The 143,466-nt window shown below is 47.9% G+C and overlaps 5 protein-coding genes across 13 annotated transcripts in view; 1 reads left to right on the top strand and 4 right to left on the bottom strand.

The window, feature by feature from the left end:
- uts2b (urotensin 2, beta) overlaps positions 1-5,829 on the bottom strand; it is a 7,635-nt gene extending 1,806 nt beyond the window's left edge. The window contains exons 1-3 of the mRNA XM_035389101.1: positions 5,540-5,829; positions 2,951-3,093; positions 1,268-1,387 (exon numbers count right to left, since the gene is read on the bottom strand). Coding sequence (XP_035244992.1) covers positions 1,268-1,387; positions 2,951-3,056 — 226 coding nt within the window. The 5' untranslated portion in view covers positions 3,057-3,093; positions 5,540-5,829. The remainder of the gene's footprint in view (positions 1-1,267; positions 1,388-2,950; positions 3,094-5,539) is intronic.
- Positions 5,830-7,121: 1,292 nt separating this feature from the next.
- Positions 7,122-43,406, top strand: LOC118211238 (filaggrin-2-like). Of its 6 annotated transcripts, XM_035388291.1 has the most exons (14): positions 7,122-7,402; positions 8,509-8,640; positions 20,141-20,212; positions 27,534-27,596; positions 28,224-28,341; positions 28,978-29,068; positions 35,754-35,859; positions 38,378-39,850; positions 40,636-40,754; positions 40,853-40,930; positions 41,263-41,397; positions 41,714-41,823; positions 42,271-42,365; positions 43,020-43,406. In XM_035388291.1, the coding sequence occupies exons 2-14, from the start codon at positions 8,592-8,594 to the stop codon at positions 43,160-43,162; spliced, it is 2,652 nt and encodes an 883-aa protein (XP_035244182.1). In that variant the 5' UTR covers positions 7,122-7,402; positions 8,509-8,591; the 3' UTR covers positions 43,163-43,406. The 6 variants fall into 6 exon arrangements, with proteins under 6 accessions (XP_035244182.1, XP_035244183.1, XP_035244186.1 ...); XM_035388292.1 differs by lacking the exon at positions 27,534-27,596; XM_035388294.1 differs by lacking the exon at positions 20,141-20,212 and having other exon boundaries at positions 7,123-7,402.
- A 5,062-nt stretch (positions 43,407-48,468) lies between these two features.
- On the bottom strand, positions 48,469-56,847 carry LOC118210870 (tumor necrosis factor receptor superfamily member 9-like). Its single transcript, XM_035387337.1, has 8 exons — positions 55,840-56,847; positions 54,580-54,803; positions 51,724-51,843; positions 51,347-51,484; positions 50,969-51,041; positions 50,485-50,570; positions 49,900-50,064; positions 48,469-48,638 (listed from the first exon to the last, which is right to left on the bottom strand). The coding sequence occupies exons 2-8, from the start codon at positions 54,710-54,712 to the stop codon at positions 48,514-48,516; spliced, it is 840 nt and encodes a 279-aa protein (XP_035243228.1). The 5' UTR covers positions 54,713-54,803; positions 55,840-56,847; the 3' UTR covers positions 48,469-48,513.
- An 11,461-nt stretch (positions 56,848-68,308) lies between these two features.
- Positions 68,309-118,081, bottom strand: LOC118211454 (segment polarity protein dishevelled homolog DVL-1-like). Of its 4 annotated transcripts, XM_035388661.1 has the most exons (17): positions 117,581-118,081; positions 102,778-102,847; positions 101,719-101,840; positions 95,864-95,979; positions 83,550-83,688; positions 83,122-83,215; positions 82,864-82,933; positions 82,334-82,473; positions 80,014-80,090; positions 79,067-79,134; positions 78,434-78,511; positions 78,051-78,185; positions 77,017-77,184; positions 75,882-76,100; positions 74,912-74,949; positions 72,682-72,719; positions 69,135-69,460 (listed from the first exon to the last, which is right to left on the bottom strand). In XM_035388661.1, exons 1-17 carry the CDS (start codon positions 117,748-117,750, stop codon positions 69,277-69,279), a joined length of 1,926 nt encoding a protein of 641 aa, XP_035244552.1. In that variant the 5' UTR covers positions 117,751-118,081; the 3' UTR covers positions 69,135-69,276. The 4 variants fall into 4 exon arrangements, with proteins under 4 accessions (XP_035244551.1, XP_035244553.1, XP_035244552.1 ...); XM_035388663.1 differs by lacking the exon at positions 74,912-74,949 and having other exon boundaries at positions 69,366-69,460; positions 117,581-118,080; XM_035388660.1 differs by lacking the exons at positions 72,682-72,719; positions 74,912-74,949 and having other exon boundaries at positions 68,309-69,460.
- A 2,217-nt stretch (positions 118,082-120,298) lies between these two features.
- LOC118211741 (matrix remodeling-associated protein 8-like) lies at positions 120,299-142,031 on the bottom strand. Its single transcript, XM_035389162.1, has 10 exons — positions 141,684-142,031; positions 134,687-134,713; positions 134,090-134,392; positions 133,219-133,320; positions 132,196-132,681; positions 125,515-125,673; positions 124,320-124,350; positions 123,707-123,783; positions 123,228-123,305; positions 120,299-122,733 (listed from the first exon to the last, which is right to left on the bottom strand). The coding sequence occupies exons 1-10, from the start codon at positions 141,733-141,735 to the stop codon at positions 122,708-122,710; spliced, it is 1,341 nt and encodes a 446-aa protein (XP_035245053.1). The 5' UTR covers positions 141,736-142,031; the 3' UTR covers positions 120,299-122,707.
- Positions 142,032-143,466: the final 1,435 nt, after the last annotated feature.

The following is a 143,466-nucleotide window of genomic DNA, read 5'->3' as shown; positions in this document are numbered from 1 at the left end:
CTACTCTCACAAGCTACGGGGGCTGGTCAAGGCTGAGGTATCTCTTATACTGCTCTACTCTACTCTCACAAGCTACGGGGGCCGGCCAAGGCTGAGGTATCTCTTATACTGCTATACTCTACTCTCACAAGCTACGGGGGCTGGTCAAGGCTGAGGTATCTCTTATACTGCTCTACTCTACTCTACTCTCACAAGCTATGGGGGCCGGCCAAGGCTGAGGTGTCTCTTATACTGCTCTACTCTACTCTCACAAGCTACGGGGGCCGGCCAAGGCTGAGGTGTCTCTTATACTGCTCTACTCTACTCTCACAAGCTACGGGGGCCGGCCAAGGCTGAGGTATCTCTTATACTGCTCTACTCTACTCTCACAAGCTATGGGGGCCGGCCAAGGCTGAGGTGTCTCTTATACTGCTCTACTCTACTCTCACAAGCTACGGGGGCTGGTCAAGGCTGAGGTATCTCTTATACTGCTCTACTCTACTCTCACAAGCTACGGGGGCCGGCCAAGGCTGAGGTGTCTCTTATACTTCTCTACTCTACTCTCACAAGCTACGGGGGCTGGTCAAGGCTGAGGTGTCTCTTATACTGCTCTACTCTACTCTCACAAGCTACGGGGGCCGGCCAAGGCTGAGGTATCTCTTATACTGCTCTACTCTACTCTCACAAGCTATGGGGGCCGGCCAAGGCTGAGGTATCTCTTATACTGCTATACTCTACCCTCACAAGCTACGGGGGCCGGCCAAGGCTGAGGTATCTCTTATACTGCTATACTCTACTCTCACAAGCTATGGGGGCTGGCCAAGGCTGAGGTGTCTCTTATACTGCTCTACTCTACTCTCACAAGCTACGGGGGCCGGCCAAGGCTGAGGTATCTCTTATACTGCTCTACTCTACTCTCACAAGCTACGGGGGCCAGCCAAGGCTGAGGTATCTCTTATACTGCTCTACTCTACTCTCACAAGCTACGGGGGCCGGCCAAGGCTGAGGTATCTCTTATACTGCTCTACTCTACTCTCACAAGCTATGGGGGCCGGCCAAGGCTGAGGTATCTCTTATACTGCTCTACTCGCACTGCTAACAGAGACCTCTTTCACAGCCAGCCTGCTGAGCCACGTGCAGTCACAGATTGCTCAGTAATTACCATGCAGTCTCCCTGGTGAGGAGATGACTGATGCAAATTCTGGCGCTCCCAAGGAAAATGTTTTCACTGACGCCTGTAGCGTGTGGGGTTTAAACGGGCGAAGCTGCCTGATGTAAAGTATCTCACCGTCCCTGTTGAGGATGTCTCCGGCCAGTAGAGAGGGGTAGCCCAAATTTATTCCGCCCTGGGACAGATAGGCCTGGTCAGACAGCGACAGATCTTCTGGTCGGCCTTCCTCTACTGTCACTGCAAATACAGCAACATGCTGTCAACTGTACTCACACAAACATCACATACACAAACACACACATCGCACACTCACACACATCACACGCAAGCGCACGCACACACACACACCACATACACAAACACATCACTAATCACACACACGCACACACTCACACATTGCACACATCACACACAAATGAATACACACACACCCTGGGGCTACAACTTCATTAACAAATACATCACTTCGTGGAAACACATACACTTCCCTGTGGCTACAACCCCATCAACAAATACACCACTCCGTGACTACAAACCAGGCAAAACATACACCACTATTTCGGTCACAGCATATAGCCAGCACATTCACCAGACTTTAGCTACAGTGCACAGTCAACACTCTCCCTACACCACAGTAACAATCCACAAGCATAGCTACAGCAACAGCATACGGTACAATTAGACCATTGCAGCTGGGGCAACAGTCAGCATACTGTAGGAATAAAGACTAAAACTCAAACCACACTATAAAAATCTGAGCAGTAACAAGCGTCAACGCCACACTGGCTAAAACGGTCGACCGTGCTACTCTTTAACAACAGACAGCCTAATGCCACAGTGCAGCAAACCACACTGTAAAGACAACTGAGCTGTCACTCTGTTGAACACCTCAGTTCGGCGACATACGCCGTTAGAATTTCGCACCACGCTGTGACTGCAACAGCGTGACGATGCGATCGCCAAACCGCCATTTCAAGAACAACAGTCGCAGTCAGCTCCCGCATCATAATGCTGCAGCAACGCACCACTCCTACTGTTACTAGACTTAGTGCTATAGGAAGAAATAGAAGAGAGCGCCCCTTGCAGTTGAAATGAACCAATATAACCCAAACAGGTCACACAGACAACACAACAACCTTCAACACAATATGTCACTAGTCATTTACAAACTGGTTGCAAACTCTTAAAACCTAAAAGCTGATGGTTTGCCACTCGCTCCCATGAGAGCTATGAATGTGCGTACTGTAAGCCAGCCACACCCTGTAGGCCTCCCATCGAGCTACGGTATCAAACCCAAGCCCTGGAGGGCTGCAGCGTCTGCTGGATTTTTTGGTGTTTCAGGTCTTAAGTGTGTACTTTAACTCGCTGATTGGCGTGTGAAAGAGTCTGCACGCCATGTTTTCAAAGCCCGAATAGACAATGAAACGTGCTCAACTCAGACCTACTTATTATCAACTCGGTGCTGAATCCCAACAAAAAAAAAAAAAAAACAGCAGAGAAGAACACGGACAGCGCTCTCTGGAAATCTCAAACCGATGACGTATTATATTTACAATAAGTTATCAGTTTGGGTTTTCTTGGAGTGCGGTCCATGTTCTTTCCCGCTAATGAAAGGAAACCTCAAAACCCTGCAGACCCTCTGACCCTGAAGGCTTGGAGTTCGACACCCTCGCTTCAGAACAAATGGCGCTGTCAGTCGGAGTCCGGTTAGAGACCGTCTGCTCGCTGCTTTAGAGGGCGTGGTCTCTGAGGCGGTCTGCCGCGGCCGCGGCAGGTGAGACGGTTCCCCGGGGGACTCACCTGGGCCTGAGAAGGACATCTCGGCCGATTCGGAGATGGGGTGCGAGAGGCCCGGCCCGCAGGCGGTGAGGACCAGGGCCCAGGACAGGAGCAGGTTGCACATCATCTCTGCAGGTAGGGCGGCTGTGTCTCTCAGGGGGCTTCTGGGAGATGGAATGCTCAGGTAGTCGCCGGTCGGCTATGCTGTCTCCGCTCTCCTCTCCGGGTATATATACCTCCCCAGGCCCGCCACCATTGCCTTTTGCAAGTGAACCCCCCCTTCACCGCCCACCCCCCCCACCCCCCCCTGCCCCGCCCCAACCCCCTCCATTTGCATCCATAAATCCTTTTAAAATTTTCTCTTTCTCGTAAATCCGGTCCCGGCCCTACGGAGGAGCACCTGAGCGAAAGGGCCCAATAAAATCGGGCCGAGCGTGATGCTCCGTGCGTCAGGGACAGAGCCGTATTTTACCCGCCCTGGCTCCAGTTCAGCCTTTTTTTTTTTTTTACGGAGTTCATAAATTGACAGGCCGCAGGTGCGCAGAGAACCCCCCCCGGTATCGGTGAGGAGACAAGGCGGGCAAATCGCCCGCTCAATTTACTTATTGAGCTGCCCATCAGCCGCATTAACCCAGCCGCCTATTCCATTTAATCAAAGTGTGAGGAGTCAGCTAACTCTGGAAAAACGTGAAATTTCAGACACTCTACATTCCCTGGGCTTGGTAGCTTACGTGAGGAAGGTAGCAGTAATAAGATATCGATGAGATTGAGAGTGTTACCTTATTTTGGTAATGTACGCATCTTGTTCTTGCAAACAATTTTTGTAAATTTTTTGTTGCTTTTTAACCTGCCTAGTTTTCTGTTGTGTCTCTTCCATCAGACCTCTGTACAATTTCATAACTGTTCTGTTTTTTGTGATGTAGTAGTTATTCTCTCTAACCTCTGCACCCACCAACACAACTTTGTGACTTAGTTTGACAACTCAGTCTAAGACTACCTCTTACATTCATTATATCACATGTTGATTTGTTTGGTGGACATCCATATCCAGTGTTACTATTGCAGCTGTGCAGTTCAGATACATGCTAATTTTCCTTCTGAACGGGAAAAGTTTGGCTTGTACGTATGGAATATGTTTACCATCATATCGTTCCGAAAGCATCTAAGACATCTGTCTCAAGAAGGGAGGTGTAGTGAACGTATTTGAATTGCTGTATCAAGCAACTCAGTTATTGGAAATCGGGAACTAACTTTTAGCCCTCTGTGCTTTCTGGCTTGTAGACTGTAGCTCCACACTGTCCATAACAAGTTCTCAATTATATAAATATCATATCTGCATGTGATTTAATAAAATTAGTAATTCAGCACAAGAAATGTCCATGATACGGATTAAATGTGCTGAATTTCCAACAGAGAATTTGCAAATAGCGACAAGCTGATATGACACTTATTACTACTGTCTAATGAGTTTCCAGGAGCTGGTTCTGGTTTCATTATTATTTTAAAAATCATATATATATATATATATATATATATATATATATATACAAACTATGTATATATATATATATACAAACTATGTATATATATATAGTTGAACTTTATTTGGACCTTTATCTGGACCCGGCTGACACGTGTGAAGTCGTGTCTCATAAATCACTAGTCTCCCACTTGACGTGTCTGGACATTCAGTTCTCCCCGAGTCGGATTACAAGGTACATGTGCAGTTTTCTAAATTAAAATGAGGATGATTCACCTGTGAATTTTGGATGGGGGCCTGTACTGACTGACGACTCAGTCTCGCAAGTGAGAGAGGTCAAGAAAGTCCAAGTGGCAAAAATGAGGAAAACACAAGTACTTCCTGAGCGGTCATATTAGAACCACACAGTATGAAGAATCCGAATTTTAATACCACCAATTTTAATAACACAGAAATGAATGGTATTAAAATGACAGAATTTCAAATAACATGTTCAGAAATAAGCGCCTGAGCACATGTTAATAAGATAATATGAAAATATTTCAGTAATCTTAAAGAAATGGTAGCCCAAGTTTAATCAGAAATTGAACTCAGAGCATTGTAATTGTGTAGGCCTATTGGGTATATTCTGAATACATTTCTCAGTTTTGTCTTTCCTCCGTTTAGTTCGGTGGAAGTCTCTTTCGGTGATTTATTATCTTAGCTGTAAATAGGAGATATTGAGTTTTCTCCCGAATAGGATTTGAATTATCCACGTCCAATGGTGAACAGAATATTAGCATAACCAATTTGAATGAATAATATGAAGCGCATTTAAATCGAAAGGTTATTTCCACAAACATGTCTGACATTTCATGCTGGAGTTAAAAGTGGACCTTAAAGGTAGGGCACCGGTCATCGCTCTATAAATCGATTTGACGGATGTTCAAATGATTCACTGCCCTTGTTCGTACAAGACGCGCTTTGAGTATCCTAGTTTCTGTTTATCGCAATATCCGCAATAAACTCTTTGTTTATGTGCGTTCTGTGCTCGAACAGACGGGGTACGGCCTAATAGGGTTATGGAAAACAGGTTCATTTTACAGAGCGATAGGGAGGCTGCTTATTTGAATAAAAAATTAGTAGCCTACCTCACGTCGACCAAAGGGACAAAATGTTAGGCTCACGTCATATAGGCCGATGACGTATTTATCAAACAAAGAACTTGGCTCTAATAACTCAGTGAGTTATTAAAGTGGCTGTATAGTCTGCCACATACTAGAGTTTTACGTAGCCTTATAGTTTACTGCAATGAAAAGTGTGCAATATGAAACAATCTAAATAGGGCAACAAAGTAAATGATGAGACGTATGCATATTTCTGACAAGCTCATGATTTTTCAACGCTGAATGTGGATGGGATCCAAAGGCACTGTCTTGTACCGACAGCCAAGACGGGAATCGGCATGTTGTGTTGATGTAACAGCTCATTGGTGAAGGGGAAAAAATGGTAAAGCATTGTGTTCACCATTACCACTACACGTTATCTCGAGAACTTCCTGCTGTAAAATGGCCGGTAAGCGAATTATGATAGGAAAGATGCAATGTGAAATCGATAGAATTTTGTTTCGCGTGCAGCAGAAAGTTGGAAAACGTCGACCCAGAATGCGTGCACAAATGTCTGCATATGCAAGCGGTTAAAACTTGTCCGAAGGGAATTTTGTGAATGGCGTGACGGCCTTAACATGGGCCCAGCGGTGAACTCTGCAAACAGGGAGACGCACTTATGTCACCACATATTAACCAAGTTTCCTTTAACGATTGCCACTTTTTGCTCATCTTAATAAAGTGCTTGTAAATGACGATTACGTTAGTTTTTATTTGGCAGGATTGTTTTTGTCTGATTAGGCAAATGTGATTCCAGTGCTAGTTTGTACTTGGTATGATTGTTGTTTGCTGAACAGGTTACTCTACAGGGTTGGAGTCCTGATCTATGTGGTCACTTCTGGCACTACGATCTTTACTTCACTCTAGTGTGTTATCATGTAATGATAGAATCCTACAAATATTCCAAGCTTCCTCGTAGGAGAGTTATATCACCAGCAGGTGGCGCAGACAGCCCAGGAACTCTGCAGACAATGGCAAATTACCAAAAATAGACTTTATTCGATGAATGAACCTGTGGTTTTGACGTCATTGGTATTTGATAAATTCCCACACATTACTTTTGCAATTCACAAACGTTGTGTCGGGAAAATAATTTATTGCAAGAAGCCTTTGGACACGATTGGCAATGCATTAAATCTCCCGATTCATCTGGAAAATGTTGGGAAACTATTATCAATCACTACTGTCAAGACAGGGTTAAATGCATAAACTGTATTTTATGAAGGCTGTTTTAGAATAGAAATGAAAGCAATATTACTATAACTATAATATTCTAAAATTACTAGAGTGTATCACGATACAGAAAGGAAAAGTTATGTATTCCAAGAGTGTTAGGCTATATGAAGTTCGCACTAAATTTACTGATTTCAGATGGAAGAAGGAAAAAAGAAATCGATATTAAAACATATTAAAAATCAGGCATAGCTTCGTAACTACAATGAGCGAATATCGCCTACGCTTTCAACCTTACAGCAGATTTAGCGAAAGAAATGCGGGTTAGACTCGTTCTGTGCCTGTCGATCCCAAACGCCCACTGATGGCCAACGCTCCCACGCATATTAGGCTATTTGCGCAGATGGGTTGGTGCGAGGTGAAGTGTTTGGCGTAAAGTTTGTCCATGTTGGGATTCCGTCTAGGCACCATCCTTAGCTTTGTGTCAGTGGAAAGGTGCTAGCATTAGCACCCCGACCTCAAAAATCACAGCTGCAATGGAGGTGGAGAAAGCAGGCTGTTTTGCCGACGTGAGATTGAACACAGCCAGTCGATAGTGGTAACGTTAGGGCAGACGAGTTCGGGCGAAAGAAGATTCAGTTCGTTTATGACACTGTTCTATTCTGTCTCGACTGGGTAAATATGTTGCACTTGTTTCGAGCCAAATTCCGTGCATGTTGTTTAAGTTACATTTTCATTGATGGTAGAAAGTCGCCTGTATTCATCTAACGCAACATAGTTAACTACTTTAGTGACTAACTAATTGGTCATACGGACCAGTGTGAATTAGATTTAGATTTGCACAGTTTTTAAAAAGTGGAAATTGTGGTGCATGTTCACTTTTCTATTCTGACTGACAATCATAATGCCATGACCAAACGAATAGCTCGGTTTTTTTTAACCCCCAAAACAACAGCTGCACATGTTTATGGATCGTTAGCGAGCTAGCCCTGTCGCTTTAGTCGAGTAGTTTCAAACACTTTTCAAAAAAACACCGAAGCTATGCCGTGGTCAAATTTTCAATGGATAATTTGTCTTCGTTTGTTTTCGGCATAATATTACAGTTATTGCCGGTATTTTTGGTGTTTGTGAACGTTTTTCAAATTGCACTGCAGTTTTATTTTTTAGGCGGAGTCGTTGTCAAGAGGCACTCCGCACAGCGCCGAGCAATATGTTTATATTTGTGTACGTTAGGCTATCGTATTTTTTCGGTCAATTTGTTGTTTGTTGGCCGATTAATCCGGTGCTCACCCAGTTCTACAGTGTTAAAGAAACCTGTAATAACATGTCACGTTAACTTTCCAAAAATGTTTGGCGACCGTACTTCAGTTGGGATGCCGTAGTAGGCGAATGTTGTGTACCTAGCCATTCGCCATGGTGCTGGTTAGTTGAAATTGTCTTGTCGGCGACGTCGCATTCCTTGATATTACCGTTGGCAAAACTGTCTTTTTAAGTTCAGTTGCATTTTAGTTTACTAGGTAAAAAAAGTTTACTGAGCCCTGCAGTAGATTGCAACCAATTAACCTCCTTTAAATCATATTTACTATGTCAACAGACTCTTGGCAGTAGGACAAGAGTTGTCTGTGTAGCACAACACCCTTAACCTAATTTCCATTCAGTAGGCTACTTGGTATAGTCTGTTTTGAACTGGTTGCATTGTGTGTATATTGTCAGTAATTTCGGTTACATTGGTGAGCGAGCTTGAAGTCGATTCCCTCTTCGTGTCTGCCCCCCACCCCCAGGAGCTACCGCCCCCCAGCCCCTGCAGACGCCGCAGCAGTGGTCTGCATATGCGATGACGTTTTGAGAACTGTAGGGGACAGCGATGATGGAGTTGGATATCGACCAGTCTCACCTTCCCAGAGTCCAGGAAGGTAAGAGTCTTATCTACTGCTCAAATCACGTGCCTGTTATAGAATGTGTAGCAGCATGTAAACAGATCAGGGTGTAGAGATCTACACTACGTTGCACTTTCTCAACACGTGGCATTTTGCAACGATAAATGTCATATAATGTCAGTGCCACAACGTTATCTTGAAAGATATCGGGCAAGAGTGGTTGCAAGGCTGTTTTTTTTTTCTTTTCTTCCCTGCTCTGCCTCACCCTGGTTTACTGTCCGCCTGTCATTTAATAGGGGTTTTATGGGCTGTGGTGTACTTCTGTTTTTCAAAAGTAAAAAAAAAAACAGAGTCTCATCAAACAGGCACTTTCCCCCCCGGGGGCCCTGTATGAAGTGGCGCAGTCGGGATTGGCTAGGAATGCTGCCCAGCTCTAAAGGTGCAGGTGTATTTTTCACCCAAACTCTGGTGCCAAAAAAACTTAATTTGATTTAGTGCACGTTCGACTGGAATTTCGCTCAATGGAAGGGAAGCTGCCGCAGTCTGGAACTTTCCAGGGAAAGTAGAAAATAGCTGATCGAGAACTGGGATCGGAGGACCGGGATTCTGGGTTAATCGGAGGAAAAAAAGCAAAACAAAAAACAAATAATCTGTACTCCTCTAGGTTATTATTGTCAGTGACAGTGACTGAGTGCTGTGCTGCAGTGCGGTTCAGTATTTTTGCGTTCAGGGCTGTCTTATGAGGACAGTGTGTTTAGGGTTAGAGGCTGTTTTATGAGGACATTGTGTTTAGATTACATCACATTACAGGCATTTAGCAGACGCTCTTATCCAGAGCGACTTACACAACTTTTACACAGCATTTACATTTACATTTATACAGCTGGATATGTACTGAAGCAATTCAGGTTGAAGTACCTCACTCTCAAGGGTACAACGGCAGTGTCCTACCCAGGTTTAGGGTTAGAGGTTTAGAGGCTGTCTTGTATGGACAGTGTGTTGAGGGTTACAGGGATATTACCTGTAACAGCCCCTTCTGACCCTCCACACAACCCCCCCCCCCCCTCCCCCCCCAGTAGCCTTGGGGAGGGGGGGGGGGCTTTTTTCAGACTCCACAGACAAAAGCCCTTCAGCTGGCTCTTGTGTTTTTCGTTTCATTTAATCTCATTTAAAGTGTCCCAGACACCCAAGTTCCACTGAATTGGAGGATTGTTCTGGGATGACATTTGTGTCTGTTCACAGAATTGCTCTGCTGCACATCTCAGCTAAGATAGAGACCCACAAAGGTTGGACGTGGATGATACGAAATCAATCAATCAATCAATACATTAAACAATCCATCATCCTTAATTTATATAGCAACACAAAGTGCTTTACAAAGAATGAAAGAAACAGATAAATTAAGAACAAAAAAGGCATTAAAATATTAAAAGAAAGGCAACGAAAGTAAAAGGCAATAAAATAAATAAAAATAAAATGATATTAAAATAAAATGATATTAAAATAAACTAAGATAAGATATTAAAACGGCACCAGTATGACTTTGTGTAAAAGCAGTGGTGAAATGAGATGAGGTTAAGGCTTTGGTACGCGGTGAACAGACTAGGACTGCACTGCAGTGAGCTGAGCAGCATTCCATTGGCAGCCTAAGCTGTCTGCATCTAAACTCTGCCAAAAAAGGGAATTCCCCCTTCCCACTGAAGAGAGTTATTGTGGAGTAAAGCCCCTCCAGTTATATTAACACCGATTGTATGATTGCTTATAATGATCTGAACCAACGGTGCCCAATCATGTGCCACGGAGGACCGAGTGTACGCAGATTTTCATTCCAACCAATCACTACCCCTGTTGATTTCACTGATCAACACGTCTTCATCCTGAGAGGCGGGAACTATTACTTCGTGAAGTCAGCAGGTGTAGCGATTGGTTGGAATGAAACCCTCAACCCTGCACACTCTCACCCCTCCATGGCACTGCTCTGAACCTTTTTGGGCTGATGGAACATGGGTCTCGCGTGAAATGTTCAGCTTGCGGGTGTTGCCCGCCTGTGAGTGTGCAGTTATACTGGGGCAGCGGTGGTGAGCGAGGGAGGCTGGGTTGCCGTGGGTACGCCGGGTCCCCAGCTCTCTCTCGGCTCGTCAGCTCCTGGGACGTGGTGATTGGCGGTCAGACAGACTCCGCCTCCTCCCGCTCCAACACTGCGCGGCTTGGTTCAGACGCTGCTGATGAGAACTCGGAGCGCGACCGAGTTCCAGAAGCGCTCCAAGGTTCCGTAGGGTGTCCCCGCCCACACTTGATGACTAAACGCATATTTCAAAATCTAAGTCCTTTTTTAAAAATTAAATGTAGCCCCTTTTAATTTACGGATGGGGGGGCACCCCTGGATGCCTTTGAGCCTGTGGGGTGGGGTGGGGGTCAGGGGGCTGATGCTCATTTCCAGGGTTCAGGGGACGCAGGTGTTGCAGCAGCTGTTCCGGTGTGGAAGGTGTGGGTGCTGAGGAGGTGAGCTCGGGATGTGCAACTAACACTTAACCCTTTCCAGCGCGTTCCGACCTTAACCGGATAAACTCGGGGTGCAATCCAATCAGCGCGATGAAGCGGGTTTTAACCCCGTGATCAGGGAGGTTGCGGGGTTAAGTCCCCCGGGGAGTGTGCTGTGTGCTTTTACGCAAGCTGCTTGGCTTTCTCCAATCCTCTGCTGTGGAAGTACGGCTGTGCCCCGGGCGGACCTGTTTACGTTGTGAGGCGTGCAGGTTAAACGCTAACGGTCAGGGCCGGATGAGCGCTGAGCTTCCCGCCGTACCGCCGGGGCGCTCGCCGTCATGGCATCAGGTGACCTCGGGGTTGGCCGGGCAACAGTGGCTTTGCATGGCTGGCTGGTTAATGGGGAATCGGACTCGGCGAGGGGGGGCGGGGGGTCCTGTGGTCTGCGGTGGGCTCTCTGCAATGTGATTGGCCGGAGAGAAAGCTTTGGTCACATGGGGATTCTGCCTGGCGTCTGGCTGTGAGGCTCTCTCTCTCTCTCTCTCTTTCTTTCTCTCTTTTTCTCTTTCATTGACTCACTGTCTCGCTCGCTCTTTCTGTCATTATGTCTCTCATACTTTCTCTGTCTCATATTTTCTCTCTCTCTCTCTCTCTCTCTCCCCCCCTCCTCTCTGCAGACAGTCTCACTGTATGACACATGTTTGTTGGCCTTAATTGGCAGTGGTGAGGGGACAAAGACAGTGTTGTTGATTCTTTATAAACTTGTGGTCTCGCCATCGTTCCCCCTCCCCCCCCCCCCCCCTTCAAAATGTTAAACGGGGTCAGGCCTGGACTTTCGGTGTGGCTCGGGGAAGCAGGGGGGTGGGGGTCCTGCCGCAGTGCCCCCCCCCCTCCCAGGAAGGGTGCTTTCTCTGCCCTGTGGTCTTCAGGGTGGGCTGTAGCTGGCTGGTGGCTGCATGTCCTCCGTTCCGAAGATGAAAAGCTTCTTGACATCCCCCCTGTTTCTGGCCCTGTTTCTGGCCCTGTTTCTGGCTCTGTTTCTGGCTCTGTTTCTGGCCCTGTTTCTGGCCCTGTTTCTGGCCCTGTTTCTGGCTCTGTTTCTGGCTCTGTTTCTGGCCCTGTTCCTCTCCCGCCCCACCTGGTACACCAGCTCCTTTTCTGTCCTCCTCCATCCTTATCTGTCCCTGTGTTTGTATTTTTGGCAGCCCTCCACTGAATCCCCCCAACACAGCTGGATGTACTCCTGGAACACAGACACCCCCCCACCCCACGCATATACCTCACACACGCACGCAAACGCATGCACACATACACACTCAGACACACACGCACTCAGACACACACACGCACTCAGACACACACACACTCAGACACACACACGCACTCAGACGCACGCACGCACACACACACACACGCACTCTGGCGCACGCCTGCACGCACACACACTCGCGCACACACAGAGGCTTGGTCCCACAGTGAAGCTGAGAGGCGCAGCTGCCTTACTGACCTCAGTCTGAGGCATAGTTTAGTGCACCCCAGCACAGAGAGATATTTATGCCAGCGCCTTCTGTAGGAGCGCACGCACACACACACACACACACACACACACGGACCTGTACACACACGCACACACAGCACAGAGAGGTATTTATATCAGCGCCTTCTGTAGGAGCGCACGCACACACACACACACACACACACACACGGACCTGTACACACACGCACACACAGCACAGAGAGGTATTTATATCAGCGCCTTCTGTGGGAGCTGTGGAGCCAAATTTAGTCAAAACCTTACAGCAGAGAGTTCGGTGCATTGGAGGGGGGTGGATTAAAAGTTTAAAACGGGGCCTTGTGTGTCTCTCTCTCTCTCTCTCTCTCTCTCTCTCTCTCATCCACTCTCTCCCTCCCTCCCTCCCTCCCCCCCGATTCTCTGCTGGTCTTTTGTGCATTTGACAGTGAGAGATAGCCCCCTCTCCCTGGCTGGCTGACAGACAGTCTGTGGGCCGATGGAGACGTCAGTAGCGCCGTGTCTTAAAGGACAGGCTGTTCTGTGTCTGCTAGCCTGCAGCCATAAAGGGAAGGAGGGAGGTGAAGGAGGAGTGTGGGGAGGAATGGAAGAGTGAGGTGACCAATGGGATGCTTGGTCTGAGAGATACAGGGGTTAGCCCACAAAGCAGTGATAAAACCAACATTGTCAGCAAAAACAAACTCCCATCATCCTCTTTTGTAACACACACACATGCGCACACACACACACCCTGAATGCAGTACTGTGCTTTCACCTGGAAATCTCTCTGTTTCTCTCTCTCTCTCTCTCTCTTTCTGAATTTTTAAAATTCTCTCTCTCTTTCTCACTCTACCTCTTTTTCTCTCCCTCTCCCCCTCCTGCCTCCCTCGCTGCCTTTCTCTCTCCCCCTCTCCTTCTCCCTCCCTCTTCTCTCAGCATCACTGGAAACACGCGGTCACTGCATTAGTGAAACTGGCCTGCCTGGCCTGTTCACCGTTCCTCTGTCCCCAGTTCCTCATCTCCAGCCCCCCTTCACTGCTTTAGCCTCATTCAGATCTATACTCTCTCTCTCTCTCTCTCTCTTTCTCTCTCTCTCTCTCTCTCGCTCTTTCATTCTCTCTCTCTCTCCCTCTCTCTCATTCTCTCTCTCTCTCTCTCTCCCTCTCTCTCTCTCTCTCTACCTCTCTCTCTCTCTCTCTACCTCTCTCTCTCTCTCTCTCTCTTTCTCTCTCTCTCATTCTCTCTCTCTTTCTCTCCCCCTCTCTCTCTCTCTCTCTCCCCCTCTCTCTCTCTCTCTCTCTCTCTCTCTCTCTCTCTCTCTCTCTCTCTCTCTCTGCATGCTGGGAGTTTTCGTGAGTGAGAGCGTGTGTTTGGCGGGAGTGAGTGTTGCTTGTTTAAAAGCTTTTTACGGCTTTTCTCTTTATTCCAATTTGCGTGTTTTTCACTGTATGATATAGCTAGTTTTTCTGTAGTTAGTGCTGTTAGTTTTGTGTTGGTAGGTGTCGGGTTTTGGTGCGGATGGCGTCCCAAGAGACGCCGTCCGTCTCCCTCCGACATGGAGTACGAATTTTGGCCGATCCAGGTGTCACGGTGGAGGAGGTTCTTCTCGCGGTGGGTGATCTAGTTGGGCATGACAACTTGTCATACGCCTCCAGAATGAATAAAGCGGTGGTTTTATTTTTAAAAGAGGTACGGTTTGTTTCACAATTAATCGAAAACGGTATTTTTATTAATGATTTGTTTGTGCCTGTTTCCCCGCTGGCTATGCCGTCAACCAGGATAACGATATCGGGTGTCCCCCCGTTTATCCCCAATGAGGCGCTGGAGCGAGAGCTTCAGCGTTTTGGAAAAATGGCGAGTGGTTTTAAAAGTATTGGCTTAGGGTGTAAGAACGAGAAACTTAAACATGTCCAGTCTTTAAGGAGACAGGTGTTTATGTTTCTGGTTTCCCCTACACAGTCCCTAGACGTGTCTTTTAGAGTAAAGCACGAAAACGGGTTTTACATGGTTTATGCGAGCTCTGGTAGCATGAAGTGTTTTGAGTGTGGGGATGTAGGTCACAAACGCTCCGCCTGTCCTCACAGACATCGAGCGTCAGAAAACGCGGAGGCCGGTGGTGCTCAGCCGCCGGAGGCTGATGCAGGAGAAGGTACGAGTGGACAGGGAGAAAAGGAAACGCAGCTACCCAAAACATCGCCTTATGATGCAAATGCATTTGAAAAATCAGAGGAGCGGGATCAGAAGGATCAGGCTAATTTAGATGCGACTGTAACGATTGTAGACTGCCCAGCCCCGAGTGGTGTAGGAAGCGGGGCTATAGTTACGGATTTGCCGGGAGTGGAGGTAGCTGAGCCGCGTCAGGCAGAGCAGGCACAAGGGGCGATGACTGGGTCCGGCTTAGGTAAGCAGGCTAGCGGCGAGGGAGCGGTGGCTGAGCCGCCTGTCACTGAGAACCAGGAAAACGATGAAATGGAGTATGACTCCGATTCAGATGGCGTGTCAGTAACAGACTCACAGCAAAGTGGCGATGCATATACGCTTGAGGAAATCAATATTTTCCTTGATGATACCTTTGGAAAATCGGTCAGAGTCGAAGACTACTTTCCTGATAGAGAGAAATTTATTAAGACCGTCTCAGCTTTGCAAAAACTGGTTGGTTTAGATGTTTTAGATGAAAAAAAGCGCTATAGATTAAGGAAACATGTCACTGTTTTAAGGAAGGGATTTGAGCCAAAGAAAGGAAAAACTGTGAAAAAGCGGAAAATAACTAAATAAATGAATGAATTATGATGATGTTTCACAGGGTGTTGTTTCTCTTCCATCTGTTTTTTCTATCTGCTTCTCTGTTTCCAATCTTTATTTTTTCCATGCATAGATTAAGGGTTGGGTCTCTAAACATCAATGGAGGTAGGGATAGACAAAAGAGGGCTTTAGTTTCTGATTTGTGTCAACAGAAAGGATTAGATGTAATTTTCCTACAAGAAACACACAGTGACATAACAAATGAAGTAGAATGGGGTTTATGGTGGAGGGGTCAGCACTTCCTTAGCCATGGGACTAATTTTAGCGCAGGGATAGCCATCCTTTTTTCACCTGGGGTGAGTTTAAAAGTTATATCCACCACTGAGATAGTGAAGGGCAGGGTGCAGATGGTCAGGGCTGAGATCTGCGAAATTATTTTTTGTTTTATTAATGTCTATGCTCCGAACCAAGGTTCAGAGCGGCTGAAAGTTTTTAAGAAATTGAGGGAATCAATACAGCAGTGTGGTCAAGGGGAATGTATTGTGATGGGAGGGGATTGGAATTGCACAGTAAATTTCACTTTGGATAGGACAAGTGAGGAACCTCATTTATCATCATCCACTTGTTTATCTCAGCTCATTACTCAATCAGATTTAGTGGATGCATGGAGGGTCAAACATCCACAAGTCAGACAGTATACATGGGTAAAGATATTAAATAGCAGGGTAAGTGCAGCCAGATTAGATAGGGTTTACACATCACAGGTGTTTAGCGCTAGGTTACTAAATAGTTTCATTCACCCCGTTGGTTTCACTGATCATCACCTTGTCACAGTGGATTTTCACCTCTCACCTAACAAAAAGGTCAGCTCATATTGGCATTTCAATGTAAAATTACTACAAGATAAATTTTTTTGTGAAAAGTTTGGTTTGTTTTGGGAGGTCTGGAGGAACAGGAAAGGGGAGTTTGTCTCCTTGAGCCAATGGTGGGAGGTGGGAAAGACGCACATCCGTCTCTTCTGTCAGCAGTACACTGCTCATTCTACCAGCAGGGTCAAGTCAGCCATGCAGACTCTGGAGCAAGAGATTAGGGATATTGAGTGCGGCCTTATAACACACAATAACCCTGATGGTGACACATTACAGAGGAAAAGACAGGAACTCAGCATGTTTTTACACGAGAGGGTGAAAGGGGCTATGGTTAGGGCACGTTTTATTGGTATCAAGGACATGGATGCACCTAGCTCCTTTTTCTTCAATTTGGAGAAGTCTGTATCCCAAACAAAGCAGATGGCGTGTCTTCGGCTCCCAGATGCAAGGGTGACCACCAACCCAGCTGAGATGAGGAGGCATGCAGTGGCTTTCTATACTGCCCTCTACGGGGCGGAGGACTCTGATGCAGCATGTGCTGCTGAGCTTCTTCAGGGGCTGCCTCAGCTGGGGATGGCGGAGCGCACCGCTTTGGACACTGACATCAGCCTGGATGAGCTTACTACTGCAGTAGGGCAGTTGACATCCGGTCGCGCTCCAGGCATAGATGGGCTACCTGCAGACTTCTATAAACATTTCTGGAGCTCCTTAGGGACTGACTTACTGGAAGTGCTACAGGAGTGCGCGAAGAGTGGCTCATTACCGACTTCCTGTCGGCGTGCAGCTCTCTCTCTTCTTCCAAAAAAAGGAGACCTGGCCTTACTTAAAAACTGGAGACCTGTGGCCCTCTTATGCACAGATTATAAGCTGCTTTCCAAGGTCCTGGCTAATAGACTGAAAGACTATCTGGAAATACTGGTTCATAAAGACCAGTCATATTGTATCCCAGATAGGTCTATCATGGACAATCTTTTTTTAATTAGAGATTTGTTTGATGTGTGCAAAATGTACAACCTTGATGTCGGTGTTTTATCCCTTGACCAGGAAAAGGCTTTTGATCGTGTCGACCATGATTTTCTTTTTTCTACTTTGAGGGCTTTTGGTTTTGGGGAGGGCTTTATGGCATGGTTAGGGTTGTTATACAATGGGGCATCATGCATGGTTAAGGTGGGAGGTGGGCTGAGTCGTCCAATTCCTGTTGAGAGAGGGATCAGACAGGGCTGCCCCATCTCTGGACAGTTATACTCTCTCACAATTGAACCACTTTTAAACAGGCTCAGAAATAGGCTCACAGGGCTCTCCCTACCGGGGCTACCACAGAGCCCACCATTAGTGGTGTCGGCATATGCCGATGATGTTAACATTTTTATAAAGGAGCAGAGGGATGTGGATGTTTTAGTTGAAAGTTTAGGTTTTTATGAAAAGGCTTCCTCTGCAAGGGTAAACTGGGAGAAGAGTGAGGCCCTACAGGTAGGACAGTGGCGGGAGAGGGCAGCTCCCAGCCTGCCAGGGGGTCTCAGGTGGGGAAGGGCAGGAATGAAGGTTTTGGGAATATTTTTAGGGACGGAGGAGTTTCAGTTGCAGAACTGGGAGGGTATCATGGAGAAGGTGTGTGCCAGACTGTCTAGGTGGAAGTGGCTGCTACCCCAGCTGTCATATAGGGGGAGAGTTCTGGTCATCAATAACCTGGTCGCCTCGACCTTATGGCACAGACTGATTGTCTTATCTCCACCAAGGGGCCTAGTTGAGGCGGTGCAGAGGACTATTGTGGACTTCTTCTGGTCCGGCCAGCACTGGATAAGGGCGTCTGCACTGTACCTTCCTGTTGAGGAGGGGGGGCAGGGCCTTATTGACATCCCCAACAGGATAAGGGCTTTCAGGCTGCAGGCAGCACAGAGGCTGCTTTACAACTTCGGTCTGAGCTGGCAGGATACAGCTCGACTGTTACTGCGGAGGGCTGGTCGACTCGGCTATGACAAGCAGCTGTTCCTGCTCCAGCCTGAGTTGGTGGACCTGACTGGGTTGACGCCTTTCTACCTGTCAGTCCTACAGTCGTGGCAGGTTTTCAAGGTCCACCGGGAATCAGAAATGACACCAGGGATGTGGCTGTTTGAGGAGCCACTGTTCTATACTGCCCTCATAAAAACTCAGACCTTGTCCTCTGCCAGCCTGCGGTCCAGCCTGAGAGAAGCTGGCTGTGTCAAGCTGGGCCATTTGATGAAGACGTCTGTAGACCAACTTGCAGAGAAAACAAACATCAGATCCTCTAGACTGCTGGAGAGGTTGGTGGAAGAGGTCTGTGCATCCCTGCCAGGGCCCCTAAGAGCATTTGCTGAGAACCGTACTCTGTCTGACCAATGGGATGATGAGTGTGAGTATGTATTTCCCCCTTTGACTGTCTATCCTGCTGTTGGGGAGTGGCAAGAAGAGGGGGGGGCGCTTGCTGTCTTTTACAACCCCAGAGTTGGGGGAGTTTGAGACTCTAAGCAAGAAAGCAGCTTATTACACCTGTGTCAAAGTGTCACACTTACGCTCTTTGGCAGGGATAGAGGCGTCGAGGTGGACTGGGTTTTTTGATCCAGACTCTTCCCCGAAAGGCTGCTGGCGGTCTTTGTACAAACCTCCCATTGATAAACGGGCAGGTGACCTCCAGTGGAGGATTGTGCATGGGGCCATAGCCACAAATAGACATCTGGTGCACCTGGATCCCAGTATAGGGGAGGGTTGTCCTTTTTGTTCGGGGGCGGAATCCCTACAACACCTTTTTATTCTGTGTCCCAGACTTAAGGGTTTATTTAGGCAGTTAGAGGGGTGGTTTCAGGGTTTGGGGACAAGATTTTCTTTTCAGTTATTTATTTATGGTCCACGGTATTCAGCGGCTAAAAGGTCTGTGCATGTTCTACTTAATTTTTTATCAGGAGTAGCAAAACTGTCTATATGGAAGACAAGAAAGAACTGCATCCAGGGTCAGGGGTCAGTTGACCCAGTCCTGATGATGAGTGGACTGCTGGCAGCCCGTCTCAGGCTGGAATTTGTATACTATAAACTGACGGATAACATGGATGCTTTCATGCACACTTGGGGTATTGGAGGGGTTTTGTGCACTGTTCAGGAGGATTTGCTATTACTTCATTTTTGAAGTATTTTCTGTTGTGTGGAATTTTTGGTTTTTGGTTTGTAAATAAGGATGTAAATAAGGAATTTTTTTTTTTCTCTCTCTCTCTTTCTCTTTCTTTTCTGCCTGTGTTTAGTTTTTTGATAGTCTTTCTTTTTATGTTCTTTGTCTATTGGTTTTATTTTTGAAGTATAGCAATTTTCTGTGTTGGAAAATGTCCCAATAAAAGGGGTTTTTAAAAATCAAAATCTCTCTCTCTCTCTCTCTCTCTCTCTCTCTCTCTCTCTCTCTCTCTCTCTCTCATTCTCTCTCTCTCTCTCTCTCTCTCTCTCTCTCTCTCTCTCTCTCTCTCTCTCTCTCTCTCAGATCTATCATCCAGCCTCTCCCCTGTTTGTTCAGATGGGCCTGCCTTTTCACCGAAGCTTTTGGGGGTTTTCCCTTCCACTTTATCTGTCCATCCCTGTCGAGGCCTGGCTGCCTCAAACACTCTCCCCTGTCCCGGAGATTTCGGCTCGTCCCTCCCGTCTGCTGAACGAATTTCAGTCCCTTCTGTTCGTTCGTGGCATGTGGGTTTTTATTATTATTTTTTAAAATTGCTTTTCCTTGAGGGTGTGTCTTTTCCACCCTGCTCAATGACGGACGGCCCAAGCTGGCTGTCGTTTGTGCTGCGCTTTATGAAATGTAAAATGTGTTTTGAATCCAGGTGGCTCCTGTTCGTGCTTCCTGATATTCACTGACGAATGACAGTTGTACTGAAATGCATGCCCTGTTTTATTTTATTTTTTGTACTCATTCTTTCTCGTTTTTTTTTGCCAGCACACACTGAATCCCCAGCAGTCCCCGTGTCAGTCAAACACAACACTGCCCCTGAGTCGGGAGCTAAAGAGTGTAAGTTAGTCTTCTGCACGACACGATGTCAGCACCACAGCGCAGAGCGGGGTGGCTTTCTAATCACCTGGCTCGCCTGGGCCCGCCCCCCTTGTCACGTGATCGCAAACGGGGACGCTTGATTGGTTGCCCTGCTGCACAGTGACCTCCGCCGTCTTCCCCTGGCCGTGTGCACCTTATGACACGGGTGGGTGGGTGGTTGGGGGTGGGAGGGCGGGGGGGTGTCCCAGGACCAAGATCCTGAGCCCCTCTGAGAGTCTCCCGGCGGGGGGCTTGAGCTGATCTTGTTGTCCCGGAGCAGAGGGAGGAGACCTGGCTGTTTTAGGCGGGTGGGGGGGGGGGGGGGGGGGGGGGGGTGCTAATCCAGTTAGCGAACAAGACCAGTGCTCACCTGGCTGATCCTCTTTAAAGTGCATTTGCTCTTTCGTCCTGTCTCGCCACCTTGACCTCGATGTGCCGGGAGGGCTAACCGTAGCCAGCGTGTTTAATTCGGTTAGCTGCTCCTCACAGGATGCCAGGCCAGCGCTAACGTGCTAACGTGCTGCCGCGTTTTTTTAAAGCCGCTGGGACGTCTGTGCGCGCTTCCGTCCCGAGGTGATCGCACCGGCGATCGACGGTTGCGCGGGCCCGCGGAAATATCTCGAACCGTTCCGAACTGGCAGCCCCTTTGGGGTACAGTCGCGCAGCCGAAACCCCAGTAAATATTTCCCCTTTGAAGGCGCGGTGCCCGGCTGCTGCTAAGGAAGCCAAACCCAGGCACTGTGCCCTCATTGGCTGTGTTTAAGGAAGCCAAACCCAGGCACTGTGCCCTCATTGGCTGTGTTTAAGGAAGCCAAACCCAGGCACTGTGCCCTCATTGGCTGTGTTTAAGGGAGCCAAACCCAGGCACTGTGCCCTCATTGGCTGTGTTTAAGGAAGCCAAGCCCAGGCACTGTGCCCTCATTGGCTGTGTTTAAGGAAGCCAAACCCAGGCACTGTGCCCTCATTGGCTGTGTTTAAGGAAGCCAAGCCCAGGCACTGTGCCCTCATTGGCTGAGCGGGCTCGTAAAACCCGTGTACTCGAAATTTCCAACTGCTCCCGCGGTTTCTTTTCATTCTTTTCAAAGGGCGAAGCTGTTTCTCACCGCAGTTATCTTTACCGTGATTTTATTTATTTCTTTTTTTTCCAGCGATCAGCCCTGTTTTAAGTTTGAGCAGAGGCCTTCAGCAGAAATAACTGTTACAGAAAAAAAACATGGCTCCTCCACCGTCTATTTGAGGCCACGGCCGCCCACACCCTCCCCCGTTCACAGAACCGCACCGAGACGTGATTTCTTCCATAAGGCTTTGGGGGTGGCTGTAAGACAGGCCTGTGCACAAACATTGACATAGTGGATCTGTGGAGGAGGATGTGAATTGGGTTCAGAGACAGGAGTCTCTGTTTTCAACACACTGTGTTCGCTACCTTTTATTTATTCATTCATTCATTCCTTCATTCTTTTATTTGTTTGTTCATTCATTAATTTATTTATTTGTTCATTCATTCATTCATTTATTTATTTATTCATTTATTCATTCGTTTATGCTAGGGCAGATGCAAAAAGGTGGAAATGGTGTATGGAGGGCTTCTTGTTGCTGGCTTTGGGAAGTGGTTGCAGTTAGGTGTAATATCGTCCTGGAGAGAGAGTGTGTGCGGATGTTCAGACGTCTTTACATGGTTGGGAGCGTTACGTCGGTGTTGAAGACAGGTCTGTTTAATTCCTGTGCCGGCGGGATCGGGGGACGTTCCGTTGGAGGTGAAATTTCGCGGCTGTTGGTACCTGCGCTCCTCTCTGGTCTCCTGTTCTGATTGGCTGAAGAGTGGCCGACTGCGCAGGCTGCAGCCGCACACTGCGGTTACCTGCGCTGCTTTCTGAATCAGCCGTTACAGAGTGCTGCAGTGTTTCCCAGCACACAAAACACACCACACACACACACACACACACACACACACTCTCGGTCTGCTGCTTCAAAGGTAGTTTTATTGGCTTAAATTAAACGATTATGCCGAATAAACCAAAGTAAGCTTTAAAGAAAAGTGCTCAGTCGTCAGCAGTTTTATTGACGACCTGGGGGTGGCTGTAATGTAACGTTGCCTTCAGTGCATGCATCTGTCCCACACATGCAGAAGTTTGGGTACATCCCACCCAAGCCCCCCCCCCCCCACCCCCCCCACAGCCCTCATCAGAGCAGAGGAATGCCGTCCCGTGCGGGCTGTTCTGTGACCCTCTGCTGGGAGATGCTGGGAAAGCAAATAGAAAAAAAACGAATTGCAGCCTGACTCACTGCACCCCCCCCCCCCCCCCCCCCCCCACCCCACTTGTCTGGGACAGCTACTGTATCAGAGCTGGGGGGGGGCTGTGCAGTTGGTTTGCTTTCTGTCAGTCCCCTACTCCAACCCCCATCTCGGTAATACTAACCCTGAATGCTCCAGAGAGGGGGAACTGAAGGGGGTGGGGTAGGTGGGGGGGGGGGGGGTGTTTGCTTCGTTCCGTCTGCATATTGTGTCCCGCTGTCTATCGGAGTCCTGCTTGAGAGGAGCGTGCGGACACTCTGGCTGGTCATCTGTCTTCTGCTTTACTGCCCCCCGGCCCCCCCCCCCCCAAACCCCACAAACGTTGCTGTGGCCAACATCTGCGCACATCTGGAAAACATTCCGTACCACCCCCTGTGCTTGGGGACTGGAGGGGGTGTCGGTGGGACTTCTGTGGAAGCAGCGCGGCGTGGAGCAGGGGGGGCGAGGGGCCTGGGAGGCGGGGGGGGCTGGGGGGGCGGTGTTGTATTCGGCACGGCTGCAGCTGGTGGACCCTCCGGGGAGGTGAGGGGTTCGGAGCGAAGGTCAGCTACACCCCCCAAAAGAGATTCACGACCAGCCGTCCTGCCTTCGAACCCGAGGTCAGCGCTAAAGGGATCCGGTCCCGCTGGGGGGAAGGGGGGAGTGCGGCAGATTCGGAGTACAGTCAGCAGTTTTGTTTTTACAACTGCACTTGGCATATTTCACACCATCAAGGAGAGACCGCTGTTGTCTAGCAGTAGCAGTAGTCTACGGAAGGCTTCAGAACTGAGAGTTTGACCTTTGAACTCTTTCCTGGCTCGGCGTCTCATTCGCTGACTTATTAACTTAGCCGGCTCAAATATCCGCCCCGGTCAGACTGTGCAGATGGGGGTTTCTGACCCTAACGCTCCTGTGCTGGGTGTATGTTCTCAGATGATTGGAGGTGGATGAGGTTGCGTTTGAAGACCAGCTGTCAATTGCTGCCCTGTGGGGGTCTTTGGTTGCACAGTGTGTCCCTGGGCCTGGACCCAAAGCACAGCCGCTGTCCCTGGGTCTGGACCCAAAGCACAGCCGCTGTCGCTGGGCCTGGACCCAAAGCACAGCCGCTGTCCTTGTCCCTGGGCCTGGACCCAAAGCACAGCCGCTGTCCCTGCTTTGCATGCGCTCGGTGTCAGCAGTGTGACCCGTTCACTCCGGGCCCCGCCCGCCTCGCTGTTCGGGTGTCTCGGTAACGGAGCTGAAATATTCACGGGCTTGATTGCGGAGGTAATGACATGCCCGTCTGCCTCTCCTGCGGGTTGGGCGTGGCTGCTGCTGTCTTCTGGAATCTTTGATATTGATATGCGAGCCCTGCTGCGTGTGTGTGTGTGTGTGCTTGTGTGCATATGTGTGTGTGTGTGTGTGTGTGTATGTTTGCTTGTGTGTGTGCTTGTGTGCATATGTGTGTGTGTGTGTTTGTGTGCATATGTGTGTGTGTGTGTGTGTGTGTGTGTGTGTGTGTTATAAGTGGTGCTGTGTGTCTCTGGTTGCCCAGTGCTTAGTGTGAGGGATCTCATTTGCCCTCGTTTGCATCGGGTGAAACGACACTGGACTGCAGTGGTGCTTACATCACCATGGGGACGGGGGGGCAGTGCTTCCTTACAGGGAGGCCTGCGGGGAGCTAGCGGGCTGATTGGTCAGAATCGGCCTTGGTGACGCAGGTATGGCCGCGTGCCCTGTCACTCATTATGAGAGAGCACGAGAGCTCCGCCCCTCACTGCGGAAGAGGAGCTTTGGTTGCACTTTGCCTCTGTCGCGGCGAAGGTCGGGTTACTTGTTGTCCGTACTGCCGTCCATCGTCAGTAAGGTTTGGTTGCACCGCACGCAAGTTCTCCCAATGCGGGAGAGTCCTGTTGCTTCTGCAGATATAAGGTTTGATTCGTTCAACCTTAAATGAACTTCTCTCTCAGCCACCCAGTTGAGTGTGTTATGATTGATTGACAGGTGTCAGTTTAGGCCCGTGCTACTGATCCGTGGTCCTGGAGCACCGCGTCCTCTGCAGGCATTCATTCCAGCCGTTTTTACTCCTGATTCAAATAGCCTAGCTGTTGCCTGGATTTATTGGATGTAGCTTCTCTCTCAGGTCCTGTGTGGTGGTGGTTTAATTGAAGGAGACCTGGGAAGAAAACAGGTTTTCTCAGGACTGGAGCTGGAAGCTTTGGCTTCAGTCCTTAAAATGGAGGCTTTTTTTTTTTTTTTTCTCACAACAACATCGACGCGCTCTGCACCCCCCCCGGGGCCGGCCGCTCAGTCCTGGCACGCCGGTGTGAGAAAGTTCTGCCGCGTTTCTCAAAAGCGCGCGTCTCTCAGATATTTATTTATTTATTTATTTACGAGCCAGCAGCGCTGAGGAAATGAGCGCGTCTGCGAGCCGTGTGGTGTGGTTCCGCAGGGTGACTCACTCTCTGGGCCAAATATTATTCCCCCCTTCCCCACCCCCCCACCCGTGCGGGACGGGGTTTGATGTCCCCGTCACGGCACCCTCTGAGCTGTGATCTCGCCTCTCTCTCTGTGTGTGCACGTCTCTCTGCTCTCTCTCCCAGTCTGAATAAAGCAATAAAACAAAACTGTGAAAGAAGGGTCCACTCTCCTATCCGTTCTGGTTTGGGCACGCTGAAATATGTGCCAGTTGCGTGCTGTAGTGTTAACACAACATAACGTAATGGTGAGAACAGGCTGTGAGAGCAGCCCAGCAATGCTCACCGTTTCCTAAAGCGTACCTGGTGCTCACCGTTCATCTGCAGCTTGCAACTTAGATGGCATCCAGCATCGTGTCAAGCCTGGTCTTGAAAGGAGTTTCTGCCTCTACTGCATGACCTGGCAAGCACATGAAGTAGAGGCAGGGACTGTACAATATTGTTTTAGCGTCCTTAAAAAAGCTGTGTCCCTCGTCTGTTCTTTCTCTCAGCGCAGACCCTCTGTGATGGGAACTGAGAGATCGGTGCCTCCTACACTGCAGGCACAACAGAAGCCATTTTCCCAGCATCCATTGCTGCAGTCATGTGACCTGAGAAGGTGCCCATGACTACAGCAAGCTCTTTGCCGGTCACACACTTGTAAATTAGCCTTTTTAGGGCCCTAGACTTTGTTCTACGTTAGAACGTTACATCCCATTAACAGTTCATTTTCAGCTAAGGATAGACTTTATTATGGTTATCTTCAGATTTTCAGTTAAGTTCAGTGGGATATTTATAGGGTGGCAAATGTGTGCTCATTTTAAAACTGCCCCTTACAATTCCTTTCTTCTGTTACCTTTAGTGGTTGTCTGTGGGCGGTCCTGTATCTTAGATACAGTGCTGTGTAAATGTTTTGATTAGCATTTATTCATTAAATCAAGCCTTAATCTGTGGACAGATATTCTTAATGTGTTTATGAGTCATGTGTTGGACTGCGTCCCGTCCATCTGGAAATGTGGTGAGAGAGAGAAAGGGAGAGAAAGAGAGGGAGAGAATAAAAGATGAGAGCGGTTTTTGCCTTCTGCACAATGTAGAATGTCTATAGATGGCTGTGCTGTGTTTCTCACACACAGTGTCTCACAGGAAATGGGCTGGGGGGGGGGGGGGGTTGTGACTGGGCCTCCTCTGCGCCCCCCCCCCCCCCATTTCTGTGATGACCCAGTTGCCCAGTTGGAAGCTCACGACTTCCTGTTTTTTGTAGTCCCTGTGGTGTGTCCTCAGGGCTGGGGGCTAACTGGTCCCAAAGCAGGAACTTTGTGTGCGTGTGTGTGTGTGAGGGAGTGTTTGTTTGTTTGTGTGTGAGCGTTTGTGTCTGTGTGAGAGAGAGAGTGTGTGAGTGTGTGTGTGAGTGTGTGTGTGTGTGTGTGTTTGTAAGCGAGTGTGTGTGTGTGTGAGAGAGACAGAGAGAGAGAGGGAAAGAGAGAGCTAGAGTGTGTGTGTGTGTGTGAGAGAGCAAGAGTGAGTGTGTGTGTGAGAGAGAGAGCTAGAGTGTGTGTGTGTGAGAGAGAGAGAGTGTGTGTGAGAGTGAGAGTGAGTGTGTGTGTGTGTGTGTGTGAGAGAGAGAGAGCGAGAGTGTGTGTGTGTGTGTGAGCGTGCGTGCGTGTGTGTTTGTGTGTGTGAGTGTGCCTGCGTGTGTGTGTGTGTGAGAGAGAGAGCGAGTGTGTGTGTGTGTGTGAGCGTGCATGTGTGCATGTGTGAGTGTGTGTGTGTGTGTGTGTGTGTGTGTTGATTTTGCGCAGCCTCTGTAGTGCACAGGGAGAGGCGCTGCTTTGTGTTGCTATGACAGGGCACGGCTCCCTGGCCCAATCACACGGGGCTTTGTGTCACATCAGAGCTCCTGCGGCGGGGTGGAGGGCATTGTCTGTGCTGAAAAAGCGCAGGTGTAAGCTTTCAGCCGGGCCCCGCCCCCTGGGTTTAGGAGCGCTCGGAGGGCATGCACTTTTAATCAGGAGCCTTCTGCTATGTGCCCCTTCAGGTTCTACCACTCCCTCAGCCCTGGACTCCGCCGACTTCTGTTCATCATCGCAAAAAAATGAAATGTGGAAAAGAAAAACAGGCCTTTATCTTGCCAGATCTTGAGGTGTGCAGCCAGGGCGATGGCACTTTGTATATGACTGCGAGTTTTTTGTCTGTCCCCTGCTCTGGCGGTGTTTGCTTATCATGTGAAGTGCAGTTTTGTCTGTCAGTCAGTCCTTTTGGCTAAAAGCGTCTGCCAAATGTCTGAATTGCAGTTTTAAATGGAGTGCGTCTCTGTGTGCATACTGCTCGTGTCCTGGTTCGTGCGTGTGTGTGTGTGTGTGTGTGCACGTGTGTGTGTGTGTGTGGATACTGCCCGTGTCCCGCTCCATGGTTTCTGGTTCTGTGTGCGTGCGTGTGTGTGTGTGTGTGTGTGTGTGTGTGTGTGTGTGTGTGTGTGTGTGTGGATACTGCCCGTGTCCCGCTCCATGGTTTTGTGTGTGTGTGCGTGCGTGTGTGTGTGTGTGTGTCTGGTGCCTGTAGCTTTCCCTTATCTCCATGCTCTTTTGCCTTCCAGTATGTGAGTGCTTTGCTGTTCTGGAGGATGGGGCTTTGGCTTATAATCTTCAGGAGCAGGAGAGTAAGTTACACATTTCCCCCTTGCCCCCCCCCCCAACCCCGTTTTACACCAATCAGCTCTCCTACACCTCTTCTGCTTAGCCCTCCAACCCCCTTTTACACCCATCAGCTCTCCTACACCTCTTCTGCTCAGCCCCCATCCCCATTTTACACCAATCAGCTCTCTTACACCTCCTCTAGTGAGCCCCTCCCCCCTTTTACACCCATCAGCTCTCCTACACCTCTTCTGCTCAGCCCCCATCCCCATTTTACACCAATCAGCTCTCTTACACCTCCTCTAGTGAGCCCCTCCCCCCTTTTACACCATTCAGCTCTCTAACTCCTCTTCTGCTCAGTCCCCATCCCCATTTTACACCAATCAGCTCTCTTACACCTCCTCTAGTGAGCCCCTCCCCCCTTTTACACCGTTGAGCTCTCCTACTCCTCTTCTGCACCTTTCCTCTCTTCTCTACCTCTCAGATACCCGGTGCCTCAGCGTAGTGAGCGATGTGTCGCTCAGAGCTCTGAATCTCTGCTTCTCTTTTTTTTAAGGCATCAGTTGTAAAGCGCTTTGGATAAAAGCGCTATATAAATGCAGTCCATTTACCATTTTACCCTTTTTTCCCCTGTCCGGTTCCTCTCTCTCCAGTTGAGCAGTACTACAACTCCAACGTGCAGAAGAGCCAGCTGGTGCAGAATGACATCCGCATGGCCAAGCGGCTGCAGGACGAGGAGGCGGAGCATGCCAGCCAGGCCGCGCGCCAGCTGTAAGGACCCGTCACCCGCCAACCCGCCCCACCCGCCACCCGCCACCCGCCACCCCCGTCCACCTCCAGTCTTCCGCTTCAGACAGCTCACGTTAAAAACGCACTCATCACAAACTAACTCCATCTCACCTGATCTACTTTTATTCTCATTGTCCTAGTTTGCTTTATTAATAACATTTATATAACACCTTCCATACAAACTGTTTGTCTTATTAACTCTTTTATGGTGTGAGATCACAGATATTAGAATGTTCGTAACCGAACATTCTAATGCTGATGTCACAATCTCCACTGGTAACTGAAAGCAGTGGAGTTGTAGAACACTTGGAATTTTGAGGGAGAAAAAAAACATACCTACAATACCTACTCCTTAAAGGGTTAAAGTTTCTTCAGAGACGTCGAGCATTCGAGGTTAGGAGGGCACATGTGGGCTGGTTTAATTGCAGGTGCGTGGTGTATTAATAGCCCTGGTGTTCTAGGCGTACGGTCGACCCCGATCTCAGTTTCCTGCCTATAATTAAATTTTCCGAGGACAGCTAGAGGTGCCCTTGAATCTTTCATTAGTCAGGAGCGGAGGATGCAGAGGGATCCACTCTTCTCCTCTTTTTCCTCCCCCCCCCCCCCCCCCCCCCCCAGCGAGGAGCGGGACTCGGAGTACGCGCGGATGATTCAGGAGGAGATCCAGAGATGTGCGGAGGACGCTCGGAGGAGGGAGGAACAGGATGAGGTACAGTACTTTCCGCGTGGTTACGCTCTTCCTGTTCTGGCTCTGTAACGCTGTGGTTAACCAGCGCGGTTACGCTACTGCACCAGGGAGGTCCAACCCTGCTGCTCCTGCACATATCCTGTCCTGTAGGTTCTCATGTCAGCCCTAAATTTGACGAACACAATTCCACTAATCAGCAGCTCAGTGAGATCTCTTAGCTGCTGAACGTGGTGTGCCTTGTTAGGGTTGGAGTGAAGACCTACAGGATGGGGGATCTCCAGGAACTGGCTTTGGCAGCCCTGCTCCACACTCACGTTAGACCTTGATCAACACTGCCTGGGAACGTTCAGTTCTGCCCTCGACCTGGTTCTGGCCTGGGTTTAATGTCACACCTGGTTCTGACTTTGCTTGACCCTGGACAGATGGTAAAACCAGGCCGGGGTAACCGGTAACCCTCTGGAGGGTTTGCTGTTTGGTACTGCGGGCTCCCCACCCGAGCCTTGGAGCTCGGTGATGACAGAGGGCCCAGAAACTCGGCCGGATGCGTCCGCTCTCCTGCCTCTGATTCTGGGCCCGTGTCAGAGGCCAGCAGCCTGCTCAGCCCGGAGAGCCGTTTCTCTCAGTTACCAGCCGGGGCGATTACAGCTGTAAGCGAGTCCAGACCCGGGTTCGCGGGGTCAGAGCGTAAATCACTGCTGTGGAGCTCGAGTGCACGGAGGGGGAGGGGCTCTTTCCGCTCAGAGCGGTGATCCTCACAGGCAACCCCCCGCCCCCCCCCCCAGCCCGCCCCCCTGCCGAGCGTGCCGCAGAGACCTGGGTCCGGCGGTTGGGGTTGCGGAGTAGGCCAGGGGTTGGAGAGATGGACGGACGGTCGGTAGGCCGAACAGTACTGAGCGCGTGCGGGTAACGAGGCCGTAGAGTTCTGGTTCTTGTGCCCGACTGGCCGCTATGCTCTGCCTGCACACAGGGGGCGCTGTGCCTCAGAGCTGATTAAGACCTCTGATGGGGAGCTTCTGATATAGCGCCTCTTGTCTGAGGAAGAAAAGCAGACTGATTTTTTAAAAAATGAAGGGAGGAGAGAGGTGAAAGGAGGGAAATGATCGGCATTAAAAAAAAAAATTGGTCTTTTTACAGGAGCAGCTACTGTGCCTGCACAGAGCCCTGACCCCAGGAGCGACTGCTTTCACTCATGCTGCTCTCTTTCACTCTCTCTCTCTCTCCCTCTCCCTCTGTCCTCCCTCCCTCTCCCCTGCTGAAGTTCCCCACCCACGTCCCCTCCTCCCCTCCCGCTGTGGGCGGGCGTTACCGGGGCAACGAGGCCCGCGTCCCCCTGGGAGCGGGTGGGGCGTCAGCTTCGGCTGCAGGGTCTGCGTATCGTCAGCCTGGCCTGTGTAAACACTGAGCGGGGTCCTGGGGGGTGATACCGGGGGTCTCAGGGCTGGGGGGGGCAGGGGGCAGGGGGCGGGGGAAGGGGGGTGATATCGGGGGTCTCAGTGCGGGGGGGGAGGTCCGGGGGGGGTGATACCGGGGGTCTCAGGGCTGGGGGCGGGGGGAAGGGGGGTGATAGCGGGGCAGGCAGGAGGGGGGTAATGGGTCAGAGGTGGTGGAGAGAAAGGGAACCCTCGCTTTCTCCTCCTGCATATCTAATTGTTGGACCGCAGAAATCCGGGTGGTAGTTTTGGATTTAAACCTGACACTCTTAGTCGGGGGTTTGCCCTGGTGGAGGCGGCTGTTGATGTTATTTCAAGATATTTCCAGGTGTTAAATCACTTTCAATGTCTTGAAATGCCACCTGGACCGGATTGCTCTATCATCTCAGAAATAGCTGTGCTACAGGACGTTTTACAGGGCAATAGGCGATTGTGTGGGTAACTGGAGACTGGACCCCCTCCCAAAGCAAACAGGCTTCATCTAGCAGTGTGAATTTTAAGGCCATCTTACTTGCACACTTTGTGCAATTATTTTTGGTGTGGTGGGGGGGAGGGTATGCCATGATTTCGGTGAAGGTGGTGACTGAACTGGCCTCATTGGCCCTGGACAGGTGTCCCGGCCATTGCGCTCTCTGATTGGTGGGTACCGACGGACGCCTGGTCTTGACACACACACAGCCGCGTTGGTGTTGACTTTTAATAACGTCTCGTTGCTCAAAACGTTAGCCTTGCCGTGAACCTGAGCGTTATGCGTTAGTTGGTGATACAAAAAAGTTGTGCCCCTCACCAACCGTGGCCCCTGGATCAGTTTGAAAGACCTCACTGGCCTTGGTGGGCTTAGTAGAAGTGCTGGATTAGCTGTTCCTGGATCAGGGTCTGCAGGCCCAGGAAGCGAGGGGGGGGAATTGCAGGGCATTATTATCAGCCTGTGTGTGTGTGTGTGTGTGTGTGTGAGTGTGAGTGTGAGTGTGAGTGTGAGTGTGAGTGTGAGTGTGAGTGTGAGTGTGAGTGTGAGTGTGAGTGTGAGAGTGTGTGAGAGTGTGTGAGAGTGTGTGAGAGTGTGTGAGAGTGTGTGTGAGTGTGTGTCCCTGTCAGGTTCTGCCCAGGTCAGCTCTGGGCTCATTCAGCTGGAGAAAAGGCTGCTTGTGCTGATAGTGCCGGCTGTGCTTGGATGTGCCCTTGATGCAGAAGCGGAGCCTGAGCCAAATTATCCCTCCCGGGTGTGTCACTGTCTGCTGACGGCTGTGGTTTTACAGGAGAGATTCACACACGCCTCTTATGGTGTCTTTTTTTATTTTTGTGTGTGTGTGTGCGTGTGTGTGTGTGCACAGTTTAAAATTAGCTTAAAGAAATGGTTGTTAAATAGCTTATTGTAAAAGTCTGTTACAAGTGTTCTTGATGTCATTATTTTCTTTTATTTTTTTCCTATTTTGTGTTTTTTTTTCTCCGTTTTTTTTTGCCTGAATTGCAATCTTTCATCTTGTCCCTCCCCTTTCCCCAGAGGACGACAATGGCGATAAGCCTTTGGTCTTCATTGTGTATTTTAAATGTATGTAAGGACTTGATGAATGCAATCTTGCATGTATCTTTCATTATTGTTAAATGTGTGAATGTAAATTGAGCAGTGCTCTGTGTGTGAATGTAAATCGAGCAGTGCTCTGTGTGTGAATGTAAATCGAGCAGTGCTCTGTGTGTGAATGTAAATCGAGCAGTGCTCTGTGTGTGAATGTAAATCGAGCAGTGCTCTGTGTGTGAATGTAAATCGAGCAGTGCTCTGTGTGTGAATGTAAATCGAGCAGTGCTCTGTGTGTGAATGTAAATCGAGCAGTGCTCTGTGTGTGAATGTAAATCGAGCAGTGCTCTGTGTGTGTGAATGTAAATCGAGCAGTGCTCTGTGTGTGAATGTAAATCGAGCAGTGTTCTGTGTTAAGTAAGTGTGAATGTAAATCGAGCAGTGTTCTGTGTTAAGTAAGTGTGAATGTAAATCGAGCAGTGTTCTGTGTTAAGAAAGTGTGAATGTAAATCGAGCAGTGCTCTGTGTTAAGTAAGTGTGAATGTAAGTCTTGCAGTGCTCTGTGCCAGTGACTGTTTTAACACAGAGGGGACTGCTGGAGGGCAGCTGCTGGTCAGAGGAGACCTGTGTCTCTCAGTGACAGTGACAGGTGCCTTTAAGAAGCTTGTGCAGTCTTAACCGACCCCCCCCCCCCACCATCCCCTAGACAACTTACAGCGACCCTGCACCTGGTGTGACTGGGCCCCATTGTGTCCCAGCGTCTCAGACAGGCTCCCGATTACACCGGCGGCCGGCTAATGATCCGGCTCAGGCCCCAACCCGCTTCACGCTTTTATGCATTAAAGCAGCGACCGTAGAGTCGCCTTTCGCGCTCGCGTTCCGCTAGGCCTCGGGCCGGGCGGCAGTCTCCTGGGACGCCGGCACGGTGCTGAATAATTTAGGCCCGACAGCCGACCCCAGAATGAGTTTGTGTTGTTAAGACCGCCTCCTTTTTGTGAAACCTGTTTTGAACACTGCAGGTTGTTCAGACTTCTAGAGACCCACTTCCTTTCATGGAAAGTGTTTTAACACGTTTTGCTCGTTTTTCAAACTTTTTAGTCACTTTAGTCGGTAAATAGTGCTCCTTTGTCCTTTCTGATTCACACACAATCTTTCCCTAGAGCTGCCGTCTTGTTAACTCTTTTTGCAGGGCCGAGCTGGCTCCTGTTACACCTGGAATAATTGCAGCTGAAAGGGGAAACGATTGTAATGCCTTCATTTCTTCTTCTTCTTCTTTTTTTTTTTGTCTGAAGCCCCAGGCTGTGGCTTGTCCTTCAGCTGTGATGTAACGCATCTGTCACCGTATTGTTTTATTTGAGCTGTGCTGCCACCTAGTGGATTTGGTGTGTATGCGCAACCAAATTTCTCTTCACGCTTCAAAAAGGGCAAGTTCAAGTCAGCCGTGAACGGCTTGTTAAATGTGGAAAAAGCTCACGTTTGAGACTTTTCTTGCTCTGACCAGGAGTATGTGCTTAAATTGCATTTGTTGAGTGATCATTAAGTGAAAAAGGCTAACTTTACAGCAGGGCCAGTACACATGCAGGGTGGTTTTGATTTTAGTGTACAGAGGAAACTTAGTGGAAACCAAACCACAGGATGGCAATGTTAGTCTGGGACCGCCCTCAGAAGGAAACCACCAGTGTCTGCAGTACATACTTTACCTCTTTGCATGCGTGTGTGCGTATGTTTCTATGTGCGTGTGCGTGTGTGTGCATGTCTGTGTGTGTGTGTATGTGCACCAGTGTGTGTGCGTGTGTCAGCGCATGTGTGTGTACGTATGTTTGTGTGTGTGCGCGCGCGTATGTTTGTGTGTGCATATGTGTGTGCGTGTGTGTGTGCATGTGTTAGCATGTGTGTGTGTGTGTGCGTGTGCATGCATGCTTGTGTGTGTGTGTGTGCGCGTATGTTTGTGTTGTGCGTGCGCGCGTTTGTGTGTGTGTGTGTGTGTGTGTGAGCTTATGTGTGTGTCCGTGCACATCTGTGAATTCCTAAGGTGAAATGAGTCAGGTGAAGGTGCGGGAGGCGGTTGGCGGTGCGGGGTGAACCTTTTTGCCGTGCGGTGTGGAAACTCCACACCTCGGCTCGTCGACCGCACCTTTCCCGAGCCCCCGAGCTCGCTGTCCGCCCCCCCGCCCTCCCGCCCGGCTGGCTGGCGTTCTCAGCGCAGGCCGGCGGCGTCAGCGCCCGTGGCGTACTCGCCGTGTTGGCGGACGCGTCGGCGCCCCTGGCCCTCCCTCCCGAGCCTCCTCCTCTGCAGCGAGCGCACGGGTCTGTGCGGTTTCCTGCCCGCGGGGTGACGTCAGCGCAGAATGTGCCGGAACTCCTCCTCTCCTCCTCAGGCACTGCAGATACTCCAGGAGGCTTTTTTTTTATCAGTACCGATTGGGGAAGACTGACATGACTAACTTCCTTTTCTTTTTTTTTTTTTTGTTGGTTCGCTATAGTCTTTCCTGTGTGATCACAGGTCACAAGCCAGGGTGCATTTTGGGCAGCGTTGTGCCCGGAGGTCAGTTTGTGTAGAGTGTACGTTACATTAAAGAGGAACCCTTGGCATTTTGAGTTTTTATTTTGCCTGCTGTGATGCGTCTGAAATGAGTTCTGTCTCTTAATGGCTGCTCTTTCTGTTAAGTGTACTGTTGACACCGCTGTGACAAAGCGATGATTTAATTGGGCTGAGAGACCCAACATGATAATTTTGATTGGTGGGAGTTGTCCAGTGGCTCGTCAGAGTGGAGCCTCACTTCTCAGTCTCATGAGCTGCTCCAGCTGTTTTTCTGCATGCGGCTTATTTGGAAAAACTTCCTGTTTTTTTTTTTTTTTTTTTAAACACAATCAATCAAATCAAATTTTATTTGTATAGCGTATTTTTTACAGCAGTTGTCACAATGCGCTTTACAGACAACCCTGGCCTAAACCCCCACAGGAGCAAGCCTAAGGAAACAGTGGCAAGGAAAAACTTGCCTCGTTCCTCATTGGGAAAAGCAATGCCTCATTCCATTCCATTCGGTTAGCAGTAGCGACTGTGACATCAGCATTAGAAGGTTCAGTTAAAAACACTCTAATCACGTATTTGCGATCTCACACCTTGAAGAGTTAAATTATTTCTGCAGGATCCAGTTTCTGCTTTGCAGGTTGTGCATAAGAGCACATCTGGCTGTAAAAATCCCATTTTCATTTATTTGCCGTTGTACGTAAGCCTGTGTTTCAGGGAAAAGGCCTGTGTTCCCTTTGTTACACCCCCCACAGACTCGGGTGTTACTCTCAGCTGTGGGCACACTAGTGCGTTTTAATTTCCTTAACAAGCAAATGTTCTTCCCTGTTTAACCCAACCTGTGGATTTATGTTCGTTACAATTTCAAAACCCATTTCAAGGAAATGTGTGATTGTGCTGATTATTACCAGTCATAACGGTTTGGTATTGTGTTGTTTATTAGGTTTTTAAAATGATCTCTTAAGGCTTTTCCCCCCCCCCCCTTGGAAATGTAGTGGTTTGACACGTTTTATATACAAATCCAGATGAGCAAGAAGGTCATTTCTGTTCCATTGCTTTTCCTCCAGGCACAGTTGATGGGAGTTTTGGGGGGGAAAAAAAACAGTTGACACAAGAAAAGGAATTGCTGTGTATGCATGCTGGACAATCATGCACAATCATGTCGGAGTTTATCACACCGTTTTTCGTTCACAGTTTGATTGTTTGCTGATTGCTCAGAAACTGTCTCGACAGGAAATGGCGAAGCGCCTACAGGAAGAGGAGGAGCTGGACATCAGGAGGCGGAGGCTGGACAGCGGTTGCCATGGGGACGGCGGCGACGTCGTCCTTCTCGGAGAAGGTATGGCCGGGATTGGCCGTCCTGCCGCTGGCCTACAGCGTTCATTTTATAAGGTGTGGGGGGGACTGTTAATGTAGTACAAATACTGTACACTGAACTGAATTTTCCATTTACTTGGTTGATCGCCAAACGTCTCTGGATCTTTTCCTGGAAGCGCTGTGTGATGGGGGGGGGGGGGGGGGGGGACTGATCATTTCTCATTAAAGAGCCTCGGGGGCTGACATTAACAGCCTGGTCCCTCTCTGTTAGACAGGCGGGCAGACAGACAGACAGACAGACGGGCAGACAGACAGACAGACAGACAGACAGACAGACAGGCAGACAGACAGACAGACCTTCAGGGGAGTTAGACTGTCTCTGTCCCTCTCTGAATTGAAGAGCTGAGCTCATGCTGCAGACTGCGGGGCCAAGTTGGGGAGGGGGGTGGTCAGCAAAGCGCTGAGCTGAGGTGCGCACAGCGGGGGGCCCTCCTTTTCCGCTTGCGCCATTGCGGTGTGTAATTCTGGGTAAGCAGATGCGATCGCAGGGGACCGCTTTATCACATCAGAGGAAGTGTCTCACGCCACCCCCCCCCCTCCCCCCCACCCCTTTTATCTCCACCTGTCCTTCCCCTCCCCAGCCAGAGGTGTATCTTGTGCATCTCTGGTAGAAGTGGGGTAAAAGTCACAAACCTCTACCTATCCGAGCTGTCATCTCCCTTCAGCGACAGCTTTGACGTTGGTACCGAAGGTCTTAAAGCTTTAAAGTCATGGACCCCGTGGAAAGGGTTTGTTTCTGACGTTCCGGCCGTGTGCGGGTCTGCTGAGGGTCACAAACCTGAAGCGTGAGGCCTCTTACCCAGGGGAGACACTCCTTCCTCATACCACTAATTTGGAGGGAATGCGTATCTACTGCTAAAATTTAACGTGTTAAAAATAGCAACCCTTGGTGCCCTTTTAATTACAAACAGCCGCTGGTCGGCCTGCGCTTGTTAAAGCGGTGGTGAACGTGCGCTTCCTCTCTCCGGTGGATCTGTCCTCTCTGTTCGACGCGCTGGTGAAGGGTGGCTTGCTTTGCGCGGAACCTGTGAGTGTGATCTGGTAACGGCTGAGGTGTTCTGCTCTGCACAGCGTCCCTGCAGAAGTGCTGCTCCGGGTCTGTCTCTGCTACGTCTCATCAGACCTGTGAAACAGCGTGTGTGTGTGTGTGTGTGTGTGTGAAATGAACATGCAACTGCATTTGAAACGGGCCTCAAAGGCTGTTGCGTTTCCATCCAGGTTGCGCTCCCCTCAGAAATGATCAAATCATCATGCAACTTAACACGGCCAATGCCACAGTGTTGATATTCGACATTGTGTGACCACTTAAAAAAAAAAATAAATAAAAAAAATAAAAATTGGGGGGTTCAGAAACGGTCGATTATCATGGTTTTGAAACGCAAATTGAACAAAAAAAAAAAAAAAAAAGGTAGTATTCTTGAGCGAGAAAAGCAAACTTGGTCATATGGGCTTACAGGATATGATCAGTAATTCACCCATCTATCTCAGGGTTGTTTTCACAAGGTATTAAAATGGCAACACTTGAGTGTAGAGGCTTCCTTTTGAAGGAAGGCTTCATTCACTGAGTGAAGGTCTGGGTGGGGCAGCGGTCTCGATGGCGCAGAGGTTTGGTTGGTGCAGAAGTGACGCAGTCTGTTGATTTGAGCACAGTGATTGGTGCTGGTGTAGAGCAGTCTTTGCGGGTCTGAAGGCTGATTGGTCGGCAGTGATCGTGCTGGCGGTGCGTAATTGTGGAGCGGGGGGGGCTAGTGCATGTGGACCAGGCTTTGCTTTGGGATGGTGGGCTCGGACTGCGCGCGACTTTGCTAGCCTCCGCTAACTCTACTTCCAGCTGCATGGCCCCTGGACCAACTAACCCTCCTGCGCCCACCCCTCAACCCACCCGGCACCCCCCTCCCCCCTCCCGAAAACCGGACCTCACACCTTTCCTACACCCCCCCCTACCAAAAACCCACGCACCCCCTGTGCAGGCCCATGGCTCTCTGCAGACCCCCACACCCCTTGTTTTAACCACGGCGTCCTGCATGCTAGCTGGCCCACCCACTCGGTTCCCTCTGGCTGTGCAGGCCCTTGGGCTCGGTCTAAATGCGGTTTTAACGCACAATGCAACGCCGTTGGGCCACACGAGCACGTTTCACAGCTCGGAGGTCTCTGAAAGGAAGAAAGGGTGGAAACGTCGTATCAAAAATAGTATCCCTTATTTTCACACCGAGTCCTCTTCTCAGTCATGCACGAGTTGGTTTTTGATAATGCTCACAGTCAGATGATGTCACTTCCTGTCCGTTGTGCCGTAACGTGTTGAATGAGCTTCTAATCCCACTGTGGCACCCCTCGCCTGTATTCACCTGTAGCGTCTCCTTGGTAACCATGCACCATTGTTGACTGCACCTGCCTGATACCACTAACCCCCTTCCCCCCTCACTCCCTCCCTCCCTCCCCCCTGCACTCCCGCCCCTGCTTTGTGTTTGGCCTGTTTGAAGAGCGCGCCAGTGTGCCCGAGCGGTCTCGTCCACGTCGGCCCGTTCGCGCCCGCCGCGGCCCCAGCACCAGCCCCAGCCCCGACTCCAGCTTCAGTGAGGGAGAGACTCGCGTCCCTCCCGCCAGCAGGGGGCGCTCCTCCAGGTCGAACACTGACTCCGACTCTGCGGAGCCTCCCCGTGAACCCCGGAGCCCCGTCCTCCAGAACAACAGTGTCCCCCAGCAGGCCTCCAGACAGAGCGATGCCCTGCGGCTGATTAGAAACCTTCTCCGGGAGTCTTTAGGCCCCACCTATAACTTCGATGAAGAGGTCTTCCTTAGACCCCCCTCCGTGCCAGCCTACAGGCTGCAGAAACGACTCAACACCGCCCCCTCTGGTCAACAGGGGCTTGACCGCCACTCACAGGGAAGGCGGAACCACAGTTTCCCCAGCAGTGATAGAGCGGGGGAGGGCTGGGAAGAGGGGGCGGGGGGATCAAGGAGGAACGGGAACAGGGATGAGAGGTGGCATAGCAACAGCTACCATGGAGATATGAGGCGGGAGGATGAGTATCATAGCAACGACGCGAGATATCAAGACAGGGTGTCCTACAGCCAGACTTACAGAGAGGGCGGAGAGTACAGCCAAAGGCACGTCCACTTTCAGGATGACAGGCGGCGCTACAACAGTTACCATGGGGATGGCAGGAGAGAAACCGCTACAGGCGGCTACCAGAACAATTTCTTAGATAGGGGCGTGGCTGCAAGGCGTAGCAGCTACGGCGAATCGCGGCCGGTGCAGCGAAGCGGCAGCCAGGGTAACCAGGACGTGCACCGGACCGGGACAGGCGGCTTCCATCATCTGAGTCAGGTCTTACTGCGCACTGTGCCCGCGAGGCGCAGTTACCACGGAGACGTCAGGGACAGGAGGAGGGAGGCGGGCCGAGACGACCGCCGGGCGTACGGCGACCAGGGCGCGCAAATCGGGCACCGGGTGAGCGCCCGGGAAAACCCGCCTATCCAGGAGGACAGGGTCTACCGCCCGGGCGATCACCGCGACAACAGGTCCGCGGGCCAGGACCACGGCGACCGGCGGGAGAGGGGGGCAGGTAGCCATGGGAACGGGTGGGGGAGAGAGGAAGGCGGGGCCGGCAGGGACAACAGGTCCGCGGACCAGGACCACGGCGAGCGGCGGGAGAGGGGGGGAGGTAGCCGTGGCAACGGGTGGGGGAGGGAGCAAGGCGGGGCCAGCGGGGATCGCGGCCACGGCGACCGCAGGGTGAGGCGGAGCGTGAGCGAGCGCTGGGGGGCGCGCGAGGAGGAGCCGGGCTCCAGCTCGGAGGAGGAGGAGGAGGAGGAGGGGAGGTGGAGGGTTGAGAGGCGACGGAGCGAAGGTGGGGGACAGAGGGAGGAGAGGCCGCCGAGCAGAGGCGTCCGGCGCTCCATCAGTTTCTCCGGCAGGACGCCGCCCCCCGCGGCCGGACACAGGGGTGCAGGTAACCCCTATCTGCGGGACCTCTCTCTTCGCCCGCCGTACAAAAGCCCTGCTTCGGGACGAGGGGAGTTTGCTGTGGCAGTTTGAGTTCTCTCTTTCCACTGGTAGTGTTTTTTTTTTTTTTTTTCTTTAGGAAGGCCTCTGAAAATCTGCTTCATTTATTTCCTGTTTAAATCTGCTGGGTGCGCTTTCACTGCAGTACAGAGGCTGTGGACCCCTGATCATCCACAGTCTGGTCCCTGTGCATCCAGGATCTTTCCGGCATCTTTCCAGTCTTTCCGACTCAAAAACGCCTCTAGCGTTATTATTTTTTCTGCGTGTAAACCTTTCTATCCTGGTGTTCAGCCTGGCTGTGTTGATGAGTGCTGCTTACAGGGTGTATTGTTCAGGCGGCCATTTTGATAATCTGAGAGAACTGGAGCCCTATTTCCCTCCTTACTCAAGAGTATTACAGAGACATGAAAATCCATCTCATGGCAGGCAGCGTGTGTATGTGTGTACATGTGTGCATGCTGTGGTACTCTCTACACCTCATAAGCATACCTGCTAATTAGATTCTGATTGGTTAAAGATTGGGGGAAATAGGATGTTTTGTGGTTGGACAACAACAGGAGTCCTGTAGGACTGTTTGCATGGGGTTCATGCAGGAGCTTGAACCAGACTTGGCCCCAAACGTTAAACTGCACAATTGCGTGTTGTCATACCAGCACAAAAGAACACCGCCATGCTGAAGCTCTTCTGGCTCAAGCTCTCCAGGGCCTCCCGGCTAACAGCGTTACCTTGCAGGGCCGGCCCCTCGACGGGACGGGGCGAGCCTGGAGCTCAGGGAGCTGGGGCAGGTGCTGCGGGACGAGGAGCTGGCCCGCATGCTGCAGGAGGAGGAGGAGGAGCGGCTTCTGAGGAAGGTACCGGCAGCCACGGCGCCCCCTGCAGGTCCTCCTGCGCCGCTGCGCACCCTGTAGTCTGCAGGTTTCTTTCTCTTAAGCGTCTGTGTCCCTTTCAGAGCCCGACGTCTCCGCGAAGCCCGCAGGACTTCAACCCCAGGGGGGATTTCAGAGTTGCCCAGGTGGCCCAGGATGAGGTGGGTGGAGCCAGGAGATTGGGAGGGGAACGGGGAGGGGAACGGGGAGGGGTTGGTATGCCACACTCAGTTAAAGATCCCAAGATAAAAAGCCAAGCTTTGGACATGGGAATGGCTCTTGTCTCCAAAGGCTGGTCTTTCTGGGTGCAAATGGGGGTGCATCACAGGAGCGCACTCACTTCAGCTGTGCTGGTCCTCATACAGCTGTGGTTGGCACCGTACTGACTGGGGGGCATTAAATTCTCATCTGAAAATTGTTGGGGGGGTGGGGGGGGGATGGTAAATATTCCTTTTTAAGTTACATGTGGTCACGCGCTGCGATTTCCTTCCAGGAGATAGCCCGCTTCATGCAGCGAAATGAGAGGAAGACCCAGCGGCGGTCAGGTGACCCCGAAGGTCAGGGGTCGCAGCGGGAGCACGACGACCCAGGCAACGGCCAAGAGAGAAGGTCAGCTCGGGAGAGAAAGGTACTTCCTAAAGCGGCGAAAGTCACATGACCCAGCTGTCACGATGTGCAATGACACATTTGGTGAAGCATTTCCTGTCACACACACTCAGAACTTTATTTCAAGCTTGGAACAAATCAAGTGGTTACAGGCCAACCGCGGGCCTCTCTTCAGATTAAAAGTCTGAAGCAACAGCGATCCAGTTGTAGTTTCTGATGTCATAAAAGGGAGGGTGACAAAATTATAGTCAGTGTGATGTCACAAAGGATGGTAGTTCTACAAGTGCAGCCCCTGTGATGTCACAGAGAAGTGTTGTTACGATGCTGTTCCGCCTCAGGTGGAGGTGCCTCAGGGGCCCCGGCTGAGACTGGACTCAGAGGGGTTAAACTCGCCTAGTGAGGACCTGTCCCCAGAGTGCCAGCCCCCCAGTCCCAGCTCTGCGGCATCGTGAGTCCCTGTCCCAAACGCCTGTCTGTCTGATGTGTGCTGTACATTCTGTACTCTCTGTCACTCTCGCGTGCGCACACACACACACACACACACCCACATCACACCCCGAACGTTCACACGGTACACACATACACACACACACCAAAATGTCACACGACAGTACATGCACAGACACACACACACACACACTATACACACACTCACGCTCACACACACACACACACACACACGAGTAAGACGCTGTGCAAAGCATGCTGTGTGAGACGTGTAGACAGGTGGAAACGGTGCTGGAGTAAGCACACTTTTCTGACGCCTGGTCTAGCGCAGAGGAAATGGTGGAGGCCTCCTCTTGTGGTTTGTGGTGATCTCGAAGATCTGCGCGAGCGCTTCATCACCGAGCGACAGCACGTTGGCCCCGTGACCTCACCCGTGATGTCATTGCAGGCAGCTGCAGGCCGTGAGGAACATTGCGGAGGAGCTGGACCCCACCTTCAGGGCCATACGGCGGGACAGCAATCCAGCGGGACAGGCCTCCTCTGGTACGGGCCCGGGACCCCCCCCCCCCCCTCAAAAATGAGCTGGGACACGTCCAGGGGCTTATCCTGCTCTTAATAAATAAATGCATTTCACACTGTTCTTCTGAATCACTGGCCCCATATGTGTGTGCTCTGCTGCTGCTTGGAGTGTCTTTGGCATTCCTGTGTTTTTAGATAACTGAAGTGTAGATCATCTCTTTGTCTCTGCTCTCTTTGTTTTGTCTTTCTTTGTCTTTGTGCTTTAAATTACAACCTGAAGGTAAGATTTAGGTGTGTAGGGCATTGTTATACCTACCTATATTTACCCTTGGGTTAGGCAAATATGTTGTTTTTCCAGTGTATAGCACTCCATTCTAATGCTATTTTTAAATTGCTTGTACACCCATTATAAAATTTTAAATGAAAATGAATTCACATAACTGTAGTGTGACTCACATGCAGTCAATGGTGGATTAAGACTGCTCATCTTGATCAATGCAATTAGGTTCTTCACAAATGTTGGGTGTGTGAAATGTTGATAGTCTGGATAAGGTTGGGAGATGCCCAGAACTGCTCTGTGGCATCTTGTGGAGTTTTTATGTGAGTGTGACTCATAAAATATGCAGATTTTTTCAATTTTGGGCCCGTTCCCCATTTAATTTTCCTTTTTGTCCCTAGCTCTCTCGACCAGTCCCTCTTCTCCCTCCGGTCTCCATGACTACACGCCGGAACCCACCTTCGTCCCGCCCACCAAGCGGCAGAGCGACAAATCGACGCGCTCCAAAGCCAAAGAGAAGAAGGAGAGCTGTAAGCAGCAGTGACTCCGCACCCCCCCCCCCCCCACGCTTCTACAGAGCCCCGCCCCTGCTACAATGCCACGCCCACATTTATGAAACTCCATCTTGCACTTCCCTCGACACCCCCCCCCCCCCCCCCCCCCCACCGGAACATCGGTGGCACCTCTTCTGGGTCTGAGGTCAACGATTGGCCGGGGGAGCAGGAAGTGAAGGTGGAACAGGAAAGGCTGAAGAGGTGCAGAATGCCGGTCCTTGGTCCCCCCCCCCCCCCCCATACAGCATGCTGTGCTGCCATTGGCTGTCGAATCTGATCCTTCGAGCGCATCGTAGTAGTCCTCCATTTTGTGAATGAGGGGAGCCACATGCATGAATTCCCAACCAGCACTTACTCCTTCTAATTCTTCATTGGGGATGAACTTTTCTTGTTGTTGTGGGGAGAAATAGACACTGACCACTGACCCAAGATGTGGGGGGTTGGTCTCAAAAGGGAACAGTTGACAATCGCAAATTTTTTTGCAATTATTATAATTTTTTTCTGTATGTTTTTTTTTTTTTTTTTTGGTTAAGCGATTTTACTGCAGCTGTGTAGTTCTGCAGAGATTCTTTTCAGACAGCAGGGTACTGTTCCTTTTGTGTTTCTTTGTTATTTAGAGGGCTTAAAAATCACCCTGAGCTTTGGTCCATTGCCCTGTAGGCTCCCCGTTCCTGCCTGTCTGAAAGGTGCAGTTCCCTCACAGCTGGACTGCGGCTGTATCTCCCTGTCTCGGTGGACAGGTCCCTCTTGCTTTCCAGTCTCTGCGTGATCTCTGCTGTAGCCGTGTGCCTTGATATTCCTGCCCCCCCCCCCCAACCCTAACCCTAACCCTAACCCCCCAGGACACACTGCTTCGCTGTGTAAACCTGGCCGCTGTAGGTTCAGTTAGCACAATCCTAAATGCGGTAAACCAATGGCAAACATAAATCATTAACATAGCATTTGGGGGGGGGGGGGGTGTGATTCGAATGTAATTATTCCTCAAGATGTTCGGAACGTTCTAGTGGCCTTTGTCAGAGCAGTGTCTTCAGTTAATGGGGTAAGAGGGGGTGGATGTGGATAACGGATTTTGGGGGGCAAAGTTTCTCATTTTGTGGGACAGTCTGGTGACAGCCTCGCTAATATCGCTAATTTCGCTCCCGCGTTTCGTCGGGGCTGCCGAGGCGACGGTCGCCGTCGTTCTGAATCTTCTAATTTTCACACCTACGACCTCAAAGTTCCGACGTGTCTTCCCTCTGTGGTCCTCACGTGCACGGGTGATTCACCCAGCTGGGGCGTCGCCACAATGAGCAAGTGTGTAGAGTGACTACGCGGTTCTTAATGCCGAATTCTTGATTCAAGGCAGTCGGGTTTAATTTAGAAACCGTTTCTGCTCTTGCGCCACGTTATACCCAGAATCTGCATCCGTGGCAGTCCTTGATCCCTCGAAAGTTTGCTGTTTACTGAAATTAATAAGAAAAATGGAGTATCTTGTATTAGTCAGCGTTCAGGACACGGCAAAATAGTATTACACACACACACCAGTGGATGTGTGCGTTTGTGTGCATTCTCTATGCATGTATAAATATCAATTTAATGTTTCTTTGCTTTGTCATCCTGATTTATATTATTTTATAAATACTTGCCATAGGTTTATATGTTAAACCCTGTAACTGTTTATTTTTATATCAGAACCTGCTATATTTGTGTATGATAGCTTAGAAATGTTTTCTCACTTACCACAGTTGCTATGGGTATGTTTTTGAAGTAGACATTCAGCCATTGGCCACAGTAAGGCTTTTTTTATTTTTTCCAGTAGATTAATTTTACTTTGAGACACTCTTATGGTTTTGGAATTGGGACTGAAATACTTTGGTCTGGAATCCCTCGTTTGTTTGAGCCAAATCCATCTGTTCACGCTTGATCTTTTGTTTTATTTTAAGACTTAAGAAAATGAGTCGTTTTTACTTTCCAGGATGGACCTGAATGAAACTCTACTGGATTCACCTCATTTGCAGTGAAAGTTGATTTCTTTCAAACAACCTCACCTACAAAAAAAAAAAAAAACCATTGCATTTTGGACCTTTACTAAATTAACAGTCAAATAAAAAGGATCCAGTGTGTACCCAAAGGGATTATACCCTCACTTTTGAAACTGGGAATGTCAGTGGGTAATTAGTGGAAAGCCCAGTTCGCCGAGTTCCCCCCCAGTTCTAAATTCTAAATTCTGTTGGCATCATTGTTTACATTCTGAGAATGTCCCGGCCGTGTCCTGGCACCTGCTGCCCTCAGATCTTCCTCTTGGAGAAGCACAGGCAAACGTGAAGCGTGTGGTGTTCTAGAAGTAAACCTCGGCGCCCCATTCATTTAAAACTTTCACGAGGAGAATGATGTGATCATGTGACCTGGAGAAGAGCCATGTAATCTGGCTCTTCAAACCCCCCCCCCCCCCCAAATCCCCCAGCTATTTCTCTCTCCATATCATTTGCTTTATAGCTTCTTTTTTTTTTGTTTGTTTTATACCCAATGCTAAAGTTAACTCCTGCTATCACAGGACTGACTCCCAGGTGTGAGCAGAAGCAGAAACAGGAGCCCAGAGGGATATGGTGCCTGCTTCATATTAGACAACAGTGGAATCACAGAAACCCCATTAACCCCATGTGAAGCGGTTTTCATTGTTTGAATAGTACATGGGGGAAGAGAAATCTCAGTTGAATAAATTGGGAATGTGTGTTCATACGGCTATGCTGGCATTGCAGGTAGTTGTGATCTGCACGGTTTTTGAATTATGTTTCATCCTCACAGATCTCCATTCCATTATTCTCTCTCGAAATAAAGTGCTGGTGCTTGAGACATGTCTGCGCGTGTGTGCATTTTAACGCTGTGTTGGGAAACGCAGCCTCTACGCTGGTTTAGTCGGACATGACGGGCCTGTGTACATCCGCCTCATACTGAATCCTCCTGGCGGGTGGGTGCAAGCCTGGTGCCCTTTTGCGATTTTTTACCCAGGAAAAAAAATTAAGTCAACCTCAACCTGAATCTTTGAGGATTAAGGATTGAGGTTTCATTAACAGTCCCAGGACTTAATTTATCATTTAAAGCAGTGTGCTGAAAGTGCAGCACACACTGGTGACCCACACACAGCCAGCCACCCCCCATAACCGGGCCAGTGTGTGTAAGCCTCGCACTCTGAGCCAGATCCATCCGGCCCACTTCCAGCGCTGGCACTGGCCACAGCAGTCTATGACTGGGGAGAGGATGTGGTTGGACGGTGGGCTGAGTTCCCACAGCTTAAAATAAGTGCCGGCACACCAGACCAAGTCAGTTCGTCAAAGAGCAAAAACGTAGCAGTGCTGGTCCTGCGTGCCGGGGGGGTACAGGTCCACTTCAATTTTAAAATATTTCATGAATCTCTTCCCACCCCCTGTACCTCTCCCTTCTTCCTCTTTCTCTTCCTTCCTCCCTCCCTCCCTTCCTTCCCCTCCCACCCCCTCTTCATTTTAAAGTGTAGCTCTTGACGGTGTGTTCCTAGGCACGCGCCCGGCCCGAGGAGAGCTGGGTCCGAGCGGCGCTGTCTCTGTTGTCTGAGTGGAGGCGCTCACCCCGGCGCTGTCCCGGCGCGGGTGGCTCTGTGTGGGTCACCGGTGTGTGCTGCACTTTCGGGCCGAGCAGAACTGGGGGATCTCCCGGAGGGTGAAACGGCACTGCTGACGTACTGCGAGCCGTAGGCTTGCCCACGACTTTTTTAAAATAGCCCTGATTTTCCGTCACTGCACACGTACTTCTGCAGTAGCCTAACCCCCCCCCCCTCCCCCACCCACTCCCCACCCCCCACACACACTCTCTGTCTGTCTCTCTCGTTCTTTCTCTCTCGCTCTCTCTACCTCGCTCTTTTTCTCTCCCTCTCTCCTTTCCTTCTGTTTCTCTCTTCTCAGCTTCTCTCCCTTGCCCCCTCTCTCTCTCTTCCTTTCTTTCCCCTCTGTCTCTCCTGCTCTTCTCCTCTCTCACTCTATCACTCCCTTTCTATCTCATGTCCCCTAGTACAGTACACGTTGAAAACAAAGATTGTTTTTTTTCTGACTTGGGGAAGTCACCCTTTATCCACGCAAACACCTCTCATTAAAGGAAGCACAACAAACACTTCAGCCACTAACTGAATCCTTCACTTTTAATATTACAACAATAAAAAATACATTTGTTTTAAGTCATAAATTATCCTTCATTCCAATGGAACCTTTTTTTCTTTTTTTTTTTTTTTAAGAAACATCAAACATTATTTCAATTGTGTATGTTTACAAAATACACGGCGTGATATTTTCAGACAAAATTCAAACGTTCTGTAGCACAATGAACATAACTTTTAACATTGACCACAGAGTTAAAATCAGGAAGTATACTGTAGTAGCTGACAACCAGTGTTCACAGTGCCATATTTAATGTCATTTACACAGGCATTGTACTCATATCAGTAACAGCCTCATACGACAGTCAATTTTACAAGCTTGACATTGCAAAGGAATCCTTAAATTTGTCCTGTATGAGGTAACATTATTCTCTGGTCATTTGTGTATTTAGAAATTTAGATAATTGCTTTCTAGAAGACTAAAAATTAAATAAGACCGTTCAGCTTCCAAGCTTATTCTGGTGTGTGTGGTCCACTGCTGTGTTTTTAAGACAGGCAATTTGTCTTTTGAATGAGACGATGTTAATTAAGTCAAGTGACGTACCCACTCACACATTGCTTTGTATGGAAAGCTATAGTAATATAAATGATTTTAAACAATTCAGCGATTCCCGGGGAAAATGCCATATAAACCAGTCCTGGATGTATGTAGAGTGCATGTGAGGATAGCTAACGACACAACGAAAAAGCACATTGTTGCATTATAAATAATTCTCTGCAAAATCAGAATCTGCAGTTTCCACGGAGGACCTGAAAGGACATTGACAATGACAAAAGCCATTTGTGGCCCACGGTAAATCTGTTTACAAGTAGACAAGTAGACAATGAATATATTAACATGAAATAATTTTCTAGCATAAAATAGAAATTAAAAATAGAATGTCACAGTGAAACTCGCGGTTCCCTTCCCATTAAACCCGATGGCCGATGTCCGGCAGCGGCTGAAAGATTTCCTGCGAAAGCGTCGTTTCTGTAGCTCCTCCCACTCAGGGGCCCTGCAAGTGAGCAGCTTAGTGAAGCAGAGTGCGTGCGACGAATGTTCCAAAACACTGCGGTTACCGCGAGGACGCGCCGACCCCTCACCCCCCCCCCCCCCCGCCCTACCCCTGGGCACCGCACCCCCCTACCCCGCTACAGTCAGATAGGGGGGCTGGGTGTGAGGGTGGGTTCTGGTGCCCCTCACACTGTGAGGAGTTTGACTTCGGATTCGAGGGAGGCCACAGACTCCAGGCTGCTGCCCTGCTCCTGTTGGGGGAAACAGCAGGTGCTCTCCTGCTCCACCAGACGCCTGAACTCCATCGAAACTGAGAGGGGGAGGGAGAGGGAGAGAGAGAGGAAAAGGGAAAAGGAGGGAGGGAGAGAGGGAGGGAGAGGGACAGGGGGATAGGATAAGACATTAATGGAACACTTCAAAATGTAGCCTTTTTTTTGCGTAGCGCCTTTAAAGGACACTGTAGTGCACTTAGTGTAAAGACAAAACCACGATACTTCTATTAAGGAAGACATGGGCTAAGGTGTGACTGGATCAAGAGACGTTTAGCCCAGGCTTAAAAGCAGCCGGGCTTGTAGTCTCAGGTTTTTGTGGCAGTCTGAGACTCCACGGCTTAGATGCTGCGACACTGAAGAAGGACAAGCCTGCACAGTCCAAGCCAAAGCCTGAAACCGCTAACACACATGCTACCCAGCTACAGTTCTGGAGGATCATGGTCCTGTAGGTTATGTGGCTGTGCTTAGACCACCAGCGTGCGCCCTCTGAGGTGGTGGTGATCCCTGCTTCAGTCAGGACTCCGTCAGAGGTGTGTTCAAGTTCAGCGAACGAGGCAAACGTCTGCAAACTATTTCAAACTTTTTTCCGTTAGCTTTGTGTTCGCGAACGTTTGCAAACGGTCTGAAAAGGTAGTTTGCGGCGAACAAAAATGGACGCTGCACTGAGGGAAATGTTCCCAGATGGGTATTTCAATTGAAGATGCCGTTAAGTGTGATCAGTTTTTTCAATAATGTTGTTTCTAACGCTGGCCAATGTTATTATTGTTCGCTAGCTAGCTATTGTTTTTTTTATCATCGATGATCACAGAAGCGGCTGTGAGTACAAACGCTCTCGTCGCCATGTCTGTTTATGTTTAATGCAAACAAGCAAAGTAAAAAGCCGTTCAAATTGAACCGTTCAAAGAAAACATGTTCGCCACGAACGTTCGCCTCTGTTCGCTGAACTTGAACGCACCTCGGGTTTGTTAACTCAGCTGGCTAAGCTCTCCGCTGAAATATGACCATGTCACACTGTGGCCCTGCGTGACCAGGGCCCTGTTTCACAAAGCAGGATTACTGAGTTAGCTGGATAACTGAGCTAGCTGGATAACTACACTGAGTAAAACCCGGAGCTTCTCCCAAATCTGGAACGTGGACTGAAGTTAAAAAAAAAAAGCTATTCCAAGTTTCACTCAGCGCAGTTATCCAGCAAACTCTGTAATCCTGCTTTGTGAAATACCCACCAGGGCTGTATAGCTCTAATCTAGAAGCTCCCACTCTGAGGTAGACAAAACTTGAGGAAGGTCAGCTGATGGAAACCTGTTACTGGCGTGTCTGTCGCGGGTTCCTTGGTGATCGTCTGCTTCTGCTGTTTCTTCATCATCTTCTTCTTCTTGTTCCAAATGATGAGGATGCAGACCGCTAATATGGCGAGGAAGATGGGAGACATGACCAGGATTGCCACCATCATCCCCTCTGTACGACCTGTGAAGACGATTCACACACAACGCACTCACGCGGTGTCGGCCAGCTGAAAATGATGCTCCACACAGGCAAAAGCATTGGACTCCATTTTGAAGATGTTCCCACCATGCCTCTTGGTTGAAGAGAGGAATACGGTTTGGAAATGGCTTTGGTATGTTATGGTCACTTGCAGTGCAGTCCTGTGACTTAATATTTGGGCATTGGGTTTCTCAAAAAAGAGGTGGGACTACGTGAGCTACTGCAGTTCCGCCTCTCTGTTGAGAAACCTAATATTCCGACGTTAAGTCACAGGACGGCACTTGAGGACTCGGGGGGGTGCCTTTTTAAAAACCGAAACTCTCCACAGGCGCCCATCGCGCTCGTCTGCGGAGCCGTTAAAGCCGAACCCGCGCGGGGCGGGAGTCTCCGTGACAACCGTACCGTTGCCGCCGTTTGGGAGGAAGTCGCAGACGATGTCGCTGACCGCGGTGCCCGGCTTCACGATCTTCTGCTCTGGCTGGGGGCACCTGGGGGGGCCGGGGGGGTGAGGGGAGGGGGAGGGGGGGGGAGAGAGAACGAAGGTGCGATGAGAGGCGTGCGTGGGCTTTCACAGAGACGACTTCATAAGGGGCAGAAACGCGATCCTAAAAAGGGAACCTTTAAGGCTGTTCCATGGGAAGGAAGAACTGACATTAATTTTCGACTGTAACACGAATTGGAAAAAAAAAAAGATAAATATTGTTTAGAAGGAAGGCAATTGAAATGCAAGTGTAGGGAAAGCTTTCAGTTGACTGCAGGTGAAGGTGCCAGTGCACTTTGTGAGGCAGATAAAATTTGCAGGACCTTCCACCAGAGCCTGTCCAGGGAACCATCACGGAAGAGTCTGGGATGTTTTGTTTTGTTTTGTTTTGGGAACTGGTCTCACCTGGTGCTCCACGGGACACACTGGCTGTGGATCTTGTGGTTGAAGGTCCCGGGCGGGCATGCCTGGCAGGTCCCTTGAGGGAGACGGAGCGAGAGAGAGAGAGAGAGAGAGAGCGAGAGAGAGACGGCTTTGAAAACCTCAGACTTTAATGCCAACCACACCCCCCCCCCCCCCAGCAGACTGCTTCCACTTCCTCTTTACTACAGCTCGTCTGATGCTGTCCTTGGCTGAGTTTGTTTCGTAATCAGGGCCAATCTATCTACAGGCCCGGGGGGGGGCTAACAGAGCTTTCACAAATCCCTGCATTGTTTTTTTTCAGCAGGCTACGGTGACCCGAGCACCCCGCCCCGCCCCGCCCCGCCCTGCCCCCATGCTTACCGTTGGCTACGGGCTGCTGCCCCGCTCCACACTCCTGGGAGCAGGAGGAGCACATGGCGTCCGCACAGCGGTACCCCGTCTTGCAGCCGCACACTGTGTCGGAGGTTCTGGTGCAGGCTTGCGTCTCCGTTCGCACACCTGTCGGGAGAGAGAGAGAGAGAGAGAGAGAGAAAGAAAGCGAGGGAAGGAGTTGGGGAGAAGGTTTTTTTTAATTAATTTTTTTTTTTTTAAAAGAGTGAGACAGGACTTTTTATTTCGACTTTCCACCCCGGCGTCTGCGCATGTGGGTAACGTCCCTGTGGAGGTGCGACTGCGTTTCTGTGCGCCTTGTGTTCCAGAGCCTTGTTCACGCCACCTTCCGGGTGAGGATAGCATACCTGTGCACTGAGTACACCTGCGGCAGGACTCCAGACCTGGGTCGCTGAGGTAGGTGCCTTCCCTGCAGGGCTCACACAGAGTCTTGGGATCTGGGCCACAGTTGCGGACCAAATGATTCCCTGCAATTAAAAACACACATCAAAGGCTTTATAGTGCACATAGCTGACTAAGCATATCCATCTAAATATTCTTAAAAGGGAGTCTATTAAATATTTTCTATGTTGCAGAAACCCCCCCTGGGTCTCTTTCCTGGTCTTTAAGGGTCACGTGATTGAAGTTTGGGACCCACAGAGCCCTAAACGTCACGTTTGAATGTACGTGAGTGAAAATGCACGTCCCGTGTATTTAAATGAGTTACTGGGGATCCATTCCCACACACAGTGAGAATTTCCCAATGAGTATCTCAGTCCCACACAATCCTTTAAAGTGGTTTTTTTGATGTCTCTCGACACCACAGAAAGTGGGCCAAACTAGCCTCAAAGACTTATCTGATATTGAGGTTGGAGTTATCATTTTTAAACCGTAAGTCATTTCCAGTCTCACTTCCGAAAAATAGATTCGGAGATGACGAGGAGATCTGCCGCCTATTTTTCTTTGTTGTCGTTTTAGATCAGCGCCTCTCTTGTCCTTAGACCTCGTAACCTTTTTCGCGAACGTACGACAGAACGTCTACACAGCACTGTACGTAGTACCCTACAGTAGGTGTGAGTGGAAAAGATCAGTCAGTTGTGACACACAAGTGGAGTAGCTTCATGGAACTGAAAGCTGAAAAAAAAAAAAAAAAAAGCTAATATGACCAAGCAAGTACACCTCAGCAAACTGTGAAAGCATAGTGTTCCGTCTTCGTGGCGAAGGAAGGCGAGTATAAGTTTTCTGTTGAAGTTGTTGAGCTGGGGGTAGTGTCACTGACAAACTGGGTAACTGCGGCATGTGTGTGGACTCAAATCACTAATGAAAAGTGCTTATCAAAATCACTCTTCAGAGATATGCCGTTTCGCAATGTTTAAATTTCTCTTTAAAAATAAAAAAATAACTGTAGAAAAGCTGTTGCCACTAAGGCCATGCCCTATCAAGGATCTGGCATCACAGGACTTGCATACAGTCACAAAAAATTACCAGCGTACTTTCCGTTGCTGATGTGTTAGTTCACGGTCTAGTGCAAGGGCACTTTTGTTTTTGGTTTTGGAACGCTCTGCCCCCCTGCTGGGTTCTGCCAAATCCGTGTCAACCTTGTTCATGCCATGACTCCTAAACAGGGAAGTCACGGTGTCACACCTCTGCATTCTTCCCATACCAGGCTCTGGAATTCTGAAGTTGTGTAAGTCGCTCTTATCCAGAGCGACTTACACAACTTTTTTTACATAGCATTTTACATTGTATCCATTTATACAGCTGGATTTTTACTGAAGCAATTTCGATTAAGTACCTTGCTCAAGGGTACAACGGCAGTGTCCTACCCGGGAATCGAACCTGCGACCTTTCGGTTACAAGCCCAGTTCCTTACCCACTGTGCTACACTCCGTCCTTCCAACAGTGCAGAAGTTGAGGAGCCATTACAATTATTCATGACATAACCACACATAGAATTACTACCTACTTGACTGCCAATTCACGCGATGACACTGAAACTTCACTCTTTCCCCCCCCCCCCCCATTTTTTAAAGCCAGTTTAGCTGAGAGGAATATATGCAGTAATGGAGCTGATTATTTTTGCTCAGCGTGTCACTATTGGACACTGGAGTGATCCTAAAATGTTTTGGCGTGAAGGGCTGTGTCACCAGAGTCCACATAACACACTTAACTGCCCCTTTTCTGAGTGTCTATAGCCTGTGTCCTCAAGGGTCTTTTCTTCCCCTCACACTCTGGAACTGGAGCCTGTTCGAATCCTTCATCGGTGTGGATCACAGATCTGAGTCAAATACGTCATTTGTTTCGGATTCAAATACTTTTCTGCGCTCTGTTGATCTTGCCTGGTGTAATTGAGCCTGCTAATACGACCAGAAGGCGGGGTTTACACTTTTCGAGAGTATTTCATTGCTTCCGATACACCAGACTACACCAGTAAAGCATAGAAAAAGTATATATTTGACCCAGGTCTGGTGGATCACAATACAATTGACCAGATTCAAGTACCAAATGGTGTGTGGAGTGTGCCTGTTGCACAGTACTTAACAATTCAACACAGGACTACTGTAATTACTGTGTTCACCTCTACATGGGAGAAGCACAGAAGCACTTTGAGCGTTCGGAAAAGTGCTATATAAATGCAATGATTCATTCATTCATTCATTCATTCATTCATTCGGAAGGCTGATTCCCACTGCGCACGCCTCTCTGGCCCCGTCTGTAACGCAGGTCTGTAAACGCGGGTCTGTGAAGCCCCGTCTGTAAACGCAGGTCTGTAAACGCAGGTCTGTGAAGCCCCGTCTGTAAACGCAGGTCTGTGAAGCCTGTGTGTGAAACGCAGGTCTGTGAAGCCTGTGTGTGAAACGCAGGTCTGTGAAGCCCCGTCTGTAAACGCAGGTCTGTGAAGCCCCGTCTGTAAACGCAGGTCTGTGAAGCCTGTGTGTGAAACGCAGGTCTGTGAAGCCCCGTCTGTGAATGCGGGTCTGTGAAGCCTGTGTGTGAAACGCAGGTCTGTGAAGCCTGTGTGTGAAACGCAGGTCTGTGAAGCCCCGTCTGTAAACGCAGGTCTGTGAAGCCCCGTCTGTAAACGCAGGTCTGTGAAGCCTGTGTGTGAAACGCAGGTCTGTGAAGCCCCGTCTGTAAACGCAGGTCTGTGAAGCCCCGTCTGTAAACGCAGGTCTGTGAAGCCCCGTCTGTGAATGCGGGTCTGTGAAGCCGCGCGGGCTTACCTGGCTTGCACAGTTGGCAGCACACATCACCGTCATCAGCGGAGGGGACCCATCTGGCGCACCCCTCTGTAGCCCCGCCGACGCGCTCCAGCAATCCCAGCAGGAGCAGGGCGACCCCCCAAACCACCATCATGACTAACCCGCTGTGGTGTGTCGCCAGCTATCCGCCCAATGGCACTGGAGAGTCTCGGGCAGCTCTTGGGCACCAGCCGTTACCGGGCAGCCTGAGGCGGGCAGAGGAAACGCGGGAGTTAAGTCTGCTGCGCTCGGGGTCTCGCCCACGGCTACCTTTCACACCCTGACGTGCGTGTGCGTGTGTGTGTGCGTGTGTGTGTGTGTGTGCGTCTGTGGCTGACTGTGTGACAGCAGCCAAAGCACCCCCCTCAGCCCCCGACTGCTCCCCTCCCACCTCCACCCACAAGATGTTCATGAGAACACTGGTGTGACACCAGGGGTGTGTGTGTGTCGGGGGGGGGGGGGGGGAGGCAATAATAATAATAATGAATAATAATAATAATAATAATAGTAATAATAATAATTCATTTTATTTCTGTAACACTTTTCAGGGTATTCAAAGACGCTTTACATAGCATAAGCTGAGTACGAGCTAAGAGATGAACGCTGCGATAGATCTGAAACAAGACCATTTCAATTTACGTAGCAATTAATGCCTCCCGTAGCTATGGAGTTATCCTCTCAGAAGAGAAATTATCATTTTGTTAGGTGGCTGAGCAGTTGGGTGAAAAGCAGTGCAGAATGATTCAGGGATGCTGTGGCCTATCACTCTGCGCCTTAGTGTTATTTTACTGAGAAAAAATGAAAGGCTAACTTTCATTACCAATCAGTCTGTAGAGTTTAATGTGGACAGAGCTTTAAACTGTAAACCACTTCCATAAAACACAAGGACACTGATTCCATTTACAGCTATCAAATTGCTCTATTGTGAATTTACTTGGCAATAAGTCGGTTATCTAACAGGCTGACACAATTTTGCAGAACTGTGTATAGCTCCTTTTTCAATTCCTCACATATTCCATACTAATAACACAGGTAGCCTACTTATTGTAGTTGGCTATTCTGAATTTGAGACGTGACTTCATATCTACGCAGGACGTACTTTAAAATCAGCTCAAATTCGCGCAATCGCGCCACATATAACGAGAGCGATTAAACTGCACTTGTCCTGATTTCATTTTTTTTTTTGTCATTAATTTATACAGCGAGCGCTATGGGCTTTAGTTAATGCGGAATCAAACTTACTCTTGCGCGAGATGCGGCTGTCTTCTCTCTGAAGTAAACCGGTGATGAGGATGTCGCCACGCACCTGCAAGCTCCGCAGAAGTTGTGAGTCACTTGGTCGCTTTGCTTACACTGTCGCCTTGAGGTTCTACGCGCTACTTTAGAGCACGGGCGTCGCGAGTAGCCTAGCAGGGGGGCGTGATTAAGTAGGCTAATGATTTTAGAACTATTTGGAAAGCCCGGCGTTCTAGTTGACAGCTTGATGGTGAATTTCCCGAGATGTTATTTAAGTCTGTATCGTTTTGGAGTGCTTTACCGGAATTAGCCTACCCCCCCCCCCACACAGTTCAGGATTATAGCTATAGGAAGAATAGTGGGTCGATTCACTTTTTAAAACTTCCCGTTGACACCCTCGTGGCTAATCCCCCATTCTGTTCATTCATGCAAACCGTCTCTGTCTCGTACCAGAAGTTACGATAGAATGTTTATCTCAAGTTGCATTGTTATAGCACGTGTCAGCTGTAGCCTACGTTAACGTATATCTGCACGGATAGGCTATGTTTTATTAGTATGAGTTAAAAAATAAATAAGAAAAACAGGAAATATTTCGGATCAAAATTTTACGTATTCGAATGAATATGGCTATTATGTTGCCCCTCTAATCAGAATGAAAACGAAACTCATTTCGCATGCTGTCAAATCGTACGCAATCTACGCAAACTATTTGGGGTTTTGCAGTTTTATTACTGGAAAAGTACAGTATGCAAATAATTTACAAATGCAGCCGTAGGCTGCATTACACGAGTTTTGCTATGATTTTGCTGCCAAATCCCAGAGCTTCAAATATCAATAGCTCGTTAGCGATAAACTCAACTGCTCTTATGCAAACACGTAACAACAACAAAAAGACAAGGAACTGAAAGCCTCTCTAGTAAGGGACTGTCTTGAAAGTGCAACTGTCTTTAGCGTCAATATTGTGAAACAGCTTTTTTAATTTACAGCTATGCAAATCCAAGTTCCCAAAAAATGGCCAGGGGACTCAGACGCAGGATCCCCCCTCCATTTACACACACACACACACACACACACACACACACACACACACACACACACACACATATATATACACCAATCAGCCACAACATTAAAACCACCTGCATTTTTCTGCTTTTTTCTGATTTAATATTTTATTTTCTCTGTTTGCAATCAAACAATTCACACATGGTCAAAGCACAGACTCAGAGCTTTTATTAAAGGGTACAATTTGTACTAGATTCAGCTGTAAATTATGCTGATACAGTATGGAACACTGTATTGGATAAATGGCTTTAGGTCATCAAGGGTATCAAATGAGCCTCAAACCACCGTGCTGCTACCAGATATGCAGTAGATACTACAAGCATTGTTTCTCCTGTTTATCCTAATTTTCTTGTTGAACTCAATGGAAAAAAATATGCAGAAGAAATAATGCTTGTCATATCTCCTGCATATAAAAATGCAGGTGGTTTTCATGCTGTGGCTGATCGGTGTATATATAAGCCAAGTTATATTAAATCTTCAACAGGCACTTTACATTTTTTCAATTTTTTTTTTCAGAGTTAAGACTATATGTAATCAAGGTACGACTATACTATAGGTACCATTTCACCACCAAAATACTGTTTTTATCATTAATGTCTTCAAAGACATTTTTCTGTGGTTAAGTTCTTCGTAATCAAGGGTTCATATATTTTAAATCCAAATAAATGACAAAATCACACATTTAGAATTTTCCCTTGGATGATAATCTCATGAATTTTGTTATTTTTCCATTGAAAACTTTTTTGTTCAAAATGTCTTCAAATATATTTATTTTGGTTAATTAAATCTAATTAATCTATATTTGTTATGTTCTCATTCAAGGTAAGACTGTCTTGTACTTTTTTCCATTGATTTGTTCTCATAATTGTTTTGAATAACATTTTTATAAGTTTAGTGCTTCATATTAATGAAATGGGGGAGAGCAGGGCCAAATGTAACAATGCATCAAGCTTGTACAATGTATTTCAGGTTAAACACACAGAACTACCATCTCTTTGTCTCCAACAAACAGTTCAATAAATATTTTGGGAGATGTTGCCAAAAGTCTGTTTTACCTATACGCAAGTGGATTTTTTACAGGAAGTATTTCTTGCTGACTGTATTGTGTGTGTGTTTCATGTAATCCAAATGTACGTAATTGTAAACAGTCATTTAGTGACTAACAGATTGCATAGTTTTGGTAGAGCACGCTAGCTTGCTGGGACTGCTAGGCAGGCAAAAGTGTCGACACCCTCCCTGCAGGGTTAAACTTATTGGGGTTGCTAGCCTGTTGTCAGTAGACTATTAAATAACCAATTGACTGGATTTGTTCAACTCAGACCAGATCTTCATAAATATATTTAACTCAACTTCAACTTTAGGCTACGTGTTGACATGTGACATCGACTGATACAGCTGTTTGGATCGAACAGACATTAGATGGGAACTGGAGAATAATGTACTTGTCTTGTGATATATTTTCACCAATATAGACAGGCCACAAAAAAAAAATATATATATAAATGTGACCAAAAACTAAATTAAAGACTGTATCATATATCATCTATCACAGCAAGCCTCTCTAGCCTCAGAAAAGGTAAGTGTTCATGACTCCACAATAAGAAAGAGATTGGGCAAAAATGGGATTCATGAGATAGTAGCAAGGCGGAAGCCACTGCTACCCCAAGCGAAACACCAATGCTCGTCTCACATTCGCAAAGATGCACTTGGACGACCCCCAAGCTTTTTGGAATAATGTCCTAAGGGACAGATGAGTCAAAAGTGGAACTTTTTGGACGACACAGGCACCATTACGTTTGGCGAAAAGCAAATGCAGCACTTCACAGTAAGAACATCAACAGTCAAACATGGTCGAAGTACTGTGATGGTGTGGTGAAGCTTTGCTGATCGGAAGAACATTATTGAAGGAACCAATACTCCATCCATCCATTCAAATGAAAAAAAATCATACATTTATGATTGTCTTAACTACTGCTTGTATTTTTTCCATAGACTGCGTTGTTGCCATTCTCGTTGTTAGTGTTAATCAGTTTAACCTTCAGGGTCCAAGTTGAACTATGCGGTTGTTCCCTGCACTTGGACCGGTACTTCTCTCTAGGGGTTTTGTCATACTTGTTCCTGGTTATGGTTATACACTTTGTTGTACATCGCTCTGGATAAGCCTGTAATGTAATGTAATTTAGATTTTTAGCTATTTTGCCCTTTTTGCTGAAAAGATGATAGCCTTATGCATTTTTCCAATTTTCCTGTGAACTGGACTTTTTATTGTATGTGTTTCTTAATGCATTTTCATTCATGTATTTCAGTTTGGTTGTTGAATAAACATGTCTTCCCTTTTACCCAAATGAAAAAATTATCCATTTCGAATTTTAGTTGTTTTGTCATTCTTGGAGATGAGAGTATAGTCCCATGTCTTTTGCTGAATTCCATTGAAAGGGATTTTTCATCATAAATATCTTCAAATGTGTTTTCCATCATTTATTTTACTGTGGTTGCTGAATAAATGTGTTTTCATCTATCCAAATGAAAAAAGTGATACATTTAGAATTACAGCTGCACACTGCAAGCATATCGTAAAGAGTTTACTGTGCTCAAGTTCAGGAGTTATCCAGCCTAGTTTATAGAGCTGTCAAAAAACTAAAACTAAGGTAATTGGTTGGAACAAAAACCAGCATGCACACCGGCCCCCCAGGACCGGAGTTGTGCACCCCTGCTATAATGTATTTCGTGAATTACCGCTGAGATAGATTTTTCACCGTAAAAAGACCCCAAATGCATTTTCATTCATTTATTTTGATCAGTTTGCTGAATAACCACAATTTTCCTTCCGTCTGAAGGCAAAAAGATATATTTAGAATTTTAGACATTTTGCCATTTTTGAGATAGTACTATAGTCTTGTGTATTTTCCTGAATTACCACTGAACTGGATTTTTCATTGTAAATGTTTTCAAGTACATTTTCATTCATTTATTTAATTACAGTTGTTGAATAAACATATGTTCCCCTACATCTGATTGAAAAAATGATACATTTGGTAATTTAGTCGTTTTGCCATTTTTTGAGATAAGGCTACATAGCTCAGGAGGTAAGAGCGATTGTCTGGCAGTCGGAGGGTTGCTGGTTCAAACCCTGCCCTGGGCGTGTCTAAGTGTCCTTGAGCAAGACACCGAACCCCTTACTGCTCTGGTGAATGAGAGGCATCAATTGTAAAGTGCTTTGGATAAAAGCGCTATATAAATGCAGTTCATTTACCATTCCATTTAACACAATACATCCAGATGCACAGGTCTTGAGCCATGATTGAACAACATATGTAGCAACATCCTGAGGAAAATTATTATTTGTTACAATACACAACACTCCCTACACTGAAAAAACTCCTTCAACCAACGATAGGGCCACGTTCAAAATGTAAGGGCCTCGTTTTATAAAATGGTCTTATGTCAAATCGTTAAGTAGTGACTAACGCAGAAAACCAAGTAGTTACTTGTAAAATCTAAATGTGATATGGATAAGGTCGAACCTGCGTAGAAGTTATATACTAGGCATAAATTAGGCTAATTACCTGCTGGTTATGTAGACGTAGCCTACTGTAGGCATTCTGCACATCTGGGGGAAGCCAGCGAATTCGCAAAGTGGTCTGTGTTCACGTTTGAATAATAACGGCTGTTACTGGACACATTAACAAGACTGGATAACCATAAAGCACGTTGCACGTGAGTTGAAATTGTAAGTTCATTTCAGATTTATATATCACAGCTGCGTAAAACGTAGAGATACGCCACTTAAAACCAAAGGAAGAAAATTTATTAATTATAATTAATTACAGTTAATCTTTATAAATCGAACGTAGGCACAATTCGGTAAATTATTTTTAAATTACGTTTGAGCCCAAATCCAAGAACATTTTTTAAATAAATGAGCCCCTGAGCTTCTAACTCCGAATTGAATTCCTTCAGTAAATATTTATCTTAATTTACTTCATAAATATTAAGCTGTAGAAATTGATCCTATGTATAAAGAATGAGTTTTGGAAGTTGTTCTGGATAGGAATATCTACTAAATGGGTAAAAAAAGAGAGAAATTTGTCGTAAGGCCGTCGGTGGCACATAAGATAAATAAAAGTCCCACATATCTTAGGCTATTTCCTGCCTGTTTCCTCTGTCAGTGAATCCTAGCAAACGTTTTACAGTAAGGCTATTTCTGGCTAACCACAAGGGAAAGATGATGAATGTTAAACTTCACATTAAAAACCCTTTCAGTAATGCTCTAAACTGGACCCATGTGAAGCAAGATGGGAAAAAACTGGCTAAGCAGGTTCTACAGCTTCATTCTTGTCACTTCCACTATCCATAGCCTGCTCCTACGACTGAACGGATCATGAGTACCATTAATCAATCCTTATCTTGACTTGAAAAATGTTCGGTTTTTCCACAACGTTTTTCCCACAGCATCTTTTAGGCAACAACGTAGTATAAAGGTTAGAGACCTGGGCTTGTAACTCAAAGGTTTGTTTCCTAGGTACATAATTTGAAGTGCTTCAGTTAAAATATCCTGAAATGCAATTAAAGGTGGTATATAGAGAACATGGAATTTGGAATTTGTCCAGATGGAGGGCGATGTTTGTTTCGAAAATGTGTGTTTGTATTCCTGAAATGTCTGTCTATACTACCGCTGATGACAAGGCACTGGGACATGTGATGTGAGCTCTGATCTTCCCTGATTTAAAGGGTTCAGATGATGTTGCTCGTCAGGGTTTGAGTTCCGAATGAGAAATTAAGATCTCAATCCTTCTGAGGAAGAGCCTCACAGGCGTATGGACTTTAACATTTTTTCCACCCACAGTCAGAAGGATCATATGCTTATCTTGCTAGCAGTTGTGGAAAGAGGCACGGATACAATGAAATTAAATGGGATACGGCAGAATAAGTGTAGTTTTACTTTTATTTTGTCTCAAATACGGTTCAGAAATAAAACGAGAAGTACTTTTTTGTTTGTTTGGGGGGGGGGGGGGAGGGGAGGTGCTTTCCTGTAGAGATACCCTTAGATATTGACTCAGAGTCAATATATATTGTAAATTTCAGTTCAAGTTCAAATTCAGCCATGCATTCAAACGGCGTGATTCACCTTCGCCATTTACAGAAGAGAAGGGAATTTCTGTCTGAGGCTCTTTTTGCTGTTGGGCAACGAGGAAAGTTTCAGAAAACACTGACGTTTGGCCACAAGGCCCACACACTTCTAGAGTGATACATTTGGCGGCTCTCGCAACATCACGAGCTCACTGTCACCCAGCCCATGACTGTCAAACTGTTTGTGTTCTCAATCAAGGCAGCATGATTGGTCGATTTGAAACGGACTCGGACATCCACGCCAACAGCAAGGATTATGAAGCATTGCGTAAGGCATTACATGGACATTCTTTTGGCTTTATTCATATATACAAACTCCCTTGCTGCATATTTTTCCATGGTGCAGTTTCATCCCTCCTAATAACTACAAACTGATATGAGAAGAACTTTAACTAATAGAGCTGAAAGGGGAAACTAAGGGAAAGTGTTCACTTGGACATACTGGTCACTTGATTTAAATTCGGATTTTAAGGGCAACTTGATTGATGCGTGCTTGTCGCATCTTGTCCAATTCATTTCCACTAGGAAATGATATCAGTGAAAACATCCCCGTATGTGGTAATGATTAACTGTCACCGAGACTGTTTTCAGTGCGTCACTGTCACAATTTACGCTGATTCAGCATTTACAGAAGAGCCACAATTACTACATGAAATTCTGAAAGCACGTGAGCCCCAAGATGACATCAGACCACAAGGTTTATTTTGTTAGAACATTCATTTTGCAGAAGCTGAAACAGAAAGTATACAGACTTCCTTGACAACCAGTCATGGCCGTGACAAGCAGTGAAAGATCTTATCTTTTGAATTTCCAAAAGAAAACTGGATCGATTTGTTACATGACATGGCTGAACTATGCCAAACTGTATGTCATGGGTTTCTACTTTTGGGAGAGAACAAGAAAACAAACAAACTGATGACTTCCATCGATTTGTTGATCTATGCACTGACATATATAGATAATGAACACAAACCTGAAACACCTATGCAAAGCAGCTAAATGGGGTGTTGGACATCTTGCCCCAGTTTGAAATTTGCAGTCATTTGATCTCTGTTTGCTTCCACATCAATGGGTTTCACTTGGTATTTGTGCAAGGACAGTCGCAATTCCAGATAATCAGAACCCTGGAGAATCACAATCCCTGGGAATTAGAATCCTGGACAGTCACAATTCCAGAGAATCAGAATCTTGGACAATCACGATTGCAGAGAATCAGAATCCCCGGAGAATCACAATCCTGGACAATCACGATTCCAGAGAATCACAATCCTGGACAGTCATAATCCTGGAGAACATCTGTTCTGCCCTCAGTTTCTACAGTACTTACCTGCTGAGAACCTCCACTGACAGGTACGGAGAGGGCAAACAAGCACGCACTGCCCTTAGAGACATGACATCATACCCCCGCCCCCTTTTTTTTTGGGGGGGTGGGGGAATATCCAGTTGTGCGTCAGTTTGTCTCCTCTCTGTAACGTTCTCTTTCAGTCTGGGGGAATGCAGATAAATTCTGTTTCAATCTGCCCTGCAATCCAACACTGAGGGAGGACAGGAGGGCAATTCTATCAATCCAGACCCTCCGTCTGTGGTGAAGTCATCATTGGTAGCACTGATATCAAAATTATATAGCAGGTTCAGTTACACAGATATCAAAATTATATGGCTGGTCAAGTTACACTGATATCAACATTATAAAGCAGATCCAGTAACACTCATATCAGACTTTTATAGCAGTTTCAGTTACACTGATATCAGAATTATTTAGCTGGTCATGGGGCACATTTCAATATTGTAATTAAACACAGGATTCAGCTTGTGGAGGTTATGTCATATAGAAGTTTTTAGTGCCAAAATATAATAAAATACACAATAGGTAGTGCAAGGCCAACATTTTCCATACGGATATCAGCAATAATGCAAATGTTTTGTGCCGTAATTCAATATAATGTACGTATCACAAAGCAGTGCACAATGGGATATGTTTTTTTTTTTTTTTTTTTTTTTAATAAAAATGATCCCAAGTGATGCCAGACTTTTTTTTCCACAAAGCCCATTATAATCTGGGATAAGTGTGCTGCATTTCGAAAAACAATACATTAATTGAGCCAAAATGGAGAGAAACGCTGTAAGAGAATTGTGCTCAGATTCCTGGGACAGATACGAAGGCATGGCTGACAAGCAGAGGTGCAGAATTTGCGGACTGTTATTTTTAGTTCTTTTTCTGTTCTCCATCCTTGCCCATCGCAAATCCAAACATTACCGTTTCAGATTCAGAACCACAGAGGAGAAATGACAAGCACCATGTGTACGTTATCAGTGCACTGTCTCTGTTCATTTAAGAGGATAGTCTGTAAAACAACAAAAAAAATAAAATTAAATAAATTACACTGAATATATATATATATATATATATATACAATATATATTACACACACACATCATAGGTCATAGTGGAACATTTAGGTCTGAGGTCCTGTGCTGACCAAGCAAGTGACTGTACGGACGTCACTTGTGACGGTGAGCACTTTGAACGCAGCCTGCTATCACAAACACCCACTTGCAGCCAGAGCACGACTTGCTTCCTCCCACAACCCAGCACCCCCCGCCCCCACGCCACACCCCCTCCTCACGCCTGTGACGCCTTTCTGACATTTGGGGGTGGGAAAGGTTGTGAGAGCTGTGACACTCATCCTCCAAGATGAGACGAGCGCGTGGTCTTCAGTGCGCGTTAGGATACGTTTTAGAATCTTAAATTTATCAGCGTACCGACAGCCCGATATGACAAACTGAACACCTCTGTAGTTTCCCCACTTTAAGAATGCAGGCGAGAGACTGCTGCCATCTAGTGGCAAAACGCTTGCAGTGAAGCAGGCTTCAGAACACATAGATCCCGGCAATGAATTTTGTCCACGCAAAATACATTTACCGTATAAAGAGATTTAACTTTCTTGACAAAGCCTCAGCTTCATATATATATAATTTCTTTTTTACTTACCAAATGATTAAATTTCATTAAATGGGTGTGACATTCTGTCTTTTTCACGGTCACATCGCATCGCTGTGACGCCTGTGATAAGCGACTCTGCTGAATACCTCTCCTATGCCCCAGGGGGTATCCTGAGTTACCACTTTTAGTTGTTTTTGTTGAAAACCCACAGCTTCCTTTATTAATTTATAACGAGAGATGTGCTTCACTTAGCCAGAGTATTACCACTGGGGGGTGGGGGGGGGGGGGGGGGGCACATTTCTCATGAATGACAGACACCCCCTTTTTTCAGAGCTTAACAGATAAGGGGTGTCTGTTATAAGTATTTTATTACGAAATAAGTGGACGTATAGAAAAAAACTGACTGCTGAATGCAATAAATTGAAAACTGAACCCACTCAAAATCTTGTGACTTGTGACCATCTGAGTTGCTCATACAGATGACATAATCTCATGACTGTCACATTTAATTCTTAATAAATAATTCTAATTCTAACAGGGTTAGGAGCTGTTCACTTAGTTCTACTCTCCCACAGTAAATCATTTTTTTTTAAAAATAAATAAAGGGCACATAAATCCAGCTCAGGATTCAGTTAGCAGCTCAGGGGCAATACACCGAGGGAGAGCTGCAACAACACCCAACAGTCCGGTGCTCCAGGAAGTGGCATCCCCGTGAGTGCAAGTGACTGAATATTTCCTGTTTTTCCCACAACCATTTTAAAATTATGTAGGTGACTGTATAATGGGTATATATATAGGTGACTGTATAAATTAAAAATGTTTTTTATTTTAGCCAAGTATTTACCCTAATTGTTAAAACTCATGTAACAGTGTTTTTTTAAATTATATATATATATATATATTAAACTTAACATATTCTGTTTCCTGCTAAATTGAACATTTTCCAAATGTATGGTTTTGTTAGGCATGTAAAGAATGAATAACATGATTACTGCTGGTCTCTGAGTGAGACTGCGAGGCTGCTGCCATCTCCCACTGCTGACAATGACATTTATAAAATGTATTATCATTTATAGATTATGTTTGTATCATATTTGATAGCTCAATCCTTTGTCACCAACTTGAAGTTAGGTATATCTGCAGGGATAGTTCCATAACTCATATTAATCTAATATTCCACCAGATGACAGTATTTAACCTCTAAAATAAAATATTATTATTTTTATTAATAATAATAATAATAATAATAATAATAATAATAATAATAATAACAAAAATAAATTTTCTTTATACAGCAGCTTTTATACATAAAATGCAGTGAAAGTGCATCACAGTCACCACTAAAATCTACTTCTGTAAGCAGCATCCAGGGGAATACTGAGGTAACGTGGATGTGTGGATGTTTTTATTTTAGCAACTAAACGCCTCCAACTTCTCAAGCCAAAAACAATAGCTTATAGTTGTGTGCAAACCACCCACCAGAGAAAGTAGTTCCCTTGAAAACAGTATGAAATTGTGGCATTAATGTACAGTAGATACATGACTGTACACAGTTCATGTTGTTTTTTATTCTTTGAATAAAGAACAATTAACATGAGGAAATGCAGAACAATCTGGCACTTTTAAAAAACATAATTCAGTGACAAAAAATCATCTCCAAATGAAAGTCATATTCAAACACCACTTTCAAAGTATACATTTACAATGTATCAGTATACAAAAACTGCCAGACCACATCTTTCTACATATATATTTCTCATATTTACAATATATTTATACTGTACAGATTTTTTTTAACCCTCTTCCACTTTTTAGGGAAAGAAGAATTCAGACACTTCTGATGGCAAACAGTGTTTCATACCAAACGGACAGTGAGATGTTTTAAAAAGTGCTCGCATAATTGGAAGTGCCACAATGCTTTTCACATGGTAGGGCACAAGGGCAGACCATCAATATTCAAAAAGATGGAATATCCATTCTGTGTGGCCTGTTGCGAACACATTTCATTATTCAGAATGTTATTTATTTATTCATTAGCACTTAACTGACAATGGCCAAGCTGAAATCTCCCATAATGCACTGCAAACTTGCTACAAGGCTGTTCAGACTTCCTGTTCTGAGATTTGCCCATGACTTCGAGCAACAGATTCCAAGTCAGTTACTTTTTTCTTGCCACTTTTAAAAACAGAATTTGGCAGCCACTGACATAAATAAAAACAAACCTTACATGTAAAATAAAAACATTTTTAAAAATAATAAAAAATAATTGTTCCAAGCACAGGACAAGCCCCAGTAAAGAAAGACTGAATCGGCCCCTTAGGGTGTAGATTCATTTTAAACGGTGCACAGGGCGACACAGAGACAGGTGTGACTTTGGTTACAGTCTTAGTCTTTTCACTTAAATAAGTACACAAAGCTCTACGTCAACACTGGACCTGTGAGTCTGGGATTTGTAGTCCGTGAAATATCTATGTGCTAAAGCCACACAGTAGCGTTGTTCTGAGCCAGGAAAGATGCTTGTGCCAATTCTTTGTTCAAAATGAAACACTCTTCGGTAGAGACCGTACTGTCGGCCCTGGCTCCTGCGATAATCAATCAGGAAGTGACAAGAAGTGACAGGAAGTGGCTAGGGGAACCTGTGCTAGCACCAGGATACGGACCCACGCTGGGGGAACTCTCTGATTGTCTTGTCAGTCCATCTGCGTCTGAATCAATACACTGAGAGAAAACGTCGGACACTGTAACATTACAATAAATACAAAGGCATACCTCAAGATTTTTAAGAATCCAGTTGTCCTTAGGAAGTAGGAAAAACTTCACCCTGTTTTCGAACTTCTTTTTAGCCACAATGCATCTTTTAAAAGCTAAATACAACAGACCCCTGTCTGACCTCATTCTTAGGAATGATCCTTTCTGAATTGGCAAAAACAGTCTTTTGAGATTTTTCAAGTTTACCTTGCATTTGAACCCACATCTACACCACTTTTTGGCTGACCTCTGGCGTGAATGGGAGCATGAGCATTCTGGGAAATGTAGTTGTGATGAAGCTCCAGTTCTGCTTCCAGATTGCAGGGGGGAGGGGTCATCCTTCCAGGTCTCCAGGTCTGGGGATTGAAATCCAGACCTGGGCCAGTAGGAAGGCCCACAGAGCAGGTCCAGTACGACCCAGCTGTGCAGTTCTGTATCTGTCCCAGATCTGACACCCAAAAGATGAGTGTGTGAAGGAAATAACTGAGTTCAGGGACAGGTGGGGGGAGGGGGGGGGGGCGGTTGGCGGGGGTTTACATGTGTTCCGGGCAGGTGGGGGAGGTGTGTACAGGGACAAGTAGGGGGTTCAGGTGTGTTCAGGGACAGGTAAGGGGGATAGGTGTGTTCAGGGACAGGTGAGGGAGGGTGGTTTAGGCGTGTTCAGGGCACGCGGAGGGGTGGGGGGGCACAGGTGTGTTCAGGGCAGGTGGGGGGTTTCAGGTGTGTTCAGGGACAGGTGGAGCGGTTAAGAGTGTTCAGGGACAGGTGGGGGGGTTAAGAGTGTTCAGGGACAGGCGGGGGGGTTAAGAGTGTTCAGGGCAAGTGGGGGGGTTAAGAGTGTTCAGGGACAGGTGGGGGGGTTAAGAGTGTTCAGGGACAGGCGGGGGGGTTAAGAGTGTTCAGGGACAGGCGGGGGGGTTAAGACTGTTCAGGGACAGGTGGGGGGGGTTAAGAGTGTTCAGGGACAGGTGGGGGGGTTAAGAGTGTTCAGGGACAGGTGGGGGGGTTAAGAGTGTTCAGGGACAGGCGGGGGGGTTAAGAGTGTTCAGGGACAGGCGGGGGGGGTTAGGAGTGTTCAGGGACAGGCGTTTCCGAGGGGAAATAGCAGAGCAGCGCCGTGTGCTTTTAAAGAAAGGCAGCGCGCGGTCGGTCACATGATGTCAACGAAGAACTCGCAGGGGTTGCCCATGGCGTGCTGGAAGGACTGGCGGCTGGCGGTCAGCTCCGGCGGGACGGAGGCCAGCTCGCGCACCGGCGGGGCCCCCGGGGGCCCGCAGCTGGACGAGGGCTTGGGGGCCAGGCGGGCGAGGCTGTAGGGCGGGGGCAGGCCGGGCGGCCCGTAGGAGGAGGCCTGGCTCCGCTCGCTGTGCGTGCAGGAGGCGTGGCTGTGCTGGGTGAAGGGGGCGTGGCTGTACGAGAAAGAGGCGCGGCTGTGGGCGGAGTGGCCGTGGCTGCGGTGGGAGGGGGCGCGGCTCCTGTGGGAGTGGGCGTGGCTGTAGCCCGAGTGGGCGTGGCTGTGGGAGGAGTGGGCGTGACTGTGGGAGGAGTGGGCGTGGCTACGAGTCGAGTGGGCGTGGCTGCGGTGGCTCATCTGGCTGGCCGACCTCTCGCTCCGCCTCCCTCCCCGGGTGGCCGGGTCTGATTCGCTGCCCCCGCTGCCCGTCGACTTGCGGTCCTTCTCTCGCGGCGAGGGGCGTCGGCCTTTCCCGGCACTGGGGTTTGAGCCGCTGCTTCTGCTGCCTGTGAGGGGGGAGACAGAGAGAGAGAGAGAGAGGGAGAGAGGGAGAGAGGGAGAGAGAGACAGAGAGAGAGGGAGAGAGAGAGAGAGGGAGATAGAGGGAGAGACAGAGAGAGAGAGAGAGTGGGAGAGGGAGAGAGAGAGAGAGGGAGATAGAGGGAGAGACAGAGAGAGAGAGAGAGAGGGAGAGAGGGAGAGAGAGAGAGAGAGAGAGAAACAGCCGCGTTATGGACAGACGAGCTCTCCACTGCACACCACGCCCGGCAGCCGCCGCCTGCCAAAGCCGCCAAGTGCGCCACGGCCTTAACGACAGGAATCACAGCTCCTACAGACACAGGCAGGGCCTCACAGCTCCTACAGACACAGCCAGGGCCTCACAGCTCCTACAGACACAGGCAGGGCCTCACAGCTCCTACAGACACAGGCAGGGCCTCACAGCTCCTACAGACACAGCCAGGGCCTCACAGCTCCTACAGACACAGCCAGGGCCTCACAGCTCCTACAGACACAGGCAGGGCCTCACAGCTCCTACAGACACAGTGAGGGCCTCACAGCTCCTACAGACACAGTCAGGGCCTCACAGCTCCTACAGACACAGTCAGGGCCTCACAGCTCCTACAGACACAGTGAGGGCCTCACAGCTCCTACAGACACAGTGAGGGCCTCACAGCTCCTACAGACACAGCCAGGGCCTCACAGCTCCTACAGACACAGGCAGGGCCTCACAGCTCCTACAGACACAGCCAGGGCCTCACAGCTCCTACAGACACAGCCAGGGCCTCACAGCTCCTACAGACACAGTCAGGGCCTCACAGCTCCTACAGACACAGGCAGGGCCTCACAGCTCCTACAGACACAGTGAGGGCCTCACAGCTCCTACAGACACAGTCAGGGCCTCACAGCTCCTACAGACACAGGCAGGGCCTCACAGCTCCTACAGACACAGGCAGGGCCTCACAGCTCCTACAGACACAGGCAGGGCCTCACAGCTCCTACAGACACAGCCAGGGCCTCACAGCTCCTACAGACACAGTGAGGGCCTCACAGCTCCTACAGACACAGGCAGGGCCTCACAGCTCCTACAGACACAGTCAGGGCCTCACAGCTCCTACAGACACAGTGAGGGCCTCACAGCTCCTACAGACACAGTCAGGGCCTCACAGCTCCTACAGACACAGTCAGGGCCTCACAGCTCCTACAGACACAGCCAGGGCCTCACAGCTCCTACAGACACAGTCAGGGCCTCACAGCTCCTACAGACACAGTCAGGGCCTCACAGCTCCTACAGACACAGCCAGGGCCTCACAGCTCCTACAGACACAGGCAGGGCCTCACAGCTCCTACAGACACAGCCAGGGCCTCACAGCTCCTACAGACACAGGCAGGGCCTCACAGCTCCTACAGACACAGCCAGGGCCTCACAGCTCCTACAGACACAGGCAGGGCCTCACAGCTCCTACAGACACAGCCAGGGCCTCACAGCTCCTACAGACACAGCCAGGGCCTCACAGCTCCTACAGACACAGTCAGGGCCTCACAGCTCCTACAGACACAGCCAGGGCCTCACAGCTCCTACAGACACAGCCAGGGCCTCACAGCTCCTACAGACACAGCCAGGGCCTCACAGCTCCTACAGACACAGTCAGGGCCTCACAGCTCCTACAGACACAGTCAGGGCCTCACAGCTCCTACAGACACAGCCAGGGCCTCACAGCTCCTACAGACACAGTCAGGGCCTCACAGCTCCTACAGACACAGTCAGGGCCTCACAGCTCCTACAGACACAGGCAGGGCCTCACAGCTCCTACAGACACAGGCAGGGCCTCACAGCTCCTACAGACACAGCCAGGGCCTCACAGCTCCTACAGACACAGCCAGGGCCTCACAGCTCCTACAGACACAGCCAGGGCCTCACAGCTCCTACAGACACAGTCAGGGCCTCACAGCTCCTACAGACACAGGCAGGGCCTCACAGCTCCTACAGACACAGGCAGGGCCTCACAGCTCCTACAGACACAGTGAGGGCCTCACAGCTCCTACAGACACAGCCAGGGCCTCACAGCTCCTACAGACACAGTCAGGGCCTCACAGCTCCTACAGACACAGTCAGGGCCTCACAGCTCCTACAGACACAGCCAGGGCCAGCAGCCTCGTTTATCAAGGACATGGCGCTGGGCCCTTGCCGATAAAAAAAATAAATAAAGATCAAAGCAAAAGAGCATTCAAACTGCGCAGAGGCTTTTAAAGGAGAGTTCTGGGTCAAAGTTACATACTGTGATATTTTGTACCTGGAGTATCAGATACTGCCAGACTCCACAGAGAAGTGGTTCTCATGCGATGTGAGCTCCACCACCACGGTTATGTTTTCACACAGTCCGACCACAACAGAACCAGCGACACAAATGTGAAGTGCAGCACATCAACCGTTAAGACGTCGACAGATTCTCACCTTTTTCAAAAAAACAGATTTGGCCACGTTTCAACTGTTTCACACCCCTGACACTTCACAGCACTTCACTTGCACTTCAAACTGCCACAGACACAAGATGCCGGAAGCCACTGACACACTGGGAGAGGAACTTAATGCTAATCTACTATATGTTCCTGCACACACAGCACGAAATCCTTCTTCCCCGTAAATCACAGACCCACCAGCAGGGCGGTGCTATGGAGGTCCCCGTACGGTAGCTCAGACACTCTGGGGCGACGGGGGGGTTTCCCCATAGGAGGGGTGTCCCTCCCGACTGATAAAAGTCACCTGACCACTGGAGTGTGAATGTATGGATGTGGCTCCGCCCCCTCTGCGGGGCAGCTCAGAACGCCCGGTCAAAACGACACCACGCCATCAAACATGCGGAGAGAGAGAGAGAGAGAGAGAGAGCGAGAGGAGAGATGCACAGCGCGGGCTCGGGTGTGGGGGGCGGAGGGGGTGGATGGGGGGGGGTGGAGCAGCGGGGATGTAGATGCGAGATGTGTCCAAAGCAGTGACGAGGCGAGGAATGGAAAGAAGAATTGAGAGAGAGACAGAGGTGAGAGCATGAGAGAGAGCAAAAGAGAGGTAGGAAGAGAGAAACAGAGGGAGAGAGAGAGAGAAGAGTGAGAGAGAGAGAGAGAGAAGCAGAGAGAAAGAGAAAGAGAGCAAGAGAGAGAGAAGGGAGAGAGAGAAGCGAGAATGAGAGCGAGAGCGAGAAGCAGAGAGAAAGAGGGAGGGAGGCGGTCTTACCGGATCCCCCTGTCCCTGGGATTACCTCCTCCATCAGTCTGCCATTGCCAGCAGAAACAGAGGAAATAATACAGTTACACACAGCCCTGCAGCACACACACACACACACATACACACACAGCCCTGCAGCGCGCACACACACACAGCCCAACAGAGCCCTGCACACACACACACACAGCCCAACAGAGCCCTGCACACACACACACACACAGCCCTGCAGCGCACACACACACGTACACACACACACACACACAGCCCAACAGAGCCCTGCACACACACGCGCGCTCACACGCACACACACACACAGCCCTGCAGCGCACACACACACACATACACACACACACGTGCCCACACGCACACACATACACACACAGCCCAGCAGATCCCTGTAGCACAAACACACACACACACACACACACACACACAGAGCCCTGCACCACACACACACACACACACGCACACACACACAGCCCAGGATTCCCCTAAAGCACACACACACACACAGCCACGCATAAACTCATAAACCGACGCACACACAACTAAACAAATACACATACACACAAGCAGTTGCACACCCGCGCACACGAATGCACTCGTGCAAACACGTGCATGCACACACACATAGACTGATGTCCCGTACAAACGCACAGGCGCGCTCTGCCCTGCGTTGACCTGCTATCGTTACGACGGATAAAAATCTGCAACAGCAATTTACGTGACCTGCAGCCATAGCAACACGTTCAAACAGCGGTTCGGGCAGAAGCACACAGGCATGCTCTGACTCATGGGGCTCGGATCAGGGTTTTTAACGAACTCACTCGAGCACCCCAAAATGCGTTCACGGTCGCGCTGACCCCCCCCCCCCCCCCACCCCCCCCACCCCCACAAGTCGCGCATCGTTCCGCCAAAGCACCTCCGCGACAAGCAAACTGTTCACCAAAAAGCAGTGGAAACGGACCAGCTCCACACAGCATACCACGAATACCAACCCACAGCACGTTACAGCCTCACAGAATGAGAGGATAAAACAGGCGGAGAGAGAGGGAGAGAGGGAGAGAGAGAGAGACCGATGGTGGCGATGCTGTGGAATGGGTGGAGGGCGGAGTGGAAGATGTGCAGCCAAAAGAAGAGTCGGGGGGGGGGGGGGGGGGGGGGGGGGGGGGTTTAAATCTGGCGCAGTGTGCAGTACGCTGGCAGCTGCACTCCCATAACACTCTGTGCTCCCGACGGGTCGGCTACTACTGCCTGTCTGATCCTGACACTCATCCATTCTATCGGTGATCGTCCGTCCTGCCTGTCTAATTGCTGCCTTGGTCTAATTAGACACCTGGTGCAAATCTAGACAGAATAACCACTTTTAAAATGGCAAACTGAGGACCATATCGGGTGTGATCAAAGGCCTCAATCCGAGCCATTTTTGACCAGATTGTGATATTTCTTATCATTTAGTTTGAAACAAGCTTAAAAGCAAACTCCAGATCCTGGTTGTCCATTAACGAAATAACATTTGCAAAGCTGGAAATAAAAATTTAATTTGAGTCACTGAACAAGACCTCAACAAAGTTCTCACTAGGTAGGATGACTTTTGCTGCCATGCACACCCTAGTGGTGAGACATGGGTACTGCAGGAGCCGCTCAGTCACTCGGTGATTGAGAGAGCCACAGTGTCTTGGGCTGCTTCTCCCAGCCACAGCCCAAAATTATAATAATAATAATAATAATAATAAAAATAAATAAAATACAAATTAAATAAATCAAGCACATGTTTCCACCAATCCACCTTACAAATCACAACAGCCCCAGTGAAGACTTTCAGTCATTTGGCCCGTTTGTCTGGTCCATTTTGACAGGAAAAGGAGTCTAACCCCTGTATGTTTGAGGTGTTTTTTGAAAAGCACTCTCTTGTAGTATAGCATAGCTGTTCCTGATACACACACAGAGCTGGCCTTTATGTGCATTCACAGTAAACAGGATAAAACAGCAATGCTGTAGAACAGAGCTTGGATTATCACCTTCTACCCAAACAGACAGCAGAGACAAACTCATTTCAGACAGAGCAGCCGTGCCCACAAATTTTCATTAAACACTGTCACCTGGAATCGATCTTATTCTAAAACAGAGACACGCAGGTAACGGCGCAGACATAAATCTCAGGTCTGGAGGCTGTGTTCAGGTGGACTGGGGACCCAGCACACGCACAGACGTCAGCATTAGCTCAACTGTGCTTTACCATGGAATCAAACACTGCTGAACTTTGAACCTTAACATCTGCAATAAAAACAAAACACACTTTTATACACACGGGTTATGTGTCATATATAAGAAACGTATATACATATAAAGCAAGGATTACAATTCAAAATACTGTCTGGAAGGCCATGAATATGCTGTAGCATGTACTTAAAAATACGATTACTTCTACAATATATTTAATCGGGTATGGGTGAAAACCACAGATTAAACTGTCATCTACGACTGAGCCAAAGCAAAAAGCACGCCCTTGATGACATCACCAGCTCATACCCTGGAGTGATGCGTGTTCCTCTCACTGATTGCAGATAAGCTTCTCAGACCTCTCACCTAAATTCCCGCAGGTGATCTGCAGCCAATGAGGGAGGTGGGAGGAGCTCACAACAATTTCAACCTTGAACCTCACCAAACCCAAGGTTATTTAAGGTAGTGTTATACTGTTGTTGGAAAAAATACAATCTTAATTTCTTTTTTTTTTTTCGTGAGAATTCAGACCAAACTGCTCTGCACCGTGAATGAACTTCCTCTTTGAAAGTTCATAAATACTGGCCGTTGCCAAGCAGTATTGCTCATAATGACAGAACAGTAGCGTGATGAAGTCTAATTCACTTTTCTTTCAGAGATTACCGCAATGAAACAGAACCTCGAGGGGACACTTACAGACAGAGAGGCCATTACTGGGTATCAGGGCACGTGAGAGAACTCCACAAACCTCTTTCAGCACAGACCAACAAACCTGCAAACCGTAACACCAACTGAAAAGGACGGTTCTTCAACCTGTTCCACTCTTCTACTGTTACAGTGTACCATGAAAATCTTCCAGGCTGGCTTGAATAGGCTGACCATCTGAGATTTTGAGGTTGAGCCAGCAATTCGTTGGGCAAAGGAAACAGAATTCTTGTTGGTGACTGAAACACGTCTGACGATCCCCCCCCCGCACCCCCACTTACCCTCACTCTGTTGGCTCCCCGCACTGCCGCTGTGGAAGCTGTGGCAAGGGTCCGAGTAGCCGGGGGGGAAGCCGGGGGGTGCGCTAGGGTACCCCGGGTAGGGGAACGGCTGGCCCCCCAGGGGCCAGGGGTTGGTGGCGGGTGGGGGTAAGGGGGCCAGGGTGTCCTGCTCCGAGCCGCCCCCGCTGGAGCCCTCGTTCAGATTTAGGGACGCCATGTCTGACGGAGGGGAGAGGACACAGAGGGGTTAAACTAAAGCAAAGCATCGCAGATGTTCAGATCTTCACTGTTACTGGAATTAGCACTGCTGCTGTTAGCAGTAGCTAGGAGAGGCTTCTTAAGCACAGTGTTATGGGTCAGATATTTAGATCTTCGCTATTACTAGAAGTAGTGCTAACACTGTTAGCAGTAGCTAGGAGTGGCTATTCAGATCTTCACTACTACTGGAACTAGCACTATCACTGTTAGCAGTAGCTAGGAGAGGCTAATTCAGATCTTCACTACTACTGGAACTAGCACTATCACTGTTAGCAGTAGCTAGGAGAGGCTATTCAGATCTTCACTATTACTAGAAGTAGTGCTAACACTGTTAGCAGTAGCTAAGAGAGGCTATTCAGATCTTCACTACTACTGGAACTAGCACTATCACTGTTAGCAGTAGCTAGGAGAGGCTAATTCAGATCTTCACTATTACTAGAAGTAGTGCTAACACTGTTAGCAGTAGCTAAGAGAGGCTATTCAGATCTTCACTACTACTGGAACTAGCAGTATCACTGTTAGCAGTAGCTAGGAGAGGCTAATTCAGATCTTCACTACTACTGGAACTAGCACTATCACTGTTAGCAGTAGCTAGGAGAGGCTAATTCAGATCTTCACTATTACTAGAAGTAGTGCTAACACTGTTAGCAGTAGCTAGGAGTGGCTATTCAGATCTTCACTTATACTAGAAGTAGCGCTAACATTGTTAGCAGTGGCTAGGAGTGGCTATTCAGATCTTCACTATTATTAGCAGTAGCGCTAACATTTCTTGCAGTAGCTAGGAGAGGCTATTCAGATCTTCACTTATACTAGAAGCAGCGCTAACACTGCTAGCTGTGGCTAGGAGCGGCTGTCTAAATGAGAACGGCGGCCGTACTTTGGCACAGGTCGCCGAAGGTGTAGTAGCACTGCTCGGAGAAGGTGATCTTGTTGACGGTGTGCCGCAGGTAGCCGTGCTTCAGCAGGCTGCTGGCGTACTTCCGCGCGTCCCGCCTGTCCTTAAAGCCCTCCACCCGCGAGTACAGCCAGTCCACCACGTCCGCACCTGCGCCAGGTAGACCAGGTAACAGTCATTACACCACCCCCTTTTCCCCTCTCCACCCGCGAGTACAGCCAGTCCACCACGTCCGCACCTGCGCCAGGTAGAACAGGAATTACACCACCCCCTTTCCCCCTCTCCACCCGCGAGTACAGCCAGTCCACCACGTCCGCACCTGCGCCAGGTAGACCAGGTAACAGTCATTACACCACCCCCTTTTCCCCTCTCCACCCGCGAGCACAGCCAGTCCACCACGTCCGCACCTCAGAGAGGGACACTCAAACCGCTTAGGAGGACCGTCACATGGGACATTACGAATTTTAGAATCATAAGACTGCCCATCATACACTGGCCTCCAAAAGTATAGTAACGGCTGAGCGGAATTTGTCATTTTTTCTACATACTCAAGGCATTTGGATTTAACATCCAGTCGTCTGTTAACGTAATTCTACACAGCTGAGAATGGGGGGACTCAGCACAAAAACAGCTGCTTCTGTAAAATATATATGCATGCAAATACCATGAAGTAAAAGCTGGTTTGTCTGTACTTTTGTCTCATATTCATCTTTCAGTCTACAAATGCCTTTAATATACAGAATAACAAATTTCACTCTATCTTTACTACACTTTTTTAGGGCACTGCATGATTTGTTAGTGTTTTAGACAAAACACAAACAAAAAAAAAACTGATTTGACTTTAATTGTTCCAATGTACATTCCCATGTTTAAGCAGGAGGTAACAAAGTGAACACTAGCCTGTGGCAATATAAGTGCCACTTATTTTAACAGAAGGGGTAAGTGCTTGCATGGTTCTGTAATACGTTTAATGTTCATTAATGCAAGTTTAGGTCCCAGTGAAAATCCCCGCTTACCGATGACGGCGTTGGCGATGGTGATCTTCAGCCACATCCTGTCTCGGATCTCCAACCCCGAATCTGGCAGCTGCATCACCTTGACGATGGTTGCCATGTCCGTCTTGCTGACGGACAGCGGCAGATCGTCGAACTCTGAGGGGCGTAAAGAGAGAGCGCGGTCAGCCAATCAGCAGCAGTTTCTCACAGGAAGGAGGAGGAGCCTCAGACTAGCTGGTCGCAGATGCAGGCCTACACGCCAGGAGGAGCTCAGTGTTCTGAATCAGAGTGAATTACTACATTGCTGTGCTGAAGAATCAGCCAATCAGCCATCGCTGTGCTGAGGAATCAGCCAATCAGCCATCGCAGTGTTGCTGTGCCAGACTGGGGGCGGTTGACTGTACCGTACTGAGGGAAGGAGCCAGTCAGTGCTGTGGTGTGGGAGATCCAGGCTGCAGGGTCAATGGGCCTTACAGGCTCAGCTGCAAAAGACACACACATACGTGCGCACACATGCAAACACACACGCATACAAACACCACACACACACACACGCATACAAACACCACACACACACACACACACACACACATAAAAACACCCCACACACACAAATAATGCAAACACACACACATATGCATACAAACACACATACACACACACACACATGCATACAAACACCACACACACACACACACACACACACACATTTCATTAAAACACAGTACCAGGCACACAATAGGAGGCACAGCCTATCAGAACGCAGTACTCTTTCCTCAAGGTGGCTGAAGCATTGTATGCAAGGGCCCTGGAGTGCCTATGGGTCATTACCTATTTGTACAAGTGTTTATGTGAGGAACAATGTGTGTGTCTGTGTGTGAGACAAAGAGTAAGTGTGCATGTGTCAGGGAGAACGGGCATTTCAGCATATGTGAATCTGAGTGCATCAGCAGTTTTCACTGTGTGAGTGCGCGCGCGCGTGTGTGTGTGTGTGTGCATGGGTGTGTGTGTGTGTGTGTGTGTGTGCGCACTCTCACCTCGGGGGATGGTGAAGTAGCTGCGGGGAGAGGGGTCCCAGCACTTAGCCACTGTCAGACTGATGGGCCTGTGGGGACAGAGAGAGACAGTCAGCCTCTGCGCTGGCTAACGTGCTATTTATCCAACCTGACATCCTCACTCAGAAAGAGACAGTCAGCCTCTGCGCTGGCTAACGTGCTATTTATCCAACCTGACATGCTCACTACGGCCGGCCAATTAATCCCCGTCCCATTCATCCTGCTGGCCCATTATATAAACACCCAGCCCGGGTGCCTAGGCAACTCGCATCATGTGACCCCGGATTCACACCTGCAGCCCCCCTCCGTTAGAGGAACAAAGCGTTCAACGCGACGCACTGCATCGCCACCGCAGCACAATGAGACGGACGGTGGGCGAGGGAAGCAGGGCTGGGCTGTAACGAGGGGCCTTTCTTTCATACTGCACTAGGCCCCGCTCCCACGGAAACTCATTAATCAGGCGCTCCCAAAGCCCCACAGGTACCGCCCCACAGACCGCCTGCAAAATGCTTCCTTATATAGTCAGGAAAAATAGCAAATTAGGTTATTTTTTTAGCAATGCTCAATATTATTAGCCATTTCTCTCTAATATGTAATCTCCAGTCAGGCCTCTCACTGTTGTTCCACCCCAGCCCGCGTACAGCTGTGCTGAAACGTGTGTGCTTAAAAAGGCCCATTTCCCACAGTACAGTACTATAATAAATAACAAAATATGCATTTAGCAGATGATGTACATTCTTTCTCATATGATAAATGTACACAGCTGGATATTTTACTGAATCAGTGCAGGGTCAGTACCTTGCTGAAGGGATACTAAGACAGTGTCCAGTCTGGGAACTGAACCTGCAAACCCTACACTGCACAGTGCCACAGGTAAGCTAGCACCAATGGGAGGAGAGCTGCGACTCTCACTGCCGACGAACTCGTACCCGGTCTTAGAGACGATCTCCCTGAGGATCCTGACGGCGTCGTCGTTGCTCATGTTCTCAAAGTTCACGTCGTTCACCTGCGTGCGAGAATGGCTCGGTCATTCCCTCAGGTGGGAAACAGCATCTCCCATCAACCCATCGCAGGTACGGTCAGTGCCCCATTCACTACCCTGCGCGTAGCACACACACACACACACACACACACACTGCGGTAGCACCTGAGCAGCTCCACCCAATTCCAGGCCAGAGCGGTTTTTCCTAGCCTGCATCTCCAGACACTCACGGAGGTTCCGTTGCAGTTAAAATTCCTGTTGCATCACAACTTCACTGCTGTCAACAATACATGGTGCTTTTGCATGGTGGACAAAAAACATTTTCCCTGAGTTTTACCTGTTCACATCCACACATTACGATACATTACAGGCATTTAGCAGATGCTCTTATCCAGAGTGACTTACACAACTTTTACACAGCATTTACACTGCATCCATTAATACAGCTGGATCTATACTGAAGCAATGCAGGTTAGGTACCTTGCTCAAGGGTACAACGGCAGTGTCCTACCTGGGGATCGAACCTTACAAGACCAGTTCCTTACCCGTTATACTACACTGCCGCCCAAGTGTCCCTCCTGACCCTGAAAGTAAAGCGTACTGACACTTCTGACGTGTGCGTAGAACAGCAGTTACACGGATTTCCCGAGCTTAAGAGAGAAAACGGGAACATGAACGGTAAAGCTGTTCATAATGTCACTCTGCCACAGCATAGATCCTCCCCCCACAGGGATTAATTTTTTTATCCGAGCCCAAATTGCATTTACGCTGGCATTTCGTGCGGATCAACGCCCCCCCCCCAGACCCCCCCCCCCCATTCACCCGATTCGGGCCACACGTGTCCGCCAGCAGCGCCTCACGTGGCCGGGGCCCGGGGGGGCCGGGGGTTTCGCGGGAGCGATGACAGGGGAGCGTCTTCTTCCCGCTCTTTTTTTCGGGCTCTGAGAAACGAGCCGCGTGGCGTAATCGCTTCAGCGCGGTGTCATAGCCGAGCGGGACGGTAAATCCCCCGCGTTGTTGTTTTAAGCCGCTTTGCAGGGGCGGGGGACGGGGGGGAGGGGGGGGGCGGGCGAGCACGGTGCACGGATTCCGCCGCCGAAAAGCCATCGGCATCCCCCCCAGGGAGCGGCGGGGCTGGCTTGATTTAGTTTCTCTCTCTTTTTTTGTTCTTTTTAAAAATATAAAATTAAAAATGATTTTTAAAGGGAGCCTGAAAGGGGTCCTGCCAAGGCACCCAAACTCACATTCTCAAGAGTTCATATTTTACAGGTGACGTGAAACACCAGCCCCAACGCCAGCGTAGTTCTGGTCACAGCTACCTTTAGTTTATTCAGCCTGCGTGTGGGTTTCACACACACACACACGCACACACACACACACACACACACACACACACACACACTCACACACTCACACACCCACACACGCGCACACACACACACAAACATGCATGCACACGCACACACACACACACACACACACGCACACACACACACGCACACACACGCGCGCACACACACACACACACACTTCAGGCGATATTTCAGGCGAGTTTTTTAATATTGAGCGTACGTACATGTAGGAGCACAGGGCCCTGCAGGTCATATTAAAACATTCATCAAACGGCCAGTAAATATATCAGCAGGGATATGATCGGGATGAAGGGAGACCGGTGACTCCAAACTTAATGGCGTCGAGACGACAGAGAGATTGATGGCGCGGACGTGGACAGAAAACATTAGCTAGCCGTGTCAGCAGGGAGAGCTAGTTTGGCCGGGAAGAGTTGCTGTTGCCTTTCAAACTCCTCCAACTCTACATACACAACACGCTCAACACCGAAGTCCTTCCGCTCTTATTAAAGACTCATTTAGACGGCACCATTACACAGCAGACCTGGGTCTAACACGTATTTGTTTTCTGATTCAAATGCTTTTCTGTGCTCTATTGATCTTGTCTGGTGTAACTGAGCCTGCCAATATGACCAGAAGGCGGGGGTTTGCACTTTTTGAGAGTGTTTCATTGGTTCCAGCACACAAGACAAGATCAGCAAAGTGTAGAAAATGTATTTGAATCGAAAACAAACATGTATTTGACCCAGGTCTGTCACACAGCGTGATCTAGGAACTAGCCCTGAGTGCATGACGTTCTCTGAACACAGAGGTTATTCCCAAAGCGTACGGTATCAGTCCCGTATCTGTCGTCCATACCAAAGACTCCAAGCCTCCGAGCTGCCCAAAACGGATGGTGCCCCCCCCCCCCCCCCTCACCTGGAGCAGCATGTCCCCCGGCTCGATGCGCCCGTCGGCAGCCACGGCCCCCCCCTTCATGATGGAGCCGATGTAGATGCCCCCGTCGCCCCGGTCGTTGCTCTGCCCGACGATGCTGATGCCCAGGAAGTTGTACTTCTCTGTGAGAGAGAGAGCGGAGCGATCAGCGCTCGAGAGTCACCGGGAGCAGGCCAGAGCAGGACTTGACATTAAGATTGGGGTTGGGGTTAAGGGTTGGGGTCAGGATTGATGTTCACATTAGGGTTGTGGTTGGTGTTGGGATTGGTGCCAATATTGACATTAGGGTTGGGGTTAATGTTGGTGTTAGTGTTAGTGTTGGGGTTAAGGTTGATGCTAAGGTTGGTGCTGGTGCTACAGTTGGGGTTGGGGTTAGATTTGGAGTTAGGGTTGGGGTTGGGGTTAAGGTTGGATTTAGGGTTTGGGTTGGGGTTAGGTTTGGTATTAGGGTTGGGTTTAGGGTATGGGTTGGGGGTGGTTACAGTGAGGGGGGGGGCACACTCAAGCCTTACCCATGTTGAGGGTGACAGTGATGATGTTGAGGCTCATGGTGGAGTCCGTGATGCTGCTGAACGAAGAGGACTGCAGAGGGAAGAGACCATCGTTGAGACTTAACGCACCCGTCTACACACAGCCTCACATCCGCCAATGAGCGAACGCAGAGCCGGCCGCTAACCGCACTGTCCCGCCGGCACTGTCACACCAGGACGGCCCGCGCGCTGAGGACGGCGTGCCCCCCGAAACGAGCGGCGGGCCTCGCCGAAACTCACCCGGTCGATTTTGGGCACTTTGTGCCGCCGGCGCCTCCGCTTGTGCCTCCTCATGAGCTGGGAGGAGGAGCTCTGCTCCGTGGAGCTGCTGAGCCTGGAGGAGGAGCGCGGGAGGAGTCAGTGGCCATGCCCGTTTGCACACCCAAAAATCAGCCGGATCACTTCAACCTGGACCCCGCCGTCTCATTACATCACATTACATTACAGGCGTTTAGCAGACGCTCTCATCCAGAGCAACTTACACAACTTTTTTCCATAGCATTTACACTGCATCCATTTATACAGCTGGATATATACTGAAGCAATGCAACTGGTTACAAGCCCAGTTCCTTACCCACCATGCTACACTGCCGAGCTACCCAATCAGGAAATCCTCCGTGCTTCCTAACTGGCGGGTTTTTAGAGCGAAAGGGGGACGCGGTGCTGACCTGCTGGCGTCCTCCTCTTCCTCGCTGTCGATGAAGGAGCTGGACTCCAGCTCGCTGCTCATCATGGAGGCGCTGTCGCAGCCCATGGCGGAGTCGCGCGCCGGGCGGTCCGTCTTGGAGTGGCCATTCACCCGAGGGACTGGGGGAGATCACACAACACACACACACACGCACACGCACACGCACACACACACACGCACACACGCACACACAGACACACGCACACACGCACACACGCACGCGCACGCGCACGCGCACGCGCACGCACACGCACACGCACACACACACACACACACGCACGCACAACATCATTAGGTCCCGAGTCTTCCAGCTACAGGGCTCACAGACACACACACACACGCACACACATTGACATTGGGTCCCGACTCTCCCAGCAACAGGGTTTCAACTAGAGGGGAAAGGCTACTAGGCCAAACTAGCAGATCAGGAAAAAAGGATCGAGGTTGGGCATGTCACACAAAAAGAAAGGTTAAACAGTCCCCTGGCTGGTTGTATGAGACAGTAAAATCCATGGATGTGGAGGCTGATGTCCATTCCAGCAAGGCTCACTTTGTCCAACTAAACACCCTCCCGGGAGTTCATTCTCAAATAAATACCAACTACTGCTCTAATATTCCACTCACACATAACCATTAGCCTATAACTTAGGAGAAAAGCCTTCTGCACCCTAAGAACCTACAGCAATGGAGAGCGATGAAATAAATCCAGAGAATATATTAAAGTGGAGAGATATATATATATAGAGAGAGATTTAGTAAAAAGGCCAGGGCAGAGAGAGAGAGAGAGAGAGAGATATGAGGGACTCGTCTTGAAAGGGATAAGGATTTATATTGCACATTAAAATAAAAATTAAAAATGCTACATCAAAAGAAAAGTGGCTTTTCAGCCATAACCCATTTCTCCCCAAATTTCATATTAAATATTGAAAAGGATGTACAGTTGGAAAAGGAAAAATAAAACAGTTGGTCCACAGGGGCTTGTTCTCTCCCTGTGAGCCTGATCCCTTCTGAGTGGTGACAGCTAAGCCCACCTCCTGCTCCGGGTTCATGTTCTCTGACAGGCGAACCCGTCACACACACCGCCCAAACCCCCCCCCCCCCCATCCCCCCGCCCCCCCTCTTCGGTACGTACAGCTCCGTGGGCGTGGCTGAGTCTCAGGGTGGCACCGGATTGGCTGGAAGGCTCTGACAAGGCGGTGAGGTCGGTGGGAGCCCTGCTGGGCCTGGGGTCTCCGCGTGCGGCCAAAACACTCCAAAAGCGTGGGGGTACCCATAATGCCTCTCTCCGCACCCCCCGCCCTGCCCCCCACCCCCACTTTTGGCCCTACAATGAACCGTCGTCACGTTCACTCACTGCAGTCCCAGGGCGACGCTCAGCCACACACAGGCACAACCGACCCCATCCCAGCATGTTCGAAACACAAGACACAACGGCTGTCCACACACACACACGCACGTGCGCACACGCAAACACACACAGGCAAAACACGCACACACGTACACGAGCACACACACGCAAACACACACACACACACACACAAGCAAACCCACACACACCCAAGCACACACACTCAAGTAAACACGTAAACACGCACACACACACAGATGTGCAAGCAGCAGCAGTCCTCTTAATGGCCGTGCTGTAAAGCGCACATCCGTTTCCCCTGCCCTCTCACAGCGACTGTCCTAGCGACCGAGCGGAGAGCGGGCAACCACAGGTCAGCCACCAGCTCCGATGCTCCTCTACAACGACAACAGGAAGAAAAGCAGAGGGGCAGAGGGAGAAGGAGAGGGAGAAGGAGGAGGGGGAGATAATGACAGGGAGAGAGGGAGGGAAAGAGAGAGAGGAGGTGTAACGCACTCATTTGCATCCAATCGTTTGTTTTCTCGCCCGAATGGGTTTCGGAAATGTGTCTCATTTAAGCTGAGGAAAATGGCTGCTCGCAAAATGATTCATTCAAATGTGCACACAGCTGGTATGCATCCGAAAGGCCTAGAAAATGCACTTGGATTTTTTTTTCCGGTAACGCAACTCAATAGCGGCACAGAACACTGTCAGGAAGAGCCATTCATTACAGAAAAATATTGCAGACACAGCAACGGAATCGCACTGGAAGTGCTCAATAAATCATATTCATTTGTGGAGACTTGCAACAGCATAAGGCCATTCAAGGACCAACGCAGCCATTTTGAGCAAAAGAATATCAAATAAGTGCCAATTTTCGGTTGGGATTCGATGGCATTTCATCATGCCTTTTTATAATCTATGGGGAAAAGCCAAAATTTGCATTAGGAACCCATGAACGTGATAGAACCCGGCATTATATTTGATTATTTATTTTCTTGTATGACACCTACATCCAGGACAACATGCATTACATTTTGCATGCACATATTTACTGAATATTTCCTGAAGCTATTCACACTAAGTGCCTTACACAGGAGCACAGGCCTGATTTACCAAGCTATCAAAAACAAGCTACAGACTGTATTCCACTAGCTATTTACAGTATTTACTTTTACATAATATATACCGTAGAACAATGGAATTCCAAAGAAGCAATTAACTCAAAATATAACTGCAGAGTAAAACCTATGCCTACGTCACTCTAAGCAGGCTGTAACATGTAATGATTGCTTTGTGGGAGTTAACGTGTTAATTGTGCTTCTGACACATATTCTACCAATTCAAATCGAGCATTTTCCTTTGTTCTGGAACATCTGGCTTAGAAAAAAAGGCTAGTGTTAGAAGTGTCATCCTTGTTTCTTTTAACAAACATTGGTGTGTTTTGTAAACGAAAGCCCAGAATTCTGTTTTATCAAACCCGTTTAAAATTTGAATGAAAGCGAAGGCCTGAGCTAGACGACAGTTTAAACATTCCCGCCTACTTACCAACTGACATACAGCAGCTTCCATACAGCCGAATGTACATATAATTACTTAAGCAATTTAGATTAACCACCTTCTGTGCTCGCGGGCACAACTGTAGTGCCACACCTGAGATTCAAACCTGTACCCGTCAGATTTCTAGTCAATACATATTATTGACCCAATAATCTACATCCAAACCGAAGAAGGAGAATATATTCGTTAATATAGCCTAGTTCGTTGGAAACACTATTTACATTTAAATTTAAATAGCTCATTTAAATTAAAAAAAGTTATAAGCGAGAACTAGGCTACTAATGCGTTAGAATCATATCCGACAAATGGACAATTAGTGTAGTTCAGATACACAGGAAATCCATATAAATTATACTCCAGCAATATACTCAAACAGGGCTAGATTTCCATATACATTTTATAGAAAAAAAATAAAAATATATATAGATATTTTAAGTGAACTTCATTGTTAAGATAAAAGTAGCAACTCTGAACAGTTTAACACGCCCCCGATTTGAGTAATATATTATGCACTTCCCTTTTCTTATTTGCAATTACAAATCACTCACTAATTTTACAGTAAAGCACCCCTGTGGCAGCGCCTTGTAATAAGCGCTATAAATACATGGCACGGAAACGACTGAATTAATGAAGCTATATTCATTTACACAAGCGAATTAAAACAGTCGATTATAAAGCTCACAGACGTTTGTAAGTTGCAAAAAATGCAGGATCTGCAGACACTGATGTCAGACAATATTACTTTTTAACTGCAGGATAACTGGCAAATATAGTCTACAATAACATTTAATTGGTGCTTAAGACAGTGCTGCACTTATATATTTTAATAACAATAACGGTCCGGGAATACCGAGTCAGTACCACATAAGGTCTCCTGGCGTTTGTGGGCCATGGGAGGTGGAGCGCTTATGGAACCGAACATAATGCAGATTCATCCTAAGGTTATTTTCGCATAAAACCCCTCTTAATTCGCACCTCAGAAAATCCGCTTATAGGTTTATATAAGGAATTATCTTTCTTAATACAGCAATGTCCTGCAAGCTTTAAAAAAAAAAAAAAATAGACTAAACAACAAAACGGACATCTGGCCGGAAAAAACGGACATAATTCATAAAACACTGTAATAGGCTGCTACATTGTAGAACGGGTTAATACAATGACAGCGGACGTTATTGTTAAATAGTCAAGTCATGTCCACACTTTAAAGCATGCCGTTCCAATGCAATCGCTACTTATCCAAGTATTTTGCACATCTGTCCCACTTACAGCATACTGTAATAATAACCAAGGAGGAAAACCGCTTTCATTCTTCACCAAGCATCACGTTGTGCTAAAACAAATAGCACTCCCTTCATATAAAGCATCCCGACATCTGCAGTCTCCTCTCTATAGCTGAATCTATCAAACATCACAGTCCGTGGAAACAAACCCAGTCTTACCTCAAACGAAGCCAGCGGATTCTACAACTATCCAGAAGCGCTGCGCTTAAAATCTGTTCTCACGCACAGGCTCGGGAGCGTGCTCGGGTGCCCCCGCCACCCATCGCTCGCCCACACTCGCAATACGCTTTGACTTTCAGACCAATAGCACACTGCCATTTCGTTTCGCGAGGCTCGGGAGCGCGCCGCAGCAGAGCGCGGATGTCACGGTCTGCGAACAGGAAAGATCAACCGCCGCCGCAGGTGCTCGTGCCAACAGGTGATTTATAGATTAAGGCTCGCCGGCGGCCGTGAAACTGAGAGCGTTATTTTTCTGCCCTCTCCCAGTTTCCTACTCGACACCCACACAAATGCCGCGCAACGGTCTTGGAAGGACACCAAACATCCCGTTCTGAGGAGATAAACCATATCCTCAGAGAATTCACTCAGAAAGAAAAATGTGTCAGATTGGTACCGGTAGATACACAAACCCTAAAATTTCACTGATGTGAGCAGTTGTGTTTCCAACGGCGCTTCAATTATGGCATTATACATCCTACAATTAAGTTATTGAAACGCAACAGGGAGGAATTCTTGGCGCTTAAACTAAGTTCATTTTATAGTAGCAAGTAAAACATAAAAAAAGACAGACAGTGGTTAATGGGACACATTATATTTAATAGCCAATCTAACACAATGTAGCTTTGTTGTCTGCAACACTTTTATATGGAAATACTTTACCACAAAACAGCGGAGTTGTTTTTTCTCATAGAAAGGATCAAGCAATAGATTGCAAGCAACCTCATTCTGTGTTCCATTATGGTATACCAGTGCATTATTCAAGCATGGCCATTTCCCAATGCTTTGCTTAATGCTTAAACCACCAGATTTAGTGGGCTGAACAGAGTTATTAGTCAAAATGGCCTGTCAGTCATCTTTCAACAGATCAGTAAACAGGCTGTTTTTGCCTCCTGGCCCTGAATCAACTGTACATGAGCAAGCAGCCAAACCACGCATTATTTCTCCCTTCTGAAATATGAAAGATTTACAAACCAGAGGCTTTACCGTACCATGGCAAATACGGTATTTTACCATCACGGTCACCACCAGCAGCCCAACTGCACCAGGTCCTAACTATTGCCAAAAGCTTCTGTACTAGTCCAGGTGGTTTTCTGTTGCCTGATAATAAAATAAACTCCAAGGGTTTACGTTGGTCCAACAGAGACGCAATATAACGTATCGAAATCAATTCACCGCCGAACAAGTTTTTGCAGAAAACCTTTCGCCGGGCTGCTCATATCGAGTGTCAGTTAATCTACAGACCCCCAAGTCATGCAAAAGATAAGAGTTCCATGTTACCAGCAGCAAGTTCTCACCTGACCAGACTGACATTCAATCCAATTACCCCCTTCCTGCTATAACACCTCTATTCTTTTTGACATGCCTATGATACATCATTTATGACTTCTTGTTACCTACGTTATGATTTTGATACGTCGAGGACAGATTGTATTTACGGTGCCGTATTTTTAGTTAATTTACAGAAACTCAGCAATCGTCTTCACATACTGCTTTGTCATTTTCACACAATGTTCTCCATCACTATCCTGTTTACCATGGGGCTCCTGTTCCTCACTGATGGGCACCCTTCTCTCTTTACTGGTACCACAGTAGGACGAGCAGTGTCCCGGCAAAACCTTTTAGACCTACATTTTGTTTTTAGACGACCCAATTTAAATATTACAGGACATGCGAATCGGTACATTATATTCCAGTACAGTGTGTGTGTGCGCGTGTGTGCTGATGAATGTGCACGAGTGTGTGTGAGTGCGTGTGTGCTAGCTGATAAATGTATCCAAGAGCATATGTGTGTTTGCTGTGCCTGTGGGTGTGTGTGTGTGTGCGTGTGTTTTCTGATGAATGTGCCTGTGAGTGTGTTTGCTGATGAATGTGCCCCTGAGTGTGTGTGTGAGTGTGTGTGTGTGTGTGTACATTTGCTGATGAATGTATCTATGAGCATGTGTGTATTCGCTGATGAATTTGCCTGTGGGTGTGTCTGTGTGCGTGTGTGTGTGTGTGTGTGTGTGTGTGTGGGGGGGGTATGTGTGTGTAATTGCTGATGAATTTGCCTGTGGGTGTGTCTGTGTGCGTGCGCACCGACCGAAAGTAATCGGAAACGAGATGCAGTCATGATGACATAAAACTGACCCAGCGTTCACTCATTATGCTGAATATTACTCAATAAACAATTCACAGAGACCTCAACTTTTGAGCGAACCACTTCTAGGACAGACCCACCCTCTTACCCACATCTCATACACACATTGAGGTTTGAAAACATACACAGCACTATAAGCCATCATCTTATTCCAACAGACCTAATCACTCAGCCACATAAACGTGTAGGATTCTTCCAAGGGCTAATCTTCTTCTGAAGTAATAAAGCAATGTCGAAATTCATTTTACATGCACTGTAATCCCCTTTTTTCCGTTCTACTCTTGAAGCAAGGCATAAACAGCCATCTGGGAGATGCGTACAAACACAGCGCCCCGCGAAATATTTAGAATCTGTGAGCCGCCCCCCCCTTCCTCTTACAAGCTCCCGTTCATTTCTTTAATTTTTATTTATTTATTTATTTTTAACTTGTTTTTTTTCGGTACTGCATTCGCTATTTTTACCGTATTTTTTCGCGAGCGAGTCACGGGAGGGCGAGACTCGAGTGTGAATTCATCCGCTTCTCGGGCGCTGCGAGGGCCCCCGTTTTCCCGCCATCCCATGTTAATTAGCGCCATCGCGGCGGCGGAGACCGGCGGCCTGCCCGCCAGCGGGGGGGGAGGGGGGGGGGGGGGGGGGGGGGAGGAGGAGGAGGAGGAGGGACGGCCCGGGTGGTGATAATTACCCCGTTCCGCACCTCCATGGCAGGGGCTCCGCTCTCTGACAGAGACGCAGCCGCTCAGCCTGTCAAAGACGGCTCCCTCTTGACACATTAACTTCCATTTCCCCCCGGAGCCAATCCCAATGCAACCCCCACCCCCTCTGACACCCCCACCCCCTTCACACCCCCCCCACCCTCACTCCATCAAACTCAGGGTGGGGGGCTGAGATGTTGTGACAGCTCACAGATCATTAGCGAGAGGGAAAACGGGGGTGGGGGGGGGGTTGGGAGGTGGGGGGGGGGGGGGGTTGGGAGGTGGGGGGTCTGTGGGAGAGCTGGGTCCATTTACCCAGATAAATAAACAGGGTAACTCCGCAGTTTGCAGGCTCTCCCACGGCTTGCCTGTAAACTGTAGGCCCACGGTCGCTGAGCCCAGGGATTTTGGGCGCTCACGCCCAGCTGGTTTCCCATCTTTGAAGCCCTTGACTCTCAGAGCTGGGGAGGGACAGAAGCCAGGCCCCCCCCCTCTCAGTCAGTCATGGGGAGGGATTTGTTGAATCAGCTGGTTCACTGCCGGGCAGCATGGGAAGAGAGCTGAGATCATGGCTGTTCCGGGACCGTGGGGGGGGGGGGGGGGGGTGACTAACCACTGCTGCACAGTACAAGCGATCAGCTGATGTGTGCTTATTTTCATCAGCAAGGTCAGAGGTCACTTGAAGACAGACGTGTGTGGTTGGCAATGGACACCTTTGATACAGTTCCACTGCGACAGGCTCCAACACAGGCCCTTACAGAGAGGGCATTAATACTCGGGTGTCCACTGGTCTTCATGGAATTCAGTATAAAATGATTTAATTGGTTTCATTAATTGCATGGCTACCTGAATCGTCTGTTGTTTTAGGTGTTGGTCAGTCAGTTCTACAAAGTCACACAGCTGCCCGCGGAGAAACGCCAGCCTCGGACCGCCAGAATAACCAACACAGACTGCCCGAAGGACACAGAACCCCTTCTTTCTACAGCACGCTTTGTGCCATTCACAGGGTTAAATGACCTCATCGCCTGTGGCCCACCGCCCTAACCTTCGAGACGGCGCAGAGCTCCTGAACACAGCCACGGGCGAGTCTGCGTCAGACTGCGTCTCAGTCGAACACAAACAAGCCACATAATTACCCTGGGGGGGGGGAAACAACGGGAGAGCGTGTCAAAATCCATACTTACTTCCTGAAACCGACGCGCTTAAATAGAACTGCAAGCTCCATCTGGAAGTGAGCATGTATAAACGCACAGAGACCGAGATGGAGAACGACGGAGGAAGACCCACGTTGGGGAGCGCGCAGCCCCAACATCCGGAGGCGGGTGAGAGGGATCACATGTCAAACATCCGCGTGGGCGGATTCCAACGAAAACGCACGCGCGCTGGTCGCGTTCCAAATCCAGTCCCCCGATTCCCCGTTCCCCCGTTCCCCTCCGCGATGCTGATCCCGGGTCAACCCTGGGGAACGCCGGCAGATAGACCGCAGCTACGGAGTGCCCTCACCTCCTGATCTGAGATCAGTGCGTTTCTGAGAGAGGAGGTTTGGAACCCATCGCTGAAGCAACGAGATAACAGAGCGGCTGTTTCACACACCACACTAATGAGCTCGCACTTGCAGGCACACATACACACACGCACAAGCCCACGTATGTACACATATATACACACACACACACACTCATATATACACACACACACTCATATATACATACACACACACAGGCATACACACATATGTCCACGTGCATGCACACATACATCTCACACATACACCCACACATACACACGCACACACACTTATACGTACACACACAGACCACTGTTCATCAGGACCACATGACTCCGCTCCAGTAATACGCTCCAGGCTCCAGGTTTTTCATGTCTCCACTCACCCATTCTCACCTGCAAGCCTGTTACACCCCCCCCCCCCACTAATCACTCATCTCCGCTTCCTCATTAAGACAGGCTAATTAATGAGTCTCGTGGTAATGAGGGGCCTGCACACAGAAACTACAGAGCAGGCAGCCGGAAGGAGAGCTGGAACAAGAGAGGGGGATGGGAGTGGGTTGGGCTGTGTGTGTGCGTGTGTGAGTGAGTGAGTGAGTGAGTGGGTGAGATGTAATGTGTGTGTGTGTGTGTGTGTGTGTGTGAGTGAGTGAGTGAGTGTACACACATACACATACACAGAGGGGGATGGCAGTGTACATATCGGTGTGTGTGCGTGAGTGTGTGAGTTTGCAAGTGTGTGTTGGTGTGTGTGTGTGTGAGAGAGAGAGAGAGAGAGAGAGAGAGAGAGAGAGCCAATACTGCTGGCTTTAACACTGCAGGGCTCTGTGGTATTAGTATCAGCATCTGCAACCTCCTCATCCTACACAAGGAAATGGTAAATGAATGAGACGAACTACACCATGTTATTATATAATCAACATGGCGGCTGTCATCACTCGTGAGTGTAATGAAAGGGTACTGGCATGCCACTTTAAACGCAGCCTGGCACAGCCATTAACATGAACGCTTCTGTCCTTTGTGTTCACATATATTTATGTATATTTATGTATAAATGCACACCACACAAGCGTCCACACATTCTTGGCCTTTCACCACACACGCACACACACAAGCGCACACACACACGCACGCATACACACAAGCACACACACGCGCGCGTGCGCGCACACACACACGTGCGCACATGCACAAGTACATGCACAAATACAGAAAGACGCACACACACACACAGTACTTCAGATATGCACACACACCCAACCCTTATCAAGAAATACATTTCGCTTTATAAAAGCTGGTACTGTTTACAAAATAAGCAACATAAAACACTGAATTCAGTAACAGCTGAGAGAAACAGTGCAGTAAAAACAAAAAACTGCCTTTTTTTCCCCACCAGTGATGACCCTGCATCTGATCCCTCACAGAAGCCCAGGGTAGCCAGGAGTGTTTTTTTCCAACGAGTTCATCGAAGTATTGGAAGAGCTCACAGGGAGGGAACAAGCCTTGGTCTTTCTGAGCGACCTTACCTGATTGGGACCATTCATGCGTCTTTGAGAGCACAAGTGCGTGTTTGCAGTTGAAATAACAAACCGTTAAAAAAACAGAGAAGCTGACATGAGTCTCCTTTCTGTGAATGTCAGTCCACTGCAGTTTAAAACCTCTCAACACAGCAATCATCAAATCCCCCCCTCCAAAATCCAAAAGAACGAAACCAACAATAATCCCCAAACCACAAGAAGGTCGGCTTTTGTCTCCTAAATTCTCTCCACTGTGGCAATCACGTAAAAAATGAAAAGAAGACAAAGAGAAATGATCAGAAGAGAACACACAGACACACACACAGTCTCGGGGGGGGGGGGTTGAGCTCTAAAATAACAGAAAAGGCAAATCAAGGACTTTCTGAAGCTCTCCTGTAAAAATGACAGAATGTGTTTTTGGGAATCGTGTCTGTAACTTGTCACCTGTCATCCAACTGCTCCGCCCCCTTCTCATGACCGCAGTCAGCAGGAGCTGCACACAAGGGGGGGGGGGGGGGGGGGCGAAGGTGCTTCCTAAACTGTCAGTCAGACCCTGAAACTCCTCTCCAACCTAAGCAGCAGCTGCAGGAGGTTACATTTATCAGGGCAGGTAAAGTAGGGTCAGATATCGGGGTGTAGGCAAGATACAGTATCGGGGTACAGGCGTAATTGGTAGCAATAATAGAAAGGCCTACTGTGAGAAAAAAGTCCTGTGTTCATACCCTTAAATTCTGCTCTCCAGAACCAGGCATTCGGCCTGGAGTTCTTGTTTTCAAAACAAAAGCGGTTTTACCTCGCGAACCAATCGAAGTGTGTCTCTCTCTGTGGGCGGGGCCAAAGGGGCGTCGCGATTTTCAAACTGTTTTCACAACATGGCGACCGTAGAGAAAGTCACCAACCGCCGCTCTGAACCAAGAACAGCGTGACAGCGTCTGGAAGCCATGAGCCGGCCGGGTCCCCGTAAACGGCCCGTCACACAAACATGGCCGCCGCCGGGCCGCCGGGAGCCACGGGGGAACGGCGCAGTTTAGGAAACGGGGCGTCGTAGCGTGTCATCACCCCAGGAAGTGGCTACGATTAGCACTGCCAGCAATACCAAGCGCGCCGTTTTCTGGCCAGAGTGATCCAGTGGTGCGTGAGGACAGAACCACACCGTAACTCAACCCCTCGTTTATTTATTCGCTGGGCTGTGAGGGCCGGGGTTCTATTCTTGCCTCGTCCCCTAACAGACCCACGCTAATCCACATCTTCTGCCCAACGCGCACTTCCTGCCGCAGCGCCTTCGCGTCACGCTGACTTCCTGTTTCCTGGGCTCCCCCGAGGGTCGTCACGCGTTTACAGGGAGCAGGCGGCTCGTCAGAAAACGCGAAAATGAAACCGATGTGGCCTCACTCAGGAAACTGAGCCAGCAGAGACACTGCGCTGAGGGCAATTTTGACACAGAAATGGTAAATGGACTGCATTTATATAGCGCTTTTATCCAAAGCGCTTTACAATTGATGCCTCTCATTCGCCAGAGCAGTTAGGGGTTAGGGGTTAGGTGTCTTGCTCAAGGACACTTCGACACGCCCAGGGCGGGCTTTGAACCGGCAACCCTCCGACTGTCAGACAATCGGTCTTACCTCCTGAGCTATGTCGCCCCACAGAAAAAGAAAGACAGTTTTGACTGTCAGACCATGAACCCCAGCTTATGAGGTGATTACCGTGGCTCCACGGTGGCTAACAGGCTAACGCAGGTGACAAGTCCACACCATTAAACCAGGGTGAGCTCAGTACACAGCTCACCCTTAAGTGCTGCTATTGCAGTTTAAATGTTCCGCGTTTCTGACATTACTCCAACTCCTGTCTCCCTCGCAAATCCCCTCTGTCTCTTCCCTTCTTTCTCAGTCTTATCCCCCACTTCTCTCTACGCTTAGCGTGAGAGAGGGAGAGATGGTAATGGTAAATGGGAGGATCGACCGTAGGCAGAGAGAGGCTCCCCTCTCCCATTCTGCCCTTTCTCACCCCCCCCGTCCCCCCCTCCCCGTGTCATACTCACACTCTGCTTCTCTCCTCCGTCGGGCTCTCTCTCGCTCCCTCTCTCTCCGGTGGCTGAGCAGCGACTCGCTGCCCGTCTCCGCGTCCAGGCCGTCGCGGCTGCTGACCGCGTGGGCGCTGCGAAACGAAAAAGGCCAGAGGGTCACTGTCTGAGTCCCGACACTGCCCCCTGCAGCACGCCTTCGGCACTGCAGCACAGAGCCAGAGAGAGACACCGTCTGAGTCCCAATGCTGCCCCCTCCATTCTGTCTTCGGCACTGCAGCACAGGGGCAGTGAGAGACACCGTCTGAGCACCGATGCTGCCCCCTGCAGTCCATCTTCGGCACTGCAGCACAGAGCCAGAGAGAGATGCCGTCTGAGTCCCGATGCTGCCCCCTGTAGTCCGTATCTGGCACTGCAGCACAGGGCCTGACTGTCTCACAAGTCCAGTCTGAGACCCGATGCTGCCCCCTGCAGTCCGTCTCCGGCACTGCAGCACACTGGCGGCAGGTAAAGCACCTGAAACAGGGCTGGATTCCAGACGCGTGCCCTGGAGCTAGAGCTGGACTTCATTCTTGGAGGGAAAGTGATACTCTGACAGTATCCAGACGCCCCCGTCGGTGCCGGTCTTAATCCTCTGACAGGAGGCAGTCCAGGCTAGACGGTATCGAAATTGTTCATTTGCAAAATGTGCAACTTAGTATTAAAACACCTAGACTTGTTCTGCGTGAAAATATACAACCCAGGAAAAGTTTCTGGTTGGACATACTTAGCTTTTAACAAATAAAATTTTTTTTTTTTTTTTTTTGCAAGGGCGCAGAATATCCAAACATATTTGCCTGTGGTTGTGGTTTCCATATGAATTCCAAGCTCAAATTATAAACACACATCCCGAATTGCGACTTGTTCAGCCAGCCTCGGGCCCCGTTCAGTAAACTGAGGAACGGATCGGCCTGAGATCCCGTAGATCTTTATCAGAAAGATGCGTGGCAGGAGGGGCTGGCAGCCATGCAGGCTGCTACACGGTGTAAATGCAGAGTTCACCCAGTTTAACCAGGCTGAGCTGGGCCTGCTGTGTGTGTGCAGTGCAGCTGGTGGAAGGGAGGTCACGGCACTGCAGGTGTGAGGTTCTCAGGGGGGGGTACGGATGTGCCTGGGGGGGGGCAGTTATCTTATCGGGGGGTGCTGAAAGGCTGGGCTCTCTCAGGGGCAGGTGTGTGAGAACAGCTCTGGGGCAGGAGGGAAACGTGAGGACGGTGAGAACAGCGCAGAGACGGGATCTGCTACATCTCCACATGCACGCACGCTCACACACACACGCATATGTGCACACACACATATACACACGCACGCACACACACACACACACATACACACGCACGCACATGCACACACCCACACACACAGTGACTAAATCTGCTACAGCTCCACACTCACTCTGCCTCCCGCATACGCATGCAATATCCACATCAATCAAATGCGTGTGCGTACACGCACACACGCACATGCACACGTCCACACATGCATGCGCACACACACACACACAGACACGCACATACACGCACATACACATACACACGCACACACACAGAGACTGAATCTGCTACATCTCCAAACTCACTCTGTCTCCCTTATACACATGCAATATCCACATCAATCAATCATCAGGAACACAATAATACAGGCAGAAATCATCTCCACTGAGACAGACACGGTAACATTCGGGCAAATGAACACACACACAGTGATTTATTGATTATTTCATCAAATGGACCACTGCACTTAGAGTACTCAAAAACGGTAAAATCACGATATTGTTCCTAATACATATGGCAATGCTTCAACAAAACCCGATTTACAATTTATGTTCATTACATAGACGGCTATTTTCTCCGGGCAAACAAACAAGTGCTGAATTTTGATCACAATTTCCGACGTCATAAATACGTACCGGGCCAGATTACATTACATTTACATTACATTCATTTGGCAGACGCTTTTATCCAAAGCGACGTACAAGAAGTGCATTTTCATGATCGTAGACAACTGCTGAACACGGGTTCAGTAAGGTACATTTACTTATTTTGTACAGCTATTTCTAGCTGAGAACAATGAACACTATCCTGGTCTAACATCTGCAAAGCCAAACTAGGCAGAAGATTAAGCTAGAGTATTAGGACAAATACAATTTACAAAGAAGTGCAGGGATGGGGCAACATGTAACAAGTGACAAGGAAAAAGGGTTTTTTTTTTTTTTTTTTTTTTTTTTTTAAATATATATATACACAGCATGGTGGTGATTATTCTAGGTATAGTCTGAAGAGATGAGTCTTCAGGCCACGGCGGAAGATGGATAGTGAGGGGGAGGTTCGGAGAGGGACGGGGAGTTCGTTCCACCACTGGGGAGCTAGGGTGGAGAAGCTCTGTGATCCCTTTGGGCGGGTGGGAGGGGTTACAAGACGCCCTGCTGCTGCAGAGCGGAGTGGTCGAGCAGGCACATAGAATTGAGTCATGTCCTGCAAGTAGATGGGGGCTGTCCTGTTGGCGGCAGTGTAGGCAAGGGTCAGGGCTTTGAATCGGATCCTGGCAGCGACCGGTAGCCAGTGAAGCGATCGCAGCAGAGGAGTGACGTGGGAGAATTTGGGGAGGTTGTAGATGAGCCGGGCAGCGGCATTCTGAATCATCTGTAGTGGCTGTATGGCACAAGCTGGCAGGTTTGCAAGGAGAGAGTTGCAGTAATCAAGGCGAGAGGTCACCGTAGCCTGGACGAGCAGCTGGGTGGAGTGCGTCGTCAGGTATGGTCGAATCCTCCTGATGTTGTATAGGAGGAATCTGCAGGACCTTGATGTTGCCTTGATGTGTTCCTTGAGGTCCAGTTAAAATCAATGGCCGTGTCTGTATGCGTTGCTTTTGGCATTACGTTTCATTCTGCAGTGCTCTTTCAGCACAGGGAATTTGTTTTAAATAACGAGACACTGCCTTCACCATTAATGGTTCTGTCTAAATATTTAAATGATTGTTCATTTAACCGTCTCCCCCTTGTGGATTTAAGCAGCAATTTAAACTGCGTTGCTTCTTCGCACGCGCTCAACTGAGAGGGTGGGGGGGGGGGAAAGCCAACGAATAAGGTGTTACATTTCAGTAATCAAAACGAGCTCAATCCTCCTGCGTCCGGTTTCATTACCCGCATTTACATGGCCTGCTTAGCCCTGAATATTTGCAATGTATAGGCGTATGTGATTTACCGTAATACACATGCAAGCATCATTTGTGAAATCGCGCAGTTTTACGGGTCGCTGCGATCGTAATGTCCATTCGTTACTAAGCACACCGGGAGATGGTGGCAGAGACGCAGAGAGCACACAGACGGGCCGATTCATCTCGTGCCAGTTTTCACAGGATCCAAGATCCCGGCGCAGCTGTGTGACCCGGCGCGCTCCTGGGGGAAACGGAGATGGGAGTGTTTTTTTCATGTCCCTAATCCGGATTACCCGCGCCGGGACACATTCACTCCGCGGCCGCCCACAGCACCGCGCGCCCATTCACCATTATACAAATACGTAGGCATGAATATTAATAAACCGCGAACACAATGAGAAACGGCGGTAATTATTTCAGAGCAATGTTATTTGCGGACGCTACCTGTGTTTCTTTTGTAATGGAAATCTGCGATATTTAAAAATGGGGAGCCTGCTATTAATCTCTGGGGAAAATGGCTCAATGCCTGGCTGTCAGAGGAATGAGAGTTGAGAGGGGAGGTGAAGCGTTGACTGCGAATCTCATTCTCACCACCAGAGGGCAGCCGATACAATAGAAACGGGAAGGTCACACAAGCAATCATACAGCCATACACCAGAATGACAGCAAAGAGTCTGTCCGTAGCGGGTAAATAAATAGCATGTTTGCCTATGGCGATGCATGGCTGTATGCTTGATTTTATGCACCTGTTAGCAATGGGTGTGGCTGAAGTAGCCGAACCCACTAATTAGAAAGGGTGTCCGCATACTTTCGGCCAACTAGCATATGAGTAGCTAGGCGTCAAACACACAAACATAGATATCATGTCTTCACGAGGTGCATGTTTCCGGAACAGACTGAGAGAAGTCACTGACAGCAGCGGAAGCTTGAAGCCCAGAACAGCTCTGGGAATCTTCCATGGCGTCGGAGATCTCTCAGTTCTGCGTCTACACGTCTGCCGTAGCACAGCGAGAGCGCAAGACAGAGTGAGGAGCTGCGTGCTGAGAACAGCTTTCCTTCAGAGTTTCAGGACACGCAACACTCTCTTTCATGCATCTTCTCGCTCAATTTAACAGAGAGGGTGAATTCGGCAGAAAACCTGCACCAGACAGGCCTATGAAATACTGGAAACACGCCCTTAAAATTCTCTCTTTTTTGCACCGAACATCTAGTTCTAATACTACTACTGTATGTAGCTGAAGGAACAGTGTATGGATTAACCATTTGAAGAGATGTTTTTTTTTGCAATGTTTTTTTTTTTTCTTTCTTTCAAAATTCGAATTGTTCTAGAACCATTGCTTTCAGTTACCGGTAATGATTGTTACATCAGCATTAGAATGTCCAGTTAAGAACATTCTAATCGCACATTTGTGACCTCACAAAGCAAGTAAATGGTGTTGGAATGCAAAGTGTGCTCCACTCTTGATGCCCCCCCCCCCCTCCCTCTGGCTTAAAGAAGTGTGTCTGTGGGGTGTTGGGTCAGCTTTGGGACTCTGAGCCCATATGGCCCGTTACTAAAGGCACCAGGCTGCCTGCTGCCAGACCTCTCTGACCGCATCATTTGGGCAAAAATAATCCAATTAACATGAAACCAGCGGAGAGGTGTGTATGCCAGCCAGATGTTACTGTGTGTGCGTGCGCGTGTGTGTGCGAGCATGCACGTGTGTGTGTGTGTGTGTGTTATATAAGTGGTGTATGTAGCAGGATCATAAATAAGAGTGAGCAGGGCGGCCACAGTGTGTTCTGAACAGGAACAGGATTATTTAAAGGAAAGGTCAGCACTGAATGAATTGAGCGCATTTGCTTTCTGACAGAAAGGCCAGAACCATCTCTCATTTTTATTTATTTATTCCCTCACATACATTTCTTTTCCCACTTTAAGCAAGGATGGGATTACACTTCAGAAAGCACCATGGCTCAGAATCAAACCCAGGCCACATGGAAGATAAGAACAGACGTGTACAGTGTTGCTATGCAGTGATATGAAGCCGTTTGCAGTGTTGCTATGCAGTGGTGTGGAGGCGTGTACAGTGTTGCTATGCAGCGGTGTGAAGGTGTGTACAGTGTTGCTATGCAGTGGTGGAGGCGTGTACAGTGTTGCTATGCAGTGGTGTGAAGGAGTGTACAGTGTTGCTATGCAGCGGTGTGGAGGAGTGTACAGTGTTGCTATGCAGCAGTATGGAGGCGTGTACAGTGTTGCTATGCAGCAGTGTGGAGGCGTGTACAGTGTTGCTATGCAGCAGTGTGGAGGCGTGTACAGTGTTGCTATGCAGCAGTGTGGAGGCGTGTACAGTGTTGCTATGCAGCAGTGTGGAGGCGTGTACAGTGTTGCTATGCAGTGGTATGGAGGAGTGTACAGTGTTGCTATGCAGCAGTGTGGAGGAGTGTACAGTGTTGCTATGCAGTGGTGTGGAGGAGTGTACAGTGTTGCTATGCAGCAGTATGGAGGCGTGTAGTGTTGCTATGCAGTGGTGTGGAGGCGTGTACAGTGTTGCTATGCAGCAGTGTGGAGGCGTGTACAGTGTTGCTATGCAGTGGTGTGGAGGCGTGTACAGTGTTGCTATGCAGCAGTGTGGAGGCGTGTACAGTGTTGCTATGCCGCAGTGTGAACGCATTTACAGACGGGGGGGGTCACTCACTGGAAGGACGGTGGTCTGGAGTCCCCGATGCCCCCTGTCCTCTCCAGGGGAGGGGGCAGCTCCGGGTGGCTCTCCGTACACAGGGACACCCCGTCCGAGTGCGAGCTCTCCGCCAGGACCAGCTGGGGGACGGACAGACGGACGGATGAACAGACAGACAGACAGAGAGATAGAGAAAGGGATGATGTCACACACAGAGCCTCCAGAATGACTGACAGCCGCGTACGACCAGAACCGGAAAGGAGACTGTGTAGACGGCATCCATTTCAGGCTGAAGGCTGCACACACACACACGCACACGCACACGCACACGCACACGCACACGCACATACACACGCACGCACATACACACACGCACGCACGCACGCATACACACACGCACACTCTCAGATGATAAACACACACAGCAATGACCACTGAAGAGCATTTCAAAGGAACCGGCAGTGACTGTAGCATCAGCATCAGAATGTTCAGCTAAGAACATTCTAATCGCATATTTGTGATCTCAACGGGTTAATACGCCTGCGGCAGTGCAGAGCCAGGAAAGACACTGTGCATTAAGCCAGCCCCTGAACCAAACGCACCTCACACAGAAAACCACCGCATCAGAGTCCTTGAAAATGTTCCATCTTTGAAATGTTCTTGATACTGCAGCATGTATTGTACAGAAGACCATTAGCCTCCTGTGTATAGCTCCTTAGTACACTGCAAGGACTCTATCGGCTGCAAGATTCGTACGTGCGCGTGTAACGTATTGTGCAAGAAAGCGTAAAAGCTTTTCTGGCCTTCTTGCTATTGTCTCGGTGACAGACAGCGGTGAATATTCTGTCACACTGCACTTAATGGCTTTGCGGAGCGCTCCGTACAGTGCAGCTGAGCTGCGATGCCTTTAGATTGCGTTTCTCATCGAGATTCAGCGTGACATTGCAGCGGTAAGTCATGTGACTGCTGTGACCTGCGTTCCACCACGCAGAACCGCACGGTGGTGGGGTGCCAGCGTGTTTGGGGGGGGGGGGGGGGGGGCGGCGGACGTGCGATGGCGCCTGCCTGCCTGCTTACCCATGACACCACTCTCCCGTTGAAGCAGGGCAGCCTGGCGTTGTCGTCGGAGATCTCTTCCTTGACGACTCTGCGGGAAGACAAGGGAGGAACAGGGGTCAAGAAACGGGCGCCATTTCCTCGCTTTCCAACGCACCTGCAGAGCCAGGACATGAGATCGAGCGAGATTCCGGCGGGAGATTCCCACCCCAAACCCCCTCCCCCCACCTGTACCCCAGCGCAGTGTGGGGGGGTATGATGGGTACATGCCCCTGGCGCAGTGTGGGGGGGGGGGTATGATGGGTACGTGCCCCTGGCGCAGTGTGGGGGGGGGGGGTATGATGGGTACGTGCCCCTGGCGCAGTGTGGGGGGGGGGTACGATGGGTACGTGCCCCCGGCGCAGCGTGGGGGGGGTATGATGGGTACGTGCCCCCTGCCCCCCAGGGCACCACAGAGGAGGTGTCTTTTCACACAGGACTCTGTGCCAGCTGTGGCCCGTTACTGCAAATGTGCAGAGTCATGACTGCAGGATCCACAATGACAGCAGGAGGGTCTGAAAGTGCTGAGTGAGTGAGTGAGTGTGTGTGTGTGTGTGTCTGTGAGTGTGTGTGTGCGCCTGATGTGTGTGAGTGTGTATGTGTGTGAGTGTGTGTGTGTGTGTGTGTCTGATGTGTGTGTGTGTGTGTATGTGTGTGAGTGTGTGTGTCTGTGCGTGTGTGAGTGAGTGAGTGACTGAGTGTGTGTGTATGTGTGTGTGTGTATGGGAGGGGGGGGGCACGAACAGCTGAGAACAGCTCGGTGGGCAGACATTTCTTACAGGAATCATTATCACATATAAGCACCTGTGACACCCAATGCCTGGATCCCCTGCAATACTGCTGGGCAGAGGCTAAAATCTCCTCAACATCTGAACCAAAATCAATTGTAAATGGTTTAGGATGTACGAATGCGTATTGGGAGATTTCCCCAGAGCTCTCAAACCTGGTTTGCTGCTCTTAAGCACAGCGGGGAAAAGGGCACGTTCACCACAGATACGAGCGATTATCACACACACGGCCACACAGGACCTGTCCAGCATCCAAACACAGGGGAAAGCTGCCAGTGGCAGGTACTTCAGTCAGCCTAACCAGCCACTTCTGACAGGTACTCCCATTAACCCTTTGAAGAGTAGGATTCTTGGAATGTTTTTTTCAAAAATTCCAAGTCAGCGTTCTAGAACTCCACTGCTTTCAGTTACCAGCTATGATTGTGACATCAGCGATTGTGACATCAGCATCAGAATGATCAGTTGAGAACCACTTAATGATGTCGATGCTCAGATGGATTTGAAGGCCCTGCATTTAGCCACTAGAGCTTCAATTTACCACAAGGAGCTTAATGGGCGGACTCAGAAAACTACAGATCATCGTGCTAACTCAAACAGAAAACAAAGCTCGCGCCAACGTTCCCACAATGCAACTTGCAAGAGGTCCTCTTGAAAAGGGCCTTCCAAGGTTTGTACTCAGTGGCTACATGCTCTTAATAAACTTTCCCCATCTGAGGTTCCAGCACAGGCTGCGTTAGCCAGTTGTCATGGTTACAGATTTTATGCGAATGTGGTAGTGAGTAGACCTTGATGTTATTAAGACAGCTAGCTATTGAGCTACTGTAGCTATAAATCAGTGTAACACCAGATCACTTCTCTAGGTGCACACCTGAGGTGGCAGGGAAAAGGTGTTCAATAGCTGGTGGGGAAAATCGGTCATTATCCTGTCACTTTACTGTTATAATTCTGATTTGAGGATACAGTCAAAAAACCAATGTTACTATTTCCCCAGTATGTATTTTTATCATTTCATTTTCAGAGCAAGACACCTAACCCCTAATTGCTCTGGTGAATTTGAAGCATCAATTGTAAAGCACTTTGGATAAAAGCGCTATATAAATGCAGTCCATTTACCATGCATTCACCAGGTGGAAAACATGAATGTCGCCTGGTGAGGTCTTATTTATTATTAGCCTTTATTTAGACAGGGTAGGCTGAGTGAGCACGCATGCTCTTTTACGACAACACCTCGTTAACACCCCACCGATTACCCTAAATCGCATGCCTTTCGACTGTGGAAGGAGACCAGAGCGCACGGAGGAAAACCCACATGGACCTGAGGAGAACATGCCCTCCACACAGAAAGGCCTCGGGCCCGTCCTGCTGCCCACTGCGCCACCCTGCAGCCCCCCCCCCCCCCCAAGTCCATGTCTCAGAGTCAGAATAACACAAACGGAAGCCCTGTTTAACCGGCACAGAGACGCATTATAACACTGCGTGTGTTTACGAGCTAAAACACAGCTTGCTACCCGTTACCGACACCTTCAAATCGCAAGTGAATCGTGACTCGAGTAAAGGCTCTCACCTTGATTACGCTGTTGTTCACAGGACCCCCCCCCCCCCCCCCACCCACCCACCCGGAGCGCGTGTGCTTCAGGTGTCCGTGCTGGAACACACACACACAGGTGGGCCTCTAAACGGCTGTGTTGTGTTACTCCTCTCATGTGCATCGGCTTGCTTTTCGCTTTTACACTTTTTTTTTTTTTTTTTTTTTTTTTTACACAGTCTTTTTTCAGGCCGCACAGCAGGGGTGGACAGCCCAGGTCCCAAAGAGCCTCAGGGTCTTCTGGTTTTCGGTTTTTGTTTTTACTCACCACTTAATTGATCAATTAAAGAAGCTGATTACACAGTTATCTCACCTAACCTGGTTTCTTTGGTTTGAGTGGTTGTTTGTATTTAAGGTGAAAACAAAAACCTGCAGACCCTGCGGCTCCCCAGGACCAGGGTGGGCCCCTCCTGCCCTATGGCATTCAGAGTCAGGCTGGACAGCAAGGATATTGGATCAGGCAGACAGACAGACGAACAGACAGGCAGGCAGGCAGTCACCAGTAGGGTAATGTGGTTACCTGAGGAATTTTTTTTAACCCTTTGAACAGTTTTTTGGAATGTTCTTTTCCCCCCTAAATTCTAAGTCAGTGTTCTAGAACTCCATTTTGCTTTCGAATACCAGTAGTGATTGTGACATCAGCATTAGAATGTTCAGCTCGGGACGCTCCAATCACATACTTCTGATCTTACACCTTAAAGGGTTAAAATGATCCCGTACTACCTTATAGTCCATTCTGATAATATCTGGGGTTCATCTGACGCAACGCAGAAATGGATCCCGCCCGGCCCTGCTCGCCAGCCGAGCAACAAGCCACGAGTTTAGGGCCACCAAAATCCCAGAGCCGGCCGTGAGCTGAACAGGAAGTGGACTGCTGTGGTTTTCTCTCGGCGAAAGCACAGCGGCATCGGTCAGGACTGACGGTCATTCCCGCCATTAAGCCGCTGACTACAGTCGTCCGTTGCGGCTGTGCTGCGTTTTCTCCGGGATCAGGAAAGGACGGTCGCTGAAGAGCCAATGGGACTGTTATAAATAGCTGGAGATTAATGAGCTCGCTACCTGTTTGTTTGAGACATGCAGAGGAGTGCCCTCAAATATAACAGACAGGAAAGCAAGAACAGCAGGCTAATGGCAGGAAGTGTTCATATTACCTGGAACACAACCAATTAGGGTTTGATTCTTGGTTACACAAAATTTTCCACTTCCAAGGTTTTGAGATTAATGTTTCAGTCCTCCCGTCGACAAATTATTTTGGACGGTTAATTCAATATTTACACCACTTCAGTGCTTGAATACAGGCACACGTGTGGAGACACAGACTCACAGACACACACACACACACACAGATTCCTTTTAATACAGGGCAACCGTGTACAGACAGTCATGCCTCTACACACTGATTACACAGAAAACCGAATACATGCGTTTTGTGCTTAGAGTTGCTGATTTCATGAAGGGAATTGTCACACCATAATGCTATTTTTAATATCATACATACATCGCGCATTTATTATCTGCTGTACATTAAACAACTTGAAATATTAATCAAAAGTGTTAACGCAATCACTGAGAGAACTGCAGCAGTAGCACTTTAAAGAATGCATTTTTATTCATTATGGATATGTACAGTATCCATTTACATGCATAAACCACTCAAACGCCTTCTCGGGGAGTCAAAAGTGCACCACTAATTATAGAATCACTTCAGAGAAGACCGGTATGGGGTAAGGGAATACTAATCAGAAAAACAGGCAATCTAATGAGACAGAGCTGCATGAAATGTCAAACAAAATAAAAAATGCAGCGGTAAAAAAAAAATAGTAAACATCCAAAAAGCGAAAAAATACACTCAGTCGCATTCAGATGTGTGTCCCCTCACTGCATCACCCTCCCAAAATTCAGACAAACACACATTCTGTGAAGCGTTTGGTTTCCAGGCGCTGTCCCATCCCTCGCCCCCGCCTCCCACCCACTCTGCGATGCTCGAGCAGAGCAGTCTAGAATACTGAAGAACCCAGCTCATTCACAGCTGAGAGACACAGACTGCAGACTCCAAGCCCACTGGGAGAGCTGTCCTTGCACCCTGGGCCACGGACAGCCCCAGGTAACTGAACTCTCCTCTTCCTGGGTAAGGTTCATAGCTGCTCATAGCAGTCCAGCTCATAGCTGCTCATAGCGGTCCAGCTCATAGCTGCTCATAGCGGTACAGCTCATAGCTGCTCATAGCGGTACAGCTCATAGCTGCTCATAGCGGTCCAGCTCATAGCTGCTCATAGCGGTCCAGCTCATAGCTGCTCATAGCGGTACAGCTCATAGCTGCTCATAGCGGTACAGCTCATAGCTGCTCATAGCGGTACAGCTCATAGCTGCTCATAGCAGTCCAGCTCATAGCTGCTCATAGCGGTCCAGCTCATAGCTGCTCATAGCGGTCCAGCTCATAGCTGCTCATAGCGGTACAGCTCATAGCTGCTCATAGCGGTACAGCTCATAGCTGCTCATAGCGGTACAGCTCATAGCTGCTCATAGCAGTCCAGCTCATAGCTGCTCATAGCGGTCCAGCTCATAGCTGCTCATAGCGGTACAGCTCATAGCTGCTCATAGCGGTCCAGCTCATAGCTGCTCATAGCGGTACAGCTCATAGCTGCTCATAGCGGTACAGCTCATAGCTGCTCATAGCGGTACAGCTCATAGCTGCTCATAGCGGTACAGCTCATAGCTTCTCATAGCAGTACAGCTCATAGCTGCTCATAGCGGTCCAGCTCATAGCTGCTCATAGTAGTACAGCTCATAGCTGCTCATAGCGGTCCAGCTCATAGCTGCTCATAGCGGTACAGCTCATAGCTGCTCATAGCTGTACAGTGGGAAGGTCTCTGCAGTTCTCACTCCAGTTCATCTCCACACTGTGAGATTCACATGCGCTGATAACTGACCCTCTGTGCAGTCTGCAGTACAGCAGATAGGAAGCCGGTTCTGCCCTCAGTGTGAGTCTCTGCCAGCCATGAAAAACCCCACTGAAACGCACCACCTGTGGCCTTCGCTACTGTCAGGCTCATAATGATAAAAATCCCTGAAGGAAGAGCTCCCTCACCTGAACAAACCACTTCAGACATTCCAGTGAGCAGGGTGGTTGACAGCACCGTTCTCTGCCACATTCCCCACAGTCAGTAAGTCCATGCATGAGCCCTCCAGCCTCATACGAACACAGACATCGGTGCGAATCCCGTCCTTTGGTTCCTGCTCGTAACAGAAAAAAATCCTGCTTCTGACGGGAAGACGCTTCCACGCACCCACGCCTCGCCGTGCATCGTGTGGGCGTGGAACAGGCTGGAGAGCTGGAGGACGGGCTGCAGCAATCAGCCAGATCCCCACTGGACCACCTCCAGGGCTGCGCGTGCCTGTCCATCCAGACTGCTTCAGTCAACGGCTCCACTACCGACAGCCTCAGGGACAGCATCGGCCTCCTTGGGCCCAGATGGAGGAAAATGCCGTGTGGCTGCGGACGCTGTGATTAAAAGCCACTGGCCACCAGCCATCTTGGTGGCTAGTGGCTAACTTGAACTGCCAGCCATCTTGGTGGCTAGTGGCTAACTTGAACTGCCAGCCATCTTGGTGGCTGGTGGCTAGTGGCTAGTGGCTAACTTGAACTGCCAGCCATCTTGGTGGCTGGCTAGTGGCTAACTTGAACTGCCAGCCATCTTGGTGGCTAGTGGCTAACTTGAACTGCCAGCCATCTTGGTGACCAGCCATCTTGGTGGCTAGTGGCTAGTGGCTAACTTGAACCGCCAGCTATCTTGGTGACCAGCCATCTTGGTGGCTAGTGGCTAACTTGAACTGCCAGCCATCTTGGTGGCTAGTGGCTAACTTGAACTGCCAGCCATCTTGGTGGCCAGTGGCTAACTTGAACTGCCAGCCATCTTGGTGACCAGCCATCTTGGTGGCTAGTGGCTAACTTGAACCGCCAGCTATCTTGGTGGCTAGCGGCTAACTTGTACTGCCAGTAATCTTGGTGGCCAGCCATCTTGGTGGCGAGTGGCTAACTTGAACTGCCAGCCATCTTGGTGGCTAGTGGCTAACTTGAACTGCCAGCCATCTTGGTGGCTGGTGGCTAGTGGCTAGTGGCTAACTTGAACTGCCAGCCATCTTGGTGGCTGGTGGCTGGTGGCTAGTGGCTAGTGAAAACGCAGACATGGTTCCCTGACCAAACCCGAGGTCTGCGTCCACAGAGCTCTGCGATGGTAACCGACGCAAAGACGGCCTCCGTCGTGCGACTCACCCCCCCCCCCCCCCACACACCGCAGCCCTCAGCTGAACCTGTTTTCTGACAGACCGAAGGGTGATTCATGTCCTTGTGCGTTCCACCTGTACAAACAGCAGGCAGTGCCCGACCCGCCCCGCCCCACTGCAGCGAGTGAACTATGACTGGCGGTTCATGCGCTAACATGCGCTGACACGCCCCGCGCTAATGCCCTTTGCTGTTAGGCGAATCCCGTCGGTTCGACTTTGAGAGCAGACCCCTCAGCCGGGTTTTCTCTGCACACCGCAGGTAACATTTAGGGGTGTGGTTTACGGGTCAGCCATGACCCCAAATCCATCACACGCACAATTAGGGCTGCGACTGGGGCAAATGTGCTTCTTTGACTGCTGATGGTATAAATATGCACAAATTCTGCATTTGATTTTGCGGTCACACACCTACATTCACTATTTCACAAACACACCCTGCATTTTTATTTTCAAAATAATTTTTGTTTTGTCTTCATCCGTTAATATATTCACTTTGTGAGTCACATTAAATAAGTCACGTTAAAGTTCTTTGCATGCTCCACAGTGTGCTTTCAACGTCACCCTTAAAATGGACTAGGCACACAATACAGTAATTTTGCAACACAAACCAAAAAACTTTAGTATGAAAATATTCAGGTGTATTTACCACAGTCTAACCAAGCAGGTGTCAATCACATGGTTGAGACTCCCATTTCATTGGCTGCAGTATGTCATGTGATAAAGATGGAGTGTTCCGACAGGTCAGAGTGCTGTTCCCCGCATTACTGAACATTGCGAGGGCACGAATGGAATGGGGGGAAAAAAAGGAACAGCTCATAAACAGGCCATTCCCCAGCCCGAACAACTGACAACGGACAGGACGCATGAGCACAGTGCCACTCATCACGCCACTGGTAGCCTACGTGTAGATGAACACACGACCCATAGCCTAGCGACGTGCTCCATAAACGCATTGTTATTTCTCCTAGTATTAAATCACATGAGACCATCCCATTTAAAAATGGCATCTTGCACGACCGCGAAAATGTTTCAATAGTAGCCTTGTTTCAAAATGAGTTGGGAGGTCAAATAAGAAACGCTTATAGATGCAACAACAGCCTGTCTCCAACGCAGCGGCTTACTTGAGTCGTAGGCAATTAAATGCCCAAGGCTGGCAATCAAAGTTTTACCTTCGTAGAGAGCGTGAGTCTGGAAAGCCGCAGAGCCTCTGCACAGCTCTGCTTGTGCGTTCGGCTGGCAAAACGGATCAATTAAAAATAAATAATAAATGAGGTTCGGGTGAATATGATCAGGCCATTTTCTGAGCTTGACATTTTCACGTAATTTGCAGCAACGGTGCTTTTGCACATGCCGATCTTTGTTTCAGGCAAACGCTGATAAGCCTGCTTATCAAACCCTGGGTTTTCAACAGGGGCTCTGTGAAGGTACTGTAGGGACTCCCTGGCCAGACCTGATGTGCAGTGACTATAGAGATTTGGGAAAATAGAAAACCTTTTTTTAAAAAAATATAACCCTTTTAACTTATGATGGGGGGTGGGGCCCCCTGGATGCCTCTGAGCCTGGGTAGGGGGGGGTAGGGCTGCCCCTGGACCAGAAAAGGTCAAAACTATCATTGGCGGGTACTGATAAGACCCCGATATTATTGTTAATCCCTATAATAATACCTTTATAGATCTACCCGTACAAACAGGATGCAAAACACTAACCACCTACTTAAGCAGGCAAGTCACCACTAACTCACAGCCACCCTCACTGACACACAGCATAAAAACTGCTGCCCAGGATCTCTAATGAAGAAAAAGGTGTGAGGAGCTGAACAGGTCAACCAGACACTCAATTATTCCAGTGACTGTTCATATAAAATACTACGCATATGATAGCCTATTACGAGTCATTCGCAATCTTTATGCGTCCAAAACTTTATTGACAACCACAGACACCTCTTTTCGGTGGGCCCAGGCTGTGTTTTACCAGCTGCGTGTAGCAACAACTAAGCCATGCGCTGCGATTGGCTATCGCAGTGCATGCGTGCGTTCCCCATCAGAGGTCCTTACATGACTCACTAATGCATAAACACTTCAAAAGTGCGAACCGGCCTGAATACTGAATTTAAACAAGTTGCGCCACAGTATTCATGCATGGATTTGTTGTTTGCTAAAGGTTTTCACCATTTGAGCAGGTACAAAAAAAAAAAAGCCCCATCTTCTGAGGATGAAATTTGGGTTTATTTCCATGGACCGTGTCCTCCAAAGAGATTTCGGCGCTTCGACAGTTGGCATTTTCTGAAGAGAACGACGAGTATTCCGACGCGCGTTTTCCAGACCGTTCGCGCCAACGCGAGTACCGTTGGGACAGCCGAGCGTCGTTTTCGTTTCACACGGTCTCTCAGGACACGCCGGGCAGAGGGTGCGCGTAAAATTTAATAACGCGTGGCAGGCTCGACACAAAACGGAAAGCTGACAAGAAGCCATACCTCCAGACATTCAACGTTAGCAACAGATTTCCGACTCAACGAGCTGCTGTTCATTTCGAGTTTGGAATGCAATTAAAATTCAACAATGCCTATTCAAAGAAAGGACAAGACGGCTTTAAGCAAAGAGGACATTCGCTTATTCTGAATTCATGGGAAGTTCAGTCCTCCTCGTTTGGACGGAGTGTAGCACAGTGGTTAAGGAACTAGACTTGTAACCGAAAGGTCGCAGGTTCAATTCCCGGGTAGGACACTGCCGTTGTACCCTTGAGCAAGGTACTTAACCGAAATTGCTTCAGTATCCAGCTGTATAAATGGATCCAATGTAATATGCTATGTAAAAAAAGTTGTGTAAGTCGCTCTGGATAAGAGCGTCTGCTAAATGCCTGTAATGTAATGTAATGTAATGTAATGCTTCTGCAACGTTTTGTCACCAAAACAGGTGTTGCCAGTTACAAGGTATGTAACTCACCATCTACAAACTGGTCACAATAGTCCACTAGCATTACATGACAGGCATTTAGCAGACGCTCTTATCCAGAGTGACCTACACAACATTACACAGCTGGATATATACCAAAGCAATGCAGGTTAAGTACCTTGCTCAAGGGTACAGCGGCTCAAGTGTCCTACCTGGGAATCGAACCTGTGACCTTTAGGTTACAAGACCAGCTCCTTACCCATTATACTACACTGCCGCCCATTATGGATAAAGACATCTATAAAATGAGCTAATGAAAATGATGGTGGAAAAGACAAATACAGCTCCTGGCACACCTGCTGACAGATGTACACAGAGATGCACAGCTGCAAGCATCAGGACCATTCAGACTAGGGGTGTCCAACCTTATCTAAAAAGGGCTGATGTGGGTGCAGGTCTCCTGTTTCAGCCCAACTCTTAAGACACCCGATTTTGCTCACCAACATCTGGACCGAAGACCATAAGTAGCTAACTTAATTAGCCGACTCAACTGTCAACCGTCACGGACAAGACTGGACGCCCCGGGCTCACACAGTACCGCTACAGACAGACCGAGCACAGCGAAGCTTCGACAGAACCAAGAAAGGAAAGTGCTTCAGCTGCGACTGTAAAATAGCAAGATCAATGCTACTATGCATGTGAGTGGCCTGCGATCAATGCGACCGCTAATGAACTCTGCTGGGGTAAAGAAGCTAAGTGGACGGACTAATTAGAGCTGAAAATCATCAACAGAGGCATGGATGAGGGAAAGAAAAAGATGAAAAAAAAAAAAAGACATAAAATGTTGCACAAAAACATTTTTATAGACAGATTGGCAGAGCAGAAAGTGGGTCCACGCTGTGCTCTGCTAGAAACCGTCTACCACAGAGCACCATCTCTTCTCTGTCACGGCTAAAATCCACCCCATCACCTCAGGTGACAAAGCCGGCTTTAAATACCCGCACACCAGGAGCCACACGGTCCTCAGACACCTCAAACACCGCACCACGCCACTCTCCCCGGATCACGGAGCACTTCAAACGCTCACGTGTGGCCACACGCGACCACACAGGGAAAAAAACCCGCTCCCACACGTATGTGCAGAAACACGGAACAAGCACGGAACGGGCATCGCGGTATGCGCTTCAGCCATGAAATACAGGTTTAAAAAAAGAAAGAAAAGAAAGACATGTTTAAAATGTATAATAGCCAGAATTCATACACCGCAGGGCAGATTATTTTACAGTATTTTAATAAGCAGCGTTCCTCCTTCCAGTCAGAAATCCCTGGCCCGGAAAAAAAAAAATCAATTTCGTTACACGATGCACTGTGAACACTGTGACATCTGTTTTGGGTGTTTCTCGCCACCACATTCGTTTCTCCCAGCTACCAGCCTGCTGCACACATTAGCAGATTTTCTGGATTAATACACAGGATTTGCAGGAGAGGTGATAGCAGCAGTCGGGCGAATCGTGCGAGTGAGCGTGTGTGTGCTCATTTGCGGGCGCGAGAGTGTGTGTTCATTTGCGTGCGCCTGTAGCTGGGATCTGAAGTGTTTATTTACAGTGAAAGACAGTGTAAAGGGTGGGTTATAAAGGGGGGGGGGGGGGGGGGGGGGGGAGTGTTTGTGGAAGGTTCTGGCCCTGCTGTACAGGAGTCTCTCTTGGGCTTCCGTCTTCCACCCTCTCCCTAAGGGGGGGGGGGGGGGGGGTCACTCTTTTGATCTCTCCTCCTCCCCTAGGTTGTCCCCAAGTCCCTAAGTTTCCATTACGAAACTCGGCGAAGTCCCTCCCCACCCACAGCCCCCTGGGAACACATAGAGACACAACGCTGGGAGGAGGTTGGGGGTGGGGCGGGGGGGGGGGGGGTAACTCAGCGTTCAGGGAGAAAAGAGAGCAGGCGGCTGCCACTGACCCCCTCAGCACTGCGCTGCTGCTGTCATTCATTCATTCAGCTTTAATTCAGTGACACGTGCACCGCAAGTGGATGCTAAAGTGGCTGTGCTTCCTAACGGACCCACTGCAGGCAAAGGGTCTTTACACTCGGCTACCCTTCCCCGTGGACTTCGTTAACTCACAGTACTTACTCTACTGTCAAAATAGCTCCTACATATAAATAATTATTCTGCATACCGCTTACTTAAAAGGGACAGCAACAGAAACTCAGTAAACACTCTAAAAATAAACAGCTTTGAGGTTTTGAATTAGGCGACTAATATAGCTAATGAATCTTTAAGAGATTTCTAATCTGAAAAAGTGAAATGATTACCAACACACCGCAGCTCCACATAGCCAACGTTTTCTATTCCAAGCTTAGAAGGAGATAGGCTTTTATATTCACATTCGGCATTCAAGCATATTTGAAATAATGAAGATGCAATAGTTTAGCTGCACATTTTTCACATATTTTAATCTAAGCGTCTACCCCCTCTTAACCCCGTTAGGCATCTTTATCATCCTTCTTTGGCACACGAGGGCTGAGACGTAACTGCCACCAATACGAACACTGAGCTGTCACCATCCGGTCTTTTCATCAGAGCGCAGACGCAAGGCAGCTGCCTTCCATCCCTTTACCAGAGCGGTCAAGTTTTTGATTTTGCTTTCAGACGTTCAACTATGGCACACGGCGTGGGATATTCTCCCAAGTTTACAACACAGTTGCTCCACAGCAGTGACCCACCAGATCCAAAAACTAAAGATGTGCTGAAACATGAAAGCTGACTACAGATGGGTAGCAAAGCTGGTCAATCACATATTATTGTCCAGATCCAAGGCAGGAGCCAGACAGAGTCCCTATAAGGTTATGATGCAGACAAACATAGGCATTACACAAGAGGGTCCAGCCTCTGGAGGCTACTTAATATGTCACTAGAGGCCCCCTAAACAAGCTGACCTTTGACCTCTGGACTGTTTGCAAGTTGGATCTCATACCTGCACCATCTCCGAGAGCTCGTATGAACACCGTTCTCTCACATGAAATACAAAAAACAACAAACCTAAAGGTCACTACACACGAAACACAAGACTACAAAGACACATCAATGGCACAAATTGGTCAGTTTGAAATTTCTGTAAGGGACAGAAAGTGAATTTGTCATTAAATCAAACATACTCGGTCCAAAATCTGAACTAGTGGGTGGTTCTCAATTTCTCCAATCAATACAGAGGTGTGGTGTAACATATCATGCTGCAAGGTTCAGACAGATCCCAACAGTTTTGTCTTGAGAGAATCATACTCATTCGCAACACCTATGTACTGTACAACACATACTTTGTGCATGCTACTTCAGAAATAGCCCAAACTACACTTCTGAATGCATCTTGCATGTTATACTGTGCCATTCTGCCTCTATAAGGGTGGACAACCACAGATCTTTTCTAGAAACGCTGTTTTACCCAAGAAATGTTCTCATGACCCAACGTGTAGTAAGAAGTTTAAACATCCACGAAGCTCATGTTTGTGTTAATTTCATAAATAAAACACAGCACTAGGTTCCAGTTAAGGTTTAACTCGTACTGGCATGCTGGTAACAAGAGGTCCACAGTGAGCGAGACAGAGTAAATTGTCTCAAATCGCAGCAGGCCAGACTGCAAGAATATTAAGTTTTATTTGCCACGCAAAAGAGCATCGGCGAATGAATCTGACGTTTCGAAAAAAAAAATGTAACGCAGGCCGTGAGTCCACGGTGCTCGGTTCTACAACTACAGCTGATGTTCTGGGCGGCCATGTTTACACCCCTGGCTGCAATATATTACCAGCTGACGTGAGGCCTACTACCGCCGTCAGAATAGTAGTAACTGTACTCTGCTAAATGTCCATGCCGCTGTCCTTGTAGTCAATAGTCTAATAAATCAGAAACCGACATAACTCACTGTTGTGAGCAGCAGCGCGAGGAATATGCCTTTGTGGTTACAGCTAACTGCAATGAGACTAGTCTAATCGTTTTATAAGCTGTTGCCAAATTAAACACTGATTCAGTGGCTAACAAGATAATTTTGAAGACTAACGTTCCCTGTCACAAATCAAGAGTTATTGGACATGTCGCTAGTTAATTTACTGTACACGTTAGCTAGACTAGTCTAGTTAACGTTACCGTTAGACGAAGTGACCCCAATGAAGAAATCTGGTAATATTATTCTCAGATAATTCCTATCACAAACAAATGGGACGCGCCAATTAAAGGTCAGATTGAGTATCAGATAGACTAACGTTAGACAAAGATTGCTAACGTTAGCTAAATCTAGCAGCGTTACACTCCCTAAACAGTTTAGTTGCACTTGCGATTCACGGTCATTTAAAACGCTAGTATCGAGCGTCTACAAATCACTTGGCTCGCATGTGTCTAGCTAATTAGCGGAAGCATTAAATGTGCTAACTAGCTACTCGGGGCTGTATGTTGACATCCGTTATTGACATCTAGCAAGCTAGCCTAACGTTGACGTTAGCTAGGTAGCTACGTTAGCTTCACTAGGCGTCTTGTAGGCACTAGACAAATAGTGTAGCAATCTATTTAACTGTCACAGGTAGGCTGATTTCCTCTGTAATTTCTTTGACATACAATTTATAACCATCTTTCTAATGTTCACTTAGCCTAGTCATTTGTAGCTAAGATAAACTTGGGACAGTGTCAAGAGCTTGGTATCGTTATATTAATAATATTAACCTAAGCAAACAAGTGGCCAGGTCGCTGTCATTCAACACTGAAACGCGTAGGCTAAACCAGATGGCAGCGACGAATGTAACTACACGTACAGTCTGTCAGCTAAGATTAGACTGATAACTTACTAATGATGTTAATGCTATGCAAATTTGACAATAACAGGTACATATACGCAGCTAGCTAGCTAACTCACCAACCTAAAATAACGCCAACTGGACAAACGTTATGGAAATGTATCATGCAAGTTAGCAAACGTTAAACAAAACAGGTGCCAATCAAGCTTTCGACAGTCATCTCCTGATTAATCAAGTTGGTGCAAGAGTCATTGGGCTGTCATTGTCAATAAATATTGCAACGAAATAAAGAGAATAAAATGAAACAGCATTGTTTTAGAATTTCAAATACTTGTCCATAGCGCTAGGCAGACTTCTACCCAACACTGGCCATTTAATATACACCAGCACAGAGCCGTATGGATAACGAGACAATCCCGATAAAGAATTCGTTTAGCTAGCTATCTAGCCAGCCAGCTACTTACCCAAAATCTTGATCCATAGATTTAAAGAAGAATTTGTAGCTGTTGACTGGACGATTGTTGAGGACATTTTTAAAATCTGCCAAAGTGACTTTTTCAGGAGGTACTGTCAATTTCACTAAATAAGGAGTCTCCTCCTCGTCTATATGATAGATTATTTTAGTCTCCGCCATGAGAATGTGGATAGGACAATCATTGAAGTAGAGAAAGGAAAAAGGGCTGTGGCGGTGCAATACAAAATCTATAGCTAGCCAGCCAGCTAATGATAGCTAGCTACCTAGATAAGTAACTTGCAATAAATAACCTTAGATATTAGCTACTTTTGTCAATAAATAAATCCAACGATATATATCACACTATAAAATAAATAGCCCTCTCTTTGACAATACAGGCAGCAAAACAGACATAATCGAGACCTGGGTGTCTGTATTGCAGTTCCAATGTGTCTCACACTACGGTTGCTAGCTCCTAGCCGTAGAGTCTGGTAGCGCTTGCTAAAACAGGAAGGGAATATTCACATCCTTGCAAAATAGAGCTTGGAGTATCACTAGCTTTCCAGCGATTTCCCTCACGGGTGCTGCCATCATGTGGCGTATTTGAATTATTACACTTAGTTTCGTTCTACCTTTGTTAATCCTCATCAAACAAATCCCCATAGGAGTCAGATGTATATCAAAAAGGATTTCATTTGTTTTGTGAGGGAAGGATTGCAAATATAGATTTAAAATGGCTGGAGGTGATGTTAGACCTTAAAAACCACACGCTGGCTCTTACAGAATGATTTATGACATGCAGTGTTGCCCAAATAATAAGACTGTGAGGTCACACGTGATGTTACCTCAGTCTTAATCAGTAAGTATCTATTAATTAAATTAATTTATCAGTCAGGAGGACATTTGTCTTGCTTCATCACCACCACCACACGGTAAGATATAAAAACTCATACAACAATAAATACATAAACCCATAAAATAGTTTGCTGTATGGCTATCAACTGATAATGGGCCAAAAGTAAAAAATACAATAAAAAAGACTTACAAATACATAGATTTATAGTACATATACTACATAAAATGTTCAAAATGTTCTAATACAGTGCTCGCAGGAAATGCTTTATCAGAGTTAAAATAATTCAGCTTACACTAAATAATGCATTTTTCAAGAAATTGGATTAGTAGACTATTGTGTCTGGCATTTATTATAAAATATTATTTAAAAAAATGAAAAAAAGTGTATTTTTAAAGCTTAGTTGTTGAATGGCAGCTAGAAACGGCAGTTTGGGTCTGGAACCCTAGGCAGACTCAAAATGATGATGACCTCATCGATGCTTCCTTGGTGTGGCTCCTCTTTTTTTTTTCTTTGGGGCCACATAATTCAGCTCATATGGTTTTCCGTTTATACAAAGAATTTTGCATGCTGGCAATTTAGACACCAAATATTACAGACACACATGCCGAAACTATTGAGCCACACTTGGCAATTCTAGCCGTCTTTGGAATACGAAGCTTTAAATAAACATGTCCTGGAAAATATGCGTCCACTTCCCAAATTCAAGCACCAGGAGGAAAATAGTCCTTCATAGCCCTCAGGGAAGAGCTACACAAAACAGAGTTGGGCATTTAATTAACTGGTGGGTGGACATTGGATGTTGTTGATGTTTTTGTTTTTTTGGGCCTTGCTTAGAGTTACATGCTAAACATGGGAACGCAATTACTGTTCAGTCCACTTGTGGGTAATTGTCACCCTTCGTTAATCTTATCAGTAAATGCTGAAGGATCACGTGTGTATTTTACAATGTAAACAACCCATGGATTAAGGCAAAAACCTCTCTCCATAGGGTTTAATTCACAGAATGAGTAACATTTGAGTTAACTTGTCTTTCTTTGTGACTCATGCACCCAGTGCACATAGCCGACTATTTCATGAGGGAAACAGGTGAGGGTTCAGTGTTTGTATCACACGATGTCCTTACGGGACAAAATGTTCAGCATGTACTATAAATACTGAACCACCACTAATTTCTACAGTTACAGTAAAGCATATGGAGAGAGAGAAGTTGTCATATGGATGTGGGAGTTATTTTCATCCGATTCCAGTCTTTGTTTAAGCCTGGTCTTTTGACTCAACATCGTAGGTAGCCAGGCAGAGTGGGTTTACCACAAACACCCTAACATTAGGTAATGTGACTCAAATAACAGTCTGTCCCTTAAGTTCAATTTCACCTCAAAAAATTGTGAAACTTTTACTAGCTCACAAAATGCCCACAGTGACATTCTAAACAGCACCCTTTCCTATCCTAAGGTCTGTGAATTTTATAATAAAAGTCTGTTAAATAGTTAAGGTTTTAAACTGTAAACAGCTGAAATGTAAATAATTGTATTACTTATAGTGAAACATAATACATTTAACATTTGTTTGATATGGAGGCTGTTACCATATACTTAGCATTTCGTTACCATTATTAATTTCGGCAAAGTACTGGCAACCCAGTATTTTACAGTAAAAAAAAAATAAAAATAAAAAAAAATAAAAAATATATATATATACTGTATATTTTTTTACATTGTATATAGTCACCTACTTTCATAAAACCTGAGTATAGCAGAACAAAGAAACATGTTTTACTCATGGCTACACAATAAAAAAAAACAGTCAAGGTGTTCGTAATGGGCAGGATCACTGACACATGAGCAGGACAGAGCTACTAATGTACAGACACAGTTGCAGAATCCAGTTCTTTTATTGGAATGCATAAACACATTGTTTCATTGCCTTCTTTGATGCTCAAAACAACATCTTCATACGCTGAACACTCCCACCACCACCACCACCACCACCACCCTTGCACAAACTGTATTACAGAGCTTTCCAAAACACCTGTCCTAGCCTACGCTTACCGTGTGAACTGGTCTCGATGATCACGGCTATGGATAGCTGTAACGTAAGGAGCGTTGGCCCTTATTGGAACCTGCGTTTTGTAGTTGTTCCAATGACCTTCAGTATGCACTTATTGTACATCGCTTTGGATAAAAGCGCTTGCCAAATAAACGTTACGCAATGCAATGCAATGTAATGTAATGTAAGACCTATGGAGCTGTAATCTTGCCGGCTCTCTCTCAGCCTCCAGCACTGTCGTGAATGGGAAATTCATTAAATCAGGTTAGCCAACCTGCAGGTTAGCCCACAGAGCCATTGGCCCTCTAGAACAGTGATTCTCAAACTGGGGTCCACGGTAATATGTTGAAATGTTTCTAGTTCCTGTGCACTGAGTTGCAGGACAAATGCTTTTACTGCTTCTCGAGCACATGCTGTAATCTTTGGCTTGCCGATGCGTGACTGCGAGGAAGTTGCACATCTGCCTGTCGTACCTTTTTGGGCAAATATTTAAAAAAAAAGTGCTGTGCCAGCCATAATCACGACGCCACGAGAACAGTAGCAGTCAAATAATAGATACACAAGAGCAGTACAATTAAAGTACAGTAATGATGGCGATAAAAAAAACAGGAACTGCAACATGAAGGAGAGAGGAGGAGTCTGTGTCTGCATAGAAGAGGAAGCAGGTTTTCACCTGTGTGACATCACTGTGTTATCAGATTAGTGTTTATCTGATTTGATGAACCACCGGGCTGCACAGTGGTTAGGAAACTGGATCAGGCACTACAAGGATGCAATTTAGCACTCCTGGCATTGAACGAGCTACCTCTCGATTACTCCAGTGAGAAAAAGAAGAAAGAAAAATTAAAACGAGCAAAAAAGAAAAACAAAAAGAATCCAGCTTTGTAGCTCAATACTTAACGGTTCCTGAACTGGATATAAATAATAAAAGGCAATGTAACATTCATTCACACGTAGCTCTGTTGTTAATATTCTCGTCGTATAATTCCCTGGTATATTAACTGGCGGACGTTTCAGCTTGAGGGAACGGTGAACTATAAATCAAATGTGACGGCTTTCAAAGCCAGCAGCAGAAGCAGGCCGGTATACCGCATGTCAAATTTAAGTCTACAGCATTTGCTTGATAAAAAAAAAATGTTATTTGTTGACGCCTATCTGTGTAAGGAAACACATGAGGAAAAACAGCAAGTATGAATGTAGTTAACTGATCTAACAAGCCAAGCACGGACACCAAGACAAATGGATTATATGAAAGGAAATAGAAACATTTGGACCATCTGTGACATTCTAAAGAAACACACTTCTGCCTAATGATTTCATTTCTATTCTGTGTTCCACAATGGCCTTACAGTATGCAAACACTGCCATGCCTTACAGCATACAAACACTGCCATGTATTCAGGTAACACAGCACAGATGGGAAATCTTCAGCCCAGCTGGATCCAAGATGCAGCCACTGTTATTACACAAATTGAATGACAAAATCAGCCCTTAAAAAGATAAAAAGGAATACAATTCAATGACGTATTTTACCATATATTGCTTGGCACATAGGGAAAAAGCAATATATCGTAAAACATACATTTACAGTGAAAGAAATATATTTTAAACATATATTAGGAGACCCTGTAAAAGAAATAGATCAGCCAAGCAGCTTTCATACATGTAATCCTATACTTACATTCTAATATAGTCAAACTGTATCCACTTAACTAAAATAAAGTCTGAAATATATTGATATTTCATATATGAATATGGAACTAATTTACACATTTAGCAACAAGTATTGCCATATGCTGTATGAAATTCCTTTGAACATTTTTTAAAAGTATAGTATTAAAAAATCTATTAAATCTATTAATATATACATAAATTATTGTCATTATTAAAAAATATTTTTGTTCCATTTTGGACCATATTCGATCATACATTGATATACACTTATGTCAATATATGTTTCAATAGCAATAGCGCAATGCCGATAGCTTCGTGGGAAAAGTAGGCAAGTTTGGAGGTGGTCAGGGCTTTCCGTCCATGCAGGGAATCAGCATGAAGGCGGTGGAAGATTGGCTTGGGCACACAGATGGTGCAGTAAAACAGTGAAATTGGGGGGCTCTCCCCTCTCTCCTTTGTACAGTCTTCACGCAAACCCCTCCCACCCCACTCTCCATTCGTTCTCCCCTCCCCTCTTTTTTAGTGTGCCCTGGGCCAGCCAGTGGCGTTCCGGTCCGGTCCTCACTTCCATGCAGTTTTATCCATCTCTAGAGAGAGAAGGAGAGAGAGGGAGGGAGAGAGAGGGAGAGGGAGAGAGAAATGCCATGGGAGAGCGAAGGGGGGAGGGAGAGGTAGAGGGAGAGAGAGAGGAAGAGAGAGGTACCGTGGGAGAGGGAAGGGGGGGAGAGAGAGAAGCAGAGGAAGAGGAAGGGAGGAGGAAAGAGAGGAGAGAGAAAACGAGAGGGGGGAGAGGAGAGAGGGAGAGAGAGGCAGAGGGAGGGTGGGGGGAAGAGAGAGAAAGAGACCGAGAGAGAGAGAGAGAGAGAGGGAGGCAGGGGAGGAAAGATACGGAGGCTTTTGTCAGTGAATTTATTACTCTATTAAATTACACCCAGGGCTGTTTCTGAAAAATTCTCTGTAGTTTATCCTGCAAATGGCAGTTAAGCTTAATCTAGGTCAATTAATCAGCTGGCTTTACATGGTAATTATGCAAATTGTTGCCACAGACGACTGGCAGGATTTAGAACTGTGGCTCTGTTACCTTTGTCCAGGTCGATGACCTTCGGGGAAGGCAGTTTACACATCTCGGCCTTCTCCTTCAGAAGGTTGTTTTTGTAGTCTGCGACAAAAGAAAACACGCTAATTAGAACAACTGCTGGAAAAGGTTTTCACCACAATCCAGGCTGGGAATTTGGGTGAGTGAGACAGTGGCACGATAAGAGGTGGAATATGAGATATGAGATATGCGATATGAGGTGGAAAATCCAGGTTCAGAAAGTTGAAAGTCCTCCCCGGTATTTTTTTTGTTCCAGTCACCTGGATTTGCACCTAGATTAGCAAAATTCTTCAGCCAGGAGATGGAGCTAATTGCAATGAAATCAGCTGGCTGAGTTTATGTGTGGCAGGACTTTTAAATTTTCTGACCCCTAGAACTTTCCACCTCTGGATATGAACGGGCCCACGGCCCCCTGGGTAAGATGATGATGATGATGATGGTGATGATGATGAATTTGAGCTCACCCCGCCTCATCTCCTCCTGGTTGCACATCTTGAGCTCTGTAACGCCCATCTCAAAGTCGTTGGTTGTCACGTTCCCCCTGAGAGATGGAGCAGAGAGTGACGTCATAGGCGAGTAAAATTGCTTTTAATGAGGCCCCTGCTCCTCATGAAAACCCCATAAATTATCACCAAAGGGGGTCAACAAAAGAGCTCTCTCCCATCCACTGACAGAGGCAGTGTTAAGGTCAGGTGTATATGTGTGTGTGTGTGTGTGTGTGTGTGGTGTGTGTGTGCAACTGAAATTTTTAGCTGATATCCCTAGATCTTTTCGAAGTTCCCATATTTTGTTGCTTTGATTTTTGCATTGTGCATTGCAGTAGATAGTTTTATACTAAAAACAGCACAGGGCATCATAAGGCTTGCAAATTAATTTCAATAACGAGTACAACTTGAGGACAAATGATACAGTAACTGCAAGGTAGCCAAATGATGATCATTCATTAAAATTAAATGTACTCATGGGAGCTCACAAAATGTTGAACAATATGTTCAGCAAAATATTCAGTAAATTTACAACAAAAAAAAAAAGGTTTGTAGTAACATTATTTTGAATAACAGAGACCAATCATCTTACCTCTCAGATCTGCGCAGATCATACTCAAGAGCTGAAACAAACAAACAAACACACACACACACACATACACACACAACCACACAAACACACAAACACACACACACACACACACACACACACACACACATACACACACAACCACACAACCACACAAACACACACACACTTATTAAAGGGCTGTTCTATGAGAAAATTATCTGTTGTTTAACTAAATATACTCTATGTACAAACAGGAAGTGAGACGCTGTGTTGCTGACAGACAGACAGACAGACAGGAAGTGAGACGCTGTGTGGCTGACAGACAGACAGACAGACAGGAAGTGAGATGCTGCGTGGCTGACAGACAGACAGGAAGTGAGACGCTGTGTTGCTGACAGACAGACAGACAGACAGGAAGTGAGATGCTGCGTGGCGGACAGACAGACAGGAAGTGAGATGCTGCGTGGCTGACAGACAGACAGGAAGTGAGACGCTGTGTGGCTGACAGACAGACAGACAGACAGGAAGTGAGATGCTGCGTGGCTGACAGACAGACAGGAAGTGAGACGCTGTGTGGCTGACAGACAGACAGACAGACAGGAAGTGAGATGCTGCGTGGCGGACAGACAGACAGACAGACAGGAAGTGAGGTGCTGCGTGGCTGACAGACAGACAGACAGACAGGAAGTGAGACGCTGTGTGGCTGACAGACAGACAGACAGACAGGAAGTGAGACGCTGTGTGGCGGACAGACAGACAGACAGACAGGAAGTGAGACACTGTGTGGCTGACTGACAGACAGACAGACAGACAGGAAGTGAGATGCCGCGTGGCGGACAGACAGACAGGAAGTGAGATGCTGCGTGGCGGACAGACAGACAGACAGACAGGAAGTGAGGTGCTGCGTGGCTGACAGACAGACAGACAGACAGGAAGTGAGACGCTGTGTGGCTGACAGACAGACAGACAGACAGACAGGAAGTGAGACGCTGTGTGGCGGACAGACAGACAGACAGACAGGAAGTGAGACACTGTGTGGCTGACTGACAGACAGACAGACAGACAGGAAGTGAGATGCCGCGTGGCGGACAGACAGACAGACAGACAGGAAGTGAGGTGCTGCGTGGCTGACAGACAGACAGACAGACAGGAAGTGAGACGCTGTGTGGCTGACAGACAGACAGACAGACAGGAAGTGAGACGCTGTGTGGCGGACCTCTCTTCTTGCATCTTCGGCTGAGCAGGATGAGCCCGATGGCGATCAGGGCCAGCATGAGGACAGTCGCCAGGATGTAGCCCAGCTGCTGCAGGAAGTGACCTCGATGCTCGGGCACGATGAAGTTGATGACGTGGGGCACCTCCACCACATTAGTGTCTGATGAGGAAGGGAACAATCTGGGGTCAGTGGCTCAGTACAGACCCATGCGTGTGTTATTCACAATACAGCGTTAAGGCAAAATTTTTGGAGCAAAGGGCTTCAAAGCCATCATTCTGCATAAAAGGGTGTGAAGGATTGTTCATAGAAAAACATAAATTCTTGTCCTGTGTAGTACGTTTGTAGTACATTTATTTACCAGGGGGATGAACAAACATTTTACAATAAACGTAAAAAAACAGTACTGCTTAGAAATTTTGCATTGAAAAGACAGGGGAAAGGCTTGGTGTAGTGCTCCCTTTAGAATGTTTTTTTAAAAATACTTTAAAAACAGTTGAACTGTTTATCTAGTTGGAAAAAAAAACTTTGAATTTTTTCCTCAAGGCAAATCTTATCAGGGCAGTAGAGATAAGTTGCCTTTTTCCCTGGGAAAGTTCAGGAATTGAGCACTTTGGTTGAAGTCGGCAAGGCAGAGACACCTGTGTTGGGAACAGGGAACGGACGAGCCAGGTTTAGATCACCCACACAAGAGCGTCGCGGAAAGCTCAAGCCAAACAGTTTGCTGAGAAGCTCCATTCCGACTGCACACATCCATTCCGCTGAGACTAGGAGTTTGAGCCGAGCCCGTGCTAGTTTCCTGCAGCCTGCCTCTCTCTCTGCCCGCCAAGGAGGAGCTGCGGAGCGCCGGCCAAGTGTTTTTGAGCCGAAATGAGTTCCAGACCTGAAGTCATGCAGCGATTTATTTTTCCTGGCAGAACAAACTGAGCAAGGGAGGGGGGGGTGGATTGGGGGGGGAGCGGAGACGGTGACGAGAAGCAAGAGGAATTGGGTCTTCGCTGGACTACGCCTGTTACAGTATGTGCTTTTTCTTTAAAGATGCTTAAGTCCTGCTTCCTCCCCATTTCAAAAAGAGGCACAAACTCTCTCTCTCTCCCCGGCAACGTTTTTCCATCGACCTCTCCTCGGGAACAAACGGCCAAGCAGCCTGACTGACAGCTGCCAGGAAGTGATGTCACAGGCCAGGGGTGTGAGGGGGGGCTACACATCAAAAGGGGCTGGGAGGCGCCGGGCTTTGTAGCCATGGAAACCGAGGCTGCACGGCAGAGGCAGGTAAGAGGCAAGAGGGAAGACAAAGAGAAGCAGGGGATGAGGTGAAACAGGAGGTCAGAGAAGAGGGGAGAGGCTGTTTTTTTTCTCCCCCCAGAGGCTGAGTGGATTTGCCCACCAATGACAAAAACAAGTCACGGGCGGTCAGCCGCAGCGTAAAAAGGAAGCCCACAATAGCGCAGACACTTTCATTAGGGCAGCGTGGGAGATTAGTCAGTCTGCGTCAGCGCTTCGCGGTCTGAAAAACATTCGCATTGCTCATAAAAGATCTGCAGATCAGAACGACAATTCGGCTACGGATGGGGGAGACTCAGGGCCCAAAAATTCAAAATGTCCGAAAATACAAAAATGCCCAGAGTTCAAAATGACAATAACAGCTAACTACACTTGAAAAAACACATTTCACTGTTCAACAGTTTACCGTAATGATCAAAAGCACATTCATTTGGAAGTTTAAATAATGTATTGCTGAAGAAAAAAAAAGAATAACACAATGAACCCCAAAGAACTCTTTAAAAGCCACTCTTTACAAGACTGCTAAATAAATATCAACTTCAATCAGACATGGATTTAATTTAATCTTATTTTTTTTGGTACCATCAAAACACGGTTAATATTGATAATTTACATTTTGTGTTACACTTTTTGGGAGTGTATTGTTCTGTAGAGGAGCAAGGGCAAGGAGGGGCACATACTGTATGGGTGGCTGAAACTAAGCTGCAATAAACCACAGTCAGCAATCTGCTCCTTGGCTGCACTCACAAATTCACACCCCGCCCCCCCTCCTCACCCCCCCTGCCGTGGCATTGTAATTTGAGGGCAGGGCAATACAAGCGCACAAAGACATGATTCTCATTACCCCAGCTGGAGCAGGCCTCCGTAATGACTATCATCAGGGGACCTCTGTCTGCTTGCCCCGATCACCATCATTACCTGCCCTACCTAATGTTTAAAAGCGTAGCGTAGCACTGCGGCTAGCAATGAAGGACCTCTGTTCCTCAGCAAGCCTAACCACCAATCCACAGACACCCCTCTACACAAAATGTAAAATGACAATGCATTCTATATTATTTGCCTTCAGTATTTATTTTTGTGTACTAAAAAGTGAACATTGTAACTTGCTTACTTAATGTGAATATCTCTGCATTTCGTGAAGTACAGTCCTGCTAGGCTTCTCTCATGGCAGTACTAGTGACGCCAGAGTTCCAATCATGGGTGTACAGACAAAATTTGCAGGTTGGGAAATTGTGGACCGGGGTGGGGGGGATTGCGATCAGGGGGGGGGGGGCTTTGATTTTTTGGTGTACCTTTGGCTAGGATGCTCAGTACACAGCATGCTGCTGCTAGTGTCTCATGGCCGAGTGTCTCATGGTCTCATGAGTCCCCCCCCCACCCCACCCCCCCAGTTTATTCTACACTGACCTACATACTTCCTGATACACATCTGCTTGTGGGCGGAGGACTATTCGTTCCCTCTTACTCAGTGGGATAAGTAAGCGGCTCACGAAGAGCATAGGGCCAGAACAGAGAGAAGTGAGCAACGCTGACGGGTGTTAATGGTTTTGATTGCAGTGCACAGTTTACAGCACCAGGAATAAACGGTCAAAACCAAAAGTATGGTTCACCATGCGTGTATTGTGCCGCTGTAAATGTACGGGAACCTCTTGAGTGCAGCCAGAGGTAGTGACCCAACCAAGGACATAGATCTCATTTCAAATTTTGGGGAGTGGAGACAACATAAAACAGGAAATTTTCTTTAGGATATCTCTTTCAGGCGAACACTAACAGTACCACCCAACACAACATGATAATACGCGTGTCCCCTGTCCCCCACACCCCTCTTCCAAGATCTACATCCATCATGGACAATCAGCAGTACCTAAATGGGGGGGGGGGCCTGGAGGGGGTGGGCGGGGGGGACGTTACCCTGGTTACCTGCCACTGAATGAGCGTAATAATGAAATCCCCAATTAAATGTGCCCTCGCTCGCTGAGCATCGCCCCTCTGCCTCGGCCTATGGGTCATTCACCCCCACCCCCCCGAGGGTCCAGGCACCCAGGCCACAGGAGAGCTGTCATCTGACAGGGACATTTCCCATAATCCTCCAGCACAAACAAGGAAGTGAAGGACTTGTGTGGCCCGACTGTCCGGAAATTCGGTGCTCCCCAGACACCACCAGAGCCAAAAACACCATAACTCAGAGGGTTCAGCTCTGAAAAGGAAGACGGACGGAAATCTCGCAGTGTTCACAGTCGTCTGCACCGGAGAGCGCAGGGAACAGGGAACTAAGTATAGCGCGGACCTAAAATGGCTCCTCCTTCCTCCTCCCGTTTTTATTATTATGGTACGAAACCATGCGATGCCTTTCTGCCGATTCTGATCTGGGGCGGATCCTTTCGCGTCCAACAAAAACAAGGCAGAGAAATGGGCCAACATTTATTTTGAAGGGGGGGGGGGAAGGGGGAGAGGGGGGGGGGAGGGGGGGAAGAAATGACAAAAATCTAACATAACCTCCATCTCGCTGAGGACCTTCAAGTAACAGACGGCCAGATGTGGCACAGATGTGGGCCGCTTCCTTTTCCTGTCGATACAAACGAGTCGCACCGCCGAGTACAGAGAGAGAGAGGAAGAGGGAGAGACTGCAGGGTCTGTGTTTGTGTACCCTTAATGCACACTCACACAGTACGAGAAAGATGGACCACTTTAACCCTTTAAGGTGTAAGATCCGTGACAAATATGCGATTAGAATGTTCTTAACTGAACATTCTAATCATGATGTAACAATCGCTACTGGCAACTGAAAGCAGTAGAATTTTGAAGAAAAAACAAAAACATTCCAAAAAAACCTACTCTTCAAGTGGCTAATCAATGTTTCATCACACTTTGTTATCTCCAGAGAAGAGATAAATTCACTGTAAGCACAACATTTTTCCACAGCTCCTGTGCTCTCCTGTAAGGTCTGCAAAATCATAGCTGCTGTAGACACTGAAACTCCTCTAATAAAAAGCAGGATTTGTGTCTCAGACCCCGCCATTATTGGTTTCTCAGAAGGAGCGCCCTCCTCCCACTGTATCTCTTTCTTCACTCTCCCACAACCTGAGAAGGCAAAGCCAAGCCTCCCCCTCTCTCTCTCTGCCTGATCCAAACAACACAGCTCCTAAATCTCTCTCTCCCCCCCCCCCCCTCCTAAATTTCCCCTCGACGAACAACAAACACAAAAACTGGGCTATCTGATCGTCGGGGCTGTCCAGAGGAAGAGAGGGAGGCTGAGAAAGGGGAGAAAAACGAGGCAGCTAAAGGAAAGAACAAAAGAGAAAAAGACTGAAAGATGGGCGAGGGTTGGCAGTAATGTGTAACACTGAAACTGAGGTAAACCCTGCTAATTTACTGAAGGGTGGGCGTGGGAGCCATGGGCGAGACTCCAGACAAAAGCGGAGGCCGCTTTTGAATTCAGACGCCCCCCCCCCCCCCCCCCCCACCTCCCCACCTTCCCCGTCCTCCCCTCTCCCCCTCTGTGTGCTCAGTTGGGAGGCAGACGGGGGTGTCTGGGGTGGGGTGGGGGGGGAACTGGACTTGGTCTGGCTCGGAGACATGCTGACTACCAGCAAGAAAATGCAGAACAAAACATATATAAATGAAATCCAGTTACAACCACAAACTATTCCCCACCCTCACCACCCCCACCCTCTTGTCCCAGAGAAATGTGAGGGAAAAAGGGAAACTGAGAGGGTGGGCACTCCGAGAAAACAGGAGGACAGACAAAAACAGGAGTGACAGAAAAAGAGGAAAGAAAGTGAAAGAAAAATTAGGAAAGGGCAAAAAAAGAAGAATGAACCCTTTGCATGGCTAAGCTCAGCTGTGAGACGACATCAATAAACCAAGCCACCACCCCCCCCACACCACCACCCCCAACCCCCCCCATATAGGGAGTTTATTTACACAGATTCGATCAGTGTGCCCAGACTACGCTGCTTACACAAGCACTGTTTGGAGAGACACACATGCTGAACAGAGCCTCCTTATCACCAATGCTCTGCTCCCCTAGACCCTATTAGTTCCACACGACTACTACTACCACTACCACTACTACTACCACTTCTGCTAATACTACTACTACTACTACTACTACTACCACTACCACTGCTGCTAATACTACTACTACTACTACCACTACCACTACTACTACCACTGCTGCTAATACTACTACTACTACTACTACTACTACTACCACTACTACTACCACTGCTGCTAATACTACTACTACTACTACTACTACTACCACTACCACTACCACTACTACTACCACTGCTGCTAATACTACTACTACTACTACTACCACTACCACTACTACTACCACTGCTGCTAATACTACTACTACTACTACTACTACTACTACCACTGCTGCTAATACTACTACTACTACTACTACTACCACTACCACTACTGCTACCACTGCTGCTAATACTACTACTACTACTACTACTACTACTACCACTACTACTACCACTGCTGCTAATACTACTACTACTACTTCTACTACTACTACCACTGCTGCTAATACTACTACTACTACTACTACTACCACTGCTGCTAATACTACTACTACTACTTCTACTACTACTACCACTGCTGCTAATACTACTACTACTACTACTACTACCACTGCTGCTAATACTACTACTACTACTTCTACTACTACTACCACTGCTGCTAATACTACTACTACTACTACTACTACTACTACCACTACTACTACCACTGCTGCTAATACTACTACTACTACTACTACTACTACTACCACTACTACTACCACTGCTGCTAATACTACTACTACTTCTACTACTACCACTACCACTACTGCTACCACTGCTGCTAATACTACTACTACTACTACTACTACCACTACTACTACCACTGCTGCTAATACTACTACTACTACTACCACTACCACTACTACTACCACTGCTGCTAATACTACTACTACTACTACCACTACCACTACTACTACCACTGCTGCTAATACTACTACTACTACTACTACTACTACCACTGCTGCTAATACTACTACTACCACTACTACTACCACTGCTGCTAATACTACTACTACTTCTACTACTACCACTACCACTACTGCTACCACTGCTGCTAATACTACTACTACTACTACTACTACCACTACTACTACCACTGCTGCTAATACTACTACTACTACTACCACTACCACTACTACTACCACTGCTGCTAATACTACTACTACTACTACCACTACTACTACCACTGCTGCTAATACTACTACTACTACTACTACTACCACTGTTAACACCACAGTAGCATCGTTTTTATTTCACAGTTCTGTTCCTCTCTGCTACTGGGGGTCACATGATAAAAACGCCCGTCCGGGCCCGGATCTCTTACGTGGGTCGTCGTTGGGGAGGACGTGGGGGGCGGTGGTGAGGTCCGGGTGCGCGGGGACAGGGGCGGCGGGGGCGGCGGGGGCGGGGGGTCCCACGCTGAGGTGGAAGATGCGCCTCTCGTCCAGGCCGCAGTAGTGGTGGTGCAGGTGGCAGGAGTACACGCCCTGGTCCGGCCACCGCAGGTCGGCGATGGTGAGGGAGAAGTCGCCGCGCGAGAAGGCGTCTCCCGTGATGTTCATCTTGCGCTGGAGGAAGAGCGGGCCGTACTGCCGGCGCTCGCCGGACGCGTACAGGTCGATCAGCCGGTCGGCGCGGTCGTGCCGGACCCCCGGGAGCTGCCGGTCCCAGTGCACCACCTGCTGGTCCTCCTCGCCGTGCGACTCCGTCCACACCGGCCGCCGGTTCACGCAGGGCAGCACCACCGTGCTCCCCGCCAGCGCCACGAACACCGCCTTCTCCCCGTCCCAGAAGCGCCGCTCCTTGCGAGCTGCACGGCGCGGAGGAGAGAGGGGTGAGCACTACTGCTATGGCCTCAGAGCCCCAAAACACAGAACTGATATTTAAAAAACCAGTAGAATCTCCAGATTTGTATCATCTAACATAGTTTTCATATTTTGTTTTGCACATCTACTGGTTCCTATAAAAAAAACCAGTAGAATCTCTAGATCTGTATCATCTAACATCATTTTCATATTTTGTTTTGCTTAATTTTTTTTCTGAACATTGTAAATTGTTGTTATGGTTGTTCTGGTATTTACCTGATGTGTAATACGCAAGAAATTTATTCAATAGGGCTTCAGTATTCACCAGACATTCATATTTCACTGCAGAAATATCTGCACATACAGCATACTGAGTGATGTTTGACTCCACTTTCATTCTGAGAGCTGACTGATGAACCACCAAAAAGTCAGTTAAAAAAGGAGGGAAAAGGAAGTTTTAAAAAAGCAACAGAAGTCAGCAAAATACGAAACTGGCACTCTCTCGGATGTGGGGTGAGGGGACACAGGGGCTCGGTTCTTACGTGATTTGGTAACGTTCAGCTGCACCTTAGTGGTCTCGTACAGGTGACAGTAGTGGTGATGCAGGTTACAGGAATAGATGCCTCTGTCACTCGTCGACACATCTGCGCAGACAGGAAACGCATCAGCGAATACACCTTTTCCCAGCAGCCCTTAGCCTTCAGGGTAACTGCACAGAGCATATGGTTGGTTTGCACATTCTATTTATACAGCTGCATGTTTACTGGAGCTAAGTAAAGTAGTGAAGCTGCATTTATTTAAAGCTGCTTTTAATTTGAAATTGTTGTATGTAGTGAACGCCTGTTATGGCTGTAGTACTGTATTGATTTTTACATTTTTACAGTGGTGCTGAAGTTCCAGGGTCAGAAAGTAAAAGGCCTGCCATGCGTTTCTTCCGCCCGTAAAAACTCAGCAAGATGATTTCACTGATTAGTTGTACTTCTTGGCTGAAGAATTTTGCAAATCTGGGAGTTTGGAACAAAAATACAGGGGAGGACTTATATTTTCTGAACCTGGATTTTCCACCTCTGCATTTTTACACCTGGTTGCAAAGAAAATTTCCCTTCTAGGGCCAATAAAGGTACTAAACTGTACTGACCTGTACTGAACTGCATTAAACTGTACTGAACTGTTACTGAATGGTACTGAACGGTACTACATTACTCAAGGGCCCGAGAGAGGCATCCCAGCTGAGATTTGAATAGAATTAATTTATGACAGCAGGTCGTTTTGCTAAACCACCACTTTAAAATTAAAACACCAATAACCGAATGGACTGATCTCCTGCCAATCAATAATCGAAAATCTGTATCCACCCATGAGTGGCAGTCGCATAAAAGCCCACAGGAACTGCGGTAATATTCGCCAGCTTACCCTTAATGACCAGGGAGAAGTTGCCGTCGTCGAAGGCGGTCTTGGACATGCTGACGCGATCCTTGTTGTAGCCGTTGTAGATTCGCTGGTCTCCCGCCGAGAACATGTCCAGCAGCCTCTCCATGGCGAAGTCGGGCGGGCTCCGAAACAGGTCCCAGTGCACCACGCGCTGGCGGTCCTTCAGCCGGTCCTGGGTCCACACCATGCGCTGGCTGTGGCACTGCAGTACGGCCTCCGAGCCAGTGGGGGCGCTGATGTTGTACACGGCCACCACAACGCTCTCCCCGCCGTTCTGCCCTGACACTGGGGGACACACGGAAAGATGAAAATGACTGCAGCCACTTAGTGCTTATTAATGACTCGTGATTTTTGAAAAAAGTTTTTATGACTGATGACATATCAATGCCCTCCATGCCTGGCAACAAATTAAGCTACTTCATAAAGACAACTTCACTTCATTTCATTCACATGCATTCACAAAGAGCAATATTTTAAAAATACACAGTACAGAAACTAAAGGGAATAGCATAAGGGATTATATCATGGCACAGACATGCAATTGTGAGGTTTCACACCGCTCGTGGCACTTTGACTTACCAACTGTGTGCAAGAATGAAGCAGGAACTGAAAAAGAGAAAGAAAGAATCAGAAAGAGTAAATTGAACAAACCCCCAGACTGCATAATAGCGAGGTAAAAAAGAAAGAGCTTTCCGTCAGTAAATGACGGTGGACACCAAAGCATGTACACGTCCCATTCTGCTAAAGACTGCACATACAGCTTCCCCCTCACGGTCAAACAGCATTTATATTTAGTCAGCTGTGATCGTTCATGACCACAGTGTGTTTAGATATGACAGACAGATGCAAAGATTAGCAGAATTATCTGGGAGTTTTGGCAGACCTGATTCCGTGTGACCACAATTTCCAACAGCAAATTTCACAGAGCCCAAGAATGTGTCTAACGGTAATAGTCTCTGTCATTCACCTCGACTTTACCAATGTTAAAGACAGTGTGCATTGCAGCTGAATTTTCGTCCAAATCAGGACAGAATATTTTATCATATCTTGATGTGCATTTCTGTTTCAGAGGGAAAAATACAACCAAGTACATCCATGTACATTCGTGGACATCTTACAAGAATAGAGCAGTGAAATTCTACATTCTGTATTGCACATTTTTTAATTGGGGAAAAGAATAAGCCATCCAAAGCTTTTATAACACATCTTACCTTACCTCTTCGTTAATGTCTTCATGGTTCAATGATAAATAGATTTGTTGTAAGAGTTGTATAGTACTGAATAGTGGTTTTCTGCAAGGGCAAATTGCCCCCAATCCCTCTGTGCTACGGTCGAGCTCACAACTGCGCAACCTGCTCTCAATTAATTGCTTGTTCCTTAAAATGCACCATAATTAAGACCTTTTTACAAGTCTGCCAGTCAGCAGCGCAACTATGTGTGTGTGTGTGTGTGTGTGTGTGTGCACGTGAGAGAGAGAGAGAGGGGGGGGGTGGGGGGAGAGAGGATGATAGGAAAGAAGGGGATACAGAAAATAGGATAGAGATGGCAGTAACAGATAGAACAACGTTGATGAAGAAGATGAGAGGAGAGAGTGAAGGAAAGTGGTATAAAAGAAAGGTAGAAGCTTGGGATGGAGATGAGAAGAAAAAAATGAGAGGTAAAAAAACAACCAACTAGCACAAATTTTTTTTTTTTAAAACCTATGGCCGCTGACTGTTGCTGTTATTCCTTCTTCAGACGTTCACACATACCACTGCGTCTGTAAGGCGACTGCTATGCACTGGTAGGTCAACACAAAGACACAGGGTGCACAGAGTCCCCATTCACCCCTGCCGCTGTCTGTCGACTTTAATACCCACGTGGCGAAAAACACAGCCAGCGTTCACCGGCGCGCATTCGACAGCGTCAAAACGCATCGCCGCTACCCGCCATTTACACACGACTTCCCTTTCGGTAAACTAAAGTAAATGTTTGCTTGTTCTGCCACAGGGGGAAAAAAAAACAACCCTGAAGAACACGACAGATCTGGATAATTACCTCTCTGATTACCGAGCTTCGGTCAACAACCGACGACAGCACTTTTTTTTATTTTTACAATTTGTTTACAGGTCTGTAAATATGTGTACTACACTGTAGCTGTGTATGAGAGGGATAGTGTGTTGTGCACATATTCATTTTCATAATTCAGGCCCGTTCTTTGAATTCAAATATATAGAAGGGCCTGTTAAATATGTTACTCCTACACGCCCACGTATATCCACACTACCCCACATACGCACACGGACCTCACCCGTCACGCAGAACTAGGACGCTGCAGCCGCGATGCGATGCATTTTGCAGACTCAGCAGGTGAATATGAGTCATGTAGCGGCAGTGGAATTTCCCCAGGTGAATCGACACACCTCTCCTACAGGCAATCTCTGAGGAACTGAACGGCAGCCACAGCTGCCTCAAAACAAAACGCTTTTTTTCTTTTTCTTTCTTTTTTAAATGTTTTTATTTTATTTTTTATATTTTTTAGCTCAGGCTACCGCAGGTGCGGGTTCTTTTCACAGGCAAATGTTTATATTTTTTTTATTACACTTGTTGAGCAAAATTCCGGTCTGTTTGAGAGCTCGGAGAGGGCCAGTTATTTCTGTGAGGGGACGCAGAGGACTGAGATGTGCTGGAGGTTTTGTGGACATGATTGTGGAGGGTAATGGAAAGCAGGCCTTTTCCTGAGGTAGTCGTGGCAGTCCGGTGGCGGGTGGTGTCTGGGGTAACTGAGCCGGACCACAGTCACCTTCTTTCAGGGCAAGGAGCAAGTTTCCTGTACACTGAAACAAGGCCGAAGAGATACACAAATCCTACTGTATAATCAACCCTTCAGCTTTCCTCATGCGAACACACACACCACACACACACACACACACACACACATCACAGGCACATCACAGGCACACAGACGCACACAAGCACATGCACACACTCGCACTCATACACATGCACAAACACACTGGTTACAGGAAAAGCTGAAATGTTTGCAACGTTAGTGGTAATAATATAGTAGAAAAGAATGTAGTATATTACAACATTAAATAGATAAATGTATATTGCAATACTTAACATCACAGTTTAAGATGCTTCTATAAGCAACACACATGACTGTTGTGAAGCTGATGTGGGAAAATCACACAATGACCAGAACTATTTACAACCAAAATCATGATGTCATGAATGCACGTGTTTAACACTGACTAACTGACTAATCAGCAGGAAGGCAGTCAGGAAATGTATTCTGGTATCTGGAGTCCAAAACCCTTTTGTGAACTACTTGTCTCAGCTATCCTTCGCTAGCAATATAAACGGAATCAGCCAACAAATATTTGTTCGTAATCAATATTCCCATTAAAAAAGCACAGACAAAGCCCTCTTTACCATAGCAGACGGTGAGAAAACAGAATGAAATGCGACTAAAATGCTGTTCAGAGAAAAGAGCTGGCGTCAGCATGTCCATTCATTTAATCCCGTAAGTATCTGCTAGGGGGGGTTTCAGAAAACGGCCAAAAAAAAAAAAAAAGCTGCTAAAGCTGCTTGGCATCGCATCCCAGTGGAACCGTGGGAGACGGCCAAAAACCCCGTCCTGAAGATCACGACAAATCCACCCCCTCCCCCCCCCCCCCAAAATAAAAAGAACAGAGCGGAACGGCTGGGTCTGTACGCATCGACCTTGGGAAGCCTCATCGACAGCTGAGAGAGAGAGTGCTTGCGTGAGACACTCTGCTGGAATGTGCTGAGGGGCACTCAGCAAGATGTTCGTCCACGTGTACAGAGACACACACACACACACACACACACCCACACACACACACACACACTCACACTCACACGCACATGCACTCACACACACACACACACACACCCACACATACACGCGCACACACACACCCACACACACACACACACCCACACACACATACACGCGCACACACACACACGCGCACACACAGACAGACACACACACACACACACCCACACACACACACCCACACACACACACACTCACACTCACACACACACCCACACATACACACACACACACACACACCCCCACACATACACACACACACACACACACACCCCCACACATACACACACATACACGCGCACACACAGACACACACACACACACATACACACACACACACACAGACACACACACAGACAGACAGACACACACACGCGCACACACAGACACACAACCAGACAGACAGACACACACACATGCACACACACAGACACACATGCACTCACACACAGACACACACACACGCACTCACAGACACAATAACACACACACACACACACACCCACACACACACACATACACGCGCACACACAGACACCCACACACATGCGCACACACAGACACAGACACAGACACACACACGCACTCACAGACACAAAAACACACACAGACACCTACACACACGTGCACACACACACAGACACACCCACACATACACACGCACACACAGACACCCACACACACGCACACACAGACACACAAACAGACAGACAGACACACACACATGCACACACACAAACACACACGCACTCACACACAGACACACACACACACACGCACTCACAGACAAAATAACACACACGCATACACACAAGGACACACACACCTGCACAGACACATACACACATACACAAAAACACACACACACACACACATACACACACTTCATCCCTCCTGCTGAGAGTCAAGATGCAGACACACCAACAAGTTACGGATGCAGTCAATGACTCTCAGGCTACGGCTGTATATCAGAAAGCAGCCAATGGGAGCCCAGCTCTTCCCTGGGGTAAAGCTGTAGCCCCGGGAGGTGGAGGGCTGTGTTGGCACTTGCACAGCAGCGCTGGCGTCAGTCACACACTGTTCTGTTTACCTCCTCGGATCTGCTGAGCACGCAGTTTTACTGAGCTGGGACTTTCCCCCAGGAGTCTTACGCCAGAACAGCAACCTTCCAGGGGCTGTCTAATTATGCCCAAAACTCAGAGGCTTCGCTAATCCCGGTGTGAGGACAAACTGTTTAACACTCCCCTCCTCACACCGCACACTGTTCACTCAACCCTGAGGCTTCACTAATCCCTGTGTGAGGACGAACTGCTTAACACTCCCCTCCTCACACCGCACACTGTTCACTCAACCCTGAGGCTTCACTAATCCCGGTGTGGGGATTAACTGTTTAACACTCCCCTCCTCACACTGTTCATTCAACTTTCAACATCTGCGAATGCTCAAAGTGACGTAACCACATCGCCTTTTTCTGTAAGACATATCTCTCTGTCTCTCTTTACATATATCGCTATCGCTATCTCTCTTACAAATCCCTTACATGTCTCTCTATCCAGTTGCTCACTTGTGTCTCTGGCCTAGTTCTCAAATACACATTCATTTTTTATTTCTGTCCGTGCCAAACAGCTTCATGTTTTTGAACATCTCTTGTCTATTACTGCGTTCTCTTTATCTCTTCCTGAGCTGTCCCATTCACCAGCTGTGCATTGTCAAGTTCTCTCTCTCTCTCTCTCTCTCTTTCTCCCACTCAGCCTCTCTCACTCTCTCCTCCTCTGCCTCTACCACCCCTCTTCCCACTCCCCCGCTCTCTCTCTCTCTCTCTCCCACTCAGCCTCTCACATTACATTACATTATAGGCATTTAGCAGACGCTCTTATCCAGAGCGACGTACAACAAGTGCATAGGTTTCATGATGTAGAGGCGCAAAAGAAACACTAGAGTGAAGTAAGGATATGGCTCACACTCTCTCCCCCCCCTCTCTCCCCACTCCCCCCCATCTCTCTCTCTCTCTCTTTCTCTCCATCTCCCTCCATTTCCTCTCCCCCTACACCAGTTAAACTCCCTACAGTGCAAATAAAATCAGTGGTTCACCACTCCCATTCCCTCATTATGAATCGCCCTGAATCACCACAAGTTTACGACCAGGTCCGGCGAGAGGGAGTTGTATAATCACAGCTCCTGGCTCAACGGGGACCCCCGTGGTGACTCGCCTGCCTGTCACCCCCACCTTCTAACTCAAAACACATTGCCATAAAAAATATGTCAGAAAGAGTGGAACGCCATATCCTTGGGCGAGTAACAACCAGACCCCATGTCTCACTTCCTTGACCCGTGAGGCATACTTGACCTCTTTATAAGACGGTCTACTCATGCAAAGAGCAAGATTAATAACACGTGTACATCTAATAATCTTTTTATATGAATGCAAGTCTAAAGATTGTGTGCACCTTGCCTGCATTGGCTAATAGTGCTGTCCAGTTCACAATCCTGCCATAAGCCTACCCTATCCATCCCTGTTCCAGCAATAGACATGAAAGGAATAACTGCAGTAAAAATCAACAAAGCAAGCTGTCTACATATTGTTTCTTTGTTGGACAATTATTTTTGTGTGTGTGTGTGTGTGTTATTTTTAATTATTATTTTTTGATCCTCGTCACGCTTTCCATGAATAACAGCACAAACACTTCTTGATTATTTTGCTTGCCCTACACCCGACAACTCTTGCAGGGCTCGGTCCGTCGAGCGCAGTCAACTTGTTGCTCTTCCAGATTCTCAGATCTAATCAAAACAACAACCTGTCAAACAGGGTCCCGCAGTGGAAACAGCTGGTTATGACATTCGGTTCAGCAAAAGGGCAACAGCGAAGAGGAACACATTGAAAAACCATCACGAGGCTCCTGCGAGAATTATTTGGTGTTAAAACGTAACACTCCGCAGAAAGGACAGCGAAGGCCTCGCGTGCGGAAATCGTTCAGCGGCCGCGCGACGTTATCCGGAACGACTACACTGCTCAGCCCCCGACTCGCTCGGTGACCTCTCCCTATAATAGTCCCTATCACTTCCGTTTCAGCGCGGAACGCAAACGGGGGTTAAGTGCACACTGGTGTCTCAAACACTAGGTGGACTCAGTCTGTCAGAGCTAGTGTCCAAGAGACCGCAGGGTCGAGCCAACGGAAACGGCTCACCATTTCATCCGTCTAGTGGCTTACGGCGAAAACACCATTCTCTAGAGATGCACAGCTGTCCCTGAATTACTGCTGCTCTGGCTAGCTTTTACTTGGATAAGCTCTTAAACAGACTACACTACAGACTACTCAGGAGCAGGTAGATGTTGTCAAGATCCAATGGTTATTTTATTAGCACGACCCTTGGAAATTAGGTAACTGCCACAATTGTTTGTTTGCTTAGTAAGTAGCTAGTTATATCTTGGAATACAAACAAACAAACATCAACAAAATCATAATACTTTCAGAAAAGGACAACTCATGTTGCATCACTTAGAAACAATGTTGCAACAAAGTAAGTTTGTCTAAAAAGTTGTCTGAAGACGAAAATCAAGCAAATACTTTGAAAGAGCTTAAATTTCATTTAATATTTTTTTTCGTCCAGTGCATCTGCACAATATAGTTTACAGTGTATCTATCCAGAAAAACACAGGCACCATTTATATGTCAGAATAAGAGAATGAAAGCCACCATATTCAATACAGAAGCACATGTAGATACTCACTTTGAAACAGCAGGAGTATGCGTGCAATGATATTCACTCTTGCAGTCTCCATATCCAAGTTCTTTTTTTTCTTTTCTTTTTTTAACTAAAATGGAACACAAGGACTTGAAGAACGGTATGCTAAAGACACACAATCAGGCCCACGGTACACCTGCCGGGACGGGAGTTTTTTTTATTTTTTTTAAAGGTATGCACGGGTAGCCTCGGGAGACGGGGACGGACACTCGAAGACCAGCTGTTTGTCGACCCGCAACAACAGCAATACTGTACTGTCTTGCCTCTGTCTGGATGTGGGACATCCATGGCTCCACCCGCTTGGACCCCCTTACACGTGTAATTCAACTCCGCCGTCCCCCCCTACTTCGCCTCCTCCCCCTTGGCTTCTGCGATTCTGCCTTCCCTTTCTTCGCGAAGAGTTGCAGCTTTGAACTTTGAAATACACCCCCGACCGCTTTGCATTTTAATGTCCAACTGATACAGTTAGAGGCACGCGATAAAAGAAGTAGACTAATACGCATCGTGCCTCAGCGTGTGACCTAGAAACCTTGTATATTCCCATCATAGTATTGTACTAGTCTCCCTGAAAGCTACAGCCTACGGTTAAATAAATCGTTTGATGTTAACTCGAGAAAATAACTTTAAACCCTGTGCCCAAACTTGTGAATAGTGAATGGATATCCCTTGGATTCAACAGGAAGCCGAGAAGCTTCGCCCAAGATTGGACCCGACCCAATCCAGAATATATGGCTAATACTGCCCTTTGAGAGAGAGTTCGCACCACTCCGTATCTCTTGAAGCACCGCCTCGCACCTTTCCGCTGCTAAGCAATGCTGCATTATTTTTACAGTTGCCACGACTGACGAACCGACAACCTTCAAAACAGTTTTTTTTCCTTCTTCTTTTTTTCTTGAATCTGACTCCACCCCCACCCCCACCTGGTTTTGGGTCATGGGAACTTTACCAATATCAACACAGTAAAAGCCGTGGAATAAATATGTATTTATACAGGGTCTCGGATGGCCACCGCAATGTACATATGTTTACACGTGCAAAAATAACTGCCGGCTCTCAAATGGAGCAAATGTCATCTAATATGACCATCTGCGAGACGCCACATAGTTTGTGGTCTATTTGTCATCATTCCGCCCTATATTTCTCACAGACGTGTTTTGCGATAAAGATAACATTTCTAAACGTTAAGAATACCGTTTCTTTTGTCTTTAAAAGAACATCACGTCAGTTTTTGGTTAGGAAGACGTGATTTGTTTTCAGAGATCCCGAAAGATCAACGTGGAAACAGTTAAGCCATTTCAGGATATCTTGTTGAAATCCGATTATAGAGGAATTCTTCTGGAGTTCAACATCTGCAGGAAGACTTGAACAAGACTTGGAGGGCCATGGAAATAACTTTTGAGTTCTGAGGTCACAAACCAAGTGAACACGGTGGTTAGGCTACTGTATACAGGTGGGGCTATCTTCCATGATCAAATGGTCGAAACAAGAAAATGAGAAACAAATTTAATTAGTGTCGGTGAGGAAAAAAAAAACACTAGCCTCTTTTTCCCTCGTTGATCATAGCTTGTCTGTGAACAAAAGGTAACTGTAAATATATCTGGCCGCACAAGCTAGGACGAAAATACTAGCATATGCGTGAAATACAGCAGGGTCTAATACAGAACCATTTTTATAGCGCCCCCCCCCCTCAGAAAATGGTGGCAAATATTCTGCCCAAGGCCTAATATTTCTTCTTAAAGCTTCGGTGGAAGGGGGAGGGTGTAAGACG

The sequence above is a fragment of the Anguilla anguilla genome, chromosome 13 (assembly GCF_013347855.1).
Source record: "Anguilla anguilla isolate fAngAng1 chromosome 13, fAngAng1.pri, whole genome shotgun sequence".
In the NCBI taxonomy this organism is placed as follows: domain Eukaryota; kingdom Metazoa; phylum Chordata; class Actinopteri; order Anguilliformes; family Anguillidae; genus Anguilla; species Anguilla anguilla.
The sequence above is the reverse complement of the archived record's forward strand: the minus strand, read 5'-3'. Positions and strand labels throughout refer to the sequence as shown.

Coding starts and splice junctions, on each gene's coding strand:
- LOC118210870 (XM_035387337.1), bottom strand. CDS start 54,712: ATGATGGTGGTTTGGGGGGTCGCCCTGCTCCTGCTGGGATTGCTGGAG. Junction 50,571..50,968: donor TGTGTCCCGTGGAGCACCAG/GTGAGACCAGTT, acceptor CGGCCCCCCCAG/GTGCCCCCAGCCAGAGCAGA. Junction 50,065..50,484: donor CCTCCCAAACGGCGGCAACG/GTACGGTTGTCA, acceptor TCGTCTTCACAG/GTCGTACAGAGGGGATGATG.
- LOC118211238 (XM_035388291.1), top strand. CDS start 8,592: ATGATGGAGTTGGATATCGACCAGTCTCACCTTCCCAGAGTCCAGGAA. Junction 28,342..28,977: donor AGCCAGGCCGCGCGCCAGCT/GTAAGGACCCGT, acceptor CCCCCCCCCCAG/CGAGGAGCGGGACTCGGAGT. Junction 41,398..41,713: donor GGTCAGCTCGGGAGAGAAAG/GTACTTCCTAAA, acceptor GTTCCGCCTCAG/GTGGAGGTGCCTCAGGGGCC.
- LOC118211741 (XM_035389162.1), bottom strand. CDS start 141,735: ATGGAGACTGCAAGAGTGAATATCATTGCACGCATACTCCTGCTGTTT. Junction 132,682..133,218: donor GCTGAACGTTACCAAATCAC/GTAAGAACCGAG, acceptor CGCGCCGTGCAG/CTCGCAAGGAGCGGCGCTTC. Junction 122,734..123,227: donor GGTCATCGACCTGGACAAAG/GTAACAGAGCCA, acceptor TTCTCTCTCTAG/AGATGGATAAAACTGCATGG.
- LOC118211454 (XM_035388660.1), bottom strand. CDS start 117,750: ATGGCGGAGACTAAAATAATCTATCATATAGACGAGGAGGAGACTCCT. Junction 95,980..101,718: donor TCCAGACCACCGTCCTTCCA/GTGAGTGACCCC, acceptor TTCGTTTCGCAG/CGCCCACGCGGTCAGCAGCC. Junction 69,461..75,881: donor GGGGAGCCAACAGAGTGAGG/GTAAGTGGGGGT, acceptor CCCCCCTCACAG/GCAGCAGAAGCAGCGGCTCA.